Source organism: Protopterus annectens, chromosome 3.part0 (genome assembly GCF_019279795.1).
Source record: "Protopterus annectens isolate FY-2018-M chromosome 3.part0, PAN1.0, whole genome shotgun sequence".
Lineage (NCBI taxonomy): Eukaryota > Metazoa > Chordata > Ceratodontiformes > Protopteridae > Protopterus > Protopterus annectens.
The window spans coordinates 333148269-333292447 of NC_056731.1; positions in this window are offsets into that span (position 1 = coordinate 333148269).

A 144179-nucleotide genomic window follows, 5' to 3' on the forward strand; every position below is an offset into this window, starting at 1 on the left:
GTGTATGTGTTGGCTATGGATTTTTTGATGGCATTAGTGAGCAAAGGTTTGACCCTATACAGTGACCCTAGTTTAGTGTGTACCTTTTTGGTGGAAGTAGCTATGTGTTTATCAAATCTGAGATTGTTATTGATAGTAACACCAAGGAGTTTGGTGTGTCTACAAGTTCAGCTTTAGTGCTGGTGGAGTGGATGATAAAGGCAGGATGTAGAGAGTGCTATTTTTATTGGGGAAAAGCATGAGTTTACTTTCATTGGGGTTCAAGATAAGTTGGCACTCAGAGAGGAAATATTCAATGTCAAGGAAGGCTTTTGAGTAGTCTGAAGGAGTTCAGGGAAAGAGCGTGCAGAGCATATAAATGAGGAGTCATCTGCATATTGGACTATGTTTGTGTGATTAGAAGCTAAGTGGAGTTTATTTGTGAAAATAATGAGTAGCGGAGGACCAAGTATGGATCCTTGGGGAACACCAAGAGAGATGGGTAGAAGAGGGGGAGAGTTCATCTTGCCATTTTACTGCTTGTTGTCTGTCAGACAGGTAGTTTTTTAAACCAGTGAAGGGCTGTGAGTGGAAGGTTTAAGGAGGCTAGCTCATTAAGCAATTTCCGATGTGAGACAGTGTCTAAAGCTTTTGACATATCTAGAAAGATGGAGGATGCAAATTTCGGATTTGATTGATTGAATTGGTAAAGCTGCCAAGTATGGTAGTGGTGCTGTGTTTGGGTCTAAACTCATGTTGAGATGAGGTTAGGAGATTATTTTTTCTTAGGTAATCATGTAGTTGTGAGTGGATGAATTTTTCAAGGATTTTAGCTAAAGGGGAAAGTATGACTATTGGACAGTAGTTAATGAAATCTGTGGATGATCCACTCTTATGCAGAGGTATGATGTAAAAGACTTTCCACAGCTTGGGAAGATACTGTTCTTTTATAGATCAGTTTATAAGGATGGATATGGGGAATGCGACAGCTTCTGATGCTAATTTAAGGAATTCATTAGGGAGCTGGTCAGCTGCGAGAGATGATGGTTTTAGTTTGGCCAGGAGTTTCTTTATTGTATTAGTTTGGGTTGGTTTTAGTAAGAAGAAATTTGTGTCATCTATTGTATGTTTAGATATGGATAGTGAAGAAGTAGATTCTATTTTTATTATTGATAGGATGGAATTGATAAAATGAGAGTTGAATTGGGTAGCTATGTTTCTGGAAGTTTCTGTTGTGGATGGGGATGGAGTACAAATGTGGCCTGGTTTTAGTAAGTGGTTGATGGCTTTCCAAAATTTATGGGGGTCGTTGTGGTGTTTATTTTGCAGAGGAGTGTGTGGAAAGTTTTTTTGTCCTGTCTAATTTGTTTTTTAGCATGATTGCTCTTTTGGCAATATTGTAGGAGGAGTGTTGCATTTTTTGATTCTTGGTATTGGGTCCAGGATTTGTATTTTAATTTTAGGAGTTTTATGGTTTCATTGGAGAGCCAATGTGTTTGTTTGGGTTTAATATATATTTTTCTGATGGGGGCTATGTTGTTAAGGATATGGATGCATTTGTCACTGAAGTACTGTATGGCTGTGTCTAGGGGAAGGTGTTTTAGTGGGGCCAATTACAGTTTTGCAGGAGGGTTTTAAAGATATTTGGAAAGAAGTGTTTCTTACTGTGAATATATTTGTAGACAAAGTTGTTAGAGGAGGTGTTATTCGCCCTGTATACATGAGTAGGTGATCACTTAGGTTGTCAGGGAGACAACCATGTTGGCTGTAGAGGGAAGGTTTATTTGTGAGCACCCAGTCTACTATTGAATGTTTATTAATGTGTTTGTCCACCCTTGTGGGGGATTGAATTAGTTCTTAGAACCTATGGAAGTTTATAAAATTTGTGGGATTGTTGGAGGAGATGGTTGCCCAGTAAATATTGAAGTCACCTAATATTATGGTTTTCAGAGTGTAAGATGCAGATTATCAGTGAAGTAGGTCTTCAATGGTGGAAAGTTTATTGCCAGGAGGGATGTAAATGGCTATAATAATGATATGCATGTCGTGGTTAATTTGGAGGCTGGAGATTAGAATTTCACTATTGTTGGGGTTGTGTGGGTTGTTGGCCAACCTCTCGATTTTGAGGTTATCTTTATAGATTATGACAATACCACCACCTTTTTTATTGATTCTATCTTGTCGTAGGATACTGTACCAAGGGGTTACAATTTAGGTGTTGTGTATGTGTGGTTTTAGCCAGGTTTCCATGAGTATAACTATGTCTGGGGAGTACTGATGAAAAGTTGCATGGAATTCTGGTATTTTGTTTACGATGCTTCTCATGTTCATGTTTAGGATAAGTAGATCTGAGCTTTTCTGAGGGAGGTGCATTAAGTTTGCAGTATGTATGGGAAGACAGGAGTGAGTTGGTAGTGATGTGATTATGGAGCAAGGATTGGGGTGGATGTCCCCACTTTGTTTCATGGGTGCTGAGTTAACTAGGAATAGATGGGTAAGTGTAGAAGGTGGCTTAGTAGTTATGATTGATAGGGTTGATATTTTCTTTGTGTAGATGTATTTATAGTAATGTTTTCAATTAGGGTGCTATATCTTGTTACATGCAAATGTTACCTTGTTTCTTAACCAATGACCTGGGACCTTTCCTGAAGCAGCAAATGACCTGTAATGCTTTATATTGTTATGTACTTTTATTCACTTCTAGCAGTAACTCAAAGGCATAGTTTCCACCTTAAGTAGTAACTGGAGCTGTGGTTGTCTGGCTACTTGAAGGAGACGTGGCAATAATAATTTGTTTTAGCTTGTTGCAAACAATAACAAATTCTACGACTGCACACAGTAAAACAGCTGAATGTATGAAAGTTAAAATAGGTTCACATAGCAAGCTCTAGTGATGCTGTGGAGGAACTATTTGAAAATATGTAATACAGGAATAAATACAGCTGCAAAATTGTAATTTACTTCATATGTGTATTAACTGTGAAAGGGAATAATTCTGTTGACAAAAAGGGTCTGTATTCAGGGAAAATACATAGAAGTTTTTTTTTACTTCTGATGTAATGACAATTTAGTAAAGTATATGGCAAGCCATTGCTATATACTGCATATGAAGAAAAATGTGTGCTTTCATTGTGAACCAAATGGTGAATATCAGAGCTCACAAATACCTTATGAAACAACTTGTGGTGCATGGTGATAAACGACTATGTCACTGCAACCATATGAAGTGTTACATCCCATTTCTTAGAATAACACGTCATGAGCTCACCTATGAAATTCACTTAGCTGACGATTCCATATGTTTGCTCAACCAAATTACAGTCACTATGTATATGTTATCTGCTATGTGCAGTCACAGAATCCTTTACTCTTTTCTGTCTGAATTTAATACATATTCACTTAAACCTACCATTTATTTACAGCTTTTACAACTGTCTCAGCTTCTGCTAATGGGTTTAATGAAAGCTGCAAGCAATACTAGTGTTATGCAAGTATTTGCTTCCATTCTAAGTGAAAAGCATATCTTCCTACTTCCTAATGCGAAAATCAGGGACAAAGTAAAAAATAATGGGGCAGACAAAGATCTAAAATCAGAGGCAGGTTTTAAATATTAATGTTATATACATAGAACCTTGCTGGAAGAGCAGGTGGGGAAAACATGTACCGACATCATGACTGTTAAGTGCGCAATCACAAAAATGATTTTTTTTTTAATTACCTTAAACCACAAGGGCTGGTTTAATTATGCAGATTTAGCTATCAGAGCCCTGTCTTAATAACCGAAGCACAGAACATAACTGACAGCATCTGCATAACTAAATTAAATAGTACAGCAAATGGTGAGGTGAGCAACTCAAAACAATTATTACTTTTTTCATCCTTATAGACAGATTATAATTGTATGTGATTTGGATACATACCACACACTAATGGGCACATGCATATTACTTACACTCAGGCATGCATCTGTACTACTACTGCAGAAATCACATTTTAATCATCATTTCAGGGCTATTAAGGAACTGCCCTGCTCAGATAAGCATAACCATGCAGGCTACAAGTATACTCATATAGGAAGCTATGAGTTAAGCAAAATCCATTTCAGCCATCCAAGCTTTTGAAAAGAAATGCATTTAACCCAATCTGTAACTTAATAAAATAAAGCCATACTAACGTTACCAGGGCTTTATAATTAAATTTAAATTTAAACACAAAACAAATCATTTTTTGAATGCAGTACTCCACTGCATATATCACATATTCCTGCCTCTGCCCTTACCTACCACCCTTATTCATTGCATTGGCAAGTGAACTTTCAGGGCAGCCAAACTAGAAAACAAACATGTTCAGGACCCTGATTTCCAATTAGGTTAGTAACATACTTTTGCCTTATTCAGTATACTCTTACCTTATTCAGTGAAGGTAGGTCACCTTTTTCAGAAACCCATAGAATTATTTGCCTGAAGTCTGAGGCACAATCCAACAACTTAGTCTCAAATTCAGGTTATATGTTTAGGTCCTGTAAAAGAACAAAACAGTTGCTAAGCAGTAGCCAAACTCTGTAATGCCAAACACATTTTCATTTTCTTGATCATGGGACAAAACATCTTTTCAGCTAACATAGAAGAGACAATGGTTTATAATTCTCAGCATATCTGACAAGAAACTGCAGCCATGTAGCAAATATGGTCAGGCCATAATATACCATCTGAATAATGTCTGACAGTAACGTTATTCCCAACTAAGCTATGATGTAATGTGCAGGCTGCTTCACTTGATCTGCATTCTTACAGCCCAGGTAGTGGAAGAAGCATGTAATAAGTTTTATGTTATACACTTTCAAACCAACATTTGTGTTAAAACAAAATTGTAGGAGATATTCTCAAATAGGTAAAATTCAACAAAGGAGTTTAGTTGTGTTCCTTGTTGTAATGGCCACAGAATTTGCTCTAAAAGTGCAACCTTTAAAGATAATGGTGTGCATCAATACTTAAGTGACACCTTTCTTTATTCAACAATATCAATCAGTAATAAATAAAGGATTTTTGTGGCTAACTCTACTAACCATCAAACAAGTGTATCATTGCCTTACTACCAAAGAGGGGTACAGATCAGTGAAAGCTGTCAATTCAAATGCCATTTCAAATGAAGAAAAAATATGTATTTATTTATTGACATTTGTTTACAGGGACAGTCTGATTGGACAAGAGCTGAGCCTTTCAGTAGAGGCCCAGGGAGAAATGCTCCATCAGCCTTATACTAAGAATATACTAAGTTACAATAGAGGTAAAGCCATACGTAAAAACATGTAGTATGAATTGCATTTCATTTCTGTGTATGTGTCTACATAGCAAGCAAAAGTTAAGGATGTTTACAAACAAGAGTACAATATTTTTACATAGAGGTATTTACGTAACAGTTTCTAGGTTATTCCAATTCCAAGGAGATTTTTTTAGAGTAAGTAAGCAGGCTATCAATATTGCACATGCAGGGACCAATTTGTTGCTATTTTGACTAAATATTTATTTATTTATTTTATTTATTTTACATTTGTAAACTGGGAAAGTCCAACTGGATACATGTCCATTATTAGTGGAGGCCTGGGGAGCATAGCTCCAAAGAAACATATATGCAAGACATACAAACAAAATATTCTAACATTTCTAGCATATACAACCAGACCATATAGATGAGCACACATTATTAATTCATTGACAAAGACATATAGAATGATCAATACAAATACAAACAATATTAAAGTATGTTAAATATCAAGAGTCACATCATGCATCTGAATGTGGTATTGATAAGACTGAGCAGTCCTATCAGGGGACAATGTGTTTAAGGCAAGAGTTACTGCAGTAGTGGAGTAGGACTGAAGTTAGTCTGGTGTGGAGCAGGGACATAACCATTTGTTGTTGAGATGGCTTTTGACTGATTTTTTTTTAAATTTGGATAGAGAAGATTCCTGGGTAATGGATGAAGGCAGGGAGTTCCAAATTTTGGATATGTAAGATGAGTAGAGGGAGTCACCGGCATGGATGTGCTGTATTTATCCTGGTGACGTGCATGTACACAGCCAGAATTTGTCAAGGTATTGTTTCAGTTGTAATTTAAAGATTTTTAATTTGCCAATGTGCCTTAAGTGAGGTGGGAGGGACTTCCAAAGTTTTGAGTCCTAGCTAGAATATAGACTGTCTCCTAATGAATTGTTTGACTTGATAGTGATTACCAGAGATTTATCACTAGATCTTAAAATTCTGTTTTGGTGTATATAGTGGCATGATGTTCTTTAGGGATTGGCAAGAGTCCTGTATGTAGATGCAGATATGAGCTGTTAGCAGTTCAGTATAGGTTAAGTAGTGTAGTAGGTCTATCCAGGTCACCTGTTTAAGAGCTGTGCAGCGATGTTTGTTATATGGGAAGTTAGGAGCAAACTTGGCTATTTTATTATAGCATGCTTCTAGGTTAATTTTGTAAGTAGATTATAGGTTTGTGAGGAGTGGTGCTGCATAGAGGATGGTATAGAGCACATAGCAGGAGATGATACTTTCCTACCTAGGTCTGTTAGATAGGGCCTGGTACAAACTGTTAATTTTTATGTCTGTTTTCTTAGTAATTTTGTATGTGTTAGTTGAATTTAAGGTTTTTGTCTATTCTAACACCAAGCAGCTTAGTTTATTTTACTACTTCAATCCCGATTTTGTCTGTGGATAGGATGAAAAAGTTTTGTTTTTGTACTGAGATTTTTTTTTGCAAGAAGAGCATTAGTTTTGTTTGTGTTAGTGTGGAAAAGCATTTGAAAGATGTGCTTTGTGGAGAGCAACAACTGCTATACCTTCCATGCAGGAGACTGTTCATTTTGTACTCAGAATGTTCATCTCCTGTATTGTCCCACCTTGTGAAAGTGGGTTTTTTTTTGTTTTTTAAATGTACTGACCACCATCCACATCTGTGATATCAGTTAAGTGCACAGTCTGAGAAATGTGGCATTCACTCCACTCTCCAACTATTCCTAAATTTTTTCCACTCCAGGCTTAAAACCTTTTTAGTAAAAACATGCAGCACGTAGCAAGACTCCTTAATGGCTAACCAGGTATGAGCCCCTCATGTGTAATTTAGTTAGAGACTTTAGTTACTCTTATTTAAAAATGCATTGATCTTGCTTCCAGGTTTATTGCATGTCACAATGGAGGCCCATGAAATAAAATAGTTTGCACAGCACCACTGTTCTTCCTGGAGAATATTTACACATTTCTTAAGAAGGATATTTCTAAATACTTAAGGGACGAGCAGTGATATTTGAAGCCACATATGTAGAAGGCAGAATGGAGCACAGATTTAATGAATGTCCCCTGATTCATCAGCAGCAAAATACAATAAAGTTATCAATCAGGGTGAGGCTTTTCCTTTAATCTCATTAAGGACTTATTTGTATTGAATTCTGCTGCAGCATATTTCCTTTGTACAGACTGTTACTAGCATTATGAGCTGTGTAAATAAAGATTTTCGATAAAAATTGAAGAATTTTACTACAGCAGCATAGCAGGAGTATAATCTATTTGCATTATTTATACAACAAGGAATCCAGTACCATTCAGCAGTAGTTTTTATACTGAAGGCTTTGTTGCCGAGGTGCTAGAGTGAATACATACTTTTTGTGTTAAGACTTTTTATTTTCTGTGGATGTTGTTTGTAGTTTTTATATTGGGTTATCCAGCAATAAAACTTGAACTAGAACATTTGATGAGAAGCTTTATTTGGGACTTTGAAACTGGCACTCTGGTTTTAAGGGCTACAGTACTGGTTTTCAAACTCTGTTACACTGAGCTACCAATAAACTGCAAAAAAAAGATATCGATCCTCCCCTGGGTATCATAAAAGTACTTTGGGCATTCATGTACAAAAAGTCTATCCTATCAAACACACATGCATTTAAAATAAGTAAGACTTGGCTATGTATAATATTTGTTTAATACCATCTTGTAGCAAGATATGTATATTCATTCATTGCTATGTTCCTGCATTTAGCTTGATTCCATATAAAAGAAACACAGACTGCTTAATGTTTGAAATAAAAAACAGTGGATTAAAGAAATTTCTATTTCAGTATCTGTCTCCATGTGAAAAAAATATATATTCTCAACTGCAGTAACAGCAACCCAGGTTTAAATATCAGGCCTAGGAACTAAAGGAGCCAGCTATAAAAAGGATGTAACTAAAGCACAAGTTATTGGGCTGAGACCTCTAGTCTATGGCATCTATATTTCTGAAGTAAAAGCCAGTACAAAAGGGCTCTGGCTGACTAAGCTTAAAGATGACTGCAAGTTAGGAGCAGTCATTGTATCCCCAAATAACTTAGCCATCCTGCAGGAAGGTTTGTCTCAAATAAATAACTGGTGTGAAAATCATGGACTACAATCAAATGCCAAAAAAGTCCATTATTTTAGCATTTGGGAAGTCATTTACACCAAGGAGCTAGCACACTGACAATATTCCCATAAGAATTGATCCAGTTGTTTGAGATTTGGAAACTTATGTGAACAGTGACCTACTTTTTGTCCAGAATGTGTCTGTTGTTGTAAGAAAGTCTTTTTGCACAGTTTATAAACAGAGGGACTGTATCTAGGCCTAGGTTTGTCATTGTTCTCCTTTACTCAGCCCTCATTAGGCCACTCATTGAATATAATGCTCCCTTTGGTATGTACCTGTCCAGACACATGCAACAACTGGAGCGCTCTCAGAGATACCTTACTAAAAGGATACAAGGTCTAGACAACATGTCCTACGTGGACAGACTCAAAGCCCTGTCACTGAGCTGACCTGTGTCTGCATATAAGGTATCCTGTGACCCATTACTGATGGATTTACTGTACATCAGCAAGTCAAATGGCATCAGAAATACTTGGTCTAGAGATCTAAACTTCTTCTGCAACATCAGCAGAATGGTTTTGAAGGACAGGTATGTTCTGCAGAGGATGCCACTGCTATGGAATAGACTCTCCATCCACATAAAACAAAGTGTATCGGTGTACATTTTCAAGGGCAACTTAGATCTATGGATAGGAAACAAAAAAAATTACTCCTGAACTGCTCCTTGTACTACTAATGGGCAGCTCCTAAATGCTTTATTCTATACATGGGTCCCCTCAAATTATCTATGGCATGATCCCAGTTATTCTCATTCCATGTAATATATATAATTATCGGCCATGGGATGGATAGGGCCAATTTATAACCACAGCAAAAGTAAATTAAGGCACCAAAGTTACACACTGGAAATCAGTCACTGTACTTTATTGCAGAAGACAAACGGTAAGCACTTTCACAACTTAATGTTGCTTCATCAGACCACATCACTACAACTGATGCTTGGTTAAATACTAGGACAATTAGTATGACATCACAATTTAAAGAGATATTACTCCACTAACATAAGAATATATATCGATATCCATAAGAAAAATGCATAAAATATATAGAAAGGTGTGTATTTACACACAATAATATTTAAAAAAGGGGGGAATGTCATCCCTGATGGTTATTAAAAAAAAAAATATATATATATATATATATATATATATATATATATATATATATATATATATATATGTACATATACACACACATTTTGTGCACATATAACCGTAATAGTACAATACAAAATATATAAAAAACTCATATTTAGTGTTTAAGGCACCTTGCCTTAAGGTAAGGAACTAATGAGGTGCAGCCATTCAAACCAGGATATCTATCTGCTTGTAATTTAGTGATCCATTGTTGTTCTAATTCTTCAGTGTGGTTTTCTACATCACCACCTCTGTTTGTCCTTACTATTAAGGCATATATTTTAATAACCATCAGGGATGACATTCCCCCCTTTTTTATATGTGTGTGTGTGTGTGTGTGTGTGTGTGTGTGTGTGTGTGTGTGTGTGTGTGTGTGTGTGTGTGTGTGTGTGTCTATATATGTGTATATATATATATATATATATATATATATATATATATATATATATATATATAATATATATATTTCTACATGTATAATGTATTGCACAATCAGCATGAAACCTGTAAGACTACATACATGCATACTTTGGAGTATGCATTTTAACAATATAACAAATACTCGTAAGCACACATATATATCTAGAGGATTTGTGAATGTTCACAGATATTCAGTCATTCCAAAAGTCCCATTTTCAGGTATCCATGGACATTGAGGCATCACTATACAGTTACACAAACATCCACTACTTAAAGCATATGCACACAAGCCACAAACTACCTACTAACATTGCCAAACTCACAGTTTAAGTTACCATTGGTCAGCAATACATAGCAAATAATTCATTCCCATGCCAGAGAACTGCAAATGCATATGTGTTACTTAAGCAGATTTTCAAATAGTCTTGAACACTGAAGCAAGATGGCACAGCTACACCAAAATTCTACAGTGTAATGGTTATACAGGCAAACCACAAAATCAATAGAGCTAATACAAAAAAGTGCCATGAGTTATCAATGCTCAGCATAACATACATCAAAAGTTGCATAAAATAAAGTACTCGCCCAATTACTAGTATCATAGTTTTTGTCTTCAAAGAAGGTTGCTAAGATGCTTTCTGCCATGGAGCACCATCTAAATATGGTTTATACCAATAATTAATAATGACACTAATTAACATGGAATGTTATTGAATAACATTAGCCAGTAATAATGTATTGCACAATCAGCATGAAACCTGTAAGACTACATACATGTATACTTTGGAGTATGCATTTTAACAATATAACAAATACTAGTAATCAAAACAATCCTTCATAAACTCTCCCTATGACAGACATGTGGGAGAACCTGCAATGCGGTACAAGCCTCTGACATCTAAATGAGGCTCCACTATGATGACCTGCATTGATGGCCTCACAGTATAGTCCACCAGAGGCTACATTTAGCATAATTGCACAGATTCTAACACCTGTGTCTGCTGCATAGAAAGTAGGGCCTTAAAAATGTAATGCATTAGAGAATATTTCTGCCTTGTAAATCCATAACCAAATACTTTAGCTATTGCTACTATAAAGCATATTTCAGTTAAATTACTGCAATATGGACTGTATGCACTGAAGTGAGTATGAGTAAGACAGACTTTGATTTATGTTGTAAGAAAGTACTTTTGTGGTAAACCTACTATTACCTGGATGTCAAGTGGACAAGTTTCTTTTATTGTGAACATAGACAGTAGACAGTTGGCCATAATAGCGATCTCATGATACATGCTTTTAATTCCACAAATCTGCTATACTAAATGCATATGTATCCCATGCTGAAACATATTTTTGCCATTCCAGCACTTGATGCTTATGAGACATATGGTGCATGGTGGACTCATATTGTCCACATATAAGCATGTATTATGGGATAGATGTTGAGGATAACTCCTCTGTCCCAACTGTGACATCATTAGTATACATCTGTTGGCTCATGACACTGGAATTTTCTGATATCCACAGTAATACAGACGTAGAAGGGATGTGCACAGTGGGTAGGTGATGTTCATAACCCTACATTTATAATATTAATGTGGATCACTCCTGGAATTGTGGGTGTATATGTCATAAGTTATAGCCAGTAATGTACTTGGCGTGCTCCATTAGTGTAACTCTGTAATTTTATGATCATAATGTTATTATTTTAGCCTGATATTTGCATTACAATGCAGTCATATCATGATTTGTAGTGGTAATATCTGTTACTTTGTTGTATGCACAGTACTTCAAAGGCTCCCCATTGAAATGTTGGCACTTGAAATGCAGAGTGCGGACAAGCCAGAAAAAAGATCCAAAACAGAAGAGAATGAGCTTTGAAAATCACTCTTCTCCTTTAAGCTTCTTTTTGCAGGGGAGCAAGCCCCTCCTGCATCCCCCCATGTGGGAGGCAAACCTTCAACACCTGCCAACTTATATATACCAACTCTGAAATTGCCATACCTCAGAAAAAAGGAATATTCTAAGAAATGGCATCTGGGAGTTAGTATATGTAAGCCAGTTCATTCAGTGAGTCAGTCTCCATATTTTAGGGCTCACTCTAGCAGGTCCTGATATTTTAAGTGCAACCTACTTGGATATTTGAGGCTGAGGTTCAAGTAGTCATGTAAGGTTTGCATCTGTATAATTAGGGACATAACTGACACAGCCTGACTATACATTGGTCATTTTTATGACTGTTGCTATGTATATGTGTTAATGTCATATGACAAAAGTAATATTTTTATTAAAGGCCTACGTCTGTTAACGGTTGAGGCCCTATATGCAGGAGAGCACTACTCTGGTCCGACATGTTTTCACCTTTGCTGTTGCATGCCAGATGGGTGCCACTGAGATTTATACACAGTAGAGGTGGTTCTCTACAGCACTGCATAGAGCTTCACCATAGAGGTATACACCTGGCTAGCAATGCTACAGCTGTCACCTTATGCTATCTTGCTAATAAACACATCAAACATACTCCTTACTGTGTGTATGTGCAATATAGGGGGTTGCAAAGGTCAGTATGGATTGAACACATGCAGATTATAGTTGATATTACATGACTGGCATGCTACAGTTATGTCACTTAGGTCTGCTGTCATGTATGCATATGTATGCATGTATTTATGTGTATGGTAAGACATCTGCACACAGGTACGCAAAGATATGTCATCTACCTGTATCAATGCAATACATTCATGCAGAGAACAGTGAGAGAGTGTGGGCATGTTTGTGTGTGTGTGTGTGTGTGTGTGTGTGTGTGTGTGTGTGTGTGTGTGTGTGTGTGTGTGTGTGTGTGTGTGTGTGTGTGTTGCTTACCTGGAGACTGGAGTCAAATTGGACTTGTGAGACTTGTATTAGTATATGCACAAATGCATGGGTATTATTATATTTCAAGACTGTTGACCATTACTGCATCATTATTGCTGAATTGCAGCTTACATCTTTGTGTCTATGAGTCTCATGCTTACATTCTTATGCAAGGGGCTATATATACCTTATAATCCCTATGTGTATCACAGTTGGATGCATACATGCAATAAGGCATGCAGTTCATTAACAATAATACACTTACTGCACCACATGAGCATAGGTGAAGGCCAGTAATACAGTTTAAATACCGTTATGCTTTTACACACACACACATATATATATATATATATATATATATATATATATATATATATATATATACTACTGCATAATATTTTATTTATTTATTTAAATAATGTACAATCTTTTGAACAATATATAATAAATTGTTTAAAAGACTGTAGTTTACTAATAATTATTAATAATTATTCTGTAAAGCAGGACAATATTGTAATATTATGTTTCTCCACTGTGTTATCACAGGTGAAGAGGAAATGCAGCAAACTGAAGACTCATATTGAAATTCACGGAGGGACAGGTTCATCTCCCAAAGACTGCCCATACTCTTGAATAAGCTTCCCATTCATGTCAAGCAGAGCACCTCGCTGGCCCTCTTCAAGAGAAATCTTGACGAGTGGATGGGTAACAGAAACTTCACTCCAGGGATCATTCCAGTTGCCCTACTAGATATGGGCACTGTGAACTAACATCGGGTGGCACGGTGCCTGGGCAATTTTTTGGGGCTGGGCTTGTAAAGACTCCAGGCCATTCACCTAGTACACACCTATGAACCTATGTGATATCTATAACAGCAGCAGTGGAGAGGTACATATTGCTTTCAGTACTTTTGTAGTAATATATGACAAACTGATTCCTGACTGATCACATACCATTATAAGCATGGTGTCCATCTGTCCTTGCATGATCTATTGCCGTTACACTTACCTGACTACATATTTTCATATTCCCAACAGGCACTCCTGTTTACCATAATTTATATAATATGAGTGCTGATTTCCAGTATTAAGGTGTATGCTATGGTGTTCAATGCTTGTGATCATTACAAAAGGGATTGTTATATTCTTGAACCAGATGACACTGCCCTTCTTGTGTATCTACATTGAAAGACACACAGACAACCGTGCCACAACAATCCAAGTTAGACATGGTATAGGGTGAATGTTTCATTCATAGTTATTGACAGGCATACATAGTGGGCATTAGAGTTTCTGTGTACTGCAGCCCATATTTGTAAAGATGCATGATATCCTCCTTGATCACACCATGGTGTCTATGGTGACCATGTATAGGGCTATGCCTTGTAAAGATGCATAATGGCATATACATTTAGGTAAAATGTCTAACTTTAGCTGCAAAGGTTTGTAGTAGTAATGTACCATCATGACAGCCATATGAAGTACATGTATGTACTTGTGACTGTGGTCATGCTCTTCACACTTCATTATATATGTAATTTTTGAGCATATACCCTCAAAAAACAAATGTCTGTAATTATATACTCATTTTGCCTTGGTACTGCTCATATATATTTATTTATTTACATATACATTTATTAACCAGGTAAGTGTGTTGGTCCAAAGACACAAACAAGGCCAATTGGTCATAGAAAAGATAACACTGCACATTGAGGTTATGAATGACATAATTATAATAAAAGTAACAACAGGAATAGAATTACATAATACTTTGCAAAGTGATAATTACAATGGGACCAGCCTCAATGCAGTTAGAAAGAAGAATCTGCAAAGAAATATAATAGTCATAATAAAGGCATGTGATAGAGTACATTGGCCATTGATTAGGAAGATTTACAGTGAGGGTGAGGTTAGGAAAGGGGAGAGAGAAGGGTGAGATGAGTGGAAGAAAGTGTTAAGTATAAAAAAGTGATAAACAGAGAGTTGGTAAAGGTGTAATAAGCATAAATGTAGTAATAGTAACTAAGATAAAGGGTAGGGTGCATGGATGGTGGTGATAGTATAAAGCAATAGGGAAAAGCACAGTCTCTGGAAAAATGTAGTATCATGGATGGTGTGACATACAGTAGTACAGATGCATGGCTTCTGTGAGTGTTACGTGGGAGCTTGCTTATGCTGATAGTATTATACTGAAACATGATTTATGCAGGCCCCCATAGTGCACTGCTGTTTCCCTGTAGCTAATGTCATATACATTTTAATGTATTTGAAAGCAAACAGGAAATTTTAAAGTGTAGCACACATTACTGTAATGTTTAGCTTATCTTTGTTCATACTGTGTAATAATATGGAGTCGGTATAACCATAAAGTGACCTAGGAAACATTTATAGAAGAATAAATGGGCCCTTCTTTTGTATATGAATCATTTCTGTTGGTACTAATTTATGTTTGTGAGTGCGTGTTCATGTGTGTGTATGCACTGTTGTAAACTATGTTAGTGGTATGTTGTCAAAGATGTCATACACATGTTTATTTGATGTACTGACAGTGACATTGCTGTGATGTTCAGCTTTATAGATTGAATGTCTCACCTCTTTTTTGTTGGAGTTGGATGTCAGTGTCAGGTCAGTGGTAGGTGTGCCAACCTCTGTCATGCAACCCCATGTGCTATACTGATTTGACAATTATAGTGGTTTGGAGAAATGTGTGCTGTATGTAATATTGTGTACTGCTACTTTTCAATGGCTGATGTGTATGCTGGTATGGTAATCTGGATATATTAAGATTATGCTGGCATTATTAGCATGTAGACACATTCAGGTGTTATCAGAACTCAGGTTCACTCATTTGTATGCACATGTGGGCATATACTGATAATTCGTGGCTGCATACTGCTGCATTTTATTATATTGTATTGTTTCTCTAGTGATCAATACAATGGCATTTGCATACATGCCATAAATGCAGGTTGTTAGATACCTGGACTTTTTGTAACATCTTATGATCATATTTATCTATTAGCATTACAGTAAACACATGCAAAGTAATACATGCCTTTTCCTAGTATATCTGTATTTATACAACTTAGTTATGATGCTGATAAATAGAAAGTGTATGGGCAAGTCAGCTAGTATATCTGTATTTATACAACTTAGTTATGATGGCTTATAAATAGAAAGTGTATGGGCAAGTCAGTGTATTATGCTGGTAAAGCAGACAATTTAAAGACAGTTCTGTGTTGCTTTGTATCATATTGCTGCCAAAAAAACTGCTGCCATACAATACTGTACTTAACAATTTTAGTTGGAGGGTAATATAATTGGGCATGCCATTTAATATTGCTCCATTACTTTTTGTATCTTATCTGACATGCACATATACATGAATGTCATTGTTGTGCTGTTCTAATTCATGTAGGTATGTTTTCTTGTTTTTTAATTTCTACAAGTCTTTTTGGTTTCTAATAGCATAATGGGAATGCACCCCATTCCTAAGTCAAAGTATGATTAAATTTCATGAAATTAGGAGTGTTTCAGTCTTTGATATCAGCCAAAAGTGCTCTTAGCAGCACCCACAGTGTGCCCAGTAATTACTCCTTCTACAATTCGTACAGTTACATATATTGATGACGTATGTAAATATGATTGTAAACTCTTTTTTTTTATAAGACCCATTGCTCTTACTACTATTGGAGCTATCTGGGTACCTTTCTACCACATTGCTCTCATTTTTGCCTGGAAATCCTGATATTTTATGACTTTATGTCTCTCTGTATGCAGGACACTGTAGTCACTGAGTGTCACAATTTCAATGATTAGTGCTACTTTTGTCTTCTTTTCTTTGACCACAATGTCCAGTTTTCCTGCATCTGTCTTTTGAACTGTCAGTAATGGGTGATCCCATATGTTGTAGACTTCATCATTTTCTATGATGCTTTGTGGCTCATGTTTCCAGTGTTTTTCAGCCACTTCAATACCATAATGTTTGCAGAATCACCAGTGCAACAGTCTCGCCACTTCATTATGCCTTTCAGTATACAGTCCTTCTGCCATTAGTATGTCACAACCAGCAATGAGATGTGCAATTGTTTACAATTCAGTTTTTCAAAACCTGCATTTGTCTGTTTCTCCCACATGTTCAATGGACTTTGTAAACTAACGTGTATGTAGCCCACTGTCTTGTACCGCCACATACACCAATTGTCTGAACCTGCAGTTCTCTCATACTGAGCATGATTACTATAGTAACAACACATCATCAGTAGAGTAAAACTAACCTGTCTCCTGATGGTCTAATCCCAGCTCACATTCCCTATTAGTGGGCGAACAATCCAACGCTTGGTGAACTCTGCTTCACAATGATAGGAAGAGCCGACATTGAAGTATCAAAAAGCAACATCGCTATGAATATTTGGCCACCACAAGCCAGTTATCCCTGTGGTAACTTTTCTGACACCTCCTGCTTAAAACCCAAAAAAAATCGATTGTAAGGCCCTGCTTTCATTGTCTGTATTCATACTGAAAATCAAGATCTGTCCTCCCTGAGCTCGCCTTAGGACACCTGCGTTACTCTTTGACAGGTGTACTGGACCAGTCAAACTCACCACCTGACACTGTCGCTGGAGCGGGTCACACCCAGATGCCTGGGTGCTTGGAGCCAGAAGCGAGAGCCCCAGAGGGGCTCACCTCCCTGCCTCACTAGGTAAGTGAAAAAATGATGAGCATGTTTCCATATGTATGCTGCCATGCAGCTGCAGGTATGCACCCCAGTGAAGCATCGGGGCAGTGGGACACAACAGTATGCTTCCACTCATTATTGCTGGACAGTATATTACATGTATGTGACAGTGAAACCATGTGCATATTATGTTTAGCTTTGCTACCCTTGGCACATGTATTTTGTGTGCCCAGGGTATGTAATGCAGTGTATGTCATCATATCCGAGACACTGATTATGTGTGACATCTTTCAATGTTGTTATTGATACATGCACAAAACACACTTTTTCTGTGCAATGCTCCCCTGTTCACTCTTTGCAGTGGTATATGATATATCCTACTCTTAGACACATAATGCATGTCACCCTTATTACATATTCTCCTCTTAGGTGTGGACCTGCACAATACCTATACATCACATAAGGAGTTGTATGTAACTTAGTCAATCTGATTACCCTGTTATGATATGGAATGCATGATGCAGTAAATAGTCATGTAATGTAACCACCATAGCGTGCAACATGATTGTTGTTGTATATATGCTTTTTGGACTCTAATAAGATCCAAAATATATATGAGGAAAGACATAGGTGCATGCCACACATCTGTAACATGCACAGGACCACTGTAGTGTTTTGTACTATAATGAATGCTTACTGATATGAGTATATGCTATGTTTCCTCTTTTGCATTATATTGTACAGCTGAAACATATGAGGACAGTCCACCTGTAGAGCACCAAAATCAACTTGGAGCTCCAATGCGTATTTATAAAAATGTCAAGGAGGCAGAGCTAACTGCCCCTACACCATGACCACTACCATCACCTGTTCCCAGACCATGGTACTTGTGTGACCTGTTGATGTTCACTTTGTACTTAATGACCAGTTTAGGGATAAGATTCAGCAGGGTGCTTGCTGTGGATCAAATGCAGAAAATTATGTAAGAGTAATTTCAGGGAAAAGTTTTCTAGAACGCTCTTGCTGGCCTTATCAGGGATGGTGAATCCCGGGTCCCTCTAATATGTAAGTATTGTCTGTGTGGTTCTTATACTTCTATCCAGCATTTACATATATACTTGTGTATGTGTATGTATAAGGGCATAACTGCTGTCAATTGTTAACACAGGAGTAATTAGAAATGCAGGTTATGCATACCGGCTCTATATTAAAAGACCAAAAAATTAAAACTGCAAACGCCTAAAAAGCAAATGAAACGGAACCTCAGACTTGCTATTGTGGGGGGATGTGCCCCCCCCCCCCGCTAAATATATATTCCAACTCCGAGATCACACTACAGCGAGGACAGGGCAAATATTTCAATCTATACTGTGCCGCGATCTGACAAACAGCACTTCGAGGTTCTGCTTTTTTGCTGTGTAGGTGTTCGTGGTTCTGCTCTTTCTGTCTTGTAATATAGGCCCATGCATACCATACCCACATCCCTGTGTATAGGCCCATGCATACCATACCCACATCCCTGTGTATAGACCCATGCATACCATACCCACATCCCTGTGTATAGGCCCATGCATACCATACCCACATCCCTGTGTATAGGCCCATGCATACCATACCCACATCCCTGTGTATAGGCCCATGCATACCATACCCACATCCCTGTGTATAGGCCCATGCATACCATACCCACATCCCTGTGTATAGGCCCATGCATACCATACCCACATCCCTGTGTATAGGCCCATGCATACCATACCCACATCCCTGTGTATAGGCCCATGCATACCATACCCACATCCCTGTGTATAGGCCCATGCATACCATACCCACATCCCTGTGTATAGGCCCATGCATACCATACCCACATCCCTGTGTGTGCTGCCATCACTTGGCACATAACTTAGTTTTGTCTACCAGCTTGTGGTTCATTGTTTTTATTGTCCTTTCTCTGTTGGCAATGTGGTTAGTGTTCTGGTATTCATCTGCATGTCTGCCAAATCTGGTTGCAATGTAACACAAAGTATTTTTATAGTGCTTGTACAAAGATACTGCTACACAATCACAGATAGGGCTACAGAGATTACTTGTCACTGAGTTTCACTGACTTGTATGGATAACATACTGTAACCTGATTCTCTTGAGTGACATAGGAATGTTACATGCACGTCAGATATTCCCTTTGTGCTAAAAGCACTGATCACATTGTCTGTCTTACCTACTGACATATGCCTCATAGTGTGCAAGACATTTTCTATTCTTGCCTTGCTAAGGAAGGCAAAACACATGATGATAATTTTGTTCATATGACAGGAATATGCGTACTGCCATTGTGCTTTTTGGTGCAACTTATGGAATCCCATGTTCAGAGACACTTTATACTCCATGTAGGTCATGCAAACTTCAGTACACCCAGTGGAAGTAAAGACTGTAACTATAACTGTCTGTAGCTGTGTGTCACCAGTACCTGCAGGATTAGATGTAAGCCCCTGACACTATCTACAGCTGTCACACATACACAGTTGTGCCCAGTTGTAATAGTTTCTCCAATGGCATTGCACAGTGATGTCTCCATGTGTCCTCCCCCCTCTATTTGTGCATTCTCCATGTATACCTGTTCTTATGCACATGCCAGCTGTGGGGTTGATGGTATGCCGCATCTGCAATTCTATGTCCTCCTTTGTATATTTTGTCAGGATAATGACCATATCATTGGCTAACATACTTGTGTATGACTCTTATTCATGGCCAACATTCAACTACTCATGTAAAGTGTGCACATATAATATGAGCTCTGCCTAGTTTTCTCTGGTCTGTTAAATGCTGATGTGCATTGCCAGTGTTCTGTCACAGTTATGCCTTTGCATGTAAGCACTCTGTCTTCCTGGTTCATCACACAGCTATGGATAAAATAACCAGAGTTAACAGTGCTCTTGTCTCCACATCTGTATTTCTGTATTTCATGTAGATGACTGCAATACACCTTGCAGCCATGTCACACAGGTAGTACATCATTCATGTTGCACATGAGTTTGTACTTGATGCGCAAAAAAAAAACAAAAAAAAAAACAAAGCAGTTCTACGGCAAAATTTTCTTTACTAGTGCTTCTGGTACCTCGGCTTACACCTTCAAGGAATAACTCTTTTTACACATTATAGCTCAGTTTATACAAGTGGTTTTCATCAATTACCCAATCACTAACAAGTAATTGAACAAACAATTGTACAATTCCATGCATTTAAGGTTCCATACATTAAAGTGCACATTGTTCACCTACACACAAAAAAAAAAAAAAAAACATGCTCAAAATACATCTCAGACATCCACTTCAATAACTTATGCTTATTAAATTTAAAAGCAGCTTACGTTGCAATTTGCACATAAACCTTCATTATATATTCAAGTTGACTTCCACATTGATTCCCTGTGGTTGCATCATCCTGTAATTTAAAATAAACTTGCTTTCCAACTCCAAAAACATATGGATATAGGGGAGAGATTTATTTTGTGACTAAATATTCTCCATTTTCAAATGTTTTGAGGCAAATCATCAACAATCTGTGGCCAGTGATTAGTCAGGATGAGACAGTGGGTAAGCTATTCCCAAATCAGGTAACATTTTCACGTAGTAGATGTTTGAATCTTAAGGAACTTCTAAATTCTAAGGTGATGGTTTCAGAAGGAACATCAAGGGTTTCTTTCTCTTGTGGGCAATGCAAGATTTGTAAAAGGAACAGAACTATATCAGGTACTAAAATTAGTGGGAGAATATATAACTCTCTGGATAAATTGTACTGTCACTCATGTGGAGTGGTATATATACTTGGATGCAGGTGCATGCCAGTCAAATGGTATGTTGGTCAAACAAAAAGAATGGCCAAAGTTTGCATACATGAGCATTTCTCGGACATTAAGAATGGTCATTTGGATAGCCTTATAGCAAAACATTTTCACCAAGTCCATGGAGGCTTGGATGATAGTCTTTTTTATTGGTGTATTAGCTAAACTACATTGAAGTAGAGGGGGAGATAAGTTATTGAAGTGGATGTTTGAAATGTATTTATGAGCATGTGATTTTTTTTTTTGTGTAGGTGAACAATGTGCACTTTAATGTATGGAACCTTAAATGCATGGATTGTACAATTGTTCAATTACTTGTTAATGACTGGGTAATTGATGAAAAGCACTTGTATAAAGTGAGCTATAATGTGTGAAAAATGTTATTCCTTGAGGGTGTAAGTCGAGGTACCAAAAGCACTGGTAAAAAATTTGGCCATAGAACTGCTTGCTCCAGTGGCGTTATTTTTTTTTGTTTTTTGAGTTTTGATTATTGTACTTGATGCATCTATTGGCAACTGGGCAGCAATGTCGACCCATACATCATAGCTCATGTGAAGTGTGTTTATTTCAGTCATTTTTCAATGTGTTTGAATGACATTATAGAACATTACACTGATACACCATAGTCTTTGACTAATGTGCTGCTATTGTTGATTGTGTTGAGGTCTGTGTCACAGTAGTCCTTTGCTTGTCTGATATGCCACCAGTTATCATCAGAGGCAGCTAGTATGTCTTAATTTGGATGTCATTACCCTTCCCCCATGAATGTGATACAGTCCTTTGTAACATGTGCTTATGCGCCTGCGTAACATAGAGATGCCTTATGATGCCATATTCAATCCTGCCTGATATTTAGAAATGCACTCACTAGTTACATGCATTACACCATTTAAGTCATTCTCCACAGACAAACACTTGTGGTCAAGCATATAGCGTCAAATGAATGGGGAAGTATTTTGTTGCAAAGTGGGGAGGTATTTTGTTAAAAACAAGATAGCACCAAGAATGGCAGCCTCGGTTCAGTGCTCTTTAGTATTCTGTTTGTTTTTGTTTATTTGCCCTGTTGTTTGGTGTTCATCTGTAATTAAGTACACTTGTGAAGAATTGTTAGATACTCATCAATTCATTTCATGCAATTTGACACTGGATATTTCACAATTAAGAAATGTTGTGGAGATCCTAGTTGGAGGACCATCAACTGTCAGCAGCAGAGGTAGATACAGGCATCACCTAAAGGGGGACGCGAGCTGGTGCACTGGTTAGGCTGAGACAGAGAGGTTTTCAAACAGTACTTCCAAGTTTACATCTGGCAAACCACTGCTCCCTATGTGATAAGATGGATGAACTTTTACTTCTCAATGAAACTAACAAGGATTTTTCACTTTCTTCTGTACTGTGTTTCACAGAAACCTGGCTAAATGCATCCATTCTAGACTCTGCATTACTTCTGCCTGGCTTTCAACTTTACAGAGCAGACAGAGTATTGGGGACATCAGGGAAGATTAAAGGAGAGGTAATCTGCTTGTATATCAATGAAGCATGGTGTAATAATGTCACAGTGTTAAGTAAAATGTGCTGCCCTGACTTAGAAATGTTTTGTGTTAATTGTAGAGCTTTGTATTCACCTCAGGAGTTCTCTTCATTTATTCTGGTTAGTGTTTACATTCCACCTCAAGCCCATGTGAGGGTGACACTAAAACTGTCTGATCAGATAATGTGCTTGGAGCAGAATTATCCAAACTCCCTTCTGATTATTCTGGGGGATTTTAATAAGGCAAATCTCAGCCCTGAACTTCCTAAATTTACACAGCATATAAAGTGCCCTACCAGAGACAGGAACACACTGGATCATTGTTATACAGTGTTAAAACATGCTTATTGTGCTGTCCCCAGTGCAGCTTTGGGCTTTTCTGACCACTGTCTGATTCATCTGTTTCCTATATATAAGAGCAACTTAAAATCTGTTAAACATGTGATCAAGACATCGAGAAGGTGGACTAGTGTACAAAACTAGACTCAGTTTGCAGACTCAGTGTGCCACTCAACCACAGCCAATAAGGAAAAACGATGTACCCGACACACTAGTCATAGGTGACTCTATAGTCAGGTACACTGATGTCCCACTCACCAGGCTAAACAAGGAGAAAGTTACTGTCAGCTGCCTGTTGGGTGCCAGGATCCGCCACATAACCCACGCATTCAGGTCACTCCACAACAAATACAAATATGACTCTGTCATTGCCCATGTTAGTGTGAATGACCTGAGATGTACCTCCCTGGACTGCATGAAAAGAGACATGGAAAAGTTCTCTGATCTTGTAGTCCAGGCTGGTATGACCCTAGCCCTGAGTAGTATTCTGCCATCACCCAGAATGATGCTGCAGTACAAGGACAAAATAATTGACTTCAACAATTGGCTAAGCTTCTGGTGCCATTCTAAAGGAATCCAGTATCTGTCTGATTGGGATGACATGGTCGACAGACCACGATGCTTTCCCAGAGATGACGTGCACCTGTCACCCCTGGGATTCCGGATACTGGCTAAGGTTCTTGCCACCCCTATAGTGCCTTTTTAGGCAAGGTTCAAATGACAAATTCACCACCGTAACAGGAACGGGCAAGCAAAAACTGAGGGTGATAATACTCAATGATAGAAGTCTAAATCTCAAAATGCACTCACTCGAGGCACTCCTTAAAATGGAGAACATTGATATCTGTGCAGTGACTGAGACCTGGTTCAAGGCTCCAGACAGCACCCCTGCACTACCAGGCTATAACTCATACCACACTTTTCGGTCATGTAACCTGGACCGGAACACCAAAGATGGAGGTGTGTCCATATTCATTAAGGATATCCACACATCCAGGCTAGTTGCTCAGCATAATGCAGCTGAGGTTATCCAAGTGCATCTAACTCTGAGAAAAACTGCAATCCAAATTTTGGCTTGCTACAGATCACCCATCATGCCCCAGGATTCCCACTCCTCTTTTCTTGATGTACTGGAAAATATTAGAGTTCAACCAAACACCCTAATAATGGGCGATTTCAACTACCCCACCATTAACTGGGAAAACTACTCATGTACCAACTCCTTCACTCAACACTTTCTGGAATTCATAAACTCCAATGCCCTGGATCAACACACCCCTACCAGGGGCAACACTATCCTAGATCTAGTCATTACCAACACGAGTAACCGGTGTTCCGCACCTGAAGTCAATGCCTCATTGGTCTGATCCAACCATAAGCTAATTACCCTAGATATCCACATTCTGCCCCCACCTCCCATTAAGAAAACCATGGTAAAACATTTCTCCAAAGCCAACTTCATGCTTCTTAAGACAGAAGTGTTGAACTTCATGACACCCATGCAGATGGACAATACAGTTACGACTACTGAATCCTACATAATTGCACTTTATAAGCACTTACATGAGTGCATGGATCATGCTATCCCAAACAGAACCAAGACGCTATCCTCCAAAAAAAGGAAGCTAATCTGGTGGTCCCCTGCCATAAACAAATGTACAACAGAAGGAAGAAACTGTTGCAAAAGAGAGTAAAATCCCATGAGTGGAGGAGCTCCCTGGTCAGCCTCAGTAAGAAGCTGCAATCCCTGATAAAATCCTCCAAAGCTAGTTATGAAAACAAAATCACCACTAATTCTAAAGACAACCACAAAGCATTCTATAGCTATGTCAAGAATCTCAATGGCAACACTCAGATCTGCTCTGAGTTACAGCACAATGGCACTAAATATACAGACCCAACTGATATTGCCAACATCCTGGCAGATAGGTTCAGTGCTAACTTTACCCCCCTCTCACCCCCTAAAGAGCCCATTTCTATACCAGAAGAATGCAAAGTTCCTGTTATCACGGCTGCACAGATAAAAACCACACTCTCCAAAGCCAAGAACACAACATCAGTGAGACCAGACAACATCACAGGCTGGGTTCTACACGAACTACAGAACGGACTGGCACCCCACCTAAGTACCATGTTCAATAATAGCCTCACCTCAGGCTTTGTGCTTGCTGAATGGTGCACAGCGACGGTTATCCCACTCCACAAGGGGGGAGCCACCATGGACCCCAGGAACTACCGCCCCATTAGCCTGATGAGCCTGGTCTGCAAGGCTATGGAACGTATCATCATGGAACTTATAAACAAAGATATTGGTAATCTCCAAACTCTGGATGCCACCCAGTTCAGGTTTGTAAAAGGCAGATCATGTCTCCTAAACCTGATAGACTTCTTTGAAGCAGTCACCAAAGCCGTAGACAAGGGTAAGGTAGTTCACACAGCCTATCTAGATCTTGCCAAGGCTTTTGACACCATCCCCCACTCTGGAATTAGAGATAAACTTGCTAAACTAGGTATAAATCCCTATGTCACAAGATGGGTTGCCAACTGGCTCACTGACAGAACCCACACCGTGAAAGTAGCAGACTCCAAATCTGACTTTAGACCAGTGATAAGTGGAGCACCACAGGATTCAGTCCTGGGTCCTCTCCTGGTTGGCATCTACTTTTCTGAAGTACAGGCTAACACAGAAGGTCTTTGGCTAATAAAGTTTGCAGATGACTGCAAACTAGGAGCCATAATCAAAACTCCTAATGATGTGGACATCCTACAAAAGGGCCTCACTGAGACAGATGCCATATTTCAAAGCCATGGCCTCAAGCTCAATGCAAAAAAGTGCATTGTTATCCCCTTTGGTAAAAACTCTGTACCCATGAACTACCACATAGGTGGTAGTATACTTAACACTGAAAGTGTGATAAAAGACCTTGGGACACAGGTGGACAGTAGTCTCTCCTTTGATAATCACATTGCCACAGTAGTCAGAAAATCCTTCTACATGGCACACCTCATCACAAAAGGTTTCTCATCCAGAAAAAAAGAGGTCATTGTTCCCCTCTACTCATCACTCATTAGACCCATTATAGAGTACAATGCCCCTTTTGGTATGTACCTCACAAGATATCTACAACAACTGGAAAGGCCACAGAAATACCTCACAAAGAGGATTACCAGCTTCAAACAGATGCCCTACGCAGACCGTGTCAAAAAACTCCAGCTTTACTCTGTCGCATATCGCCTACTCAGAGGTGATCTCTGCCTAACATACAAAGCTATGTCAAACCCAGAGCTGTTAGACATGCTCCACTTAAAGAAATCCCAATCCCTCTGAGCTACACGCTGTAGGGACCTAAACCTTGTGACCACAATAAACAGAACATGCCGGAGGGATAGATTCCTGTCCCAGAGACTTCCCATACTCTGGAATAAACTACCTATCTATATAAAACAAAGCTCCTCATTAGCACTCTTCAAGAAAAATCTTGATGATTGGATGGGAAATAAGAAATTCACCCCGGGGATCACCTCTGTGGCTCTGCTCGACAGTGGCACAGGAAAATAATTTTCTTGGGTGGCAAAAGCCAGGGTACCTTTTTGGCTGGGCTTGTATAGGCCCCAGGGTCGATAGCCTAGTACCTACCTATGAATCTATGAACCTATGACTATTGAGGCAAAGCTGAAGCTGTAAGCCTGCTTTGATTGCATAGATTGGAGTGTCTTTCTGCTGCTAACTTGTATGAACTGGCAGACACAGTAACTTCATATGTCAGTTTCTGTGAAGATAGGTGTGCCTCCACTAAGACCTGGCTAAAATTTAATAACAGCAAACCCTGGTTTACTGCTAAACTTAAGCAGCTTCATCAAGCCAAGGATGATGCCTATAGAAGTGGAGATATAACACTTTTTAAAGAGGTGAGGAACACACTAAAAAAAGAAATCAAAGTGGCTAAAAAGAACTATTCTGAAAAGCTGAAAAAACAGTTTTAGCCAATGATCGTTTGTAATGTTTTGTACACCTTTCCATATTGATGCAGGATCATTGGCTAAAAACTGTTTTTTCAGCTTTTCAGAGTAGTTCTTTTTAGCCACTTTGATTTCTTTTTTAGTGTGCTCCTCACTTGTTTAAAAAGTGTTATATCTCCAATTCTATAGGCATCATCCTTGGCTTGATGAAGCTGCTTAAGTTTAGCAGTAAACCAGGGTTTGCTGTTATTAAATTTTAACCAGGTCTTAGTAGAGACACACCTATCTTCACAGAAACTGACATAAGAAGTTAACTGTGTCTGCCAATTCATGCAAGTTAGCAGCAGAAAGACACTCCAAGCTATGTGGAAAGGTGTACAAAACATTACAAACTACAGGAATCCATCTCCCTACACTGCAGCTAATTACCAGCTAGCTGATGACTTGAATGCTTTTTACTGCAGGTTTAATAAGCCTGAGGCTACAAATGAGACTGTTACCAACTCTTTCAGTGTTCAGACTTATATGTCTTTCTCTTCTACACATTCAGATTCAGCCTGCATTAATTATCTCTGAGGTGGATGTGTATCATTTTTTAAAAGTTAGCAAGTTAAGAAAGCAGCTGGTCTAGACAGGGTTTCACCCTCCTGTTTAAAAACATGTGCGATCAACTGGCTCCTGTTTTTACTCAGATTTTTAATAAATCATTAGAGTTGTGTGAATCTCTCTAATGTTTTGAACAATCCACAATCATTCCAGTGCCTAAAAAAATCCACTATAACAGGACTGAATGACTACAGGCCTGTTGCTTTGACATCAGGGGTCATGAAGACTTTTGAGAAGCTGGTGCTAGTTCACTTGAAGGATATTATAGCTCATAGTCCCTCAATGGACCCTCTTCAGTTTGCTTATCGAGAGAACTGGTCAGTGGATGATAAAGTTAATATGGGCTTGCACTATATCTTGCAACATCTTGACAACCCAGGAACATATGCAAGGATTCTGTTTGTGAACTTCAGCTCTGCATTTAGTACAATAATTCTAGAACTTCTTCACTTGACACACACTCAGCTTTCCGTTCCTACTTCCACCTGTCAATGGATCACCAATTTTCTAACAAATAGGAAATATCAGGTGAAACGGGGGAAATTGACATCTAGCTATTGCATAATTAATACAGGTGCCCCCCCCCAAGAATGTGTGCTCTCCTCACTGCTGTTCTCCCCCTACACTAATGACTGCACCTCTAAGGACACCTCTGTCAAACTTATTAGATACACAGATGACACAACTATCATCTGGCTCATCAGGAATGGTGATGAGTCTGCATACAGATGGGAGGTTGAGCAGCTGGCTGTTTGTTGTATTCAGAATAATCTGAACACTCTTAAAACTGTGGAGATGACAGTGGACTTTAGGAGTAGTACTATATTTATCCTCCCCCTTTATATTTAATACTGCTGTGTCAGTTGTGGAATCCTTCAGGTTTTTGGGATCTATAGTCTCCCGGGAGCTGAAGTGGGAGACCAGTGTAGGGTCCATCATAAAAAAGGCACAGCAGCGAATGTACTTTCTGTGACAGCTGAGGAAGATCAACCTCCCACAGGAACTGTTGATTCAGTTTTATACAGCAGTCATTGAGTCTCTTCTCAATTCATCCATAACAGTGTGGTTTGGGTCTCTGTCTAATCGTGACAAAAATAGGTTACATTGAATAGTCAGGTCTGCCGAAAATATCATTGGTGCTAGTTTGTCCTCCTTACAGGCCCTGTACTATTCCAGAGTCATGAAAAGGGCAGAGAAAATCATCAACGACCCTTCACATCCAGGCCACCATCTTTTTGAACTATTACCATCAGCCAGGTGTTATAGATTAATATGCACCAAAACAAGCAGATATAAGAAATTTTTTTTCCACAGGCCCTCAAGTTCATAAACGGTTAACTCACCTTATTAGGTTGGGGTATTCTTTTTCCCAAACCTCCGAGGATTCTGCAGTATTGTTTACATATTGTAAATACTTGTTTCTTTCAGAGTTTATTTCAGTATTTCTTGCACTGAGTTGCACTTTGGACCTTGTATGTATATGTATATTTACTTTTTTGTCTTGTTCTTAATAGTTGCATGTATGTCATTTGTCTTGTTCTTAATAGTTGTATGCATATCATTTATGTAATTCATACTTGGACAGTCACTGAAACTGGAGTCAAATTCCTTATATGCGTGCATACTTGCCAATAAATGTGAGTCTGATTCTGATGTGTGATGTGTCACTCCTGCATACTTTGCTGAGAACACATGCTTAGTTTGCAAACATATAAACAGTGTATACTGTTTTGTCCCTTGTTGTATTGTGCTGCTTTTTGCAGCTATTGTGTTCTATATTTCATTCTTATGCTGAGCCACCATCATGGTTTCCTTAGCCTCTGACCAATGACAACCATTTTGATGCATGCACGTATACCACCATGGCTATGTACTTAACTGAGCACATCACTGTGAATTCCTTCATGTGTTGCTACCATACAAAAGGTGCATCACTGCATGCATTCCCTGGGGAATTGTGTGTGTGCCCTATGCCACACTGCCACAGCCCATTCCTATCTCCTTATACTTCAATGCAGATATTTAATTGCCTAGAGTGTCCTTGTGCTGATATCTGCCAATTGTTTACTGGGTGTACTCCTGTGCACAGCACTGAACACCTATAACTGCTCATGCTCCATTAATGTACCTTGCTGTTTGGTACTACATTAGCTCCATCTCCACTACAATACAATTAGTGGAGCCCACAGAATACATTAATATTGTCACGCTATACAAGTTTAAGTCCTCCAGTACAGATACATGCCATGGTGTGTACACTGGCCACAGTTGAAATACAGCATGTATGCCTATTGTTGGCTAAGGCACATTGAATTTTACTACCTTTACAGGCCATTTTCAGAAGAGTGGCCAACAATGAGTATGGGAGGTTTTACAATACTAGCATTGTGTCAGTTCAAATGCGCAATAGTGCACAATGTACTTCCACTACCAGTACTGTTTATGGTGCCAACTGGGTCAGTAGTCATAGGTTCATAGGTGCATAGAAGGTTACTAGGCTATTGGCCCTAGAGCCCTTACAAGCCTTGCCATATTTATCCCAAGTTATCCCAGTTGTTAGTGGTTAGGTGAATGAAGTTCACAGAGGTAATGGTCTATGGTAATTAATAATGACTTCCTCTGTTCAGGAAGGACTTGGGTGCCACCTCAGGAGTGAATTTGCAGACACACATCCATTGACCTAGGTCGCCTTTGAAGAGAGTCAGGGAGGAGCTGTTTCACATGAACTGGAACATGACAGTTGTCATATGTCACTCATTCATTTTGTGGTACATACCAATGTCTGCCATAGTCACATACAAAGCAGTGCAGCACACAGGTGTTATGAATGTCGTTCAACATGTGTGCTGCTGTACATGGATGGTCTTCCTCATAACCACAGCCTTTACATATCATGGTAGCATTCATCTACAACCCAGCATTGGTGTGCCAGCTTTTACCCTTTACAACACCTGCTGTTGCCATGGAGAATTCAGAGGCAGGTGTTGACATTCTGGCACTTACATGGGGCCTCTACCCACGTGGTGAGTTGTTTGTTTATCTGCCTCCCTGATGACGTTCTGTCTCTGAAGTGTGAACATCTGTCTGACCCTATCGTGTTATGTTGCCCCTCCCTGTCTTTATCCTGTAATATGACTCCTGTTTTATGTTCTGCTTTTCTTCTCATAACATTTTCCATTAACCAATAACTAATCTATCCCTCTTTTCCCAAAAAGAGATTCCTGAAATAAATAACTACGTATACATTCCTGACTGTCCTACTGATGACCCTCTCCCTTCCTCTCTGTGTTTGATCAATCATTCATTCCATTTTTTGCACTCTTATCTCCCCATTCCTAGGTTTGTATGCATTGCATGTGTTCCCCACTATCACACTTCCCTACTGTTTTTAGGTTACTGCTGTATTCTATCTTGTGAGATGGCTTGGCATGCCACATCATCATATACATTTATTTTAAATTCTCTCCATGTCAGGTAATCAGCGCAATCTACAAAGTAAGCAGTTTTTACATTTGTATTTACATGTAAGTCCATATACTACTGATATACTCATCACTTTGTTTATTTTCAGGTACTCTCAATATGTTTTTTGTTCAAATACATTGCACGTGTCACTGTCATGTTTCTACTAGCCATGTCTGCCATAATAATCCTATCCATCCATCCTAAAAAACCTTCAGGCTACAGTTAAGATTAAGCTGGTGGCATGCTATAACAAGGTTGCAATATTTGCCACCAGCAAGCAATATTGCAGCCAGCACAGCACTGTATTGCCTTTAAGGCTTTGGATTAGTTCAAACTGCCTCACCACTTAGATTACATACAGTTTATTTCCACACACAACATGATTTACAAAGCCAGTGATTGCCCTGCTTTTTCTTCTATTCTCCATTCCTCTCTCTCACTATAGAGTGCTTTGATCTAATGAACATCTTCTCAGCATATATAAATCCCACAAATCCTTTGGTCACAGTCTCTACTCATACTCTGTCATTCTTCTTCTTTCGGCTTTTCCCGGTTAGGGTCACCACAGTGGATCACCTGTTCGCTCATGACTGGCAGTGGAGTTTTACAGTGTTGAGTTGCCAGCCCGGTGCCCAACCTTCTACAGAAGGCACACACATGCACGCACTCATGCCTAGGGCCGATTTGGAATGTCCAATCCACCTACAGCATGTCTTTGGGATGTGGGAGGAAACCGGAGCACCTGGAGGAAACCTATGCGACCACATGGAGGACATGCAGACTCTGCACAGAAGGCACCCCAGCTGAGGAATGAACCAGAGAACTTCTTGCTGTGAGGTGGCAATGCTAACCATTGCACCACCGCAGCTGCCTTCTACTCATACTCTGTCATTAAAAAAATGAAATTCTATCTCTCTGCAAATGCAATCTACCTCTAATCTCTCCAACGTCAAACTACTGCTAAAAGACTACATGAATAAAATCTTGTTCTGCTCCTGCACTACCCTAGGCTGATCGAGTCCCTCTCTCTTTCCACCACCAGCATACTTTGACAATGTTCAGAGAGAAGGCTTTAGTAAAATCTGTTTCATAGACACAGAGCAACTATGTTTTTCTGGGGCTATATTATCTAGTCATCTCTGTTCCAAGAGTGTACTTGGTGTGTTTAATGCCATCCCTATGAACTGCAACTTTTGAATATTTTATCTATTAACAATGTTCTTCATCTTGTTATAGCTGTCCAGATATTTGCACTACGTATGTATAGGCTCACACTGTATGAACTGAAGTTGAATTTATTTAGTTAGTATGTCATTTTTTTCTGTACTAGGCTTTGTAATAACCTTGTTTAACTTTAACCATAGCAGGTCAGTGAGGAGGTTTTCACCCCGGGCCTCTGCTAAAAATGGGATATTATCCCAGTTGGATTTTCCTGGTAAACAAATCTCAAATAAAATAAATAAGTAAAAATCAAATAAAATATAGGCCTTGCTTGTATTTTGCATGCTGTGATTATGTGTAGAGCATTTCTTTCTGTTTCCTCAACTGCATTGAGGTTTATTGCATTATCAGGATAACTCCTCCATAATATGCATTCCTCACAGGACTCTGTTCACTGACATGCCAATCATAGGATTTGGATATTTTCAGCATTATGTACTGTTTTGAAGTCTTCCTGCTAGTTTCAGTGCTGTCTGCAATGTCACACCATTATTTGGGAACCTGACCCTCTATCAATTTATTAATTATTCTCATTTTTTGTCTACTCAGCAAAACTACTGTAACAACATCCCCCTCATTGGGGGGTGTGGGTGGCGAAGCCCCCCACTTTGTTATAATTAAAGTAATGTGCAGTAGGGCTAGCAATTTCTTTCCCAGGGAAAGAATTTGCTCATTTGGGTTTTTGCTATTATGAGACTTCAACTTTTATAGGTGCATAGATTAGTACTAAGCTAACTGCCCTTGTGAGCCATTTTAAGCCTAGCCAATTATCCCATGTGAGACTCAAACCCTGCACTTTGTGTTTGTAAAGCAAACACCTTAACCATTAGGACACTGACCCTATGGGGTGATGAAAAGCCGTTCGATATTACAGCTTTTCGATAACATAATATACACCCTACAGATGTCTCTATAAGTCATGTACAAATAAAATATGCTTGCTTGTGCTTACTGATTCTGATGGAACCCATAAAATTTCTGGTAAAAAAAAAAAACGGTTGAAGGGCAATCGCAGCAACATCAACACAGCTAACAGTAGGAAAATAGGTGTGGGACTTGTGTTGGCAATACAGGTAATGCACACACACACACACACACACTCACACACACACACACATACACATACACAAACACACACACACACACACACACACACACACACACACACACACACACACACACACATGCATGGAAAGTGGAAGATTAAAAAGAAGATGTGGGGTATGGATAAAGAAGGATATACACGTTTGAATAGTAAAATCTGAGGGGAAAGTCAGAGGGGCATGGGGATTTTTTTTTTTTTTGTGGGAATAGACCCCATTTTTTTTAAACAGAAGGAAAGGTAAATATAGGGAAAGAGTAGGAGAGGGCCACCACAGAACAATTATCACAGCACATGGCAGACAAAGGTTGGAAATAAAACAGGACAGATAAGTTACACAAATGGCACATTGCACAATACGGGCAATTTAAATTTGTCAAACAGGGTTGGGCTGCATACCAGCCATGGCGTAATACAAAAAAATTCTCTACCTATGCACTTTACAACATGTTGCAAACTGTGTGTCAGTCATACCTGGATGTGTATGACCAATGGTAGATGTGTGTTGTAGGATAATAAACAGAGATTACAGTACGCATTGGGAAAACAAACAGATACCTAAGTAGTCTGTCAGCAGTACAAGTGTAAGCCAAGTAACAGCACAGATGAGCAAATGCAGATCCAGCAATGCTAGATAACTCCAGGTGAGGACAGAACCAAACCTCCAACCAAGCATGTGAAAGGCAACCAATCAATAACCGTACCAAAAAAGCAATACTGTAGAAAAGCAGGAAACAAGTAGGTATACACAACCAAACAAATGTTTAATGGAATCCATATATGTGACACACATATGCCATGTCAAAGGCAACACTAGCCTAAATGGAATGTATATGAAAGTAAGGTCAATACACATATACACACCAATGGCATGTAAGCATATTTACAAAAATATAACACTACAGCTTAAAAAATATGTCAGGTTGTGTACATGGATTTCAACAATGTGCACTGGTTAACTCACAAGTATAATAAGGACAAGGATGTATTGCAAGCAGTAGCCAGTGACTTGTGTGCAGATGTCCTGCTTCTGTAAAATCCCCATACATTTGGCACATGTTCACATTTTCAGCACCGTAATACATGGCAATGGTCAATAATTGCAACAAAGGCAACATATCTGCAAAATATATTATGGAAAAATGAAGGTCAAAGGGAGGTTGACAACATGTGCTCACATTAGGAAAAAGCAGACAAGATACATTGACACACTGCAAATCCACATTTACAGCATACAGGGTGCTGTGGAAGTTATCCCAAAAATACATTTAAGTAAATGGCAAATGTATGTCACATGGGCAGAATGACTGCTGATGCCCACAGTAATGATCACGGATAAATCACACATGCACAGTAATACGCAATCATGTAATATGAACATGCATAAGAAAGCAAGCCCAAAGGGTCAGTTTAGTCAGTGCAGTGGTTAACATTATTGCCTCATACCAAGAGTTCCGCTGTGGCGACCCCTAACTGGGATAAGCTGAAAGACACAACAACAACAACCAAGAGGTTCTCACTTTGATGCTTGGCTGGGGTGCCTTCTGTATGTTGTCTGAATGTCCTCCTTCTGTTTGTGCAGGTTTTCACTGGGTTTTCTGATTTCCTGCCACGTTACAAAGACATGCGTCTGGAACATTTCTCCCATGGCCTCAGCTGATAATTGGTTTGTTCCAAGCCAAACTTTCCTAGTTAATAAATGTTAAATAAATAGTCAAGGTCTTTTGCAGACATGCCTTATATGTAATACATGTAATCAGTTTACCCAGTTTCAGGTCATCTGCATACAGACTGTAGAGCACTTCAGATGAATGGCACAGTGGTGCAGTGGTTGTGTTGTCACCTCACAGCAAGAGGTTTCCTGGATTGATTCTTGGCTGGGGGTCTCCCTGTGGGAAGTCTGCATGTCCCACCTGCATTTGTGTGCGTTTTCTCCCACATTACAAAGACATGTTTTTGGAGTGTTTTTCCCCATGCCTCCACTGTAAATTGGCTTCATTCCAACTCAGACTTTCCCAGTAAATAAATGTTAAACAAATAAATAAAAAGATAGGCCTGAAAGATACAGTCTAAATAAGTGCAGGCCTAGGACAGAGCCCCATGGGATACCGTCACTGTAATGAACAACTTCACCTGTCCAGTTGCTTTATGTTACTTGCCAAGTCCTATTTGTAAGCCATGCAGCTATCCATCTTATCAAGAGTACATCAAAATCTGGTTGTTCTAATTTATCTATCAGTATTTTGTGTATGACCCTGCCAAACACTGAAGTTAAATCTATATAAATTACATCACAGTAAAATTTTTCATTCATAGCTGTTGTTATTATATTTTATAGAACATCATGTTACAGGTGGCAATAGTTCTATTTTCAACATATGCATGCTGATATATGGTTTCAAGACCCAACCTTTCTAATTCTGTCAACAACTTATCCAATATTATCTTCTCCATTATTTTTCCACAACATGAAAGTAGACTTAAGTGTCTATATGACTGGGTTTATCCTACTCCCCTTTTCCTTAAAGACAGGTTTAATAAGTGCATGTCTCCATTCTTAAGGAATCTCCTCATATTTATACAAATTAATAAATAATAGCTATAAGAATAATAATAATATTAGTACTGTAAGTTCTTGCTGAAGTGTTCCTAGTTCGTTATTATTAATTCTGTCTCTTCTCTATGCTTGGTTTGTGTTCAGTTTGCATAGTTCTTTTTGAATATAATCTAATTTGATTTCAGTATCTGAGATTACCTGGATGTCACTAGGACAACTTATCACTGCCTTTGTGGAGCCAAACTGTTTTGCAGATGATTTTGTAAATGTAGCTATAATCTGTTATGTCTGAGAATAAATTTTAGAATCTACACACAGTTTACCAATTTCTATGTATTCACTCCGTCCACATCTTATGTATCTGTAAAATGGTTCCTATTATTCTCAACATCTTTATATAAATTTTCTTCAAATTTTCTTGCGCTTGTCTCACATTATGCTTAATTTGTTTGTCCAGCTTGTTTATTTCATTTTTCAAAGTTGTAGTTCAACCTCTTTTCCATTTCTTATATTTTTTTGTCTCTTACCTTAATCAGATATCTTGTTCTTACTGAAATATATCCCCCTGACAATGTATGTCTAGATCTTGACGTTAAAACATTTTGTTTGATTGTTTTGCGCAATTTATCTTTCAAAACTTTCCACATTCCTTCTGCAGTTTTCCCACTGAATGTATCACGCCAGGTAGTTTTACATAGTGACTGCTTTACTTCCATATAATCTGTAATTAATCTTCTGTGCATTGTTTTAGATTTCAATTTGGCAGAATTATCTAGCAACAAACTAACCTTTATAATCTCATTGATCACTGCAGATCAACGGTAGTAAAACTTGACTTGAAGTAACAGTCATTTCTTTAGGAATGCAAACAATGTTTAGTATGTCCCATTTCCTGGTAGTTTTTTTTTTACAGTCTGAAGCAATTGTTGTTCCTAATGTTGTTAAATCAGTATTATTCCAGTCTGTTTCTGGTAAATTTAAGTCCCCAGCTAATATTATTTTTTACTTCTCTGTTTCATGCAAGAAATGTATGAATTCCTGTAGGTCATCAGCACTTGACTTTGGTTGTTCATACACTCCAACAATTGTTATATGTTCCAGGGTTATCTTTTTTTGTCACAGTTACACAATCTACAGTATTAGTGTTATCACTGAACATGTCATAATCACAGGTCTCATAGCTAACTTTAACCCCTATCATAACACCTCCACCTGATTTTTTGTTAGAATGTCTGTTACAGTAAGAACATTTATACTCTTAACTGAACTGTTTTTTGGAAAATATTATAAAATATCTGTTGTAAAAATTCTCTTCCCTGATCTTGACAAATGCAAGCCATCCTGTCTGAACACGTGTGTGCCCAAAATTAGGTCTGGATGCTCTGCACATTTCCATTCTTCAAAACAGGACATTTTTTTCATGTAGGTATTTACCCCAAAAATCTTTTCATTCACGGTGTCCTGACTATCCTTTCTATATGTGATTTGTGAAAAATACATCCTAACACCAGTAGAAGCTTTACTATCTCAGAGGGCTGTCAGTTCCCTACTAACAGTCAAAGAATCCTTATGGATAAAAACAGTTATGTACTTCCTTACATTAAGGGATTTTAAGGCTTGTCTTACATCCTCTGTTTTTGCTCCTTGCAGGAATAACAGTATTCAATATTCATTATTTTTTCTGCAACTTTTAAGTATCAGTTTCTCTAGTAACTGAATCTCCAATTATAAGAATATTTTTCTGACCTGATCTGAAAAATCTTCAACTTCTAATTCAGTAATATCTGCTCTATCAATTGATACAAAGGAATGATCTTCATCACCATTAGTCTTATTAATCACACTGTTTTCATTGTGTATTACTTTTGCAAGCATACAGTTCTCATCCAGCTGGCTTTGTAGATCTAGAACTTGAACCATGTTGTCAACATCTGTCTTTCTCATTTTTTTTTCTTACAGTAGTGTCCTTCAATCCTTCCATATTCAATTTGATTTCTTCCTTTTCATCTGCCCCTTGCCTCTTTTTCTACCCTATCTTTTGGAAAAAAATATGAATTTTGCTATTTACTGGAGGTTTTCTGATACACATGTTATCATTCCCTGTACTTTGTGTGTTTCATAAGAAAGCAGTGTCAGTTTTAGTATGTTTTTCTTTATTTTACAGACATTTATAACTTTCTTTTTCTCCACTGTTATTTGTTGTGAACTTCTTCCTTTCTTTCTTATTTTATTTCTTTCTAAACACTCTGAATCCTCAGATTGCTGGATACTTTTATCCAGAATTCCAAAGTTGTCAGGGCATCATCTTGTTTCACAGGGGTTGAGTGATCTTTGCAGACAATTGACACATCCTTTCCTAAACGTGTTCTATTTGTTGTTTGCCTAACATTATTTATCTCACCAGTCATTAATATATGTAACAACAGTTTTCCAAGCCATTCCAATTGGACAATTGCAATTGCCATCAGTAAGTCTAAATTTACGGGTCTATATCACTTTGTCAAATCACTATTTAACGAATGCCTCTTCATCAAACACCTATTGAGTGAACAAACTAATAATCAAACTAAGTTTTCAGTGAAAACTTTCCTTGGGCAAAACAATGGTTGGCCATCATCTGGAATTTGTCCTTTTCCCCACTGTAGTACAATCTCGGATTTGGTATATTTAGTTAGGGGGTTGTGGAACATAGCACCTCACCTGAGTAGGTGTTAAGGTTTTTGCTTTTTTGTAATGGTTGCTAACACAGACTACCGTCAGTTTGCCCTAAGAAATTTTTCACTGAAAATTTAGTTTGGTGATTAGTTTGTTCACTCAATAAGTGTTCAATGAAGAGGCATTTGCTAAATAGTGATTTGATGAAGTGATAGAGACCCAGATTTGCTACTAATAATAGTAAGCGAATCATCCAACTATTGACATGAAGAATGCAGATTACCAGTGTTATCAGGTGTTACCATTGAATATATAACATTTATTACATTGTACAAGATAGCTGTGTTTTAGCAAATCGTTAATGGCGTACTCATTCAAGGAATCCATATTCAGCTGAAAATGACTACAAATTCTAAATGAAAAGAATAATCAAACTCAGTTACTGCAGAATTCAAAGAGAATATAAATCAGCTTCTAAGGAAAAAAATCACACAGTCTACAAGTATATACTAAATTAAGTACAGTAAAGTTATTACTCTGACTGTACAAGTTCTGAAAGTCAGACAAAAGCTGTAATTCCTTTGCATCCCACATGAACGCTAGCAGTCACATTTCGTTTTACCAGTAAAGATCAAGAAATCACAAACCAAGACAGGATTATTTAGGTAATATAGCAAGTAAGGAATGGAAGTGGAAATGTAACATACAGCAAATATGGCAAAATGTACTGTTACAGAATATATTATGTGTACGACTGTGTATACATTAATGCTACATTTGTGTTTGATGCAGTCAGAAAAGGATGACTGCCCATAGCTTTGACATACTTGTATATGACCCCGCATTGCATCAGCATTGTCAACACATGGCACACACTCTCCCAGTAATCATCTCTGTTCTGGTCCTGGTGTCATCTCCTCTGGGGTGCAGCAGCCATGATAGTACTGCATTGATAGACCCCAATAACATTCCAGGATCTTTACTAAATAGCATGAAACATGACCTCTCTGATCCACTTGAATCACTTTTCAACACAGGTTTTTTACCCAAGGAATGGAAGATGGCTACAGTCGGTCCCCTGCACAAAGGAGGTACAACCACCAATCAGGGTAATTGCAGGCCCATAAGTCTGACCAGCCTCATATGTAAGCCATGGAAAGAATCATCAAGCATTGATAAATTTATTTAACGTGTGTTTACCAGGATAGTCCGTCTTGGAACGAAGCCAACTTTCAGTGTTGGCTGGGGAGAAATGCTCCAGATGCATGTCTTTGAAACATGAGAGAAAACCTACATAAATGCAAGGACATGCAGACTCACAGAAGGCACTCCAGCCAAGAATTGAACCAGAGAACTACTTGATGTGAGGTGACAACAGTACCACTGCACCACAGCACTGTCCAATGCAGTATATGCAAAAGCTGTCCCCATCACAGTTTGGCTTTGTTAAAAGGATGTCATGCCTATTAAATTTGGTGAACTTCAATGTGAGTGTCTACAAAGCAGTGGATGTGGGTAAGAATGTGCACACAGCTTCCCTTGACCTGGCCAAAGCTTTTGATATGATACTCTCACTCAGGAATTATAGAAAAGCTAACTAATTTAGGTATAAACCCTTTTATCACCTAGAGGATAGCAAGCTGGCTCACTGATAGGACCCAGGAGATCAAAATATGTGAGGCCACCTCCACCAAGAGGCCAGTCACTAACAGAGTTTCCCAGGACTCCTTACTGTCCCCATTCTTTTTGGCATCTATTTCTTTGAAATTGAAGTAAATGCTGAAGGTTTACAGCTGACTAAATTTGCAAGCTGGGGGTTATCATCGACTTCCCTGCAGACACTAGCATTCGTTAAGAAGGTCTATCTCTGACTAATAAATGTTGACAAAGCCATAGTCTTAAAATCAATGCTAAGAAATGCATAATTGTACCCTTGGAAAGTCATCCATCCTGTCTAATTACCATGTTGATAATACTCCCCCAACAGTTAACCCAGTGGTCAGAGATCTGTGCACACATGTAAACAGTAGCCTTACCTTCAAACACCCTGTGGCCACAGTGATGAGGAAATCCTTATGTGTTGTGCAACTTATAAGTAAGGGCATGGCAGCTAGTTCCAAAGAGGTCATTATCCCACTGTAGTCTGCCCTTATCACAACAATCCTAGAGTACAATGATCCAATCTGTATGTACCTGACCAGGCATATACAGCAACTACACCTACCTCAGAGTTTCAATACTAAAAGAATATAAGGCATAACAAACCTGCCTTACACAGCCTGCCTTAAATACCCTTCCCTCTACTTAGACTATTATAGATTGGTGAGGGTTGATCTATGTGCATCCACAAACCCATACTTATGAATCTCCTGCATATTCATAAGTCAAGCTGTACCAGAAATACTTGGTCTAAGGCCCATAATTTTGTCTATGACTTAAACAGAACATGGTGGAGAGACAGGTAGAAGTCCCATAGATTGTACCGCCTATGAACAAGCTTCCAGTCCATGTGAAGCTGATTTTGTCTATTACACAATTTAAGCACAATGTAGACTGCTGGATGGGGAACTGGAAATTTACATCTGGCCTGTCATCTTTATCCATTATAGACAGAGGTACCTTATAAATGCCTGACCTTCAATGTCCTATTTGAATACAGGACATCAGTATTCTTTTGTAAAAACTTGGCTAGATTTAGAAAGCCCCCTCTCAGGTTCTTAGCCTAGTAAAATCTATGAATCTAGAAATCAATAAGTTGTAGTCTCTACTTGAAGTGATTCATATGAACAGTCACCAAGTGACATTGTTGAGGCAAGCCATATGACAAATGTCTGAGCCAGGCAGCATGATAATTGGCTAAATACACATTAATATAATGAATATAAAAGTTATAAATAGTTATTACATTCAGTCACCACAGCATATAACAATCTAATGTATGTTGTACTAACAGTATTGTATGTGCACAATTGTATGCATTACCTACCTTCAATTAGTACCAGTCAGTAACTTGTAAAATACAAACATCCTAATGATGCTTGCTGATTATGAAATGTTACAAAGAAATGCCTAGCTACACAAGTATCTGCAAGCACAGGATAAAAGCGTGTTGTAACAAAAATACACAAGGTATTGTAGACAGATACAAAACTAATGTTGAATTAAAGAGCCTACCACACAGTTTACAAATGACAGTGTGAACACTAGCATAGCAGACATCCATAGGCTATATAAAATAGATCTGTTACTAGAAAATACACTCATACTTGGCAGCACATACATTACAAACAATAATCAAAGCTATAAGCCTTGTATACAAAGCATCTATGACAAATTTGTGTGACAGATACACAAACCCAACTATCATTTAAGTTGTGGGTTACATTTCAAAAACTATCTGCAGAAAAAAAATAGTTTAATGCTAAATGATATTTCAATATATCTGGTTTGAATCAGACTGTATAGTATGATTATTTCACTTACCTTACTGATGCATGATGGGTATTCATGCATTCTAAGCAATATACATGATAATATGAAAAATACAGGCCTGTAACAAGGATCAGATGTATTTCATTTAACAAAACAGAAAAATAAATGAACATCCGTTTCTACCTCTGCTGCTCCTCAAGCCTGTGCATCAACTTGATGCACAGGGTATGATTTCTGGTTTGGTCTTCCTCACCTGAAAAAAGAGAAGAATAGCTATGAAAGATGTAATCCTCAAAAAACAGGGATATACATTTCTCAAATTTGATTCTACAAAAATTAGTTCTGAAGAACATCAGATAAGCACCATACATATTTTGCAAGGTTACACATTGGTCTTCACATCTTTGAGTATAATTGAACACAGGTTGGAGGGCATCATATTCAAACCTGGAACCGTAATATACATCCAAACTCCATTCTTGACACCTGCCTGTCTATTTATCCTGTCTTGAATGAAAGTGTGTGTTGTGAATGCAGTGAAAAGACTTTATGTTATAACATTACCTGAATGATGGATTCTTTACTAATATGGATCCTGGCTTAGGATTCAAAAAATGAACATATGCTGGGCATGTAGATAAATACTTAACAAGAATGAATTCACATCAGCTGGTAAATTTTTGATGGAAACCCTGAGTTGAAAGAAATTGTTGGGGATGTTCCAGTTTTCATGTAAAAAAAGGGGGAAAAGCTTCAAAATTATTTTCAAACTAAGTTAAGGAAGCCCAGAGACATTGTTAAGAGTAATAAGATAGGTATGTTCAAATGTTTTAATTGTAGATTATGTGATTTCTTGTATGTTGAATCGAATATTATTAATATTAATGGCATAGAAATCAAAATTAAAGGGCATTTCACTTGCAAATCCAAATTTGTGGTCTATTTAGTTAAGTGCATGTCATGTCCTGCGTTCAGTGGCGTCTGGAGACTTCAGATTAAAGGGGGGCTGCAGGAGACAGCTGAATGGGTGGGGCCAATGGGAAGTGGTGTGGCAAACTAGAAAGGGGTGGAGCTATGCTCAAAACCACAACGACTGGAACTTTAATTAAATACGCTGCCCTGGGTGCTAAGCCATCATTACGAGAGTCCAATCAAGACAAAATGAAGTGTAGAAGAAAAAATATTTCACTGCATTGGCTACATGACAGCTTACTTAATATCTAAATGGAAATGCAAAGGTTGTGAGGCATGAAAAAATAAATTACTTTTTAAATACATTACTGGAATGACAGTCAAAATCAAGTATATAAAAAAACAAGCAGCACTCAACTCAAACCACTTCTCATTGCACTACAGTTCTAATTATAATTTATATTCAGCTTTATAAAATTACTAAGTAACATGCTGAAAGTGATACCTCTACTTGTAAAAATGTTTCTTATCCAAAAAAAGACCTGCTGCCTGACAACAACTATTTACTTGTTTCATGGGGAAGACATGATCAAAGTAAAAAATAAACAGCAAACAAGAAACAAGTTCAAGATAAATTCCTTAAAGGATTACTGCACAAGTTATGGACCATACATGATAGATTGGCAGTTTAGTTTATGGGTAAAGCCTGCAAAGATGACTGCAAGTCTCCAACAAATGTAATGAGCTTCTGAAAATACTGTAATCCTGTCCTTTATTACAAATACTGTCATATGCATTTCAATACCTAAGGCTTATACATTATCTAGTCATGTAAATATTCTCTGCATGGCAACAACAAAAAGGCTTTTAATGTTGGTAATTATTTAACAGCATGCTTATTAAAGCTCACTTGCATCTTACAATCTCCGACAAGCTTACCTGATGGTCATTAAAGCATTGCTACTTAAACAGAGAGCAGCAGGGCACTGCGACAGCATGCATTTTATGAATAATAAGAAGCATAAATCAACAGTATAAAAATATGACAGAAAACGAGAACATTCTGCAAAATCAAGGACAGATGAAAAGCCAGTGTTGTACTTGTGTCTACCTTGGAAGGGGGAATGCTCTGCACACTTACACTGCATAACTGCTCTTTGCCTTGCTTGAACACATCCAGAGTCACTACATGGGGGAGTGGGGTGCAACAAGTATGTCACAATTTGAAATGTCTCTGGCTGATGGTGATGGCTCTGATACTCATACCTCTCAACCTCAGAGCAAGAAATCTGGACAAAGCCATACACAGAAGTAGGACACAGGCCAAACAATAAGGACATCTTTTAAATATTGCTCTTATAAACTTAGAAAGATAATAGAATAGTAGTAGGTCTTGCATTAATATGAATTTTTTGAAGGGTATAAAATCTGAAACTCAAATGTCTGCCATTATTTTCTAACTTCAATCTTTAATGATTTGCCACTAATTTGCCAGAAAACCACAATTTTATGAAAAACGGACCAAAAATGTAATGCAAAAATATAAAATTGACACACAATACAGCTGGAAACCTGTCAAAGAAGGGACACATTTTTAATATTAGTACTGTTAACTTGAGCAGCTGACAAAATAAGATAATCTACATGCATTTCTGAAATAAAAGTAATCTATAACAAATCATTACAGTTATTTATAACTGTAAATCCTCCACGTTTTCTTCCAAAATCGCCATTTTGCGGAGAGATTATTAGGGAGAGAGCAACATTTTGAGCCAAAATTGGGGACAGTTGAGAGGTTTGGCTATTCCTAATTCTATAAAGTGATTAATTTGCACATACCTTTCAACCTCTTAATGCAGAAAATCTGGACAAGGCCAAATATATTGGGGGAATATACAAACAGTACTAAAAATTGCACTTGTATAAACGTAAGACAGTTGATAGAATAACAGGTTTTGCTTTAGCATGCATTTTCTGAAGGTTATGATGTCTGTAACTCAATATCTGTCATTATTTAGTGACTTCATTCGTAACTGATTTGCCAGAAAACCAGAAATTTTATGAGGAACAAACCAAAAATAAAAAGCAAAAATCTATTCATTCTGCAAAAATCTGGACAGTTGAGAGGTATAGTTCAGCCAGGGCTGTCTTTAAGTTTGCTGCCCTTCCCCCCTCAAAAAATCATGGTCGAATGGAGCCTCCTGCCTGCAGCCATTCTAATGTCCCATTCCTTGGTTATTTTACCTCATTTACCATAAACACTGTAATGTGCATACTGCTTTACCTATGCAATGATTTGGATTTCATTTGAAAGTTTTATTTTGCATTTTACAGCACAAACACTAATAGATATCTGCTAAACAAAGCAATGCAGTCTCACAATGAAAATAGACTTAGCATTAAAACTTCTCTGCCTTGAAACTCACATTCATTGAAACAGCATTGAAACCCACATTCGAAGAAAATACATTTTGCCAGTGGCAGATAAAGATTCATTTTGGGCTGTTTTCAAATCAAAGGCGCCTTGCACATGAAACATATACATGCTCTTTGATACACCTTCCTGATTGTATTAAATTATATTCCTTATACAATATAGTACAGTACAGTTCTTAGAGGGCATTTTAAATTTATTGTTTTGAACATTTTCCAGTAAACAATGAAACAAAATGCATGCACCAATAATGACAAAACTGCCCAATTTAGAACATTTCCATCATAAAAGTCTACTCAGACTTCTACAGTCCATCAGTATCAGTAAATATGCACAATCTCTGAAGAAGTAAAAGTCATCTAAATAATTCCACATTAAAGAAATCTGTAACTAATGAAGAGGTTGCTGCTAGCAAACACCTTTATATTTCATTGTTTCATCTGCAAATAAATTGCCGGTTACCCATGAGGAATAAATTGATAGTAATATTGCAATAGGGAATGGATGGCAAACTGATAACAGGTTCATAGTTACTAGGTATCTTCACCAAAAAGGGATGTAGCATCCACCCCCTTTACAACACAGTACAGTATCAGCAATGCGTCTACTTACTGTGGGAGTAGAACCCGCAACCTTCTGCATCAAAGCAAGTATGGTACCTGTTGTGCTATTAACAATGCAAGCAACATAAGCAGCTCTAAACTTTTGTTCCCCTGCAGCTCTCAGCTCTTTGTAAAATCCACTCGACACTCAGCTGTATATCTGAACTTTGCAGCATTGACAAGTCTTGAACCCAGGACCCTGTGCAAAGCAGTCAGAGCAACATACCACTATGCCAAATCAGCTGTTTTGTGAAAGAGAGGAAGACTAAAATTTAAATGGCTATCATTTAGTGAATTCAGTTCTCACCATAGCTGTCAACCTCTTAGCACAAAACACATGAACAAAGCCAATAATGGGGGAATACAGCCCCCAAACATATTCAGTGAGTTCAGTTCTCACCATAGCTCTCAACTTCTTAGCAAAAAACACATGGACAAAGCCAGTAATGGGGGAATATAGCCCCCAAGCATATTCAGTGAATTTAGTTCTCACCATAGCTCTCAACTTTAGCACAACAAAGCTGCATGAAGCCAGGGAATACTGTCCCAAAAATAGGGACACATTTCAAATATCCATCTTATAAACTTAGAAAATTGCTAGAATAAAAGGTTTTGTGTTGTCATGTACTTTCTGAAGAATATGAAGTCTGAAATTCAAATGCCTCTCATTTTTATTTATTTAACATTTGTTAACCAGGAAAGTCTGACTTGGAACAAAAGCCAATTTTCAGCAGAGGCCCAGGGAGAAACACTCTAGACAAATGCCTTTGTAAAATGGGAAGACACCAGAGCACACCCACAGGGAGGACATGCAGACTCTACACAGAAGGCACCCCAGCCAAGAATCAAACCAGAGAACCTATAGTTATCAGGCAACAATACTACCACTGCACTACTGACTGTGTAAGGTAAAAGAAAATACAGAAACCACAGATTTTATTTTTATTTATTTAACATTTGTTAACAGGGAAATCTAACTTGAAACAAAAGCCAATTTTCAGCAGACGCCCAGGGAGAAACACTCCAGACACATGTCTTTGTAAGATGGGAGGACATCAAAGCATGCCCACACAAACAGAGGGAGGACATGTAGACTCCACACAGAAGGCACCCTAGCCAAGAATCAAACCAGACAACCTGTTAGGCAACAATGCTACCACTGCACTACTAACTGTGTAAGGAAAAAAAAATGCAGAAACCGCAGATTTTATGAGGAACAGAACAGAACAAATATGAGGCAAAAATCTGCAAATGTTTTACAAATGGTGGTGGGTAAGGAATTCAGGCTCTTGCCACCTGCATTCAACGTACAGGGTTCAACTCCATCACCATGTATCTATCTAGCCACCAGTATATAGCAACTGGGGCATTACACACAAAGTTCCAGTTCCATGCATTCATTATCATCAGTCCCATTTAGTGTTTTCCAAGGCTGGTTCACCTACACTGTCCTCCCAGAAACCTGGCTGGTTTCCCCACAAGAGTAGGCACCAGCTTGCAGATGATGCAGTCCAGAGTTCTTCTCTTCTATGCAGTCATCGTCGCATAAAATTCTGGGCATCTGCAGGGCAAAGATGCCTTCTCCCCTATCTGGACTGCTGACACAGCAATCTAGAGTTCTGTGAGCTCCAGGAACTCCAAGCACACATGCATGGAGTTCCAGGACTGGCAATTTTTTTGTTGTTGTTTTTCTGCTTTCTACAGCTGGAGGGGGGGGGCTGCAGTCCTGCATTCCTATAGCAAGAGCTGCCCCTGCCTGAATTTCATGTAGGTAAAACAAGCAGAGAGCTATACAAATGCATATATGAACACAGACGTGCTGTGACAGTCAAAGATGAAAGGAACTCTTTAGCGAAACATTTCAAACAAGGGAAGTGTAAGATTAGTTTTAAGTTTTTAGTATTGGATCAGATTGCAGATTATGAAATATTTTTAATGCAGAGGAAGAGCTAAGTTGGTGTGAATATATGTGGCAGGTCAAATTAAATGCATGCCATGCACCAGGTTTAAACAACCATGAAGACTTTGTAGCCCATTTGAAAAGGAAGAAGCTTAAACACTAATCAGTTTTTGCCAGGTTGCCATGTTATTATTGTGTGTCATATGATTATCTTTGTGCATTTAAATAACTGGAACTACAGAATGTATATCAGTTTGAAAAAGTCCTGGGTAAAGAAAGTGCTTACTGTTCTTTTGCATTAAACAAACTTGTTTTTTGTTAATTGGTCTGCCTTTTTGTCTCGTGGATGAATTCATATCAGCACTGTAGTTACAAACATTAACAGCAATAAAAAACATACATTCCTCAGACAGTGGGATAGTGTATCATTCAGCTTCTGTTAACAGAACCATAACATTTGCTGTACATGAGGGGTACAGTAAGGTACGTGAGAGGACTAAGATATTTCTTTGCAAAGTGCGCAAATACCCATATCTTCTCTGTTCTGCATTTTAACTGTATGTCTGCCCATCTCACTCACTCAAAAGATAAGGATAATGTGGTTCTTGAAGTGAATTCAATAATTAATGGTAAAGCAGTACTTGATAGCACTTTCGAAAATAATACCATATTGCACAAAACTTTGTCAGACATACAACAGTCTGTAACAAGCTTTACTAAACCTACACTTAAAGAATTGCTAAGAGAACATTATAGGTTATGAGCATATTCATAGGAATTTGACAAGTAACCAAGTTATCTGTAATCATACACAAAATAAACATTAATATCAATAAGCTGAATATTCTTTTCTACATAAGAGCCGTGTGTGAGGTAAACCAAGATAACAATTTAATGTCATGTATCCCCTATGTGGATTTAAACCCAAAGCACACTAGTTTCCTCACTGTCCAAGCTAACAGGCACATGTTTTTTCTTAACAAACAGGTACTACTTGTGTTTATTTGAATTTCTATGGATAACAGATGAGTACAGAAACTTCCAACACTTATGGCCATTATACTCAAAAGAAACAAAAACTATCATCACATAACTGAAAACGTGTGTAATCAGTAGGACAGGCATTCCTTGGCTTACAAAAATGGGACTGTAGTAAGAATGTTCACTTTATTAAGAGGAATGAAGTAAAGAAGTTATTTATGAGTTATTATTCAGGCATATACTGCTAGACTAGGAGATACTGTTGTACTCTAATGGGTAACTACGAAATATACAGTCATTGGTGGCCTAGGCATCAGTAATGCACGAGTACAGTCGATGTGTGAAATTACGTTGTTATATATTGGAAAACAGATGTACTTCTATAAAGTTTAGAATTATGTATATTATAAACATTATTAAATAAATTAACACCATGGGAATTGAAATCATATGTATATGGACAGAAATTACCACACCTACATAACTATCCCAATCATCTAATTGTAAGAACAGCTACTTAATGGTTATAAAAGCCATCTGTCTGATATATGTGTCACAGCTATATCTCTAAATTCTGTAGGAATGTTCAGCTGTTTACAGGATTGTGACACTGTAGAGATCTACTGCCTGTCTCTGCATCTCGGTGACTATCTGACGAAGCTCCTCCACATCTGATGCAGGTTATCATAGCAGAAGCAAACCTGCACTCCAGTCTGGTAGATCCCCATACATTGTCAATGCTGCCTCTCAGTCTAGTTCTGTATTTCTATTAACACAAAGTTCCTTGGTCTGGCTCTCATCTGATACTCCACTCCAGCTTAGACAGTCAGCATCTGAATAGCCTCCTCATCAGTCCATATGGGTACACAGACACATTGCAGCCTCCTGGAAGTAACCATCTCAATACTCCAATGGAAGATGCAGCATAAATGCAAAAATGGAATAATTCTGACTGAGGTCCCACTCAGTTCACAGGTAACAATGGTCTGATCTGTAAATATAGCAAAATCAATATCTAAAAGTGACGCTTATGTCATGATATCAGTTCATTGGAAGATAACTGGCACATGCCACACTGGTACTTTTTATTTATACATGCTGGGTACTTGTGCAGTGCACCTGGGTGCTAAGCCAGATTTGGACAATTTACACTGATGTACACAAACAGAATTTCAAAACTTTGAATTTTAATGAACCACATTAATTATGCATGCTGCAAATTGTACTAAAAGATGGATGCAAATTAGTTGCTCTTACTTTCAGTGATATCTGACTTAGCGGTAGCTGATAAGATAAATTGCCACCTCCTAGTATTTCTGTTATGGGGAATATTACATATGTTAACTGTACACATTCTCAAAAGGTACCTGTTTAGATTTATTTTTATTGAATAGGTGTGCTTTAAGAGAAATGGCTGGAACTTATTGGAGCGATCTTTGACTGGCCTTTATGCATGCAAGTGTTGTCATTTCCATTAAGGACATGCAGAAATTTCCCATCCGGAGTTGCATCGACAAATTTACATAACAAAAATGAGCAGTACTGAAAGAGATGCACGGATCATCTGTATGTCTTATGGGTAATTCAGTACACTCTGTAGTGTAAGTATGAAAACTCCATAGATGCTGACATTATCCGTATGTACTATGTTCTTTTTTTGTTACTGATATTTCTTCATTGATGCTTCTTAACAAAAGTCTTAATACTTCGTTCTTTTTGCTGTTATGGATGGTTCTTCATTGATGGTTCTTTTAACTACTGTCTCAATATACAAAGGTTCTGTACTCTCTGTGGTCTGCTTACTGATCCTGAGGTTTTCTGATAATTTCTGTAAGGTGTTCACTTGTTAGTTTGTGTAGTATTTAATGTGACCTGCCTTGAGACTGTGGCATGATGCTGTTGTCCTTTGACCTTAATTCAACAGAAATGTAGTGTAAGGAGTTCTAATCCCACAGACAGCCTCTAAAGATATCGCAAGTTATGTTAATTTTACAACTGTTATGTATGCAGGCATTGGTTTTACTTTTTATGTGTCACATTAGTATTTTTCACAGACAGTGTTTTACAGACTTTTTCATTGCACAGGAATGGATATTGTTTATGGTGACATATGCTGTCCACATAATCATCTGCATAACTGGGCTCCCTCAGAAATATAATCATATGCATATCATTGTTTTTCAGATGGCAAATTGTCCTAGGGGGACAATTTCTCCCCACAGGAAAATTACATTATACTAGATGCTCTGCAACAACATGAACAGAGACTCATTGGACGTGCAGAGAATACAGTTTGGAGAGATGAAGTGTGGACTGACATCACCAGCATTATTAATGTGGTTGGAGGTCACAAATGATCCTTTGGTGCCTGTTGATGATGCTGCTCAGACTTGAGCCTCTGTGCAGCCAACAGATTATGATGATATGAGAGATTGAAGGATGCCACCAGTGGTAGACAACCATTGACCTCCCTGATGACATCACAATATTTCTAGCCTCCCTGCATACATTGAGAGGGGAGTGATGCATACCTGGGGAGGGAATAGAAGCAGAAGTACCAGGCTGAACATATATATCTGACTTTCCATGACACGGCTGACTGCAGAGTGAATCATTGCATATTGCTATTGCATGCATATTAATGCATTGTCATTTTGGATTTACAGGAACAAATTGAATCCTGCACAGAGATCCACAGAGGGTGATGACAATGAATAAAAGAGTAATGACGTACTCATACAACTGCAGCATAGACAGAATAGTGCAACTAACATATGTCAGGATGTCTGCATTAATATTCACAGGTCCCTCTACTTATGAGAACACCAGGGAATGGCAGGTGAGTGTCTCTATACTGCGTAAATGTGACCACTACCTGTTATTGCCTCAGCCTCATGTCATGACACTGCTGTTTATTTGTCATTTTTGGCATTTCCCTAACACTGCACACTCCAGGTACATCCAGTGGGGGTCCAAGCCATGAAGGTGCAAGTACAGACAGACCAAGTATGTTACTATAACAGGTTCATGGGTTGCAGCAAATGTGTGGCACATGATTTTAATGTCACTGTTTTTTCAACACAGAGACATTCGGACTACATGTGAAATGTCCATCATGTGAGTATCTGCAGCCCCTGTTACTGTGCTGTTCACTTGTCTGCATACATGACTGTTGTATTTCTCATTACTTTCCCACAGTAGGATCTACAGTACAATACACAAACACCATAGTGGGAGTCTACCAGAGGTATGCTATTCCCTATCTTTCATGCATGTTATCACTGTTACTCCTGTTGAGGTCCTCAATTAATACTGTGTCCTTCTTCTCATTCATAAGATAGACTGCATCATTATCCAGTGCACAAACAAGTGATATGTCTATGTAACACCTACTGTATGTTTTAACACTGCTCAAATGATTCATTCTGGCAGTGATGCTGACATTTTTCCCTACAATAGCTGAAGTTCATCCTTCTTGTGCCACACCATCTTCCCAAGTGGACTTTTCAGGTGTGAATTTTATTTGTATTCATCACATATGTCAGCATGTTGGCCAAGAAACCTAATTGTGTACTCCCTGTTTTGTAGATTCCGTGACACATTCACAGAGAAGACCTCATGGTAAGTCATTATCATCTGCAACATTACAGTGTGATACAGTATATATGTTGTATGTCTTTAATGATATCCAGCATGTGATGTAAGCATGTTGTCCTGATCTGTGGCATCTGTCTCTTCTATCATCTATTTGTATCCTTCATTAGCTCATCCAGTGATCACAATGTGAGATGTGATGTATCTCAATAGGGTAGCATGGCCTCTGCCACACAGGACAGTGACATAGTGATATAATTTGTACAAGATGGAGACAGGCATGTGGATGCAGTTGTAGCCTCAGATGTGGAGGGAAATTTGTCTGACCATTCTGACAATGAAAGGACATTGAATGGTGAACAGGATGAGGTCTGTGAACAATAGACCTATGTTGAAACTGCTGCTGATGTTGAGAGATCCCCACAATAGACTGGCACTTGCCATCACAGTAGACATAGGCATGCAGATGGTGTGCATGGCCAGGTGTCAGGGGGTGTTCACCTACTGCTACAGACAAATGAATGTTCCCAGCAATGTCATGGATCTGACATCCATGCACTTGCCTTTGCCACAAATCCTGTTGTGCACTAGCTGTGTGCTGTATGAAGGACAGGAGTACACACACGGTGAGGTCATGGCATCACTGAATGCTCAAAATGAAAGTATGCAATCTGTGGCATGGTTAGTAGAAACTCTAGCCTCTACAGTACTACAGAAGTGCTGTAGTACAATCAGTGTTCTGCATGCTCTGACTGTGCCTAGCCGATTGCCACATGGAAGAGGCAGGCCACAACTCAGCAGAACCAACCATGCCCATTAAACATCAATGTCTATGCTCCAATGTACACCCACTTCTACTGCTGGCCTATCTGCTGTGGACCCACCAGTCATAACCACACAGTTAAGTCACAGTCATGCTCCTTCCCCTCAACATGGTGGTGTCACCCCTCAATCTCCTCTGTGGAGCAACCTGGGGTAAGTATTTCTGTACATGTTAGAGGACAGCAGACTGCAGTGTGAGCCAGCAGTGTGGTTACCTTAAACTGTGTTAGAGTGAGTCGAACAGTTTTACTAAACATAGCTGACTCCCCTTATTACATGACTTCACCCATATTTTACATTGATGTATTTGGCTTGTGATATTAAAAGTTCTGAATTATGTCCTGTGTTGTTTTCATTTTCATCTTACTCTAGTATACAGATAGGAATGTGTTGCACTGACATGTGCCCCTTATTGTTTGCCATACACTAATACAACAGCCTGAATCCATATGCATACTTGTATCAGTTGTGCCTGAGTTGATGATCCCTATTGTGACAGATGTGTTCAAAATGTTATACATTATATTTATGGTGTTATGTTTGAGGCTCATTGTGTACATCTAATGGGTAACTGCCAAAATATACTCCATGCTGCTGGGGGGGGGGGGCAACACCTGAACATCAATGTTTAATCTGTGTGTCTTGTCATGACTCAAAGCTGTAGGACAGATGCTGCCATGTTGCCTGGGTTTGCACTTGTGGTCTTACCCTACATTGCTTATGCCTGTGTCTTCTGCCACCTATATTCTACTGCTCCTTCTCTGATACCTGAGGTATGTCATCTTCAGACATAAAGGGTCATAAGGGTATTTCAGCCACATCTGGAGCTTGAAGACCACTATGTGCTCTAGTTAGCATGTTGTGCAGCTTGACACGCAACATTATCATCTGTGCTACCTTCCCAGGTGTGTATTGCTGTGCATCCCTAGATGAGTGCAGACATCTGAACCTAGCTTTCAGTACACTAAAACGTATGCTCTGTGTTGTTTCTGGTCATTGCTTGTGTTGTATTGTAGGCCTCCTTTGCAAGGTTGGATGGTTCATGGTATGGTGTCATTAGTCATACCTCAAGTGGATAACCATAGTCACCTTTCTAGGGAATGAAAACACATTTGGTCAGCACGGATATTGTGGGAGGGGTATCCTTAGCACACATCTTAGCTGTGTTCCTATACTTACCCAGTAGCAGTCCCTCATGTATTTCACCTTGCTGGAATGCAGCCATCAGTCTACTTTCCCTCCATATGGCAGCATCATGGACACTTCTAGGGTGTGTTACCGTGATGTTTGTTATCCTACAATCTGCTGTACTCACAACCTAGCAGCTCAGTGATGGTCAGACCTTTCTGTTTATGTATTGGTCTGCTTTAGGATATACTGGTGTCTTGATAGGTAATTCTCTGCAATCTATTGCTCTAAGTAAAGTACATGGGGGAAATTTGCAATGCTTTAAAATGTGTGCATTATAGTTCTCTGCTCAATGGTGATGAATGAAAAGTGCATATAGTCATCCACATTGCTGTACATTGCTGCCAGGACATTTACCAGGATACAGTTGGTAACTGTCTTTGACACTCCCACAGCATCTGCCTTGTGTCTCTGGAATATCCTAGAAGCAAGTACATGCAGGCTGAGACATAACTGGTTTCAAGGAGGATGGGGTTTCCACACAGGATACACACAGACATATGTGTGGCACAGATATTGCAGACATCCTGCACCAGTTGTCCATCCAGCTAGTACCTGTCAGATATTTTCTGGGCTGACAATTGGTTTAGTCACAGCCTTGCTCTGACTCTAGCTGTCTGCATTCCAGGGTGCACAGTCACATCCTCATTTATGACTTGAATCACTGCAGCCACTTGCAGTTCATTAACTGTGGATTGCAGTTTTATGCTCTTTTCTTTTGGTATTGTTACAAAATTCATCAGAAAACATAGTAGTAGCTACTGTCGTTGAGGACCATATAGCATACATCAAGGATTCCAGAAAAAGAGTCAGTGCTTTGAAATCAGAAAGTCATGCGTGGAATCTGTTACTATCCAGCACTGAGTAGCTACATAGTCAGAAAGTTTTCAGTGTGTTTCTGAAACTGCATCTGCAGCTGGTGTGCTGAAGTCTTCCTTCAGGGTGCTGTACTGTCTTTAAATAGCTTCCACAATCTTTATGGATCCAGCCCCTTGAATACCCAGTTAAAGCTAGGAAATTTAAATGATTTGCATATGCATATTCTAATATGGCAAAGGTAGTACATGCAGCAAAGTGTATGAGGTGCACTGTCTTTTAGGTGGATAAAACAATTAGAAAATTAGAAGACTAGCTATATGAACTGATGTGGAGAAACTGCACTGTTTAAGCATTCAGTAGTAAGCATGAAATTTAAGGGATATGTATTTAGTGTATTATATGTGAATTTAAAAAGGAAATCCTAGTGCTCATTCTGTGTTGAGATTGATATACTTGCAGGTATCACTTCAGTCTTTTTATATACTCAGTTTAAATGAATATATTTTTGTTAAGTCTTTCCTGACATGGAGACTTTTGTAATACTGACTGTGATTTGTTATATATCTATTATATAAGGATTCAATGATGACTTTAAAACTGACTAGTAAGTGATTATTGAGTATAAATCACATTACATAATAGGCAAATAATGAAGGAGCTAGGTTTTGAAATCTGAGATTATTTTATAAGGTCCTCTGCAAATCATAGTCTGACAGTTAATTTAAGAAGACCGACCCCGGGATTCATGAACCTTGCGCCAGGCGCCAGCATAGCGTCGGCGTTATAACGCCAAATATGGCTGCTTAGCGATTCAGGTATGAATGAATTCCACGTGCACTACCGGCGTGCGCCGGACCGTCCGCCGGCGTAGGTATGCAAAACACACTGTGTGCGGTATTGCACCATGCAAATGAGGGCAAATAGCGATCCACGGTGGCGAGGCGTAGCGTAAGAACGCGGCAATGTAAACCAAAAACGGTTTACATTTACCCAAACATACCGGAGGAGTAACGGAAGGCTGTCAAAGTCAGGTATCATATAGGTGCAATATGCCAATGTGGAAAGGCACCGAGAATGTCCAAAGAAAATATGCACAAAATGTAAAAATGACATAAATGGCACGCGTAGAAAGAACAGCAGACCCCGGATATGTGCACAGAAGTTGTAAAGCAATGAAATAATATGACAATGTCCGAAAAGAGCAGTAGAACACAAATCAGCTGCACAGCCACCACACACCATAGTATGTATGTAAAGCTGCAACCCCAGCGCAATGGTTGTCAAGGAGTGGTGGCGGTGTCCGCGCCGTAACCAGGTATTAGTAGTCAATTCCATGCAAATGAGGCAGATAATAGTGAATCGCAAAACGGCCAGCGTAAGGATGGAGCAACGGCGAGCGGTACTACACCGAGGAGTGGCCTACGAGATACATGTCAACCACAGAGGGTGTGCCACTGTAGGAGGAAGGATATTGGAGGACAGCAAATCTGGGCTGTACAATGCACATCACAGCATCAGGACTGGCGTGTTAGGAAATAGATGCGCTGAGAGTACAGAATGCGCGTACAAATGCATGTGCACGAGGATGACTACGTTCCGTAAACCAGTCATGTGACGGCCTCACCGGCAACAACCAGGGATATAGGAAGGTAATGCGGAGAATACGAGGAAATGCGGAAGCAGTGTAAATGGATCCGTAACGAGCAATTAACACCAATCAATGCAGGAAGGGCAACGCCGGCAGCTGATAAGTCTGCATGCAGACTCCTGCAGAACGGGAAAGGGAGGCATATGAGTGCAAAGATAGTAGGGGATGTAGTAGAAATGCAAAGAGCAAAGAACCGAAATAGCACAGCCAAGTACAGAGGTAGCATAACTGCGGCTGCAGATAAAATGCATCATATGCCATGTGCCTGCAGGATGCAGTAATGTAAGATGCCAGGCGAAGGCAATGCAGGCAACTGTAATGTAACACTACAGGCAGTACCGTTGCAGCTGCAAGCGTAAAACCACGGAAATAATCCATGGATACGGCCGCACAGACACACCCAATGACTTCACCGGGTATACAGCACAACAGTAATAAATGTGAATCGCACAACACACAGCGATTTCCCAAATGCCGCACCGTAGGGTGTAAACAGACGGGAACTTTTAACATGTATATGCTGGGTGCCGCCGTGGCGTGATGCATAGGTATGTGGCAGAGACAGACGGAGTTGCGGAGGGTGGTGCCGACAACTACCGTGAGGCCTCACAGGAGAAGGAGAGTGTTCAGACCAAGGGTGACCTACCAGGGCTGCGAGACCTGGAGATAGTAGAGCGCTACAGGGTGGACAGGGACACGTTACAGCAAATAGTGGAGCTGTGCCGGCCGCCTGAGAACAAGAGACAACAGAGGGAGCCCATCCCAGTGGACACAAAGGTATGTGTGAGCTTGCGAATACTGGCTACAGGTACCTTTCAAAGGCCCACCGGGGACATAATGGGCATCTCACAGGCATCAGCATCCAGGGTACTACACCAGTTCCTGGATGCCATGTTACCACATGCCCATGAGCACATAAAGTTCCCCACATCTCAGGAGGAGTTGGCTAGCAATATGCGCCGCTTCCACCGTGTGGCACAATACCGGAGGTCCTGGGTGCGATAGACTGTACGCACATAGAAATCAAGTCACCACCTGGGGAGCAGGGTAGACGCTACATAAACCGCAAGGGATACCCCTCCATCAATTGCCAGGTCGTGTGCAATGCGCAGGGCATTATCATGGATGTGTGTGCTGGCAGCCCTGGAAGCTACCACGACTCCCATATCTGGCATGCCTCACAGCTGTATCAGGTATTCGCCAGTGGGGACATCACACAAGGTCAACTTGTGGGGGATGCTGGCTACGCACTGGAGCCGTGGTTGATGACACCCATCAGAAATGCACACACACACATGCAAGAACACCATAATGAGGCACACGCACAAACGAGAATAATCATAGAGCGTGTGTTCGGGATGTTGAAATCACGGTTCCGGTGCTTGGATACATCCGGTGGAGCCTTGCAGTACTCTCCAGGCACAAGTGCCCACATATTCATAGTATGTTGTATGCTACACAATATGATTCTGCGGAAACAGCTGCTGCAGGGACATAATGCCGGAGGGCCACCAAGCCCGCCACAACTGCCAGGGCAAGCACAGGCACAGGGCGTGCGGCGCCACGGACACACTGAGCCAGCCCCAGTAGGTAGACAGAGGCGTACCCAATATGCCTACGCCCTGGCAAAGAGGGAACGCATAGCACATACTTTGACAGTGTAGGCCCCATGGACTGACACCTCCTGACCTGCACACACAGTAAAATGGACGCCACACAAACATGTCCGCCCGTAATGTGTACCGTATGTGCGGACGTATGTGTGACTCCAACAAAGGCAGGGCCAAACACTGGACAGCCAATAGGCAGCAGAGCATGGAACCCCAACCCCCCACCCCACGCCGGTTCGACGGCGCACGGCCGAGCCATATGCTGCCACTATCGCCGCAAGGCGACCAGACATGCATGTGTGCATACACAGATACAGAAATACATATCAGTACACATGTAGAAATATATGTACGCATACACAGATAGAAAGTACAACAGGGTAATATGGAACCCAGGGATGCAAGTTCACAGATAAGTAAGGCGAAATCACCACATATTAAACATAGTGACCGACAACCCGATCATCCTGGAGGGTGGGCAGGGCAGGTAACGCCAGCCATGGAAATGTTAACCTGCATCAATACATATCCGCGTGTCGGGATGGTCACCAGTCCACGGTACAGTAACGGGATATGTGTAGGGTCACCACCTGTCCCACGTTGTGAGGGACAGTCCACCTTTGGGCAGTTGTGTCCTGCAAAAACATTGACAAAATGGCAAATGTCCTGAGATTGTAGGACAAAACCATTTCCCATAATTACTTTATTAGTTGCAGAAAACAGTTATTTTGTAGAAGAAACATCTAAATATGATAATAAACAGAATAAGCAACTGTAATGCTACAGCTTTGTATTCCGTCAAAAAAGTGAATCGCTGTCCTTTGTACTGGCCGTGGGTATGTGTTGGCATGCAAAATCTGACGTTTCTACTACAAATGTCCCACTTTGGCCATTTGAAAAGGTGGCAACCCTACATATGTGCGTGTCATATCCATAGGATATGAGTGCGGAGATACACGCCACCACCGGCGATGCGGCCAACGTAGGTATTGTGTTCAACCGTCGGTGCGAAAGCGGAAAGCATACCAGTGAAGTGTACGACATTATGAGGAACGTACCTCATTTGGGGTGTAAAACAGTTCATGTTCCTCGCAGTTCCTCCAAGTTCCACATTGAAAATGTCTCTCAAACATCCATTGTTAGGAATGTATATAAATGACATCCTGGTAAATAGAATGTACTCATAGTAAGTCAGTAAAGGTTCTTCACTGTAAGTAAATCAGCATATTATAATCAACCTATGACCTACTTAGCTGAAGTTGTCACTATGCCATTACTATGTGTTCCACATTATGCCCATTTGTTTCACATTACTACTGTGTGTGTTCCCCACTCTGGAAATAGAAGGTTGACAGCCATGGCGGCAATATGTGTATGTGTGAGGTGAGGTTGTCGTGTGTTCCGCTGTGTGTGTGTAATGTGTGTGCCAGTGTAAACTGTGTATGTAGATGACATGTCACAGGCGGAGTGTAATAACAGGCGTAGGCATACAGTACAGGAACCATAGGCGTATGTACAGCAGTACCCACAAAGTAGTACTGACATCTCCTCAGTGGCTATGCACGTGGCGACGTAAAATGATGCAAAGCGGAAATGTCCCAAAGTGTACCACAGGGCCATAGCAAACAGGAGATGCAAAGGACGCATGTACAAACCATGACCGTTGGTATGGCGGCCATAACGTAGACTCCACACGGTCCGTCGGCAACGTTACACAGCATCAGGCATGTACGGCGAAAATACGAATGTGCTATCCCGGCACCGATCGTGAACACTTACGGTCCCGTAAATACCACGGTGTGTTCCACGACCATGACGTAAGCAAGCGGCACGAATAGGAGGCTACCGGTAGCATACAGTCCGCCCCAAGTATAGGACCACAATCACCGTAACTATCAGCGACAAAATGCCAATGGATAGTAGGCACGGACGAACATCCGCAGATATATAACCGATGTGAAGGAGGAATACGTGCAGGAAGCACACATGCAGGCGATACCGACAGCAGACGACATCAACAAAACAAACATTCCCGGAACAACAGACAGGTAACCCGCAGCTCCCCAAGCAGGGATGGAGCACACACACAAGCATATCTGGTATGTATAAATGCAAGACTCACACCCCGTACCCTTCACCCACATCCGCAGATATACCCCATTGCACATATCAAAGGGATAACAGCTAAAACCGTAGCAAACACATACAGGCAGTGAATGACAGCGGCATACCCACAACAAGCTCCTGGGAAACACTAGCAGCGGCTGATGCATCCATGCATTCACTATGTACAGGAAAATAACAGCCATGTAACACATCTGAATGCACAACGCCATCGACAGACGCCGCCAGGACACGGGGACCCACATGTCGAACACAATACCATACCCAACACACACAATCCACGGCTAACACCACAGCGAAATGTACCCGACACCACACATAGCGGATGCAGTCACACAAACATGATACAATACATAACATCCTCACGAAGGTATTGCAAATAACCAACGGCCACACGAGGAAAGAACCATGGCCTAGTGCCGACGCGTAACGAAAGGAAGGGGATCACCGCTGATATGCGCATAAGTACACACCGAGGAACAGCTATTGGCCTGATTAACCCACATGCCTCAGGCGACGACGAATATAAGGAAGACTCCCTGGATATTCAAACCGTATGTTCATACCGAACTAATACAAATAGAGAAAGAGAAACAAGAGAAACAAGGGAATAGAGACGAACTCAGAACAAAAGGCCGGAAAGGTATGTCGAACCCACGACATGTACTGGTGTGTATGACGAACCTGTACAGTATGTGAACGGTGTGTGTAGGTAAAGATACCTGTCCATCAGGCAGAGAGAGAAGGTTGGATATGTAATGCTAAAACGCGCAGCATACCAACAACTGTGGACAACGTGTGCACAGCAGTGGGACAACATGTAAACACCCGGGATAACCCCAGGTCCGGCTTGCCACCCTTTCAAAAGGCCAAAGTGGGAAATCGTCGGGACACACTTCAGATGTTACAGGTGGACACATACCCATGGTCAGTACAAAGGTTAGAACTCTACTCTTTTGCATAAAGAAAAGTGTAGTCTTGTAGCAGTTCAGTTGCTTATTGTGTGTCTTGTAACAGTTAGGAATGTACATACATAAATAAGTATGTTATGCAACTCTTACATAAGAATGGGATATAGTGATGTCCCACAATCTCAGGACATTTGCCATTTGTGATACATTTTGTCAGGACACAACTGCCCAAGGAGGGACTGTCCCTTGCAAAGTGGCACAGGTGGTAACCCTACCCCAGGTCTGCCATAGGGGTTGCAAACACAGAACAATGCCACCACCCACGCCGATGCTGGCAGTGGATATCCAACACTGAAGTGCCACAGCAGGGGATAGGACATTTATGTATAGTGTCACAGCACACATGTGCATGGGCATATACCGTCGATGTCATACGGAATGCACGACGTGCACCTATCCCACGCAGTAGGGGCGACTATGTCAATTATGTGTAATGCAAAGCTGGCATGATGGATATGTTCACAAATCATAGACAGTATCACAGGCATAGCATGCATGATGGAGCGATGGCCTAATGTTATATACATACACAAGATATGTATGGCCTGCACATATGGGACAATGTAGTAGCAGAATAGGTACCCGAAATGGAGGTAACAGCAAGTGACCATGTCCAAACGTTCCATAGCAGGTGCAATGTGTGCCACAATGATGTCCAGCAGGGCCGTGTGTAAACACATGTGCAATGTACACAGTACTGACACCCCCCCCCATGGTAGTGTCCACTGAACGGCAGAACTGGATGTCAACTGTCATGTCTATACAGCACGTCCGCTGTGGTGGTACCATGGGTCTGTGTCACCCTACCAGCAAGGCAGCTATCACATGACTAGTGACACAGTGTGCCCCTGTGGGATGTGCACAGGACCTATGTCCCACAGCATGGTGTGTGTCCAGTCTGTGGATGTCACACAGACACCCGGGCTGAGCAATGTGGCATGTGTGCACACATGCAGGACTGCTCCTCCGGGCCTGCCCACTGCAAACGCCATGTAGGAGTACTACATGCATCAGTACTGTGGAGAACATGGCCCATGGCAGAGTACATTACACCCCTGTGTTAGTGGCATGCAGGTGAGCACAGATGTGTTACATGACTGTCATTTGCATATGTAAACTGTCTGAGCTGGGTAGAGAGCACAGCATGACTATACTGAGACATGTAACGTTGTATCCATTGTGTAAGGTACACCACACATGTGTTATTGTAACACGGCCTGCGTGTACATGTGTGTATGGCACAGGTACAAGGGCACCCAAGGTATCAGCTAGACATACGGTACCCACGCTATGGTGTAATATGGCAACCACAGCACCATGTGGGCCATGTGTGTGTACATCAACCATGTACAACGTGATATGCCTGTATAGGGACAGTATCCATGTGATACACACCGCATGACTGTCAGTATGCAAAGGTGATGTGTATGCACTATGTGTGATGTAACTGATGCAATGATATCTACATGATATATCTGCCACACTGACACCTGTATGGGTGTCAGCAACATGAGTAGGATGAGCTAGAATGCTGCCAGGTATGCAGAAGTGGTATATGTAGGCATGTACAGTACTGTGTGACAGCAGGTAGTGTACGTATGCAAATACTGAGCATGAGGGGCCACATGTCTGAGGAACGTGCAATGCCACACGTCCCTGAAATGTTGTAGTTAGCATGATATGCCTGCACCACTGTGTGAACTGTACAGAAGGCACATGGCGTAACATGCCGATACATAGGGTACGATGTGATGCTGGATGTGTACACTGTCAATAGCATAAAGTGGAATGGTGCTGAAGGGCAAAGAGCGGATCATGTCTGATGTGATACCCTCTGTACCACCCCAACCACCCATGCAATAATATGACAGGTGGCCAGCATGGGATGTGGTGTGCTGTGGCGCACAGAAGCCCAACAAGGGTGCCAGGAAAGGCATGCAGGTAGTCAATGAGTGTGTGAAGCATGTATGTCAAGATGTGGCCCAGTGCCATACTGAATGGCCCAGTCATGGGTGTAGAGATGCAGCCCCATACGTGCAATGCAGTACCATCCATGTGTAGTGTGATAGATGTGGTAGTGTGGTGGTCAGGGTGCACAACGTACATGAATGGGCTAGCAGTCACTGACGTGTGCTGCTGCAGAGACATGTAACAGCCAGGTTGGCGGGATACAACAACTACGGCGGTTGGAGGTGACATTGGGACTGTGTTCCCAGACATAACATGTGCATGCCAGTACTATGTATGTGTCCACAGGGTTAATACAATGTCCAGCCAAGGATTGGAACCCTGTAGTGAGTGAGAGTGTGTATTGTTGGTAGGTACCCCATTGGCAGGCAGGATGTCAGCAACATCTGTGTCGTCAATGCCTGCATGACCGTGGTATGCTGCATTGAATGTGGATGTAGTCAAACAGCAGAGACATACCACCACACTGCGTGAGGGCCCACACTGCAATGTCTGGCAGTCATGTGTAGGTAGCTAGCTGTGGAGTATGTCATGCACCAGCAGGACACACCATGACTGTCAAGTGACACACAACACACAGGTGAACAAAACTACCGTGCAACAGCCTGCACATGTGCCCATACAGCACGTGTGCATGGAACAGGAATACCACTGTGGCGTCTGTGAAAATGCCAGCACCACCATGTCTCAGTGTGGAATAGCATGGTCCCTACCAGTGTGTAAATGTAGCAGAAGTGCACTGTGATCACTGTTGGCATAGGCACATAGACTGTCCATCGGACCTGGTGCCATGCCCTCAACTACCTCTGTCAGTGGATGTCAGTAATACCGGCTGTAGTGTGTATGTACCATGCATGCTGCTATGGTTGTGTGCTTAGGGTGTGGCTAGCAGGGATGGTAAGCATGGATGTTCAGCAAACAGAGGGGGGAGGTGTGTAGGCCTAGCATACAGACACATGGAGGTTTGGTGCATGCTGAGGGTAGTGTAGGTATGGTATGTGTCGTGTAATGTGTCACCCAGCTATGCGTACTGCATGGCCAAGCATGTGTGGGTACGTGGGAGTCCATACTAGGGAAGGGCGTGTTGCTGGCAATACATAGCAGTAGCAACTGTCCTAGGTGCAATGTACAGCATGCCAACCCGACTGGCATGTAACCTGTGGTGTACAGTGTCTTCACTGTCGCGTGTCACAATGTGCATAGTGGCCACAAACATGGGTATCTGAACATGGACTACCTATGATGCAATGTGTCATGGGAAAATACAGTATGTGTGTAAATCACGGTGTGGTGTGGGAACCACCCACCCGTGTGTGTTGCAGTCCAGGTATGTGCCTGGGAGGTATGATCTGTGTACAATCTGGACTGGCAGGTGTGCCGTGTAGGGCATGGAGGCAGGTCCCAGGCACTGTAGATAAATGACATGTGTGCTGTACTGTGTGTGCAGTGCTAGTGTACAGCACAGTGGAGGGTGTAAGCATTGTCACACATCACTGCATGCTGTGCCTACCTGTGACAGCCCTGCCAGAGACAGACATGTGACACCACTGCACAGGCAGCATAGCATGTGAAGATGTACATGTGGGCTGCACACCTTAGCCAGATGTCCACACGTCATGTGTGCCACGGTAGTGTGGTTCAACACGACTATCAGACTGGACAAACAGCACATGCCTGCATAACAACAGTATGACCATAGTCAACAGTCCCAGTGACAGAGTAGGCCAATGCATGCAGACCACTGGCTACTGGACACCTGGCTAGACACACACCTGGACGGTTAATTCACCATTGAGCCATCACATGTCCACGTCCATGTGGGCCGTACAATGTCATCACAGGGTGGTCACAATAGCAGGTGGCAAGGCAGACACGGTGTACCAGGTGATGTGTCATGTGTGCATATGTTGACTAGCACAGCCGTTCACATGTCTGCAACATACTGGTGCACGATGTATACTGTTACATGATGAATGGAACTGCACTGTCACCCACTACAGGGCCAGCTGGCACAGGTGTGGTGTGACTGGTGTAACCCATGTTTGCACAGGATACACACTGCTGTTGTAGGCAGCCATGCTGGTGGCCACCAGTGATATATGCAGTGGTCATACAAACATACCGTACACAGTGTTCAGGCAGGAATGTCAATTGTCGTGGACGATGTGCTGCTATGTGAATGTGGGTGTTTGTTGTGAATGTCACACATCCAGAAGACACCATCTGGTGCAGTCATGGTTGTCAACACCGGTACACACATCCACAGCAGTCAGAACCCAGTCCTGACAATGTGTGTCAGTCACCCTTGTACCGTGTGACATATGTGCACATGGCGGAACACCTCCCACTGTCATCTAAGCTGGCTACATGATGGCTGGAATGTGCTGTAGAAATGTACAATGCTGGTAGCCCAATGAAGTACCTGGAATCAGACACAGTACACTATGTCAGCCATGTAAACCATGCACAACAATGACTGCCCAACAGACACAAACAATGCATTGACACATGGAACATGTGCTCATGACAACCCCACTGAGGTATGTTGCACATATAGATGTACAATTGTCATCTATGGCCATAGCATGGATGCAGACACACATACTCCACAGGTAGTACCATGTGATGTAGGTAGGGGGCATTGCTTGTGTATATGTCACAGTAGATGTACACAGACATGTCCTGCATAGCCGTCATGTAGGGGTAGCTGTGGTATGTCACTACTGGACATGCCCATACAGATTACCATGTCCCGCAGGAGATGTGTTAGGTGTGTACCACATGTGACATGCTGACAACAATCTGCGATGTGTATGGCTGCCGGTGTACCTGTGTGACAATGTCTGTGATGGGTGCAAAGGCACATAGTATCATATTGTATGCACACGAGCCCCACATAGCTGCATAGCCTGAACATACAGTACAAGGAGTGTGTGGGATGATAGCAACCCACAGGTGGAGATGGGTATGGACGGCCCACAACCACATGTGTGTGTACGGTGTTCACGTCCACGACACATGAGCATCTGAGAGGCTAGCGTCACAGCTGTACAGGGTCGCATGTACATATGTTCAGCAACATCCCTGTATGTCCCACCACTGGCCTGTGGACCGATGGACAACAACCAAATGTGCAGATATGAGATGTGCACAGCACATCACAGATGCCTACCATAGAACAGGCCTACCATGTAGACATGTGCACAGTAGGTCTGCGCCACCTGCAGTCAAACACGTTAGGTGCCAAACCACACCAATAGTCCGGGCAATGACACAGATGGGCGTGCATGCCTCTGTGTATGTATGTCTGTGAATGGCTCCGGCATAGCAATATAGCCGTGTCACCATTGTGAACAACAATATGAATGGGTTGTATGTGTGAGGGGTGCATCATATGTGTATGGTCAGATCGACGATACCATCAGTGGGCCTGCTATGTGAACATCCATGTCCCCATACATGGATACCTCTGCTGAGGCCAACACCACATTCACACAGGGAGGGATGGCGGTGTGTAGTGCAGCAGCAGACATGTGGGTGGCAGCGGGCAATGTATGTACACATATGTGTTACCCACATCAGTTCAGGCAGCTATCCATGTGCATGGGATAGCGGTGTGTGTACACATACAGCACTGTGTCGATCAACATCCCAGCACATAGCACCTGCCAGGGCTACAGTGTATGCATGGATGTGTGATACCTGCATGCACCACACACACCCTCAACAAGCAGCGTACAGCATACCGCTGGAGGACAGTGTCCACACCATGGTGATAAACATGTTGAATGTCCATATTCACACAGCTATGACAAAAGCAATGGACAGCCACCCTGCCAATACCGTCAGCCCTGGGTGGGTCACACCCATTGCCATGTATGTGGCATACCCTGCCATATCATGCAGAGATGACCAGCAAGGCTGCATGAGCTATCACAGTCCCACATGGTGCAATGGACAAAAGGCACTCTCACTATCAACCATACACAGTAGTAATGTGGTGGCGACGCACCCTGTCATGTTACAGGTGCTGTGTGATGCTCTGCACAATGTGTGTGTGTACATGCTATGCATGGCCTTTCCTGCTAATGTGTCATGGTTACACATTGCTCCATGTCTATCACATACGTAACACAGGTGAGCTGGGGCAGTTGTCCAGCACCGGTAGAATGCTGTGTGGAAGTATATCGCATAACTCATGCATGTCCAGGTGTGCATGGGTAGGTGTACAGTGCCGCTGCTGGCGTTCACAATGGACACAGGCGTGATGTGTACTGGCATATACACAGCGTACAGGTGAACAGTAGCACAGGCGTCACATGGGGACATATGCCAACTGATATGGACATAGGTGCAGCCAGGTACACATGTCCATGGCAGGCTAACATCTACATGGTGCGTGCACAGTGTGATGGGGTGGCACACAGATATGATGTGACACCCAGTGCTCAATGGTGTGAAGCCACAACATCGGCTGTGTCACCGCCACGATGCCCTTCACAGATCACTGTGCAGATGTCGTACATGTCATAGCAATGTATTTCCAACAGTATGCCAGCACAGCAGTGTGAATGTGACCTGCCACCATCATTATGTCTTCCAGATAATGCCACGTTCCCGGCTTCCACCATTTAGCCAACAGGAGGAGGAGGTCATCATGCCATACCTCCAGAGTAACTACAACGCCCTGTTTAGCCATGTGCCACAGCAGGCACAAGAACGGCAGGAGATGTGGGAGGAGTTGTGCAGGAGGGTGAACAGCGTGGGAACCAACCGCAGCTACCAACAAATCCGCAGGCACTGCACAGACCTGATCCGGCATGCAAGACAGCGTGCTGCTGCAATCGCCAGGCAACAACGTGGGACAGGTGGTGGGCCACCAACACAGCCCCCACTCACAGCTACGGAGGAGCTCCTGGCCAGTCTGGGGACACCCACGGAACAACAGGCAGAACCACTTGCGTCCATCGTGGAGGTGGGTGTCTCCCGAGCTATGAGCCTGGAGCCGCATGGTAAGTCAGTGTTGCATGTTTGTATGATAGGCGTGGGTGTGGGTGTCATAGTACAACACATGATATAGCAATACATGCCAGGTATATGGCCACACAAGATGCAAACCATTGTATGCTATGTTGTGTTAGCAGACATGTGCATAGCACATGCAACCACACATGCATGAACTGTCATGCACCGTGGTGACCGTGGAGATAGTAATGGCCTATGCGTATACCTTTGTGTAATGCCTTTACAGGTGCGTCTGGCGGTCGCAAGGACAAGGGTCTGTTGCAGGTAAGTCTGTTGCTAGTCAAACGCATGTTCTGCTGTATTGATATTCCCCATGTGTCTAGGCATGACATGCTCACCTGTGTGTGCCACCATCACGGTATACAGCTCGCACCACCCGACATACACACCACCCATGTACAGTAGATACACCCGTTACCGTAGAGTGGTATGACACCACACAACCAATTGGTGTGTTACGTGCATTCAGCTATGCATACAATGGTGTAGGTGTTACACAATGGCTGCATGTGTAGTATGCATTGGTATGCCAGTGCAGTATGGACACAGTACCACAGAGTGAGCTGTGATCTGGCCAGAGCACAGGTGTTACCAATGTGACCCATGCCCCTGCATCGGGTGCACCCGTTGTGACATGGCGCATGCCATGTCCCATGCACGTGGATGTCTGGCTGCAGCATTGTCACACCATGATATGACCTATGCACAACATAGCAGACATACACACTGTCAGCATATCCGTGAATGTGACACGTCACACTAGTATGGGTGTATGTCACATGGGCCACCACAGGGCCGTGTGCACGATGTCTACCACACACAATTGTCAATGAGTCAGACAGACAAGGCCATGGTTGATACCTACAGGCATGTTGCCACACAGCACATCCACAGTGGGTACTCACCATTGCACCCTGTACACACATAGTGGGTTCATCAATGTAGTGGACCCTGGACATCTGATGTAGTACACCAGTGACATGAAATTCCTCTCCACAGCTACTACAGGTGCCTCCAATGTCCACCATATATGTGCTGCTGAGCAGCTGAACTGACTTACAGACATGGCAATGTAATGCGTCCAGGTCACGCATCGCACAGACACATAGCTGTGTCCTGCTACTGTGCAGTGGCACAGAGCCCGCACCACACCGTACAGCTATGCACACAGCTCACAGCAAGCGTGCCTGCACAGACATCACTGTTACACATACATTGTATCTTTACACTGTACACATAACACTGCACCATGACAGCCATTGTGATGTGGTGCATGCGGTGGGACACCATCTTCACATGTCCACATGATACCGCACATGTTTGCGGTGTACATTACATAGTGTTGGCAGCCATGTGTACTCTCAACTTGCCCGCGGCCACGGTGTATCACGCTGATGCATGCAAACTACCATGAATGTGTGTACTGCATGCCTACTAAATGACACCTGCCTGTTGTACTGTCCCCACCAGGGCAGTGTACATACTGCCACTATGAATGTCTGGTCTGCATTCACTGGTCTGTGTTGTGTGAATGCTGCATGCCACCTGCATTATCACATGCATGCTGTGTGTGTGTGTGTGTGTGTGTGTGTGTGTGTGTGTGTGTGTGTGTGTGTGTGTGTGTGTGTGTGTGTGTGTGTGTGTGTGTGTGTGTGTGTCTGTATTGTAACCGATGGTATGTCTTTGTATTGACAGGTGCTGTAGGTGCGTTCCCCTCCTGCGGTCAATCTGATGCTAGTGTCCCCACAGATACTAGTGGTGATGAGCATGTGCATGAGGCACAGGCAGGGTCGTCACAGGCAGAGTCTGTGCCACTGGAGAACATCACACATACGTCCCTTTCATCCCCGCACGGTTCAGATGCCGACACATACCCCAACACCGTTGCCCATAGATGACGGTCAGTCAGCGTCTGTTGTCCCGAGCAGGAATGTGTGGTGGCTGCAGAAGGTGTGGGTACACACGATGTTGCCAGTGTAAGGACTGGTGCAGTGCCACGCAGGCATGTGGCAGGTGCTGCCCGTAGGGGAAGCACCGCTAGACATACACCTGCCGTACAGGGTGCAGCAGCTGGTATAACCAGACGCATGTTCCAGACTGTAATGGCGGCGCAGGCACGTGCCGAACGGCAGAACCAGGAAGGGCAGAGGCTGCAGAGGTCCGCAATCCGTACCCTAAATGACAGCATCCAGGCATTGGCGAATGCACAACAGCATCTTGCCGATGTTCTGGATAGGAGATTGGGCGACATGGCTGGTCTCCTCGACCGAGGCTTGGCCATCCTTGAGCGTGCGCAGTCCGTGCAGGAACACCAGGTAGGGTGAGGCATAGGGCACGTGGGCGTGTGCCAGCAACACCACCTGCTGCAGGTCAGCGTGTGCGTGCCACCTCCCATGCCCACACAGACAGTGATGGTAGCAGTAGCACTGCAGCTGCTACTACACCATCCACACCAGGACAGAGCAGGCCACGTGGGCGTGGCCCTGGACGCCCGTCGTGGGCACGTTTCCAGCGGACATGTGACATCGGAGAGTGGACAGTCTGTACCTCCACCCGGTCGTGCCGTGCGACCCCAGGCAGGCGCTGGTCACGCCGCCGGCAGACACAGTGAGCCGTAACACCTGCACTGTACAGTCAGGGCTGCCAAGCATACCCGTGTAGGCATCACAGATGACTGAACTGTGTACACACACACCCACACACAGCAGACACAACTGTAGGGCTCCACCACACCCACATGCAATCTACATAGTCATGCCCACTCAATGCACTGGCCCTTACACACACACATGATGTCATCCATTGGTACAGCCCATGCCTGTGGCACACATATCACCCTGTGCATATGATTAAGTCTCTGCCGCATAACTGTGAGCCACACCATCAATGCACGGTTAAGCTAACATATTATGATGCACAGGGTGGACACGATAGTGAGAGGTGTATGTGATACCTGTGTCCGCATAGTACGTGCTGTGTATGTTGTGGTGTGTGTGTATGGCTGGTGACAGGTGTGTATGTGATGTGGGTTGTGCACGGACATCATGCAGCAGACATACCATGCAGGACAGGTGCAGCATTCATTGATATGTGTACACAGTATGTGTGGTGGTTACATGTGTAGCACCATGTCGGTGCAGTTAACCCGTATGATACTGATGGTGTACTTGCACGTGCCTACTGGGAGCACTGTAATTAGTTCCCCACGTGTAGTGGGGTACCCACAGGCATGTCTGGCAAAATCAGCATAGCACAGTTACCCACATCCGGCATGGACCCCTACATAGGTACATAGGCACACATGAACGTAACAGGATATGTGCCCTACGACATGTGTGGACCTAGCATGACTGTGTGTGGCATCTAACACCCCTCAGGATGGGGATGCCATATCCATCAGTCCCCAGTCCCTGGTCTAGCAGTGATGCACAGAGGTTGACTGGTGCATAACTATCGTCACACATCCACACGTCATTAGCAGTCCTGGACAAAGGCAGTCAGGGCCTTTCCTTCACATGGCCTGGCACTCCTCCCCATGTTGTAGGGGGTGTCTGGCCGTTACCCTGTTCCCCCAGCACGTCCCACTCATCTTTGAGTTGTGGTGTCTGACAGTCGCTTCTGTGCTCGTGTTTGCATGGGGCCTGGGAGGTGGAATGTGCCCATGTCACCCAGGTCAGACATGGCCGTGTATGTCAGGCACAGATCACCACGGAGCAGCTGTGCTGTGAAGATCCACAGCCGGTGTCCCCTTGGCCGTGCAGCTTGTGACACATGTCCTAGCACCGTCATCCCCGTCTTGTGGAACGTTTGCGGTCCTTCCGAGTGCTGCAGGCGTCAGGTTAGCTACAGGCCACATGTGCCATTATACGCAGTCATTGCACTGGTGTGTGATGTGTACAGGGCTACAATGAACACCCCTGATGTGGTTGCCATTCCATCCAGACCAGGAGGCCACAATGGAATGTCTTCACACCCACATTGCCATTGTGTGTGTTGACAGAGGTTGCCGACAGGTGTGGTAGCCATTTCCCTGAACATGTCCACCATCTTTAATGGCGTACCACCTACATGTGACATTGGGACGAACATGTCCTTCACACTGGGTAGGGCTGCACCTTCTCTGGCATTTAGTAGCAGGCCATGGCTCTGGCACCAGTCATCCATGTCTATGACGCCCTAGGTGGATGTTCGTGTAACATGGGGTGTTGGGTATGTTGGCCGGTGCGTAGTCATCTGCATACCTTGTCTGCTACAATCCCTATGATTGCATGCACATTGGAAGGTCGGATGCCATATGGCAGGGGGCACAGGAGTGAGCCCTGTGGGCCTCCACTGGGTCCAGATATGAGTGTGACAAGGCACCTTGAGCACCAACCCTGTGTGGTGTGACCTCCAACCTGTCTGAGAAGCATCGGGTGACATATGTCCCCACATGTATGCTGGCGAGCCTTTCCATGGGTCCCATGTGTAGTGTGCTCTGAACGCTCCCACCAGGTCATGGTACTGTGTGCAAACCCACGTATCCCCATCAATGGCCTTGGTGACCACTCCAGACTGGACGAGCAGGTTCGGGAGGCAGGATCCGCCCTTGACTATGTAGTTGTGGGTATGTTCCGGTATTGGCTGTACACCGCTATCTGTAACCATGACCACCTGTATGGACCTCCACACAGCTTTGCAGACAACACTTGTCAAGCGTATAGGGTGTGGCTGTTGACAGTCCATAGGAGCACTACCCTGGCATAGTGGGACCACAGATGCCATATGGCATCCATTGGGGACATAGCCCATAGTAAGGCTAACATGACACAGTGGGCGCATGTGTGGGCCGAGGGCCTCAAAGAGGATGGGTAGCACACAGCCAGGGACACCATCGGTGCCCATTGCTGACGTGTCAAACGCCATAGAGATATGGGATCACTCCAGGCCATATGACATGTTTGGGAGGATACACTCTGGTGGGATGGATATGTTCCCTGTTGGGGGGGGGATGTATGCATGGAACATGTCCTGTGGTATGCAGACAATGTCTGTGGGTGCAGTGACTGTTGTACCATTCTGGACCATTTCCAGGCAAGTCTGTGTGCCCCCAACCATGTCCTTACCACAGTTAGGGAAGGCCCTGTGGTTGTCTCATGTGCCCTCTGCAGTACCACTCCCACGAGCGGACCTGGATGATGGTATGTGGGGCCGTATGGTGACGCCGGTATGAATGGGTGATGGTTTCCTGGTACTGTCATTGCCCTGCCATGTAGTAGCTCCAACTGTTGATGTACAGGTAGTCAGTGGCTGCGGTCCACCACACCATGTGCCTACCTGTGGTGGACAAGGTCCTGATGTCATCATGTTTGCCTGTTGCAGACATGCATGTGGGTGGTCAGGGAAGGCATTCGTTAGGCGTTTGCCGGTCTGGCCTCTGTTCAACATTGGCATGGAGGACTTGTAGGGTACCACACCGGTCGTATGATGTGTGTGGTTTTCTGTGGAGAGGTCATCACTGAGGTCCCCCATGCTGGTGTTGGTTACAGTGAGTGGATGACCAGTGGATCCACTATACGGTCTTGCATCACCATTGAGGGCTGTACATCCTGTGTGGGGCATATCCTCACCATGCGTGATGGGCAGAACTGTCAGACATCCCCTAGTATGTATGGTGCATGGCTGTTTAACAGTGGCCAGGTGTGTGAACACCTGGGACTGCTGGCGTACTGTGTTGTGCCATGGGTAATGTTCCCAGGCTATGTATGGGTGGTTCATGTCACCCAATACGGTGCTGTTGTGAGAGCATGCCCACTCACCAGTGTCCTCAGGACATCTGTGAAGGTATCCTGTGTTTGGGAGGGTTGTCTGTAGCATGCAACAAACTGTAGGCCAGTCCTACACATGGTTAATTGCACCTAGATATTCCCCGCAGCAACAACAACGTCTGTGGCATGACCGGGTTGCTGTTGTGTGGCCGGACACACAGGATGGTCCGCATTCCGCCACCCATGCCGTCGCACCATGTGTATGCATGTCTGATCTGTGCCGACTCTAAGTGTCTGAGCATGCCCAGTAGGCAGCTGTGTAGATAGACACACAGCACAGTGCACACCGCGGCCGTCTGCAGTTATACCCCGGGTGCATGCCTGTATCCCCTACGCAACGGCCACGTCTGTGGCATGGCCAGGTTTCTGTTGTGTGGCTGGACACACACGACGGTCCACATTACACCACCCATGCCGTCGCAACATGTGTATGCATGTCTGCCCTGTGCCGAGTCTAAGTGTCTGAGCATGCCCAGTATGCAGTGATGTACTGATCAGTAGTTACTTGTTATTCTCGACTGCAGCACTAACGTGTTAGTGTACGGCGACCTTGGGATGGTAACAGACTGCGTGACTGCGCACTCTGTCCGAACACCCGATCGGGCGCATTGCCTCTGCAAATGATACCACTCACGTGAGGGTATGCCTCCTGACAGCGCTCTGCTCAGTAAACTCGGTGGCGTTCTGTAAATGCTTCATACTGTAGTGTGTTCATGTAGATAGGCGTAGGTTTGTCCCCGTCCCTTCCGTGTGTGTGTGTGTGTGTGTGTGTGTCTGTGTGTGTGTGTGTTTCCAGCTGCCTCTGCGACTGATTATGCTTTTAGACGCTCCGCAACACATGCCTTGGCTATTGCCAACTATTGTCTTACGGGTGACGTCAGCAGCCTACAAGTATGCCTGTGACAGCACTCTGTTTAGCAAACTCGGTAGCGCGTTCTGTAAATGCTTCATACAGTAGTGTGTTCATGTAGATAGTCGTAGGTTCGTCCCCGTCCCTTCCGTGTGTGTGTGTCTCTGTGTGTGTGTGTGTTTCCAGCTGCCTCTGCGACTGATTATGCTTTTAGACGCTCCGCACATGCCTTGGCTATTGCCAACTATTGTCTTGTGGGTGACGTCAGCAGCCTACAAGTATGCCTGTGACAGCGCTCTGTTTAGCAAACTCGGTAGCGCGTTCTGTAAATGCTTCATACAGTAGTGTGTTCATGCAGATAGTCGTAGGTTCGTCCCCCGTCCCTTCCGTGTGTGTGTGTCTGTGTGTGTGTGTTTCCAGCTGCCTCTGCGACTGATTATGCTTTTAGACGCTCCGCAACACATGCCTTGGCTATTGCCAACTATTGTCTTGCGGGTGACGTCAGCAGCCTACAAGTATGCCTGTGACAGCGCTCTGTTTAGCAAACTCGATAGCGTTCTGTAAATGCTTCATACAGTAGTGTGTATCATGTAGATAGTCGTAGGTTCGTCCCCCGTCCCTTCCGTGTGTGTGTGTCTCTTTGTGTGTGTGTGTTTCCAGCTGCCTCTGCGACTGATTATGCTTTTAGACGCTCCGCAACACATGCCTTGGCTATTGCCAACTATTGTCTTGCGGCTGACGTCAGCAGCCTACAAGTATGCCTGTGACAGCGCTCTGTTTAGCAAACTCGGTAGCGCGTTCTGTAAATGCTTCATACAGTAGTGTGTATCATGTAGATAGTCGTAGGTTCGTCCCCCGTCCCTTCCATGTGTGTGTGTCTCTGTGTGTGTGTTTCCAGCTGCCTCTGCGACTGATTATGCTTTTAGACGCTCCGCAACACATGCCTTGGCTATTGCCAACTATTGTCTTGCGGGTGACGTCAGCAGCCTACAAGTATGCCTGTGACAGCGCTCTGTTTAGCAAACTCGGTAGCGCGTTCTGTAAATGCTTCATACAGTCGTGTGTTCATGTAGATAGTCGTAGGTTCGTTCCCCGTCCCTTCCGTGTGTGTGTGTCTCTGTGTGTGTGTGTTTCCAGCTGCCTCTGCGACTGATTATGCTTTTAGACGCTCCGCAACACATGCCTTGGCTATTTCCAAATATTGTCTTGCGGGTGGCGTCAGCAGCCTACATGTATGCCTCTGACAGCGCACGCCAGTTAACTCGGTAGCGCGTTGTGTAAATGATTCATACTGTACTGAGTTCATGTAAATAGGCGTAGGTTCATCTCCCGTCCCTTCCGTGTGTGTGTGTGTTTCCGTTGCTTTCGACAATACAACTGAATAAGCAAATTGTTAAAGTGTTCACAATCAACAGTGTGATATTTAAAATCATGTTAAGACTCACATTGTTGATTGTGAACATTCTTAGACATAGCATATTTCCTGCACGTTGTGGAAACAACGAAACGTTGCATGTTTTAATGAACTGTTCAAATGTTACGAAGACTTGTGTTGTGTCGAACTACGGGGAATATTCTTGCTGCAGGTTGCCGGTTTGTTTGTGTTTCATAGTACAATATCATGTAATACGTGTGTTCATAGTATGCTTTCTGTGATGTTGACATGTGTGTGTTTCGTTAGCAGTACGTCTCTGCTTTCTATGCTGTGGCTACATCTCCATTGCTCGCATAGAAAGTGACAAATGGAAGTGTAAGGGTGGACATTTAAAGCCTGGATACTTCCATGTTATGTGTAAGTCTCACGGGGCCAACGGGTGATAGCGCATACATGTCTATGAAGTACCTTTGGATACCATATGACCTGTCGTGGACGAAATGTTTATGTTGACTGTTCCATCTACCTATGTGTGACATGGTTTGTGGCCATAGGGTGCCAGCAAGTCTTCCCTGTTCATTGGGTGTTTGCCATGGTGTATTGACATCAATCCTATTAATTCACCGAAGGATGTCTTTCTTTGGTGTCAACGCCATAGTTTGACCATCCTATGTCATTCCCAGCAGGCGTGGAGATTGTGCCATTGGTATCTTTACACAGGTGACCCATCTGTTCCACTGTATGGAAGCGTGTGATCCCCATAGATGTGCTGGCACATGGAGTGTTGTGTACGCGGTATCTGCCCAGCGGTCTTTCTTTGAATGGGGAGTGTGTACTGTACACCGTATCTGTATTCCCTGGGTTATGCCTTGCAACAGCTGTGGGATTCCCCCAGGTTTGCAGCTATGGGTGCCATCTTGGCCGTACGTTTGTCCATCCATGGGAACTGCCTACTGGACACTAGTATCGGGCTGTCAACATTTCACAGCTGCATTCTCCATTTCCGGTGGATGATCGGTATTAGTATTGCGGAGTAACCATATGCCATGGCGTCCGCTGCAGGCGGGGCGATGAATCATCTGCCAATCCACACCGACACCCATATTTGCATACCCACGATCCCCTGTCTGCCAACCTCGGCAGTACCCCCTGCACACCCCTCCTGTGTGCGGAAATGGGATAATGACGTCCGTGTATGGATGCAGCAGCCTGGGGAGTCCTATTCATATGTCCTGCATTTCATGGACGGCTGTCATCACCCTTGAAGACACTTGTGGTGCATATATCTACCTGTGCCATAGTCACGGCTGTCACCTCTTCCGGTTCACACTATGTTGCTCACACTCACTTAAGGAGTAATTTTTGGGTCCTGCAATGGACACCGATGTGCATATGTAAAGTTTAGGACATGTTGGACTGTGTCCATTCGGCCAGTGGGTTTGACTGGCGCCGTATGTTCCCCATTCCCGGATGTCTGTCCGCCTACCCATATTATGTAGTGCTACGTAACCCGTGTCCTTCCACAATTTACCCATAGGGTGTTACTGTAGTCCTGCAGGTTGGCAACTGCTTTAGATAATCCTCACAGGTACCATTGTGAACTATCCGCCACTGTATTGTCAGTATAACACAGCCGGTACATGTAGAACCTATTTATTCATGACAGTATGTCGGTTATGTGTGAACGCCATATTTTAGCGATAGTATGACCTTCCTAGTTGACGTTGTTGGTGTGCCATTAATATGTGTTCCACAGGTCGCAGGTATGTTCCGCAGAGTGGAAGGGGGTGATCCCCACATACTTGATAGCACCTTCGCTGCTGTGTACGCTGGGATTCGCATGGCAGGATGGATGTCTACAGGGTGTATCTACTGCTGTTTCCATCTTTATGTCCTGTGTCATGCCCTACTACGGCTGTGTGATTCCACCAGGTTTGCTATTATGGGTGCCATCTTGTCCGTACGTTTGTCCATCCTTGGGAAATGCCTACTGGACACTGATGTAGGGCTGAACACATTTCACACATGCCTTTAGCATTACCCTATGGATGCTTTGCATCCTTACTGGGGACTAAGGAGCGTCCTGTACCCGCAGCCCTCCCACGGGGCGGGACAACGGATTATCTGCCAAACAACACCGAGCCCCATTTTGCATACCCAGGATACCATGGCTGCAACCCCCCACGGTGCGCATGACACATCCTTCATGTGTGCGGAACTGGGATATGGACGCACATGTATGGACACGGCAGTCTGGGGACCTCTGTTCATATGTCCTGCATGTCATGGGCAGGTATCATCAACCTTAAACACGCTGGTGGTGCATATGTCTAGCTGTGCCGTAGTCACCGTTAGTACTTTGATTGGCTGATCCCAGTGGATAACGGAGCAGACATCGTAATTTTTGGAGTCCTACAATGGACACCGATGTGCATTTGTAAAGTGTAGAACGTGTTTGACTGTCCCCATCTGGCCAGTGGTATTGACTGCCGCTGTATGTTCCCCAGTCGTGGATGTCTGCTTGACTACCCATTGTTTGTATGACATGGCCTATCTATATCCACGTGCCAGTATGCGGAAATACAGCAAACCTTGCGTCCTGCCCATCTTCATAAACGACATTATGGAACATATATCGGCAGAAACAGACACTGTCAAATACGATAGACTCCACAGTGAAAGGATACTGAGCTCTCTCAACTACTAACATGGGGCACCGTCGGAGTACGGATTTCATGACATAGCCGTCCCTAATACACTTCCTTCAGAGTCGGTTTAAAGCGAAATAATCAATAAACCTGCTCATAGTTAGGTGGACAGTGCTCCAAGTCTTGATTATAACGTGACATATACATATCAGTGTTGCATGCCTTACTTCATGGAAACAATAATACGGCAACAATGTGTTAATATATATACAATATTGGTAAATACAATCAGTATCCGGACACATAGTTGATAATTGCTGAGAGTGCACCTTAGAATGTAGTGTGTTGATCAGGTTATTGTATATCGATGTGTATAATAGTAGCATTACGATAACAAAGCATGGAATCAATAAGTACTATTTAAGCATATATTTGACAATTATGAATGTAAACGTGTGGAGGAGACATCCGTAACCTTCCCTGGTTCCACTGGATCACACACGCACACGTACACTCGCATGTCCGGATTGTGGGTTACGCGCACGCGCACATGCATATCCGTAGTCCGTTTATATATGTTTACAGTGTCTGTGTGGTTACGTGTTTTGCATTACTTGTGACTATTCCGGTAACATATGTCTGATCCGGTTGACGGACGTGTGCAGAAAGCACTTACAGCTTTAAATATGTAACAGTCTTTGCAGCATGGACGCTTTACGTACACGTGCACACCTATATGTTCTATAGTCATAATTCCAACGTGACTGCAGTCACGTTTGACGCTTACTGTGACCAGTGCACGTTAGCTGTTCGTTGTCATTAATATGCATACCCTTGGTACCTATGTACATTTACATATCACCCCCGCGCACGCATGCGTCACAGGCATCCATTCTCCTGCTGGGAAAGGTGCGGTACTGCATGTTGAACATTCCTAATTCCGCCTCGCTCATGGCCCAGGATGCATATGTCGTCACCACAGGGCTGTTCAGATGACAGCTGCTTATATCCCATATGCATACAGGCCTTCGATTGTCAGGGTGTTGCTGTGGTGCTTTGGGTTTGGTCTTGGCCGCCCATATGCGGGACTGCCCTGACCCTGTACGAATGTTAGATGAGTCACATGGGCACGTTTGTCCGTGTCCATGGTACCATGTCACGGCCCCAATTAGTTAGTCGTGTGCGCCGATTGGCCGGTGTATCCGTTGTAGATCTCGTTATACTAATTGCACATGGTCTGATCGAACTAACCAATTTCCATTACTAACCCTCCGTATGTATGGCCTGTGTCGCAATATTACAAGGGTTTAACATTGCGTCGCGACTTTCACTGAGCCACAGACATGTCCGTTGCTTTGTTTGGCCCGGTTCCGCTGTGCTACACACATTTAACATGGCGTAACAGGTTGAACAGCTCAGACACGAGGACATCGGGTTGTCCGTCATTGTCTATTATTGAATGTCTCTGTGGAGTTTGTTTCACAAAGCGACACATTGTCGGCATTGTTAACGGACATCTCGCGCGATGCGTCCGCACGCCCGCTGGTGACGTATGTCTGCCTTTGGCGGCGAACAGGCATTATGCTGTGCCATTATGTCTGGGGATATATGGTTTCCTTCCTTACATAGATGATGTGCCATACTAGCAATGACCCTAGCGATGACCTGCGTCTGGGTGTGGGTACTGCTGTATTACCCACGGGAAGAGTGGCCTTAGGGTAAGTGGTGACCTAGGCAGAAGTTGCCACCGATACATCACCCGCTACCCCCCTCCTGGTCTACCTACACCAAATAGAGTCTGGAAAGGTGCCCGAGTAGAGCAACACCCTAGACGGCTACCTACTTGGCCTATGCCTAAGGCCGGCTATGTGTGTGGTCCCTTGGGCATCGCACTCGGGAACGTGCCACGTCTGCCGTGGGTATGTCCAGCATTACCCACATCCAGCCCCAAGGCAGTCAACACAGCATCCATGGGTCCACATGGTGTCCCAGCTGTGTACTCCAGGAACTCTATGGGGAATTTAACCCACACTTAGGACAGCTGTTTAATCCTAGCCTCACCTCAGGATACGTACCTGAGTAGTAGCACAGGGTGACTGTAGTCACACTCCACATAGATGGTGCCTCCACTGACCCTGGTTATTACCATACCATTAGTTTGACAAGCCTTATCTGCAAAGCCATGGAGATGGATCATAATGGGACACATAGATAAAGACATAGGGGACCCGCATACTTTGGATACAACCCAGTTTAGCTTGGTCATAGTCAGATCATGCCCTTTACACGTGTTTCACTTTGTAGAATCAGTCACCAAGGCCATTGCTGAGGGTAAAGCAGTCCATACAGCCTACCTCAACCCGACAGAGGCCTTCGACACAATTCCGCCGTCGGGTATACGTGATCAACAGGTCATCTTGAATGTAAATCCATACATCGCCATATGGGTTGCAAGCGGGCTAAGTCACAGAACACACATGGCCATAGTTGCTGGCGCCATGTCATACTCACAGCCAGTCACAGGTGGTGTCCCATGGGGCTCAGTCCTGGGTCCACTATTTCCAGCATCTACGTTTCCAATGTACACGCATACACAGGGGGGTTATGGGTGACAATGTTTGCAGACGACTGCAAACCGGATGCCAAAGTCAGACACACATCTGACACAGATATCCTTCAGGAGTGCCTCACAGATGTGGATAAGTGGTACCAGAGACATGTCCTACAGCTAAATGCCAGGAAATGCATAGGCATACCCTTCGGGAAGAACAAGGTTACCCCGAGCTACCATATAGGTGGCAATCCACTGAGCACGGAGGGGGTTACCAGTGATCTGGGGACACGTGTTGTTGTTAACCGTTCATTAGACACACATGTTGCTAACATAGTTAGGTAGACCTTCCACATTGCCCACATCATCATGAAGGGATTCACATCTAGATCAGGGGAGGTCATTGTCCCCTTGTACTCATCACTCAATAGACCTATGATTGGGTACAATGTCCCGTTCAGAATGTATCTGACCCAACACCTGCAGCAGCTGGAAAGGCACCAACAGTTCTTCGACAAACGGATGCAGGGTCTCAGGTATATGTGTTATACTGACCGACTGAAAGAATTCCAGCTGTATACAGTTGCATACCACTTGCCCAGAGGTGACCCGTGCCTGGCATGCACGGCTAAGTCGAACCCAGATCTGATGACTATGCTTCACGTAAATAAGTTAGATCCCTCAGAACCACAAGGGCAGCTGACGTACACCTTGACACTGTCATTAATCGAACGTGTTGTTGGGACGGATTCATCACCCAGACACTCACTATGCTGTGGAACGACATCCCAGTACATATGAGGGCAAGCACCTCGCTGGCCTTGTGTTAGTATTTACACATGGATGTCTGAATTGATTTATTTAAGTAACCTTCTAAATGAATGTTACATTAGCACATTGTGAATCTTTACATTTCGTTGGTCTATTTTACAGTAGTCATAATCATACGGTTTATGTGTATATATTATGGTTCATTTATATTACTAGGTGTCTGCAGTTCTGTTAATATATTGGCACAATCCGTAGCACATATATATGTATCTTACACAGTCAGACATTTGGAAAACATTTTATGTTGGTTCATGTTTCATATATGTACATATATTTCTATTTTCCGATGAAGACTGTACCTTTCGAAGCAATGTGTGATGTCCTCACTGTGTGGGATGTGTAACCCAAGTAAGGTTTGTTCGCTTGTCTGCCTTTAAGGCATGTAATTAGTACCTAGCACATCTAATGTACCGACCAATTAATGCTTGTAAATGTAGTAGGTTGGACTGCATTGTATGTAGTCTGAATAAGTCTGCTTATGAAGCAGACGAAGTGGGCTCCAATAGACTATGGTGACTGCCTTTAATTCTTGGTGTGCTCTGGTTGGTCACTGACGGTCCCTACAGTACCTCGTCTTTGCTTTGGACTTCATCGGCTGGTTGTCTGTGTTTGTTGTATGGGGAATGTCAACTGTAGTCCCTATGTGTATGACTTGTGTAATGCCTTACTACGGCAGTGTAATTCCACCGGGTTTGCAGTTATGTGTGCCATCTTAGTCATACGCTTGTCCATCCATGTGAATTGCCTACTATACACTGGTATAGGGCTGTACACATTTCACACCTGCATTTTGCATTCCCGGAGTATGGTGTGCGTTATTAGCGGAGAGTGGCATGTGCTACGCACATGACCCTCCCATGGGCGGGACAAAGGATTGCCTGCGAAACAACACCGAGGCCAGATTCTACATACCCAGACTCCCTTGACTGCAACAGTGGACAGTACCCATTACACATCCTTCATGTGTGCTGCAGTGTGATGTGGACGCAGCTGAATGGACCCGATACCCTGGGTATTTCTGTGCATGTGTGCTGCAGTTCATGGACAGCTATCATCAACATTGAACACGCTTGCGTGCCTATGTGTACCTGTGACGTGGTGACGACAATTAGGTCACATGAGTAATGCAGGAAGCTAGCAGGCATTCTCTGAACAGAATTTTTGGGTCCTACAATGGACACCGATGTGCATATGTCAAGTTAGATGTTGCTGGACTGTGTCCACCTGCCCAGTGCTTTTCACTGCTGGTGTATGTTCCCCAATCGCGGATGTCTGTTTGACTACCCATTCCACATGGTGCTACATAACCAGCTGATTTAGTACTGTGAACAAATGACATACATCCAAAGATGCTGGTTACCAACTGCTTCATATAAACCTCAGACATCCCAATGGGACATATCCGTCACTATATTTCCAATATAACACCACCGGAACATGTTGCTTACCTATGCATTCATTTAACCATGTTGTGTTCATAGGTGGGAATGCCATAGTTTACATATCCTACTTGTGTGTGTGCCATTAGTATGTGTTCCACAGGTCGCACATCTGTTCCGCTGTACGGTAGCGGGTGCTCCTCAGTCTGTTGCTGGCAGACTGAGTGCTGTGTACGCCGGTGTTGGCACGACAGTCCGGCTTTGTATGTGGAATGTCAGCTGTAGTCCCTATGTGTATTTCCTGTGTTATGCCTTACGCGGCTATGTCATTTACCGGGTTTGCAGTTGTGGGTGCCATCCTGGCCATACGGGTGTCCATCCATGACAATTGCCTACTGGACACTAGTATAGGGCTGTACACATTCCACACCTACATTTAGCATTCTCCGGAGTATGGTTTGCATTATTAGCGGAGAGTAAGGCAGGTGCTACGCACACATCCCTCCCACAGGGCGGGAGGAAGGATTGCCTGCGAAACAACACCGAGCACAGAGTCTACATACCCAGAATCCCTTGACCGCAACAATTGACAGTACCCATTACACATCCGTCATGTGTGCGGAACTGTGATGTGGATGCAGTTCTATGGACCCGGTACCCTGGGTATTTCTGTGCATCTGTGCTGCATTACATGGACAGCTATCAGCAACATTAAACACGCTTGCGGTGCATATGTGTACCTGTGACGACAATGAGTTCAGGTACGCGTTGAAATAAGAAATTATTCGATTCTTTCCACAATTTTTGGGTCCTACAATGGACACCACTGTGCATATGTAAAGTGTAGAGCTTGTCGGACTGTGTCCTTGTGAGCAGTGGGTTTCACTGATACTGTGTGTTCAGGAATCGCGGATGTCTGTTGGACTACCCATTCCACATGGTGCTACATAACCAGGTGATTTAGTACTGTGGACAAATGACATACATCCAAAGATGCTGGTTAGCAAATGCTCCATATAAACCGCAGACGTCCCAATGGGACATATCCGTCACTGTATTTCCAATATAACACCACCGGAACATGTTGATTACCTATGTATTCATTCAACCATGTTGTCTTCGTAGGTGGGAATGCCATAGTTTACACATCCTACGTGACGTTGTGTGTGTGCCATTAGTATGTATTCCACAGGTCGCACATCTGTTCCGCTGTACGGTAGTGGGTGCTCCTCAGTCTGTTGCTGGCAGACTGAGTGCTGTGTACGCCGGTGTTGGCACGAGGGTCCGGCTTTGTATGTGGAATGTCAACTGTAGTCCCTATGTGTATTTCCTGTGTTATGCCTTACCACGGCTATGTCATTTACCCGGGTTTGCAGTTGTGGGTGCCATCCTGGCCATATGGGTGTCCATCCATGACAATTGCCTACTGGACACTAGTATAGGGCTGTACACATGCAACACCTCCATTTAGCATTCTCCGGAGTATGGTTTGCATTATTAGCGGAGAGTAAGGCAGGTGCTACGCACATCCCTCCCACGGGGCGGGAGAAGGGATTGCCTGCGAAACAACACCGAGCACAGAGTCTACATACCCAGAATCCCTTGACTGCAACAACTGACAGTACCCATTACACATCCGTCATGTGCGGGACTGTGATGTGGACGCAGTTCTATGGACCCGGTACCCTGGGTATTTCTGTGCATCTGTGCTGCATTACATGGACAGCTATCAGCAACATTAAACACGCTTGCGGTGCATATGTGTACCTGTGACGACAATGAGTTCACTTAAGTGTTGAAAGAAGGCGGCATTCCTGTCTTTAGACAAATTTTGGGTCCTACAATGGACAACACTGTCAATATGTAAAGTGTGGAGCTTGTCGGACTGTGTCCTTGTGAGCAGTGGGTTTCACTGATACTGTGTGTTCAGCAATCGCGGATGTCTGTTGGACTACCCATTCCACATGGTGCTACATAACCAGGTGATCTACTACTGTGGACAAATGACATACATCCAAATATGCTGGTTAGCAACTGCTTCATATTAACCGCAGACATCCCAATGGGACATATCCGTCACTGTATTTCCAATATAACACCACCGGAACATGTTGCTTACCTATGCATTCATTTAACCATGTTGTCTTCATAGGTGGGAATGCCATAGCTTACATATCCTACTTGACGTTGTGTGTGTGCCATTACTATGTGTTCCACAGGTCGCACATCTGTTCCGCTGTACGGTAGCGGGTGCTCCTCAGTCTGTTGCTGGCAGACTGAGTGCTGTGTATGCCGGTGTTGGCACGAGGGTCCGGCTTTGTATGTGGAATGTCAACTGTAGTCCCTATGTGTATTTCCTGTGTTATGCCTTACCACGGCTATGTCATTTACCCGGGTTTGCAGTTGTGGGTGCCATCCTGGCCATACGGGTGTCCATCCATGACAATTGCCTACTGGACACTAGTATAGGGCTGTACACATTCAACACCTCCATTTAGCATTCTCCGGAGTATGGTTTGCATTATTAGCGGAGAGTAAGGCAGGTGCTACGCACACATCCCTCCCACGGGGCGGGAGAAGGGATTGCCTGCGAAACAACACCGAGCACAGCGTCTACATACCCAGAATCCCTTGACTGCAACAATTTACAGTACCCATTACACATCCGTCATGTGTGCGTAACTGTGATGTGGACGCAGTTCTATGGACCCAGTACCCTGGGTATTTCTGTGCATCTGTGCTGCATTACATGGACAGCTATCAGCAACATTAAACACGCTTGCGGTGCATATGTGTACCTGTGACGACAATGATTTCAGGTACGCATTGAAATAAGACATAATTCGATTCTTTCCACAATTCTTGGGTCCTACAATGGACACCACTGTGCATATGTAAAGTGTAGAGCTTGTCGGACTGTGTCCTTGTGAGCAGTGGGTTTCACTGATGCTGTGTGTTCAGCAATCGTGTATGTGTGCTTGACTACCCATACTGTGTTGTGCTACAGGAACCATGTCTTCCGACACCAGAAACCAATGCTATACATCCAATGTTGCAAGTTAACAACCACTTTCATACCATACCCAGAGGTCACGATTGGGAGGTATTGCCACTTTATTGTCGGAACAACACCCCCAGACTGTGTACATCATGGGAACTTTAGGCCAGTCTTACCGGCCATTTCCAAATGTAATTGGCAGACACATGTCAATACATGTATGATAACACATATTGTCATGCAGAAGTTGATCTATGTTATTTGGACATTGGCTTCTGCTTTTGGCATCCGTTGCTGTGAGTGTTGCCAGTTACCATACACATTGCTTGCTCAGAGGCAGACTACACAATACTGCGCAGTACTGTGGTCTCCTTTAATGACCCTGAGCCAGTGGTCGATGGTACGGCAGCCACTGCATCAATCACATTTGCCATCTACCAGTACCTACAGGACTGCATGAGCCAGTCATTCACTTACCCAACTGTGGTTCACTGTACCAATGCCATGCATCCAGTGTGGTGTACCCCAGCCATACACAAAATGTACAACACGAGGAGGTGGCTACTACAAGGTGGAGCAGACACATTGTGAGGTGTGACACCCTTGGTCATCATATGTGTAGACCTACACACTGTCATGAAATAGTCCAGGGCACATTCCACAGATATACCTACATGGACCTGGCTAACAATCATACCACCTTCAGTTGCTATGCTGGACACCTGGGAGCTCAGTCCCACATATGCTCTGACTGGGTTCACATAGAGGTGGGGTTTACTCAACATACACACATTGCCAACATACAGGCTGACAAGTCCAGTGAGGACATCTCCACACCCTCCCCACACATGAGGAGATGTGTGTACCACTGGTTTGTGGTCACCAAATGTTCTGTGACACACAGGTGGGACATGCTCTCTCCAAGGTAGTGGACATAGCATCGATGAGACCAGCTGGTGACCCCGCTGTGTACTCCACTATCTCGGTTATGAATTGGACCCACAGTTAGGACAGCTATTTCTTTGTAGCCTCACCTCAGGTAGGGTACCCAGGTTGTGTCACATGGCAACTGTAGTCCCACGTCAGGAGGCCAATACCTCCACTGAGGCTGGTTATTACTGTCCCATTACCCTGAGGAGACCTATCTGCAAAGACATGGGAAGGGATCATACTGTGGCTCGTACATGACTGCATAGGGGACATACTTACTTTGCCTCACACACGGTTTGTCTTGTTCAGGTGCGGTTCATGCCTTTAAAGCATGGTTGACATTTTCAGGACAGTCGCCGCGGCCACTGATGGGGGTGTTGCGGTCCATACAGCCTACCTCGACCTGGCAAAGCCCTTCATCACATTACCCCCCTCAGGTATCATTGATAAACCCATTGGCTGGGATGTGAACACGCACATCACAGAATGTGTTGTAAACTGTCTATGTGACACAACCCACACGGTCATAGTTGCTGGCAGCATATCAGACCTACTGCCTGTCAGAAGTGGTGTCCCATGGGGCCCTTCCATGTGTGCACTCCTGTCATACACCTACATCTTCACGGTACAGGCACACACAGGGGTGCTATGGGCAACAGTGTTTGTAGATAACTGCAAAACAGGTGCCATAGTGGGACAGACATCTGACACAGATATCCTTGAAGGGGCCTCCCAGGTATGCATATCTGCTGTCAGGGACATGTCCCACAGCTAAATGCAACGTCATGCAACATCATACCTGTGGAGAAGTACTAGGTCACCCCTGTCCAGCATATAGGTGGCTGTCCACTCAGCACAGGGGTGATTACCAGGAATCAGGGGACAGTGTTGGACGGTCACCATTCATTCCACACACACGCTGCTATCGTGGTTGTGTGGGTCTTCTACATTGCCCACCTGTTGGTGCAGGGATTCACATCTACATCAGGCTAGGTCATTGTTCCCTTGTACCCATTATGTGTTACACCTATGATCTACTACATTGCCCCATTCAGACTGTATCTGACCATACACCTACAGCAGCTGGGAAGCCCACATAGGTTGATCGTTGTACAGATGCCGGATGACACCATTTTGTGTAATGCTGCCCCACATGTAGGACCCCTGCCACATCACGTCACATATCTGCTGTTTGGTGTTGACCTGTGCCTGACATACAAGGCCATGTCAACCCATATGTCATGTGTATGCTTCACCTACTGTAGTTGCAGTTACCTCTTGGTTTTTTTCTTCATTTTCTTTGTGTGGTAACTGCTCTACGCAATGGATTCCACTAATGTAGAATTAGACTACAGACCAGAGTCGAGGGAAGTTTCAGCTATACCAGAAGGATTGCTGCACCACGTTGCTAACCCTTTATTGGCTTTGGAACTAGGTGGGTCAGTTAACATTCCTGCTTCTACCTTATCGGATGAAAATCTTGCTGACTTTAATTTGATTGTGAAAGAATTTGAAGACAAGCTTTATCTACTACAAAGGTATGCCTGGCAAAGGCAACATCTTGAAGCCTCCATACATCATAGAATTGTGCCTCGAGGAATGCGTGTATTCTGCATGCCATCCTATGGAACTAATCATCCAGTACTTTTGAAAAAGTGGCAGGACCTAAATATTGAACAAGGATTCAGGTACATGTCACTTTTAAATGAATATTTTTTACCTCTTGAGACTAAATTACGTACTGAAATAGATATAACTCACAAAAATCTAACTGACAAGTTTAAATCTGATTATGCTAAAAATAGACTGCAAACCATTTTCTCACAAGTGAATTCTTTTAGTGAGAAACTGAAACAAATTAAACTGAAAAAGTTGCAGAGGGACTTTAATGATTTCCAAACTGGTCAGATTTTTGTCTGGCCCAGACATAATAATGCACAAACTCAATCACAAAGGCCAGTCTCCTTACCAAATACTAATGACAATGTTTTAATTAATGATGCTGCTTCTACATCTGTTGGTGTTTCAGCTCCGTCTACTTTACCTATAACTGATAATAACTTTGCTCTACCTAGTGAAACGGATTTTCCTAGATTGACTGCTTATTCTGCAACACCACCTCCTAACCAACTAGCTTTTGCTAATATGCACAATGATGTTCGTTTAGGTGCAAAACCTAAACAGACTCAAGAAACAAGCCGTTTTTTACCCTATCCCATAAAAACACAGTACCAAGGGAGAGGGCGCTCCCAGAGCAGAGGGCCCAGGAAAAGGAAAAATTCAGAAGAAAGATATGGAACGAATCGAAGGCAAAGGATGTGACTGACATATTTGTTAATTTATCTAATTATGATTTGTGTATATCAGATATTAGCTTGATTAATAAGGGCTTAAATTTTATACCAGCACAATGTAGCAACTTGGCTGATGTTTTATGTGAGTTACGAGTTTTTTGCAGAAATGTAGCCCTTAAAATGTTTTTTAAAAACACTTCCACAACACACAATACTGAAATTTCACAAACAGAATGTGTGTCATTAAGACAAAAGAGTAATTTTTCACCTCCTCTACCCTTCAGTATTGACTGTTTTCTTAAGGCCTGTGAGAGAGATTTTTATAAACTTTTTTCTACCAAGAAAAACAAAGTAGTTTATGTTAATTTATCTTCTGGAGAAATGGCATCTTTGAAAAAGTTCAAACAATTTCCTGACATCACATTTAGACCTGCAGACAAAGGTGGTGGGATTATAGTCATGAACACTGTAGACTATGTTACACTGATGTTAAATATGTTATCAGATCAAGATACTTACTCCATTATTTCTCAGGAAAAAGTCCACTCTATTATAACTAATGTACATGCCACTCTGTATGACCTCTTAATGTGCCGACAAATTACACCAGAAGAATATAGGTACCTATACATTGAATTTCCTACTACTCCCACAATAAAAGGTTTGCCCAAGATTCACAAACAGGTGCATCCCATACCGCTTAGGCCTATAGTATCAGGCTCCAACTGGGTAACTGCTACTATTTCGACAGCTCTTGAAAAATATCTTAGGCCTGTAGTGGATTTGGTTCCAACTCTGTTAAAAGACACTTATGATTTACTAAGCAGCCTTGAGGATGTAATATTGAGTACTGGGAAAGATGAGTATATGCTGATAACTTTAGATGTAAAGAATCTTTTTACGTCCATCCCCAATGATTTGGGTTTGGAAGCAATTAGAGAACTGCTTGTAAGAGATACTAGTTTTTCTTCTGATAAAATTATATTAATTTGTCAGCTTTTGGATTTAGTGCTTAATAACAACATCTTCATGTTCAACAGCATGACTTATTTGCAGACATGGGGTGTAGCCATGGGCACCCCATGCGCAAATACGTATGCGAATTTAGTGGTCCTAAATTGGGAAAAAGAGCATTTGTTTACCAATCCTGACTTTAACAAAATCAAGTTCTACAAACGTTTTGTAGACGATGTCCTCCTGATTTGGCAAGGTACCTTAGAGGAATTTACATGTTTCCTACACCATCTAGAAACCACCACCAGTTATCTGAAATTCACACTGGAAGCATCCACGAAACAAATTGAATTCCTGGATGTCACTTTGATGCTCACTGAGCAAGGAAAAATTATGTCCTCTATATATAGGAAACCCACTTGGACTAACACACTACTCCACTACAGCAGCATGCACCCTAGGCACATGTTCCCAGGAATAGTTAAAAGTCAGTTTACTAGGCTGACTAGACTTTGCCAGGAAAACACTGTTTTAGAAAAAGAATCTGACCTATTAGAGCAATTATTTTTAGACAGAGGATACAATTTTAAGCTTGTCAACTCCATTAAAAACAATACTATACATACTACAGAATTTACACCACTTACTGTTAAGAAATACACTTCTTTTAAATACAAAAATAGCAATGGTAATATAAAAATACCATACATTTTAAAATACACCAGTGATGTAAAATGTTTGGAGACTGTTATACGGAATAACTGGAATATCTTACAGACAGACTCATCAGTATCCAGTCTAGTGGGAAATTTTCCCTCCTTTTTATATAAGAATTGTCCCAATTTGAAACAAATTTTATGCAAAGATATTGTACCAAACATCTTGAAATCCACACAAGCAATGGGAACAGCTTCTTGTGGTTCCTGTACCAGATGTAAAATGATTTGTTTAGACTCTACCTTTACTCATTCCACTCTAGGTTTTACTTACTATATTAATGTTACTGCTACTTGTCAAACTAAAAACCTGGTTTATTTAGCAACCTGCACAAAATGTACAGCATTTTACATTGGGTTAACAAAAAGGAGGTTAACTGATCGTATATACGATCATTTATATGAAATAAAGAAAAAAATAGACACTAATGCACTAGCACAACATATAATAGAACATAATGAACATCATTTTCTGTTTAGGGTACTTGAAAAGATAGAAATAAATCCCAGAGGCGGAGATAATTTAAATAATTTAGCCCTAGCAGAATTAAAATGGATTCTGAAATTTAATGCTCATAGTTATCCAGGTTTGAATACTTCAGTCTCCATTAAACCTGTTTTAAATAGTAGGAAACGTTAACACCATTGTTTAATTATTACTTATGTATACTCAGTTATATGTTTCTTCTTATCAATTTTAATTCTAAAGTTATGATATCAGCCAAATAATTTAATATATATTTTCATAATATTTTATTTGGATTCCCTAGGTAAATAATATATTTAATTAACTTCATATTAAATTATCTATCTGTTTTAATATATAGTTCTATACTGGAGCTATGTTATACTAATTTAAATTATATTATTTCCCTTAAATAGATTTTGTTTATTAGCTTTAAAGCAATGAAAACATTATGATATAAAATTCATTCATTTATTTATTTATTCATTTATTTATTCATCTATTCACTTACTTATTCACCCATTTATTCACTTATGTATTTTAAATTGTATTGTCTTATTTCTTAGTATTACATTTTTAGCATTGCTATACGTTCTTCAACCCTACAGTTATTTGTACACCACTAGGTACGTTCATACTTCAAGCTGTTAGCACATTTCAATAGATTCTGCTTTTGACTCTATTTAAACTGAGATATGTTTTAAAAAAGCTATATATTACTTGATCTGAGTTCGGAGTTGCACTCTTTGATGTCTTAATAATTACCTTTATAACAAGACTTACTCAAGTATATATAAAAAGCCTTATAACAAAAAATTTCCTGACTTGATTTGCGTTTTAAAAAGACATCGATAGAACTCATATTCATTATGTAAACACAAAAGTTTTTTAATTATCAATATATATATTTATACATATTTTTTAAAAAATGGTTCATGATAATTTAATGAACATCTTCATACAGTTTTAAATATGAATAATTTATATCAAATGAATATATGCTTTGGTTACGATGGTAACCATTTAAAAGCTTACATAGTGTTACATTCATCAGCATTTTAACGTCTAAAGTTTTCATTATATGTATTCTTTATTGTTTTATTGTTCTTTCTATTGTGCTTTCTTCTTTTTATTCTAAGCATGAATCATTTGTTGAACTATGTTAAGTTCCTTTAACGTTTACTTGTTTGCTTAGTCATATTGCTAACCGCAAATGAGCCCTATCATGGCTATATTTGTTAGCTGTCAATTTTTAGTTACACAGTATTTTATTATTTCCAATTATTAACAAGTTTCATGACAGTTTGCTTTAACCATTATATATACAATCTAGTATATATATTTTTTAAACAATTTGCGCTAAATAAATGTAAGCTCGAGTCACGTTGGTAACTGTATAAATGTTTATTTAATACCACCTTTATTAACATTTTGATACGCACAGCTTTCTCTGTCTTTCGCTTAAATATGGACCAATTGTTGAACTATACTAAGTTCTATAAAGACCTAAATGCTCACATATTTATTTAGATGCGCTGAGAATTGCATATAAGTTTCTTTAGAAGTAGTGCAGCGTTTGTATTGTCTTTATTTATTTAAACGTAGAGTTGCAACAGCACTACATTAAGATTGTTTTTTAGCTTAATTTATTATATATACATATATAGATTTGTATTCTAATTTGAAAACTGTAACATGAGTTATGTGCAAAAAATTTTTTGGTTTAGTACCTGCATTTAACATCATAACACCGCTTTTAACAGTTTGTTACTTGATTTTTGAAGCTATGCATTGCCACTTTAAATGGTTAATGAGACATCCATTTACATAGGGTTTGGTTTCAACCTAAGCAATTTATGTTGTATATAAGCACTGTATTATAGAACTTTCATTTGTCTGATGAAGCGTGGCTGTGACCACGCGAAAGCGCTCACCTTTTAGCTATATCTACTACAATAAAGAAGAGTTTTTACTTTTGATACGGCTGCCGAGAACTTTTTTGAATTGTGGACTTGAAAAGCTTGTTTAACTGCAACTATTCAGCATTTTAACTACATTGCGTTGAGATCAGGTTTCTGCTTTTTGCATCTACTACATTGCCCCATTCAGACTGTATCTGACCATACACCTACAGCAGCTGGGAAGCCCACATAGGTTGATCGTTGTACAGATGCCGGATGACACCATTTTGTGTAATGCTGCCCCACATGTAGGACCCCTGCCACATCACGTCACATATCTGCTGTTTGGTGTTGACCTGTGCCTGACATACAAGGCCATGTCAACCCATATGTCATGTGTATGCTTCACCTACTGTATCCGCATCCCTCAGAATCACTAGGGCAGGTGACATTTACCCTGTCACGGTCATTCATGGGATGTGTTTGGGTGACACATATATCACCCAGACAATCATTATGCTGTGGATCTACATCACAGTACATGTGAGACAGACATCCTTCCTAGCCTTGTTCGCAGCTATGTTGTCCATTGGATGGAGAATTGCAGGTATAGGCCAGGGATTACATCATTATCACTGCTTGACGGAGATACAGCAATATCATGGGTATTTCATCTGAAGCACAGAAGGTTGGCAAAGTCATCCTAACTATGGTGTAGTATTATGGCTGGGCCTGGGACGATGGCCTACCCTGTACCTATGGACGTGTGAACCTATATTCATAGTTTGTCACATGTACAATTGTCTATCCACTATAGTCTTTCGCCACTGTATATTTCTGTGGCACATGATTGTCCTCTGTATTACATGCAGGTATGCTGTGTATGTTGCACATACGTCACAGTTGATGACAGTGTATCTGTGTCCCTAACACTGTGATACTGAGGACTACCACACAACCTTCACAGCATTACATGCATATGTCCATTCTATTCTTCTTTGGCCTATGGGGGGGTGTTAAGGCAAACATTACTCATGTCCCTGTTTGTGCATGCTTCATGTTGGTGTTTGACCAGGCTCCGTTGCAGTCATGTGTTGGACGGTAGTGTGTCTGTGTGTTTGCCATGTGTTTTTATTGCCAGTACATCTGTGGGAGGTGTAGTTGGCACATGTTCCTCTTTGCAGGGACACCCATCCTGGTGTTTGTGTCATGCATCTGCACTTGGCATGTGCCATATGTCCTGTACTATTCCCACAGTCGTGTATGCCTTCATGCACTACTACTGCGTGTTACTGGCTGTGTGTATGTGGTACACATGGACATTGTGATGTTTGTCTTGACCTATTCCAATGCTAGAACGTAAACATCTGTCAATTAAGTATTTTAAATCAAACTGTAACACTCATTCGTATTTTCAACATGACACTTATTGACACAGGAAGCTGGGATTAATAACATTTTATTACTGTGCAGCAGGAGGCAAAGGAGTATGCAGTCAAAGTTTAGACATCTGTTCAACTCTATACATGTTACATCTGTATGAGCATTCTGTATACTATCATCTTTTACACACATTAATGATGTTGTCAGTCACAAGGCATTTACATTGCTAGAGTACAGAACATTGTATTCCTACAACAGTGCTCAGGTAATACTTATTACATGTTTTCCCACGGGGATAGCCCAACCTTGCGAGCCACATATTCAGTTAGACTGTACTTTGGTAAGTTCTGCTCTGACACGGTTCCAACACTGTTCATATTCAGTCCTCACTCCGTGTCCTACTAGGTTCCTGTGTCTCTCTGCTGAGCAGCTGTACTCTGTGTTACAGCTCAAAAGCCTATCCTCCTCAGTAGAAGGATGACAGATATACCTGTACATACATGTATTATTCTGTAACCGAGCAGATGACTAATGCTGACTGAAATACACCTGCTGCACTGGTTACTGCTAGGGTTAGGGTTCAATCACACTGCAGCTACACTACAAGCAATTACATGCATGAGAAGCTGTACTGCTATATTGTCAGGTAGAATAATATGCATTATACACTATTAGCTTCTAAAGTTGCACGTCATATTATGTTTAAATATGTATTTTGCTAACATTCTCCCTCCTTTGATTGCTTCTACTCTATCCAGAGACATATACAACATTATTTCATTCCCTGGCGTCTTCCTCTGTGGAACGTTTAACTAGGCAAGTAATTTGATGTACATTGCAAGTAGGATTGCATTTTCTATTGACAAATACCACTACAGGTCTTGATACATAGTGTCGGGTACAGGTATGTTGCCAGAGTCCCTGACTAATACTTACATGCACAGTATCCGCACTAGACACATGCTCCCAATATGAGCAGAACAACACAAATGGCAATCATGATATTCAGTATGACTGACCCCATCCACCCAATGGTTTGTGGAAATGGTTCGGCAGTGGGTTTGGGCCTGGTTCCGCCATGGATGACACCTGCTATATTACCTGTAGGTGGGCGTTGCTTTTGGTCTCTTCATGTGGTAGTTGGACACAGCGATCTTCTTCAGTAAGCGCCAGACGTACCAATTCTCAGCGCCACGGTGCAGTCGTGCACTATTACATTTTGTGACACAACAGTTCTCATTGCATCCAGTTCATCAGTCACATGTTCAGGAGCGGGTACTCACATTCATCCTTCCTCCAACAGTTTTTGATAACTTCCTCTGTTCCCTGATTGATTTCACTACTCCAGAAGCTGGGGGTGTTCCAGCCCAGGTTGTGACACTGTCACTGAAGTCCATATGAATCGGTATTCCTTTATCTCTTGCAGAGGACTGACATGTCAGAACAGCTTCCATTTCACCCACTGGATTAGTAGGTTTCTCGACTGTGTTCCCAGTTCTTCGAGCTATATGTGTTATAGTTCGTTTCGCACCCACAGGCAATTGTACAGTATGTCATGTGACTGGAGCCAGATAACCCAAATAACAACTGCCGGACCAATTCCCAGGTAACCATTGCTATGCTTATTTCCCACAAACAACATAACTATATTCTACTTTATTACTGATGCGGGTTACCTCTGCATGTAACAAATTTCTGTCTCTAACAGAGGAATGTTTATACAATTCAGGATGTTTCTGCACATCCTTCAACATTGTTCTCATGATGTTTCAATACGAATTAGGAATGGTGCTACAAGTTGTACTGTGATCTTTGGCTGTTATATGACATTCGTAAGACACAGTTATGTTACAAATACTCCCACCAACTGAAACTGTACCATGTTTATGATAACATACAATTCCTTTTTGTGTAACAGGTAAGTACATTGCCACATTGTCCTGTGATCTCACAGAACCTGTATCAAAGTGTAGATATTCACAAGTCTCAATCTATCCCCAAGGGGACAACATGCATCGGAAGTCCTCCATATGATGTAGGTATGGCAGTACAAACACAGCAATTTAAAGTGTTCCTAGTCTCTATATGCACACGCATCATGCCTAGGTATCTGTTGAAGTGTGGAAGACACTCTGTGACCAGTTGATCACGTATCAGTATTTGTATCCGTGTAGTTATATGCAGGTAAGGTCCCAGAAATTGTGACGTAAACACAAACATGGTTAATAGGTGTATAATCATTAGGACAGCAAACATAAATGTCTTTGGGGTTGCTTTGTATTGTTATATAGTCTTCGCCGTGTGATTCGGGCTCTTTGGTATATCAGCTACAAGATGTCAATCAGACTTGATATCCTTTACCAGTTTGAGAAATGTGAGGTGGACCCAGGACGACCTCTCTGCAAACTTTACTGCGGTAGGCGTTGCCAACAGTACCCGGTACAGACATTCGCACTGTCCACTTGGCAATACTGTTCTTTGGATAACAGTGACATACACACAGGATACTGGTGTCAGCTATGCTTCCGTCTTCGCTTTGCTCTTATCTGTAACAGACTTTAACTGAAGAACAGTGTTACTAGTTAACAATCCTCTCATGTCACCTACTACTGAGTCATCGACCTCCGGCTCTGCAGGCATGACAGCTTTCCACTCTGGCACATGATATGCCATTCCACATACTACTTCGAAGTGGGTGCAGCACTTTACATTTGGAACTGTTGTCATGCTCAGCAATGCTAGAGGTAGACAGCTGATGTAACTTGTCTGGATGTCACCCACCAAACTCCTCTACTTATTTCTCGGGATCCCATTCTACGGCGGCAGCAGTCGTGCTGAGTGTGGGTTGTACATGCAATTGACATTCATGGTAATACGAAGTAATCCCCCAGGTAGCGTGATTGTCTGGTTAACTACATGTGTTCTACTGTCACTGTAGCTTCTTTACAGCATGCCAGATCTAGGGATACTTAATTTTACTGGCACCTTTGCCACTGCTGCTGCATCCGGATTACTGGTTGGGAATGCTTCTACCCATTTTGATTATATATATGTGTAATCACTGAACAGTATTTGTTCCCTTCACATTTATGCAAATGTATGAATTCCATACAAATAGTACAGAACGGTTAGGGTGGTGTAGGTAAACTCACTCCCTTCGGTTTAAATACTCCCTGTGCATGATATCTACGGCAAACGTGACACGCTGCTCATGAGGTTTGTATGTGGTTCGTCATTCCGTATGTTAGGGGTATTCTGTTAACCAAATGTACCATCCCCCCTGTTGAGACATGTCTCTACCCGTGGCTCCACAAAGCCGCATATCTGAATATCTTAGACGTTAATATTGGCTTTATCACTGTGGATATGTGCAGTCCGTGTTCAAGGATTGCTCCTCGTCATAACCACGTCGGCTTTTCTGCTTTCGTAGTTGCTGTTTGCATTGTTTGTACAGTTTCTACATCTAAACAGTCTGAGGTTTGTCATTCCTCATTCACACAGACACTTTCCAACTGTGACGCTGCTTGTTTTGCAGGTGCATGAGCTCATGCCTCACCTTTCCTACTGTTATCCTGTTGCTTTCTATGCCCTGCACATTTACAATTACCTACTTCAGTGGGTAACTGCATGTAGTCCAATGCATTCAGGTTCGTATGCGCATGATTAATCGGTTTACCGGTGGATGTTATCATTCCCCTATTCTTCCACTGCTGCTCATAAACATGCACTGCACAGACAACAGACTGACTATTGGGACATATGTCCACACATCATTTTTCCGCTACAGTACAGGCACGTGTTAAAGCTATCTATTCTGCTGCTTGAGCAGACACGTTATGCTGCAGGGTTTGGCCGTCTACAGTGTCATTATCAATAACTACTGCATAAACTACTTCATTCATTCCTGTAGGGCTCTGTCTACATGATCCGTACACATTAACTGTCACCTCTGCATCATCTAAGGGTATATCAGTGTTATCATGTCTGTGTGTAGTTATTTAATCCATTTCGTATAGGCAACTGTGTGGTGTGCCATACACAGGTGTCAGACGTGACGTTGATAGGTTTCATGTTGTACAACGTTCAATCACCATGTGAGGTTGACTCAGTGGTATGGTCAGACATGACAAATGTGTAGCACGAGTCAGGAATTCTATCTTCTCTTGCAGCAGATTGATCGCAACTGCATGACACATTCTCACAGTGAGAGGGTGGTCTAGTAACATTACGGCCGGGCCTGTACTGCCATGGGTGCTACAACAACTGCCTGTACACAATGTGGCACTGACCATGCCACAGTGTCCAACTGCAATGAGTAGTCAGCTATTTAGCGTTGCTTACTTCCCTGCTGTTGCATCAAGACTGACGTCATATATCTCCGCTTACAATCTACGGTCTGACAACATGTGTTATGATTATTCACGAGACCTACTACAGCTGTTGAGGCTATCAATCGTTCTAGTCTGCATAACGCTGTTTCTGCTACTGTAATCCGTGTACTATGTGTTGTGCTGCCATAGGTGTATTAAAGGTTAAGGCAAACAATACAGCGGATTGCACAGCATTGTTTGGTATCCAGATTTAACATGTGTTAGTCGGCCCAGACACGACATCATTCCCTTCTTGTTAGTTGGCTTGGGTGGTTATTATATTGCTACCTTCCTATCGTCATGTGATGTTCTACCCTACTTGGATACCAGATATGCCAGGTAATTGACCTGTATTCTCTGTAGTTGCAATTTATGCTTGCTTACTTTATGTCCCTGTTCTGCTGATTATCTCAATAATGCTATTGTATCTTCCTAAAATTGCTGCTGGGTAGGGGCCGCAAGCAGAATATCATCCAATTAAAGTGGAGCTTGACTGGCCCCGGCTGCAGTTCACACCGAATGTAGCTAGCCATCCCTGTGAGAATATCGTTGTACTTTCACAGTAGCCCCGCGATAGCCGGGTATGGCTGTATCTGTCACCCTGACTGTACAAGCAAAGCAATACGGACTATGTGGATGTATAGGTATTGCAAAGTAAGCATAGCTTATATGTACCACGGTAAGATACTTCTGTGGCATGTTCATTGCATTGAATATAGTGTGTGGGTCTGGCACCAACGCTACCCTAAGTATTCTTACATGATTTACAGCTTATACATACTGTACCATCCGCCATTCCCCTTTAGTTTCCGGTCAGGAGATACAGGGTATTGCATGGTGATTAGCGATTACTTTGTGGATGGGGAATTCAGTCTATGACTTTGCAGATATCTTCTGGTGTCCACGGTCTATACGCTACGGGGGTTGGGTCCTGGCCTTCCTGTCCTGCCTGATGGTTCGGTACTTCAATTAATTGACAGATATCCTCACTCTGTTGTAGTACTGTGTTCTTACTCGGGTGTCCCTAGGTATGTTACGTGTTTGGGATGTGGTTTCAATAGCTTCTATTACATTTGTTCGTTATGCTACCTCTGTTGCCACAGGATAACGTGTGGGGACTAGCCTGCCCTCCCGCTTAATATCCTGCATGTGGTATCTGCGGTGGTACGGTGTTGTGGGGGGGGGGGCGATCGGTACTACTGTATTATGATCTTCTCTGTGTACGTATGATGCTTAGCCATTTGTAGTGTTCTATTCCCTTCGGTACACTACCTCAGTCCACCGATGTGCATGACGGATACCCAATTGTCGCTGTTTTGTCGCCTGCACATCTTAGGGCTGCCACCTTTTCCAATGCACAATGTGGGACATTAGTGTTCGGAACGTGTAATTTGCCTGGAAAATGCATGCCCACGGCCAGTACATAGGACAGGTATTCACGTTTTGCCAGGTGAGCGACCAATTGTTGTAGCATTTCAGTTGCTTATTCTGTTTATTATTATATGTTGCTGTTCCACATACAAATTTACTCTTTTATGCTACCATTTTGATATATATCTGGGAAATGTTTGTCCTGAGATATCAGGACATTTGACATGTGTTCGGTTTATTTACAGGACACGGCTGGCCAGAGAGGGCATATCCCTCTCAGGGTGGAACAGGTGTTTACCTTGGAACATATGCATCAAATTTTCAGCGATTACAATGTTTCAGTAACGGTATGTTGCCTAATATACCATCAATGTCATATTTATTACCCCATTTTGCTGCGTAACTCACATTATGTGCTCTCTGCGATTGCATATTCTTCACATCACCCGTCAAATGCGGATCACATGATCTGTTGCTTCAATAATCTCCCATATCCTCTACACGACTGCTACTGCACCCTTCTGTCATAACACGTGTGTCTCCTTCCCTGTATCCACTGTAGTGTCTACATTCACTATTTACTCTGCTGTGTGTTCCCCTGACCTATGTTCAGATTTAACAGTATGTGGGCAGGTCTTGACCCGATATCAGTACTGTTAACAGAAACACAATGTAGTCTGGTCCCTGATCTACAATAGACAAAAAGGCAGACACTCCTTACCTGGGCCGCCTGTTTAAGGCTGCACGTTTTCTTCTTGGGATCCAGTTTTCCGCTTTTCAGCCACAGATCAGACAGTAAACAGCCTCTTTACACACAACAATTCAGTCGGAGGTCTTTTCATTCAAGAAGAACCATTTATGCATATTCTCCAGCGTACATGTCTAACCAGCCATGCACTCTGACCTGTAGCTTACCAAGGGAATTCGGATTACAAGGATCACGATGTGAAATAAGTTGTTACAACCAGACTGTAGTTATCAGTAGGCTTTTCTAAGTGACAGCCGATAACACAGGAGGCTCGGGTTCGGACAGTTTTAGTAGTGTACACAGGCAGGCTAAATAATGTACAGTCCAAGTATGAGAGTTTTGTCTGACTCTATACAGTAAGCAGTTTCTTTATATAGTGTTTACAATCAGCTTTTGCCCACCTTACTGACGTGGTCGGTCACAGGGCATTTCCATCACTATGGTCCGCAATAGTCTATACATACGTGGGTGCTGGGCTCGTGCTTTTAAATTGTTTTCTCATGGGAATAACACAGCCTTGCAAGGCACCTTGTACATTACAGTATCCTTTTGTGATTGTAGCTGTTTCAAGGACCCTAGACTGTTACGATACAGTGGACAGTTAATTTCTTAATACGTTGCTTTGTCTGTCTGGTAGGAGTTGTACTGCTATCTTCCATTGAGCTCACAAGGCCATCCTCCTCTGGGGAAGGAGTGCTGTTATGCATGTACATACATTTATTGTTCTGTAACCCAGCAAATAATTAATGATGACAGACATGAGCCTGCTGTCCTGCTTACTGCCAGGTTCAGAATTCCATCACAGTACAGCTTAGCTTCACCAATTACATGCAGGCTTAGTTCTGCTGCCATATTGTACGGTACAATTCAATACATTATATAGTATTTCGAGTGTAAACTGGAACTTCATATGTGTTTCTATATATTTTACGAACAACATCCATCCAGCCATATGCATGTTGTTCCATCCTTTACCTTGACCGTGTGTATTTGTCCGTCCAGCCACGCTAATCTCCACATGTGATGTCCCAGTTTCCCTTCTTTGCCTGTAGCACCCTGTTAGGATGTCCTGTGTCTTAGGTACCTGTTCCGCTATATGTGATCGACTTCACTGCAAAGATAATCGTCGATGCGGTGGTCCAACGACCGACTTGTCCACATGTGTACACTTATGTGCACCGTGTCGTATGCAAACCTAGATGGTTTGGACGGGTACATACTACATGCCGGATGTACACATTCTGCTGACACATTCACATGCAGCCATTTACATATCTGTACCTGCGGTGGGTTGCTGACATGTGGGTAATGATTTGCCCGCGTGGCATTGCCTAACACAAACATCTTACCACAGTTCAGGTATGCACATTGTGTGTGGTTGTATAGCTGCACACGGATGCTAGCAGGTTTGGGTGCAGGGGTATACATGGGTGTGACTGACATGTACAATGAGGCTATTGTGTAGTACATCCGAATGCATGGGTTCTGCTTCTGGATATTACACTTCATCATACACCATCCAGTGTATGCAACAGAGATGTTGCTGGGTCTGGGATATGTTGCTATGCACATGTTTGCCTGTGTTTGGGGTATCTTGCTTCCTTACTGTTGTTATGTCGGCACAGCTACCCGGCTATGTACTGTCACTACTGCTTGTGACCATTATGGTTGGCACCTTTTCCAATGCCCATAGTGGGGCATGTTATGTGGACACTTCGAAATTTGCAGGACTACACATACCCAGGGCTAGTGCAGTAGACAGAACTTCACTTGTTTGCCATACTATGAGCCTATTCTGTAAGCGTTTGGGTTCCTTATTTATTTTCTTATGCCATGTCTGTGTTCCATACCGTAATGTATATGTTTTATGCTACTATTTACATGTATATTGCGTGAATTTGCGTGGCAGGGGATCGCAGGTCATTTTCCATTTTTACGATTGTTGCAGGGACACGACTGTCCAATCAGGGACTGTCCATGGCACTTTGGGACAGCAGGTAACCCTGGTGACCATGCCCATGTCGCTGCTGGGGTTTCCACCTTTTCCATTTTCCGATCTGGGATATTTCCGGGACTCACATCTGCCTTTACAGGCCGACACATACAAACGGTCACTATATAGCATAGAAATTCACTTGTTTGCCTAAATAATTTGCTTATTATTGTGGCAATTTCCTTGCTTATTCTGTTTATTGTGTCATTTCGGTATTTCTGTTACAGAAATAACCAATTCATGCTACCATTACATTACATACGGGATATCATTGTGTCCTACAATCGTAGCACATCAGCCATTTCTAATATGTTTTTTCGGGACACAACTGTCCATGGAGAGACTGCCCCAACCAAAGTGGGACAGGTGGTGACCTTAGTCGCTGCTCCTATGTCGGTGCGGCGCGCTGACATGCGGCTGTACACCTTCTCTGAGTGTGAACACTGACAGTGCATTGCGGGACGGCGGTCTTATGCGTATCCTTTGCTCCTTGGACGGGTACACTTATGCCTTCGTGGCTTCTATTTGCTTCTCCGTTAATTTGGAACGGGGACTATGTTGCGTACTGTACGTGCGTTTCATTCTGCACGGGACCTGGCTGCTGCCATTACTATTGTGGGCGGACCGTGGCTGTCAGCACATTAGGTTGCTCACCTCATGCCGGCTTAGACACGCCTCCAGACGCATCCTACCTGGGCTCGCTCACGTACACTACGCACGTGTCTGTGATTCCGGTGCACTCTCATTAATATGTATATGGCGCTACTGCGCCGGATATTCCATGCACCGCCGGCGCAGGCCTTACGCCGGCCTTGCGCCGAGCTTCATGAATCCCGGGGCAGATCTAGATCTTTGATAATCAGAAGTGACTTAATATTTTCAAGGATTCGTTGATTATCTTCAGCTCTGATGACAGTCCTCTGCAGAATCTCCAGATTCAAAAGTAGCTTGCTGTCTTCCTTGAGACATTTATCATGTTCACCTTATATATTATGAAGAAAGAGAAACATGTCTGCGCTATGCCAACACATGATTAAGTATAAACAGTCTGCAAACAATGTATGTTAAGTGAGGTGTCCTGCTCCCTACATTCAAGTGGGTCATTTCATTTTTTGCTGTTGCCTCAATTCACATACAACAAAGACTACAAACCTTACAGACCAAAATATGTCAATTTTTAACATAAGCAGATAGGAGCTGATACTACTCACTCACAATAAATGGAGTGTGGTGGTCAGCCATTACATCATGGGGATTAACTCTCCACATCAATGCTTTATAAATTGCTGGAATTATTGCAGGTATCAGTGAAACACTACTCAAGGGTACCAAAATCTGCAAATATTTTGTCTGTCTCTCTTATAAATTCACACCTCTACTCTTTGAAGTAAACAATTTTAATGATAACCCCCAAAACCACAAGCCCTAGTCCCTAGATATATGTTTTGACCAACAAGTAAAACTTTTTCTTACAAATTTCAGCTATCTGAAAGACATTTTTCACAGGGAACAATGACCAAAAAATGTCTGATTTGAGGTAACATTTTTAGTGACAACCACTAAATATTCCAAATTTGTCCTTCAGAAAATATTTCTGACAGAAAAGAACATTTCTTCACAAAACAATTTACGAAATGGAAGGTATTCCCCAGCGGGGTACTTATCTGCCAAGCCTTGGTGAAGGACTAGCCAATCATTGATTACTTGAAGTATGCAGAGAAGAGTACAGCTCAGCAAGAAAGTTCTGAAGTCTTGGCACCCTGCTCATTGATTTTATACTGCACTCCCCCCCCCCCCACACACACACACACACACACTGCAGTTATGGTCTGGGCTCACAGAAGTGGACTGCCTTCTCTCTCAACTGTCCCTGAATATCCTGCCTCATATTTTTGCTCTGTTCATTGACATTTACATAAGTCAGTATGTAAATAATTTATATAAATTACAGCAATAAATACAATCTGTCCCTGACATGTTCATCTAATTCTAATTACTTGGTGTCTATAAGACAGCACTTTCTAAGCCAGTAAAACACTTTGCACATTTGTTTTTCTTTTGTAACAAGAAGTACAAGGTGAATTTCTTGGCATCCATGTTTCAAACACATAATAACATGGTTATGATTGGATACCTGGTCATAACTCTCTATATTATTTCTGCATTATAACAGTACTATACTAAACAACAGATAAGAGAGATCTGAGAGTAAGAGACTGATTAAACAGGGAAGTTAACTTTTGGTATTTAAGTGCAGGGGCTTATTACTAGTACCATACAATATCTAGTCATAAGGTCAGACATTTTCTATTGCAAACTTATTCTAGCCCTTATTCTAATACACATAATGCTAACTATAAAGTATTTCATATTCTCCTAACAGATATAGAAATTTCATCACAGTACTTGGACAGCTTTATTAGTATTTAGGAATTTCTTATCATCTGATCAATGTTTCACCAACATGTCACCAGGACAGATCATCTGACACTTTAATCCTATCATAAGATCAAACTTGGTGTCTCTTTAAGGTCTCTGTATCTTCAATACAGCTGGAATTAGTTCTTGTAGATGTAATATATGTAGTCTTAACTCCCCTAAGTAAATATGTATTTTCTTAGTTGATGAAGAGGTAGTAAATTAAGAACTCAGGCATTGTCCTACTAAGAGGAGGCTCTATTATATTGATGTGTATTCCCTGTATGTTTTGTCATGATCCAGCAAGTGAAAGGCTTTTAGGAATATGGGCATGTCCTGAAAATCCTTAACTAAATCATTCCTACTACATATTCTAGAAGGTCATCCTTGTCAAATTATGTTATCCTGACCTGGGCTCATGATCCACATTGTTTTCCCATTTTCCATTTCAGGTTAAACTCCAAATGTTGTGTTAGATTTTATACCATATGAATTGATGAGGACTTATCTGTCACTATGTGATAAGCAGCATCTAGGGATAACTTCAGTTTGGACATAAGGTCCTGAAACAAGGCATCCTCAAAGGCACAGTCCATAAAAATGGGATGTATGTATGGAGGGTTTAACATTTCAGAAATTAATGGACACTGTTGTCTGATACAGCTGAGGTTTTGCACCACTTCACTAGATATTGGGGAGGGGAGTAATTATAAAATATCTAAACATTCTGTGCTATCTGGGGTCAACAATATCTCCAGGGGAAGATTAATAAATAGATAAAACATAAAATCATAAAATAGTACAGATAAGCATCACACCTATCTTGGATGGAAGGAATGTGACAGGAATGAAAATAGTCATAAGAGTCAGTAACTCTGAAAAAGAAATATGAATATACAAAAAAGTATCCAGGACTGTCAGATTTTGTCTATGAAAGTGATAAACATTATGTGATCTCCCAGCAAAATGAGGACTTTTAACAAGTGTTATTGTGAAGAAATTCATACAGTAGAAAAAACTTTTCTTTATTAGGGTTTTTGAAAGAAAGGGAGACAATAGTATAAAACTGAGCAGACTGATATCTTAGGTCATTTACCAAGCTATGATTGCACCATTTCCATGTAAAAATAATGGTAGAACTGAGCAGGAAGACCAAAAATATGCTGACTGGGGACTTGGAGAATTGGAGACCCTCCAAATTTTCAGAAGGTATACATTTTGAGTGTAAATACATGTGCATGTTCTGCAACTGGTTAGCACCTCATGCACAATTTGTTTCCATGCTTTGGTCCCATTAAGGGCCGGGCCTAAATCATGACATCAAACAATAATAAAAAGAGCGAACTCTCTTTTATCGAATACTAAAACCCGAAAGCAGTAAATGTTGAACACACGGAACAGTGATTTTTTTTCCCTAGGAAAAAAAAAATCACTGCTCCGCAAAAAAAAAAAAAAAAACACCCCCCTATTTAAATATACCAACTCCAAGATCGCACCACAGTGGAGAAAATGGCAACTCCCAAAAATGGCCTAGCAATTTTTTCCCTGGAAAAAAATCGCTATTCCGTGCATTCAGCATTCAGTGCTTTCGACTTTTAGTGTTCGATAAAAGAGCACTTGCTCTTTTTATCATTCAGCACTGTAATATAGACCCTTAAGGGCCAGAATTATCTTTGACTTGCCCATGTCCCTTAGATTAAATGTATAATATGACAATGAACAAATGGATAAAGTATATGTATAGTGTCAACAGATCTATTATAGTGCTGGCTCTGGTTATTTGCAGGGGCAGCCCATGCTATTGGACTGCAAGACTGCAACCCCCCCCCCCAGCTGTAAAAGAAAGAAGAAAGAAACTAAAATGAAGGACAAAAATCACAGACCTTTGCACATGCACACTCACAGCATTTCCGACATCCAGACTGCTGCTGAACCAGTCAGGCGCATATGTAGAGCTCTAGACTGATTCAGCAGCAGTCCAGGTTAGAAACACAGCAGTCAAGAGCATCCCAGAAGTCTATGCAGTTAGTTACAACTGCATAGACTGGAAAGGGATTGGATTGCAACATCCACAGGCTGGCCTGGTCTCACAGGAAAGAAGGACAGATGTCGCCAAAGGATCAGACATTTCACAGGAGGTGTGTGTGTGTGTGTAATGTCCCAGTTACTGTATACTGGTGGCTAGAGAACACTTCAGGCTTGAACCTAGTACCTTGGCTATAGGTGGTAACAGCCTGAATTCCCTACCTACCACCATTTTCAAAGAATTTGCAGATTTTTGCCTCATATTTGTTGTGTTCTGTTCCTCATAAAATCTGTGGTTTCTGTATTTTTGTTACCTTGCATAGTCAATAGTGCAGTGGTGCACTGGTAGCATTATTGCCTAACTGCTACAGGTTTTCTGGTTTGATTCTTGGTTGTGGTGCCTTCTGTGTGGAGTCTGCATGTTCTCCATCTTACAAAAACAAATGTCTGGAGTGTTTCTCCCTGGGCATCTGCTGAAAATTGGATTTTGTCCCAAGTCAGACTTTCCTGGTTAACAAATGTTAAATAAATACAAATAACAGGCATTTGAATTTCAGACTTCATATTCCCCAGAAATTACATGTTTATAACATGGGCATTTGAAATTTGTCCCTATTTTTGGGACTGTATTCCCTCATTATTGGCTTTGTCTAGGTTTTATGTACTAAGGCTGAGAGCTATGGTGAGAACTGAATTCACTGAATATGTTTCAGGGCTGTATTATCCAATTATTTGCTTTGTTCAGGTGTTTTCTGCTAAGTGGTTGATAGCTATGGTGAGAACTGAATTAACTAAATGGTAGCCACTTAAGTTTCAGTCTTCCTCTCGATCACAAAGCAGATGATTTGGCATAGTGGTATGTTGTGCTGGCTGTTTTGCACAGGGTCCGGGGTTCAATACTTGGCAGTGAAATGCATGGTGTTTTAGACACAGAGTCCCAAATTTGTAGGGACTCTTGGTATGTATTGGAACAACTGAACATCATTGCTTTTAACCAGGATTACAAGTTCCTAACCGCTGATGTTAGGGACTTGTATACAGTTATTCCCCAAGCACAAGGAATGGAATGGGTTAGGGACTTTCTACTTTATAAGGGTATCCCTGGTATCGAGGTTGATTTGGTAATAACTCTGTTGGATGTAGTACTTAGTAACAACTATTTTATGTTCAACAAAGACCTTTATTTACAAAAATCCGGTGTTGCCATGGGTTCACCCTGTGGGGGTAGTTTCGCCAATTGCGTCATGGCGTTTTGGGAACATACATTTTTGTTTATTCATGACTTATTTAAGCAGATTGTTGTTTGGTATACTCGGTACCAAGATGATATCTTTATGATTGTCAAAGGTAATGAAGTTGAGGCTCGTAATTTGATAGAGGTTATGTGTTCCTTTGTTACTTTTTTGGATTTTACTTATAATTATGAGGAACACGCCATTAATTTTTTGGATATTCTTATTGAAAAAGATTATTCCAATGCAAGGTATAAAACTAAAATTTATAGGAAACCCCTATATAGCAATGCCTTTTTGGATTTTTCTAGTCACCACCCCTTCTTTCAAAAGAAAGGGGTGGTGAAAGGTCAACTGGTACGTGCATCACGAATGGGCTCAGAAGAGCAAACCTTTGATGAAGAATGCAGTTATTTGGCTACTATGTTTTCCAACAAGGGTTATCCATATAAACTCATTCATTCTCTTATTAATGAAATTAAACATAAGAGGGATATAGGTGTGCTGGGACCGATTCTTCATAATGGTTATGTTGCACCTTCTTTTCATCAGGAGGAGGGAACATTGACAACACGGTCAGTACAAAAATGAATTATGTTACAAGTTTTATTACAGAATTTAATGATTTAGCACCACAACTTAAGGTGATTTTGAACACTAATTGGGATATTATTTCCCAAGAAAATTTTTTTCTGATATACTAGGGTTATACCCTTTAGTTGTATACAAAAAAGCACCTTCCCTTAAAACATTATTTGAACTTCCAGTTAAGCCCTATAGGCCTAATAAAGGGATGTATAAGTGTGGGAATTGCAATTACTGTAAATTTGTGCAAACTGGTTCCTCTTTTTTCATTAGGGGTATTAAATATTATATTAATGATAAGTGTAACTGCGAAACCCAAGGCGTTGTTTATTTGGCTACATGTAAATCTTGCCCTGTATTCTATCTCGGTAAAACGGAACGCCAATTAAAACAGAGTATATATGAACACTTATACGTAATTTCTAAAGGTACTACCTCCAATGCCCTTGCAAGGCATGTCAGTGAATTCCATACACATAGTTTTGGATTTACTGTGGTACAAAAAGTTTTAAAAAATCCTAGGGGAGGTCCATGGCACCTTAAGTTAGAAAAACAAGAGCTATTGTGGCAGCTTAAAACAAATGCATATGTTTATCCAGGGATCAATGAAACATGTTCAATCAAATGTTTACTTAAATTAAAAGCTCTTGAGCGATGAATATTGTTTTGGGTAGGTCAAAGCTGATCACAATTTAGTAAATATTATACATAAATATTAATACATTTTATATTAAAAATTAGGGGACTCATTTAGTTAATACTAATGTAAGTATTTGTTTATTTAATGGTAGGTTCCCTATTTTGTATTTATTTGATGTATAAAAACAGTTATCTATTGAATGCACCTACATGGGTAAATACTTTTTACTTGGTTTAGGGCACCATTACGGTTTAGTGGGTATTCTCACTGGACCATTTATATGCTGTTGGCATTTTTGTTTAAAGTTAGAATATCTATTCGGGCATGAATGTATATTCAAATATATAAAATCAAGATTTATTTATTTGAATTTATGGATTATGGATTAATATTGAATTTTTTTATATTGCTGCTGTTTTTTTAAGAAAAGAGTTAAACAGTTTTAATTTAGTAATTGTTTAATTAATGCAGGGCGTGTTTCTTTGTGTGTATTTAACTGCACCTTTTTGTGTTGTATGGTTTGTCTGAAGAAGTGCATTTAATGTTAGTTGCACGAAAGCCCTAACAAATCAGTAAAATTTGGATTTTAATACTTTGACTTTTGTGATAATTGATACCACTGTATTTGTGTTTCCTGGTGATAACACAGCATTTTATTCTAGCAACTTTCCAAGATTATACAAGCAATGTTTAAAATGTGTCCCTGGTTTTTCAGCCCCCCCCCCAATAAATGTTGGCTTTTTCCAGATTTCTTGTGCTGCAAAGTTCAGAGATACAGCTGAGTGTGAAGTAGAGTTTACAAGAAGCTGAGAGCTGCAGGGGAACAAATGTTTAGTGCTGCTTATGCTAAGTCAGCTTGCATTGTTAATAGCACAACAAAGGCTGTGGGTTCTACTCCCACAGTAGGTAGATGCATCGCTGATACTGTACTGTGTTGTAAATGGGGTGGATACTGCAGTCCTTTTTGGTGAAGATACCTAGTAACTATGAACCTGTTATCAGTTTGCCATCCATTTCCTATTGCAATATTACTAGCTTATTTTTTTAATGCAACATAGTCAATTTATTCTTCAAGAGCAACAGGCACTTTATTTGTAGATGAAACAATGAAATATAAAGTTGTTTGCTAGCAGCAACCTCTTCATTAGTTACAGATTTCTTTAATGTGGAATTATTTAGATGACTTTTACTTCTTCAGAGATTGTGCATACTTACTAATACTGGTGGACTGTAGAAGTTTGAGTAGACTTTTATGATGGAAATGTTCTAAATTGGGCAGTTTTGCATTATTGGTGCATGCATTTTGTTGCATTGTTTACTAGAAAAATGTTCAAAACAAATTTAAAATGCCCTCTAACAACTGTACTGTATTGTACAAGAAAGATAATTTAATACAATCAGGAAGGAGTATCAAAGAGCACATGCATGTTTTGTGTGCAAGGGGCCTTTGATTTGAAAACAGCCCAAAGTTAATCTTTATCTGCCACTGGCAAAATGTATTTTCTTTGAATGTGGGTTTCAATTCTGTTTCAATGATTGTGAGTTTCATGGGCAGAGAAGTTTTAATGCTAAGTCTGTTTTCATTGTAAGACTGCATTGCTTTGTTTAGCAGATGTCTTAGTGTTTGTGCTGCAAAATGCAAAATAAAACTTTCAAATGAAGTCCAAATCATAGGTTCATAGGTTCATAGGTGGGTACTAGGCTATCTGCCCGAAGGCATTTATAAGCCTAGCCAGAATGTGTTGGCTTTCGCCACCCCCTTAGATTAGTTCCCTGTGCCTCTGTCCAGCAGAGCCACTGAAGTGATCCCCAAGGTAAATTTTCTGTTTCCCATCCACTCGTCAAGGTTTCTTTTGAAGAGTGTTAGCGAGGAGCTCTGCCTAATGTCGATTGGGATCTTGTTCCAAAGCATGGGAAGTCTCTGGGACAGGAATCTATCCCTCCAGCATGTCCTATTTATTGTTGTGGTGAGGTTTATATCCCTAGAGCATGTGGCTTGAGGGGATAAGGTTTTCTTTAGGTGGAGCATGTCCATCAATTCTGGGTTGGACATGTCCTTGTATGCAACTGAGTACAACTGGAGTTTCTTCAGTTGATCTGCAAAGGGCATCTGTTTGAGGCCATTGATCCTCTTGGTGAGGTACTTCTGTGGTCTTTCCAGCTGTTGCAGGTGTCTTGTAAGGTACATCCCAAATGGGGTGTTGTACTCTAAGACGGGTCTGATGAGTGATGAGTAGAGTTGCACAATGACCTCTTTTGATCTGGATATGAACCCTTTTGTGATTAGGTGGGCCATGTAGAAGGATTTTCTAACCACTTTGGCAATGTGATTATCAAAGGTGAGATTACTATCTACTTGGGTCCCAGATCCCTTATTACGTCTTCCATATTTAGGGGACTACCACCTATGTGGTAGTTTGTGGATGACTATGCACTTTTTGGCATTTAGCTTGAAGCCATGATTTTGACACCAGGTATCTGTCTCAGTGAGACCCTTTTGAAGGATGTCTGTGTCATCCAGAGAGTCAATTATAGCCCCTAGTTTGCAGTCATCTGCAAACTTGGTCAGCCACAGTCCTCCTGTACTTGCCTGTACCTCTGAGAAGTATATGCCAAACAGGAGGGGTCCTAGAACTGAGCCCCAGGGAACACCACTTGTAACCGGTTTAGAGACGGACCTAGCTCCCGCAACTCTCACCATGTGGGTTCTGTCCATGAGTCAGTTGGCAACCCATCTTGTGACATAGGGGTTTATGTTCAGGATGGTGAGCTTGTCTATAATACCAGAATGGGGAAAGGTGTTGATGGCCTTAGTGAGGTCTAGGTAGACTGCGTGTACCACCTTTCCCTCATCTATAGCCTTGGTAACTGTCTCAAAGAAGTCCACTAGGTTTAGGAGGCATGATCTGCCCTTAACAAAGCCAAACTGGGTAGGGTCCAGTGTTTGGAGGTTCCCAATGTCTCTGTTAATGAGTTCCATGATGATGCACTCCATAGCCTTGCAGACCAAGCTAGTCATGCTTATAGGCCGATAGTTTCTGGGGTCTGTTGTGGCTCCACCTTTTTGGAGTGGAATAACTGTTGCTTGTGCCACTTTATGGGTATGTACCCTGTGTAGAGGCTGAGTTTTTACAGTGTGTTTAGGTGAGGGATTAGTTCATCTTTGAGCTCATGTAGGACGCAGCCTGGGACACTGTCTGGTCCCATTGATGCTGTGTTTTTGGCTTTGGAGAGGACTGTTTTAACCTGAGTGTCTGTGATTTCAGGGACTCTACATTCTTCTGGTATGGTTATGGGCCCTTTTGGGGGTGAGATGGGGGTGAAGTTTGCGCTGAGCCTCTCTGCCAGGATGTTGGCGATATTGGTTGGTTCAGTGTATTTTGTGCCATTCTGCATTAACTCTGAGCAGATCTGAGCATTGCCACTTAGATTCTTGACATAGCTAAAAAATACCTTGTGGTTATCTTTGGAGTCCTTGGCAATTTTTCTTTCAAAGCTCGCCTTGGATGATTTTATAAGGGATCATAGTTTCTTGCTGATACTGATCAGGGATGTCTTCCCTTCTTGGAATTTTACTCTTTTCTGTACTAGTTTTCTCCTTCTATTGTATAGCTTGTTTATGGAAGGAATCCACCAGACTTGTTTCCTTTTCTTGTAGGAGTGAGTCTTGGTTTTGCTTCGGATGGCATGATCCAAGCATTCTTGTAGCTGCCCATAGACTGCATTAGTAAAGGATTTTGCAGCTTGGACAGTGTTATCCTTCAGTATGGGGGCTTTGAAACTTTCCATCTCGGTCTTAAGTAGCGTGAAGTTTGCTTTTGAAAAGTTTTTCATGGTGGCTTTCTTGTCCGGGGGTGGGGGTGGAAGATGGCTATCCAAAGTGATTTGTTTATGGTCAGATCTAACCAGCAAGGGGTTGACCTCTAGTGTGGAACATCAGTCGCCCATGTTGGTGATGACCAGGTCCAATATGTTGTCACCTCTGGTGGGAGTGTTGACCAGTTGAACCAGGGCATTTGAGTTTATAAAGTCTAGCAAAAGTTGGGCAAGGGAGTTAGTACTTGAATAGTTCTCTCAGTTAATGTTTGGGTAAATGAAATCACCCAATATTAGGGTGTTTGGTAGGACCTTTATGTTTCCCAGTGTTTCCAGAAATGCGGAATGGGGGTCCTGGGACATGGTGAGTGATCTGTAGCATTCTACAATTTGAATTGCAGTTTTGCCCATTGTTAGTTGCACGTGGATGATCTCTGAAGCATCGTGCTGTGCCACTAATCTGGGAGGTGTGGGTATCCTTGATGAATATAGATATGCCCCTGACTTTTGTATTTTGGTTTGGGTTCTGTGGCCGAAATGTATGGTATGAGTTGTAGCCTGGTAGTGCTGGGGTGCTCTCTGGAGCCTTAAACCAGGTTTCTGTTACTGCACATATATAGATTTTCTCCATACTGAGGAATGCCTCGAGTGCATGCATTTTGAGGTTTAGACTTCTGGCATTGAGTAGCATTACCCTCAGTTTTTTGTTACTTGTGCTGTTTACGGTGGTGGGTTTGTCTTTTGAGCCTTGCCTAAAAATGCACTATGGGGGTGGCAAGAGCCTTGGCAAGTATTTGAAAGCCTAAGGGTGACAGGTGCAAACCATCTCTAGTGAAGCAGCGTGGCTTGTCAAGCATGTCATCCCAGGAGGACAGATACTGGATCCCTTTGAATGACACCAGAAACATAGCCAATTGTTGAAATTGAGAATTTTTTCTTTATACCATGGTATCGTTCTTGGTGAGGGCAGGATGCTACTCAGGGTCAGGGTCATACCGGCCTGTGCTATGTGATCAGAGAGCTCTTCCATGTCTCTTTTCATGTAGTCCAGGGAGGTACGGCACAGGTCATTCACGCCAACATGGACAATGACAGAGTCATATTTGTACTTGTTCTGGAGTGACCTGAGTGCTTGTGTTATGTGGTGGATCCTGGCACCTGACAGACAGCTAACAGTAACCTTCTCCTTATTCAGCCTAGTGAGTGGGATGTTAGTGTGCCTGACTATAGAGTCACCTATTACTAGTATGTTGGGTATGTTATTTTGCCTTAAGGGCTGTGATTGCATGGCACACTGGTTTTGTGAAGTATGTGTTTCATGGTTTGTGTTGGGGGGGTGGAGGTTGCTTGGATGTTTGCTTTGGAGGTCTCTGTTGGTTTTGCAGATTTTTATTTAAAGCCTCCAAGTATCTTTCCATGTATTTATGTGTGTTTTTGCCTGTGCTGGTTTAATGGGTCTATGTAAGACTGGTGGTGTGATGCAAGTATTTCTCTTCTCCTCTTGACTGTCTGATCCAGTCTTGGAGTGAGAGATCTTAGTCTCTAGTTTGGCTGTATAACTGCATCTCTCGCATGTATTTGTCTTTGGTGGTAGGAGGAGGGGGTTGTCTGTGTACATGAGGCAGTTGTAACATTGCCTCAAAATGCCCAGATTCACCAGTTGGACTGGAGAGTACACCTGAAACTGCCATTTGGACATGCCTGGATAGGTACAGTGAACTGTTTTACTGGATGGCTGGGGAGGTCAAATAGAGAGCCTTGTCCTTCTGTACAGTACAGGAGGGTCTAGTGCTAGGGTTTATAAGTGCTTGCTATAAGTTTTGAGCAAGTGCCGGGCTGAGAAATGAATGTCTTGAGTGCTTAAGTTGAAAGTTTGTCTAGTTCCAAGAGAAAAATTTAAGAGGAGACTTTGTGAAGCTGGGAATAGCTTTACCCTAGCTAACTGGCACTGCCCGGCGCACAAAACCTGGCAAATATGGTATTTATAGCAGGGAAATGAAAGATATAGAAATTAGCCCAAAATGGCTAATAAACTACTAATTTCTGGGCTGAAACCACTCCTCCAGGGACAGATAGGCTGCTCAAAGCTCCCCTCTCTCACAGGTGAACAGAGAAACATTGTAGAAGTAAAGCAGTATGCACATTAGTGTTTATGGTAAATGGGGTGAAATAGCCAAGTAATGGTTCATTGGAATGGCTGCCTGGGGGAGGCTCCATTTGACCATGATTTTATGAGGGGAAAGGGCAGCAAACTCAAAGACAGTGCCAGCTGAACTCTACCTCTCAACTGTCCAGATTTTCACATAATTAATAAGATTTTTGCTTCTTATTTTTGGTTTGTTCCTCATATAATTTGTGGTTTTCTGGCAAATCATTTAGGAATTAAGTCACTAAATTATGACAGACACTGAGTTTCAGACTTCATAACCTTCAGAAAAATGCAGCTAAAGCAAAACTTGTTGTATTCTATCAACTATCTGAGTTTACACAAGAACAATTTTTAGTACTGCTTATATGTTCCACCAATATATTTGGCCTTGTCCAGATTTCCTGCATTAACAGGTTGAGAGGTATGTGCAAATAAATAGCTTTATAGAATTAGACATATCCAAACCTCTCAACTGTCCCCGATTTTGGCTCAAAATGTTGCTCTTCTCCTAATAATCCCTCTGCAAAATGGCAATTTTGGAAAAAAATATGGAGGGTTTACAATTAATAAATAACTGTAATAATCAGAGTTATAGATTACTTTTATTTCAGAAATGCATGTAGATTTTTTTTTATTTTGTCACCTGCTCAAGTTAGCAGTACTAATATTAAAAATGTGTCCCTTCTTTGACAGGTTCCCAGCTGTACTGTGTGGCTATTTTATATTTTTGCATCACATTTTTGGTCCATTTTTTCATAAAATTGTGTTTATTTGGCAAATTAGTGGCAAATCATTAAAGACTGAAGTTAGAAAATAATGACAGACATTTGAGTTTCAGATTTCATACCCTTCAGAAAATTCATACTAATGCAAGTCCTACTATTCAATTATCTTTCTAAGTTTATAAGAGCAATATTTAAAAATTGTCTTTATTTTTGGGCCTTTGTCCCACTTCTATGTATGGCTTTGTCCAGATGTCTTGCTCTGAGGTTGAGAGACATGACAAATGTGTCAGGGCCATCACAGTCAGCCAGAGATATTTCAAATTGTGACATACTTGTTGCACCCCACTTCCCCATGCAGTGACTCTGGATATGTCCAAGCAAGGCAAGGAACAGTTATGCAGTGTAAATGTGCAGTGTATCTTCCCATCCAAGGTAGACACAAGTACTACAGTGGCTTTTCATCTGTCCTTGATTTTGTAAAATGTTCTGGTTTCTGTCATATTTTTATACTGTTGATTTATGCTTATTATTATTCAGAAAGTGCCTGTTGCTCTGTGTTCAAGTAGCAATGCGTTAATGACCATCAGGTAAGCTTATCTGAGATTGTAAGATGCAAGTTAGATTTAATAAGCATATTGTTAAAGAATTGCCAACATTGAAAGCCTTTCTGTTGTTGCCATGCAGAGAATACTTACATAACTAGATAACGTATAAGCCTTGGGTATTGAAATGCATATGACAGTATTTGTAATAAAGGACAGGATTACATTATTTTAAGAAGCTCATTACATTTGTTGGAGACTTGCAGTCATCTTTGCAGCTTTTACCTGTAAACAGAATGCCAATCTATCATGTGTGGTCCATAACCTGTGCAGTAATCCTTTAAGCAATGTATCTTGAGCTTGTTTCTTGTTTGCTTTTCATTTTTTACTTTGATCATGTTTCCCCATGAAACAAGTAGCTAGATATGTCAGGCAGGAGGTATTTTTTGGATAAGAAACATTTTTACAAGTGGGGTATCACAGAGATTGCTACTTTCAGCATGTTACTTGGCACTTTAATAAAGCTGAATATAAATTATAATTAGAACTGCAGTGCAAGGAGAAGTGGTTTGAGTTGAGTGCTGCTTGTTTTTCTTATACTTGATTTTAATGGGCATTACAGTAATGTATTTAAAAAGTTATTTATGTTTTCATGCCTCACAAACTTTGTGTTTCCATCTAGACATTAAGTAAGCTGTCATGCAGCCAATGCATTGAAATATTTTTTTTTCTTCTACACTTCATTTTGTCTTAATTGGACTCTCATAATGGCGGTTTGGCAACCAGGGCAGCATATTTAATTAAAGTTACAGTTTTTGTGATTTTGAGCATAGCTCCTCCCCTTTATAGTTGTCCTCACCCCTTCCCATTGACCCAACCCATTCAGCTGTCTCCTGCAGCCCCCCCCCTTTGATTTGAAGTCACCAGCCGCCACTGGTTATTTGTAGAAATGGACGGTATTGTAAATCATATGGAATTAATAGAATTACATTGTTAAGTAAGAAAATAGCAAAACTTAAATGATGCAGATGCAAATTTTTTTCTAGTTTTATTAATGTTGTTAAAAAGTCAAACAAACAGGGCATACCAGAAGTCTTTATTATAAAGATGATCCTTAGTGAAATATAGAATGAAGATACCTGCTGTTTGAGTACCGACATAACATATTAGAATGAGTTTGTTCAACGAACATCAACACATTTCATATAACGGTACTTTTCCATTAATGGGGCAACAGCTTTTTTGGCCTCGTTTTAATGTTGTCCTCTTTCTGCAACAGATCAAGCTAGTTGTATTTGCATATGTTTCTTACTACTTTGTTTTGAATAATATTAAATGTGACTAGCCTCTTTCTAAGGAGACAAATGAAAAGAAGCTGCAGTGAATATTTATGAAACCAAGAAAGTGCCTGGTCTGTTTTAAATTCGATTTTCGGCCTCACACCTAAAGCAATACAAAATGGAATTAGTTATTTTAAGTACTTCTACTTGAAGTCATCGGCCAATGTCTGCTTGGCTGGTTATAAATTCCTACAGAGGGAAAATCAATGCAGACTCCTGATCATCATATGGCACTTATAAAAATTTTCAAATGCAAATGCTGACATTTGGCCACTTCACTCCAGTCATAGTCATCACTTTCAGTGAACTGTATAGCTTGCCTTGCATGTTCAGTAGACACTGCTGTCACTATTTAGCCTTGCGTGCTTTATCCTGTCTCCCTGTCATCTTAAAAAAATTAAAACACTTTATAGAGTTTGATATAACCTTTATTATTTAGTAAATCCCTTTTCTATTATGTATAATTTTATATTCAGAGTATACCTGTTTCTTATTACTATGGTATATTTTAAAATGAGAAATGTGAAGAACTTAGGCAGCACGGGGAGAACCACCGGCATATGCCCATAGTCTTTAGGGAGTGCAGAAAGGAAATGTCACACAAATGCCTCCTTGTGGCCTGGCCATTTTGGAATGAGTGCTGATCACACTGATCTAAAATCAAACTGATGTAAAAAAATACAGTCAAACACAACTCACAGCTTTTAAGTAGCGATTCAATTTCTTGATGGTGGAGTCATCTTCTTACAACAGTCTCATTCACACTTATTAAACAAAAACACAGGCACTCTGAATTTCAGCACACTGATTCATAATTCCCTTTCAGAAAAGGGAAATTTTGCTTATGTCGAATTATTTGACACTCGATATTTATGGAAATATTGACAATGAACAACAAGTTTCCTTATGACAAAAACAAGTACTTTTCTGTTAACAAGGCCAAAAAAGCTGTTGCCCCATTAATGGAAAAGTACCAATATAACTGGCAAAAGAAGCAGGGGTCTGCAACAGTTTTCACTGTTCTTCAGCAGGGAGGAGAATGCTAAGATGTGCTAAACTCCTTAGTGTGCTTATCCTGGAAATATCTTTGTAGTAAAACTGTGCCTAAATAAATCACTGTTCAGATAGTTTGCTAAAATCATTATTGACATTTTTCTGCAGTCATTTTTTAAATGCCAAATTTAGATTTTATTATATTGGCAATTGATATGGACTTTCAAGAAATAATGATTCTCAAGGTGCCCTGTTTTCTATGAATATTTATATGAGATGGTGAATGTAATTTCAGAAAGTCTTACATTTAGCTATTCTGAGTGTTTGGTGTAATTAAAAGGGCAGAGTAATGTTTTTGGAATATTTAAAGTGGAAATACAGCAGAGTTTGTGTGCAAAATGCATATGAATTATAAACTGACTATGCAAATTTATGGTTAATGTACTAATACAATGTGTGTTAACTTTGCTTATTTATCATTATACAGGGACAGACATACATATTTATATATATGCATGTGTGCGTGTGTATATATATATATATATATTATACAGAGACAGAGAGAATTATATATATGTTTTATATATATATATATATATATATATATAGAGAGAGAGAGAGAGAATTGCAATGCATATGTAGCATACCTCCCAACCTCTTAGTGCAAGAAATCTGGACAAACCCTGACAAAATGGGGGGACAAAGGGCTAAAAATAGGGACAGAGTTTAAATATTGCTCTTATAAACTTAAAAAGTTGCTAGAATAACAGGGATTGTGCTAACATACATTTTCTGAATGATTTGAAGCCTAAAACTCAAATGTATGACATTATTTGGTGATTTCAGTCCTCAGATCATCCTAGTGATTTGCCAGAAAACTACACATTTTATGAGGAACAAACCAAAAATATGAGGCAATAATCTGGGCATTCTGTGAAAATCTGAACAGTTGAGAGATATGATATATAGAGGGTTAAGAAAGAAAACCTATCCTAAATGAACTTACACTGACTTTTTATATAGCTGCTGAGATGCGTTACCAGTTATGGATGAGGTGGGTATACAGCATACTGCCATGGGCAGCAAAAAGCTATTTATGCCAAAAATGCAGCATACCTATGGACAACATACATATGTGGAAAAAACATGCATCAGTTTCCATAAAAGTTGCCTATAATAAGCATTACAGTGGACATATTACCAGCTACATAGAATGATTTTTCAAAGGGAGCATTGTAAATGTAAGGAATATTATAATATACAGGAAGCATATTCCATGCAAGTCTTCACCTTCTTCAAAGACATGGCAGGAGTACCACCATCATGTACATATTGAACACAGACCTAAAAATTGATACATCGCAACTAATGTGACATTTAAAATAAGTAGGCATACCTTGGTATTAGGCAGCTACACTATTTCTGTGTTTAGAGGTAATCTCATATATGTGAGCATCTCAGAATGCTGCAGATTTACATGGCATATTGGCTACCATATTTTGCTCTTCAGCACCAAATATGATTAAGATATTTTATTAACATGCAGTGTTTTACAATTTCAGAGAATGAACATACAATGCCAATATCTGCCAACCCTTGTTAAGAATAAAAGTGTGTCAACATCCAAAAGTCTTGCTGAGGAACTGAGATCTTTTGGTGCAGAGAAATGTCTTTACCATGACCCAGCCAGGCTGGTTTCAATTAGTGTTCCAAAGAGTTGATGGCAGTAGGGAGGAACAATGAGGTTATGCCTGCTCATCCCTCTTCTTGGGAGGCATGGAGATGACATACTAGTGTGGGGCAGGCTATTCTTGATTCCTTAGTGATGCCTATAACTATGAGCAGTGGCCAGAGTAGGTGAATATGCAGTCACAACTTTAGGAGGAATGTGGACTCAGTTAAAGAGATGCTCACACCTAACAGCTCACAATGGTTTTCTGAATGGTGCCAGCAGAGAGGTGATGGGGCCTCCCAGTAATGTGTCAAGCCATCCTCTGTTAGCAGCTGTGCTGTCTCCCAATCTCACTCCTCTCCTGCACCCGCCAGTCCATACCTAGCCTTGGAGGAATTTAAATACTTTGGTGATGCTGTATATCTGTAGTGTCACAGACAGGAGGACTCAGGAGAGACACATGTCCTTAGAAGTCATCACATCCCACAGATCAAACATAAATTACAAAAACAAAATCCTGCAGATAAACATGTCTATAATGCAAGACATACTTCAAGAGGGAGAGATGAACATTGGTACAAAAATGACTGAGCTATTCAGTCATGTTCTTAATAGTGCAGCCAGTTAGAGTATAGTGCAGTGTAGTCATACCTGGATATATCTACAGCTGATAACTGCTAATATATGGCAGTCTGAGCAGTATGACTATATGTGAGTACATTATTAACAGTGTATTGCAATGTGTAATGCAGAGTTGACAGTGGTTCATGCATATTAGTAATGCAATTACTGTACACACAAGTTAACTATAACAATATAATAGCATACTACTCCTAAGCAGTTCTAGAATCTAGCTAGTATGTTATACTGTAATAAATGGCACTGTCATATTGGTGAAACATAAGAACTGAACATTTAGGATTAGCATATTACCCAGTTACCCATAAGAACTTTGTGCATACTTTTAGGGAAGTTTATAGATTGACCTGACAGGAGACATGATACATGGTACTAAGTGCATACCAGTAGTGGCATATATGTAGGTAATATAAAATATATAAAATGTGCATCATGTTTCTAACAGAATGTTTAGCAATCACATACATAGTGAATGTTCTGGATATGCAAAATACTAGGTTGCAAACTCTTTTGTCTATAGAGTCATGGATTTGATGTACTCATGTGCTATTGTTGGATTGCATGACTCCTGCAGTATTAACTGATATAATCAACCAGGTAAATACACAGAGGATGCTGGAGTCTAACAGTAAGACTCTAAAATAATTGTTTTTTTACTGATACACAACATAGACATTTTACCACCATTAATTTGCATATTACCCAGTAGAATTTGCCACACATATGTAATAATAATAATGTATTCTTTATAATTGAACAGAATATATTCTATATAATATGATATAATATTCTTGTAGTATCATATCCGAATTAGCACTATGCGTTTACAGCTTAATGATATAGAACACCATATGGATAATGCACATCAAAATACCAATATTACTATTGTACAAACTAGCAATCTGTTTTCGGGGTTGCTATTATAATAGCCAAGTCTTTTACACATTTTTGTAAGAATGATGTCACTGTGACTATACATAAAGCACATGACTGCATAGATCCTCATAAGCCAAACAGCACATATAAAAAGCCTTAAAGTAGCAATAAGTGATATTTTTTGTTCTTGATCTTATAGCTTACTTTTTCTTTATTGGTATATACACTGTATATTCTGTTATTTCTTGTAAGCAATATTAATGCATGTGGAAATTTTCTCCCCAGGTCTCGAAAACGGGCTCATGTAGACTTCATAAACTTTGCTGATTAACAAATGCAATCAATCAATAAATAGTTGTATTTTGCTATATGCAGTATCCATTTCAAATGTTGAAGCAACATTTCATACTTACAGTGTGTGCATAGTATAACTATACTCCAATGCGGTAGTATCAGAATATACTCTGAATAGCATTATGACGCAGTTATGTTAATAACTGTTAAATAATGTATAACATATGTATGTAACAAGGGCTCATGGGTAATATGCAAAATATAGCATATCACATCTCTAATGCAGCTTAGTATCCAAATGTAGGCAGTCCAAACTGATGTGCAAATTGCTTTATCTTTACTTCAAACTGCCTGCCAAAACAAAAAGACAAAAAGAGACCAAAGTAACACAACAAATGAGGACCCTGTGATGACTGGGGAGAGATGGGCGAAGGCTGCCATCCTAGTCAAATAGAATTTGATACATAATTCTATCAAATGTATAAATAAATGTAAAATACAGGCTTGTATTTTTAAATGTAAGAAAACACTGTAAAATGTGAACTTCAATATAGTTGCAACATTGCCATCTGCTGTAAGGAAAACCAAGCCAAGTATTTCCAATGTGTCTTTTTAAGTTGAAAAGATCTTATGAATCTCTTTAATGTTTTACAATTCGGCTCCAGTGGGGCTGGATGAAGGGTCATGCCCATTGTTTCAAGGCTAAAGTTTATGACCAGAATTTAGATGTGGAAGGTGCTTTATTGCTCTAGTTTCTGTTAGAATATACATGTGAAATGCCTTCTATTGTTGTAAGTTTCTGTGCAGGTGTTAGTTTGCTAAATAATGCAGTTTGTTTGCCTGGGAAAACCTAAGTGTCAAAAATGATGTAATTCGGGGAGGGACCCAGCAAACATGTTTGTTAGTACTGTTTAAAAACTATGTCTCAGAGAGAGACTAGGAGCATTTTGACTTTGGACATCTAACTTATCAGCACTCTGCCTTATGCTCACATGTAAGTTTTAGCACTGTGATTTCATGTAGGAATAGTTAAAGCTAGTAAAGATTAATTAGGTATTTTTATTTGAAATCAGACCTGTCCTACTGTATTATTTTAAGTTTATGTGTGATATCTCTGAACTCTTAGATTTCTCTGTGGTGTAGTAGTTTTGTCTTGTGTTTTAATTATTTATTATTAAATATTTTTAAAACCTTCTACCTGTGGCTGATTTGTGTAGAGATAATATCTAGAGTACATTGCATATTTATAAAGGTTATTGTAATAGGCCACTCTTACGTAAGCCTAGACTGTTAGTCATACTACCATTGGGTATTAATATCTCACAGTAATAATTGGACACCCTTTTAAGGGCCTTTTAGTAGCTGATATTATTAACTGGGTGGTGGCAGTAATTACTACTGTATAGTCTGGGTAAAGGGACCCAGTTGGAGAATCTGTGTCAACCTTTCCCAGGAGTCTCTGTGAAGTTGTATAAATACTTATTTCAAAGTGTGTGTGTTGTGTCAGCTACTTGGCAGGGACACGAAGCACTGGTTGGACAGAAAGGGTACTGGAGGTTTTAGCTTGCCCATTTAGGCTGAGACCTGGGCCCTATAGCTGTGCCAGTGGGGAGTCTTATTGGGGACCTGGTGAGCAAGGGAGCAACCAGCCCCAGACTGACTGTGATCTCTGTGTGCAGTTAAGGGAAATTGTACTTTACTGTGTGTATTAGTTATCCTTTCCTCTTCTCAGTGACAATCTCCCTGGTGTTAGTGGTGAGGATTGAGGCTCCTTGATTGATGGGCTAGGGCACGGTCATCACAGACCCTAATTTTCTTACAATAATTGGTATATCATTGATACTACAGTAATACACTAGTAGATTTCTTTAACCCCAAGCTCTGACAAATGTGCACCTCTATTAACTGTACAACCATTTTGTCTATTGCAATAGAAAGAAGCAACATGGTACTACCTGGTAAACATAATGAATTTTAAACTTTTATTTTTTATGTTACCTGTGTATACTTTTTCTGTAAGTACACCATGTATCACATTTGTTGTTATGTAATCATGTACATTTTTTCTGTAAGTTTGCAACAAGTACTCATTGGTAATTGAATAATATGTTAGCAACAAATGAGAATGCTATTTTCTAAATTACATACTCATATGACCATATTTTCCCAGCATGACAAAGATTATTATTACAGTATGTGACAAGTGGTAATACAGCTTCTGATATTGTTCAAGAATGGTATGTGGACTAGTGTGTATGTATGACATGACAAAGATTATTATTACAGTATGTGACAAGTGGCAATACAGCTTCTGATATTATTCAAGAATGGTATGTGGACTAGTGTGTATGTATGAACCACTGCTGACGTGCTGTTGCACATTGCCTTAAACACTACACCGTTTGCTACTGTGCATTCATGCACAGATATTGGCATGCTAACAGATAGCCTTATGTGTATCCAGGTGTGACCATACTCCACTGTATTCTGTCTGTGATATTCTAAACATATCTGAAAAGTCCATATATCTGTATTCACTCTCACTCATGATAAATTCATATGCACATTTATGTGCAAGACTGTTTAGTTTTTATTTATTTTTTGGCAAATATATGGAGGTTGCATGAGTTAGGCTGATTTTGTAGGAGTGGGACTCCTCAAAGTTTACTTCTCCCTGATAGCAAGTTGTTGATTGTAACTCAGAGTAGCACAGGTGATTAAACCCTCTTTGTTGGGGTCACCAGGTGGGTACAGGAGAAGAGTGAGCTTGTAAATTTATTACTGACACTCACATAAGATGGCTTTAAACGGTGCTAGAAGGTCCTGCCCCCATGTGCATCCTCTCTTTTAATGAGTCTATGCCCACTCTGAAAATTACAATACCACCTATAAACTGCCCATTCACCTAAACCGACTGCCAATTATGGTTCAAGTCTTAGCCAAGGTGAGTGGCCACAAAGGCCACTTACCTTGCCACAGCATGTTATTATTATGCCCCAACACCACCAAACAGAGCTGAAAACGTATAGCCTGACTCATAATTCCTTTTCCCTGCCAGGTCCTATAAGTGCCAGGATGGCATAAATGAAAACAAGTAATCCAAAGCAAAAAGAGCAACCAGTGAAAAGGCAAAAATTGTATCAAAAAAGAAGAAAACTGGTAGGCAGAGAGACGTAAATCAAAATCCGTTTAATAAAACACAAATAATAAACACGGAATAAAACTTTAAAAAACAAGGGTGAGCACTTTCATACCTTCTAGGTACTTCATCAGATGCAACTGAAACACATATAACAAGCAGCATTTATAATTCAGTGCCTTCGGTCACATGACCTCAATACTGGCTTAATAGGAATAACATCATTTAACCCTTTCCCATCAGTTGCTCGGAGTAAATGCATCCATTTGATTTTAACACATTCAGTTTGTGTCCTTACATTCCCCCCTCTAGGTCCTGGCACATAAATCTTTAGAACCATGAATTTAAACCAGTAATTGCATACTGCAGCTCTTACATGTTTTGACAATGCATTCCTCTCATCACTTCTATTTATACTATAGAGATGCTCTCTAATCCTGTCTCTTAAGGACCGGTTGGTTTTGCCAACATAGAAACATTTTCAAACTTCACAAGAGGCACAATAGACCACATTTTGGCTACCACAATCAGCATAAAGTTCATAGGTTCATAGGTTCATAGGTTCATACTAGGCTATCTGCCCTAGGGCATTTATAAGCCTAGCCAGAGTGTGTGTGGCTTTCACCACCCCTTAGGATGAGAATACTATACCCATTAGTTTGCTGTGCCTCTGTCCAGCAGTGATACAGAGATGATTCCCGGGGTAAACCTACGATCTCTCATCCACTCGTCAAGATTTCTCTTGAACAGAGTCAGTGAGGGGCTCTGCCTCACATGGACTGGGATTCTGTTCCATAGTGTAGGGAGTCTCTGGGTGATGAATCTGTCCCTCCAGCACGTCCTATTTATATCCGTGGTGAGGTTTAAGTCTCTTGCTCTTGTGGCTCTGGTGGATTTGGATTTTTTGAGGTGGAGCATGTCCATTAATTCCGGGTTGGACATGGCCTTGTATGTCAGGCACAGATCACCTCTGAGCAGACGGTATGCGACTGAATAGAGCTGGAGTTTCTTCAGTCGGGCATCGTATGACATATGTTTGAGCCTTTATCCTTTTGGTGAGGAACTTTTGGGGTCTTTCCAACTGCTGCAGGTGTCGGGTAAGGTACATTCCGAATGGGGCATTGTACTCAATCATTGATCTGATAAGTGAAGAGTACAGGGGTACAATGACCTCTCCTGATCTGGATGTGAATCCCTTCATGATCAGGTGGGCAATGTAGAAGGTCTTCCTAACCACTTTGGCAATGTGAGTGTCAAAAGAGAGGTTACTGTCAACTTGGGTCCCCAGGTCCCTGATAACTTCTTCCGTGTTTAATGGATTACCACTTATGTGGTAATTAGGGGTTACCTTGTTTTTCCCAAAGGGTATGACTATACATTTTTTGGCATTTAGCTTAAGGCCATGGCACTGGCACCAGTTATCCATTTCTATGAGACCTTTCTGGAGGATGTCTGTGTCTGATGGAGTGTCAATTATGGTGCCCAGTTTGCAGTCATCTGCAAATTTTGTCAGCCACAATCCGCCTATGTTTGCCTGCACTTCAGAAAAATAAATGCCGAACAAGAGGGGGCCCAGGACTGAGCCCTGTGGGACACCACTCGTGACTGGCTTAGAGTCTGACATGTCACCAGCAACTCTAACCCTGTGTGTTCTGTCCTTGAGCCAGTTTGCAACCCATCTTGTGACATATGGGTTTACATCTAAGCTGGTGAGCTTTTCTATGATGCCCGAGTGGGGTATTGTGTCGAACGCTTTTGCTAGGTCAAGGTAGGCTGTGTGAACTGCCTTACCCTCATCAATGGCCTTAGTGACTGTTTCAAAAAAGTCGACCAAGTTCAAGAGGCAGGATCTGCCCTTGACAAAGCCAAATTGGGTAGGATCCAGTGTCTGTAGGTCCCCAATGTCTTTATTTATGAGTTCCATTATGATCCTCTCCATAGCTTTGCAGACAAGGCTCGTCAAGCTTATGGGGCGGTAATTTCCAGGGTCCGTAGAAGCACCACCTTTGTGGAGTGGGACCACAGTTGCCGTACGCCATTCTTTGGGTACGTATCCTGTAGTAAGGCTAAGATTAAACAGCAGCCTTATGTGAGGGTTTAGTTCCTCATTGCGTTTGATATTAAACACTTGTCCTGTGTCTGGATGTATAAACTGATCATCAGTATTAATGTATTTACATACATTGCAGTAAAGACATATTCTCTTGCTTACAACTTTCCTATTCTGCTTGGTCAAGGATTTATAACACAGCATCATCTTAATAGATAGGCGATTCTTAAAGCAAAAAGAAGGGGAGACACCTAGCAACCCCCTACATTTTTCATCTGAGGTTAGAACCTTCCATTGCCTTCTAACTATCTCACAGATAGAACCTGAGTCCTTCGAATAAGTAAGACTCATATGTGTGGGTTAAATATGTGACAAACTGGGAGAAATGGGCTGTTCTACCCCCTCCTCAAAATAAGGTCTGGTCTGAGTATCTCTCAACACAATAGTATCATTCAACAGAGACTTCTGAGCTATCATACCCCCTATTCAACAGGCTATTTGTTAAAGTCTCAAAAGAATTTATGAAGAGATGTAGAAACAGGCAACCTTATATCCAGATAGTCAATACTAACCACAGGAAACAAAATCCAAGTTTCTTCTTTAACGTAAAAGTTTTTTATTTTTCAAAAAGACAACGTTTTCGCCATGACCCCTGTCACAGCTTCCTCAGAAGAAGACAAGTAAAACAGCTAAACTGATCTGTTCAAATACTCTCTTAACAGGAAGTGACAAATAACTGCATATCCTGTACAAATTTATCTTAATTAAAAGTTTTTTTATACTAAAATTTATTATGTAGAAATAAAAAGCACGATTAAGTTACCGATAAATATTATATAAAAAGGAAAAACATATAAAAATACTCTTGACCAGTGGATTTGTACTATTACATTGTAAATATTGTAGAAGTTATAAAGAATATAGAGTATACTCACAAGTGTGTATAAAAGAACTACCTAAAATAGCTCTTTAACTTAAGAATACATGAAATATTACAATTCTCGTTGAGACCTTCTGGCTTAAATGCATCTAAATTCAGCTGCCATGTTAGTTCGACACATTCAAGGATTGTCTGAAAAGGGCCTCCCCTGTTAGTTAAAGGTACTTGATCTATACCCATAAAACTAAAGGAGTGGTCCGGATTACTGTGAACATGTTTTGCCAAGGCATTCTCTAAAAGAGGTTTTTTTATAGCATATAGATGTTGGTATACTCTCTCTTTTAGTTTGCGATTGGTTTTTCCTATATAAAAGGAAGGACAGGAATTGCACAAGGCGATGTATACTACTGACTTTGATTCACAGGAAATTCTCTGTTTAATATTGTACTTTTTGTTCCTAACTATAAAGGAATTACCTGTCCTCATCACTTTACACATGTTACAGCATCCACATTTAAATGAACCGCTAGGTCTCATGTAACTATAATCATTAGAAGTGTGTTGTAGTAGTTCTTTCAAGTTACTACTTCTCCTATAAGGCCATCTAAAAGAGAAACAGGGTATCCACGGTTTAAAAACATCCCTTTCAGAAATTGGCACTCAGCTTTAAAATCACTATAAGTACTGCACATCCTACCTGCACGTACCAGCTGGCCTTTAACTATGGATTTTTTCTGCCTAGGTGGATGTAAGCTTGTATAGTGCAGGAAGGAGTTGCAATACGTTTGTTTTCTAAAAATGCTAGAAAGGTAAATCCCTTCATCTAATGCCTTAGTTAGTCTCACATCGAGATAATCTGTTTCAACTGTTGAAAACCTGTAAGTAAATTTTAACCATTGTGTAGTACTATTCAAAAAGTCTACAAAAAGTTTTGCTTCAACAACGTTGGCCTTAAAAAGGATGAATATATCATCCAAAAACCTAGTGTAGTATTTTATCTTTTGCATTATAGGTTCCTTAGATAATATGAAAAGTTTTTCCAAAAGGCTACAAACAAGTTAGCCACGCTGGCTCATAAGGAGAGCCCATGGCTATTCATTTTGTAGATAGAATTTGTGTTCAAATACAAAAAAGTTTGATGATAACACTATACTTAACAATTCTGTTACAACATCCATTTCCACTTGTGGTGCACCTAAATCTTTAAGAAGCAGTTGAATCCATTCAACTGCCTCATTGTGAGGGATGGATGTGTATAAGTCAATGACATCAACAGTCAAAAAGTTACACTCCGAGTTAAACTTGATACTGTTGATGTCACGTAAAAAAGACCATGAGTCTTTACAAATAGTTGGTATTTTCTTCACGTATTTTAATAAAATGCTATCTATTACTTTTGAGCAAGGGTAGGTCATGGAAGACCTACCATCTATTAATGCTCTCATGGGGGGGTTTTTTTGGTCCTTGTGTATCTTGGGTATTCCGAACATTACAGGCAACTTTGGCTGAATGATGTCAATATAATTATATGTCTCCAAGTCGATTTTGCCTGCTAAAAAAAGGTCACGGAAATACCCACGAATACGACCTTGAACTACATTGATCTCATTAAGTGAAGAAGCAATATAGGCGTCAGAGACTAATACTTGCATCATTTTTTCTTTATATTGGACGTCGTCAAAGACCACCAAACCACCTCCTTTGTCAGGTTTCAAAAACCTGACACTTAAGGAACCAAGGTTTTTTAACCATTCACGTTGTGCAAGTGAAATGTTCATCTCATTCAAACTACTGCTTGTTTTTTGTGTAGAAAAAAGATGTCTAATGTCTATTTCACACATTTGTTCAAAAAGAAGTAGGTTTTGCTGAGTAGGAGGATTAAAGACACTAGTCAGTTTCAATTTGTTATTAACACTTGTTATTTCGTTGTTAAAATACAATTTTAAATTTAACTTGCGTATGTAACATTTCAAGTCAATCAGAACTTTAGCTAAACTCCCATATGTACTTGGTATAAAAGTGTATCCCAAAGCTAACAGTTCCACTAGTTCAGAATCTAGTTCTAATGATGAAAAATTGTAAATAGTAAAATCTTTCCTACTATTAGTGTATGTAACAGGTCCTTGTAAAAGGTCTCCAAGTCCTGTGGAAGAAATATTATCTATTGTCGTTTCCTCCAATACACATTCCCCCCTTGCTTCTTCTGCTGGTTCCCTAAAAAAACTTTATCATTAGGGATCCCTGAAGGAACCTGCTTGTTTTGATCAGTTCTCCCTGGTCCTCTTTGGTTCTTGTAATTATAATTAACAGTAGTGGACCCTTTTAGCCTGTTACTTCTTCTAACATCCTGTCTAGGTGTAGTAGTAAGGTGTTCACCATTTTCACCTTCCACAGGCATTAATTCAGCATTAACAGAAGTAGAAGTACCATTTAAGTCAAAGGTGTTAGAACCTGGGCTTCGGATGTTTAAATGAGGATAGACTTGGTTAGAAAAGTAAGCTGTTCTATCCCTTACTAACTTCTTATTTTTATTAATTTTTAACTTGAGTAGCAATGCATCAATGCTAGAAAAAATACGATCATAGTCGTATTTAAATTGCTGGAAAGAAATGTTAGTTTTAATTTCCTCATCTAAAACATTCACTTCAGAAATAAGTGACAAAATGTGAATATCATAATGTTTAACTATGACATTTAACAATTGTAAACCTTGTTCCTGAAATAAGCACTTCAAATCTGAAAAGTACGCTTGGTCTGTTAGTAATCCTGAAGGAGTGAAGTTGTTCCTAAGGCCTTTTGGAATCAACTTTTCATTTAAACATTGTCTAAAATAAGCAGCTTCCAGCTGCAGTTTTTTTAGTTTAAGCAACTTAGTGTCACTAACACTGGGACAACTGACTATTCTTCTTCTGCTCAAGTAAAAGACAACAACACGATTAGCGACCGTTTAAAGGTACTTGACACTAAGTTGCTTAAACTAAAAAAACTGCAGCTGGAAGCTGCTTATTTTAGACAATGTTTAAATGAAAAGTTGATTCCAAAAGGCCTTAGGAACAACTTCACTCCTTCAGGATTACTAACAGACCAAGCGTACTTTTCAGATTTGAAGTGCTTATTTCAGGAACAAGGTTTACAATTGTTAAATGTCATAGTTAAACATTATGATATTCACATTTTGTCACTTATTTCTGAAGTGAATGTTTTAGATGAGGAAATTAAAACTAACATTTCTTTCCAGCAATTTAAATACGACTACGATCGTATTTTTTCTAGCATTGATGCATTGCTACTCAAGTTAAAAATTAATAAAAATAAGAAGTTAGTAAGGGATAGAACAGCTTACTTTTCTAACCAAGTCTATCCTCATTTAAACATCCGAAGCCCAGGTTCTAACACCTTTGACTTAAATGGTACTTCTACTTCTGTTAATGCTGAATTAATGCCTGTGGAAGGTGAAAATGGTGAACACCTTACTACTACACCTAGACAGGATGTTAGAAGAAGTAACAGGCTAAAAGGGTCCACTACTGTTAATTATAATTACAAGAACCAAAGAGGACCAGGGAGAACTGATCAAAACAAGCAGGTTCCTTCAGGGATCCCTAATGATAAAGTTTTTTTAGGGAACCAGCAGAAGAAGCAAGGGGGGAATGTGTATTGGAGGAAACGACAATAGATAATATTTCTTCCACAGGACTTGGAGACCTTTTACAAGGACCTGTTACATACACTAATAGTAGGAAAGATTTTACTATTTACAATTTTTCATCATTAGAACTAGATTCTGAACTAGTGGAACTGTTAGCTTTGGGATACACTTTTATACCAAGTACATATGGGAGTTTAGCTAAAGTTCTGATTGACTGAAATGTTACATACGCAAGTTAAATTTAAAATTGTATTTTAACAACGAAATAACAAGTGTTAATAACAAATTGAAACTGACTAGTGTCTTTAATCCTCCTACTCAGCAAAACCTACTTCTTTTTGAACAAATGTGTGAAATAGACATTAGACATCTTTTTTCTACACAAAAAACAAGCAGTAGTTTGAATGAGATGAACATTTCACTTGCACAACGTGAATGGTTAAAAAACCTTGGTTCCTTAAGTGTCAGGTTTTGAAACCTGACAAAGGAGGTGGTTTGGTCTTTGACGACGTCCAATATAAAGAAAAAATGATGCAAGTATTAGTCTCTGACGCCTATATTGCTTCTTCACTTAATGAGATCAATGTAGTTCAAGGTCGTATTCGTGGGTATTTCCGTGACCTTTTTTTAGCAGGCAAAATCGACTTGGAGACATATAATTATATTGACATCATTCAGCCAAAGTTGCCTGTAATGTTCGGAATACCCAAGATACACAAGGACCAAAAAAACCCCCCCATGAGAGCATTAATAGATGGTAGGTCTTCCATGACCTACCCTTGCTCAAAAGTAATAGATAGCATTTTATTAAAATACGTGAAGAAAATACCAACTATTTGTAAAGACTCATGGTCTTTTTTACGTGACATCAACAGTATCAAGTTTAACTCGGAGTGTAACTTTTTGACTGTTGATGTCATTGACTTATACACATCCATCCCTCACAATGAGGCAGTTGAATGGATTCAACTGCTTCTTAAAGATTTAGGTGCACCACAAGTGGAAATGGATGTTGTAACAGAATTGTTAAGTATAGTGTTATCATCAAACTTTTTTGTATTTGAACACAAATTCTATCTACAAAAATGTGGAATAGCCATGGGCTCTCCTTGCGGAGCCAGCGTGGCTAACTTGTTTGTAGCCTTTTGGGAAAAACTTTTCATATTATCTAAGGAACCTATAATGCAAAAGATAAAATACTACACTAGGTTTTTGGATGATATATTCATCCTTTTTAAGGGGAACGAAGTTGAAGCAAAACTTTTTGTAGACTTTTTGAATAGTACTACACAATGGTTAAAATTTACTTACAGGTTTTCAACAGTTGAAACAGATTATCTCGATGTGAGACTAACTAAGGCATTAGATGAAGGGATTTACCTTTCTAGCATTTTTAGAAAACAAACGTATTGCAACTCCTTCCTGCACTATACAAGCTTACATCCACCTAGGCAGAAAAAATCCATAGTTAAAGGCCAGCTGGTACGTGCAGGTAGGATGTGCAGTACTTATAGTGATTTTAAAGCTGAGTGCCAATTTCTGAAAGGGATGTTTTTAAACCGTGGATACCCTGTTTCTCTTTTAGATGGCCTTATAGGAGAAGTAGTAACTTGAAAGAACTACTACAACACACTTCTAATGATTATAGTTACATGAGACCTAGCGGTTCATTTAAATGTGGATGCTGTAACATGTGTAAAGTGATGAGGACAGGTAATTCCTTTATAGTTAGGAACAAAAAGTACAATATTAAACAGAGAATTTCCTGTGAATCAAAGTCAGTAGTATACATCGCCTTGTGCAATTCCTGTCCTTCCTTTTATATAGGAAAAAACCAATCGCAAACTAAAAGAGAGAGTATACCAACATCTATATGCTATAAAAAAACCTCTTTTAGAGAATGCCTTGGCAAAACATGTTCACAGTAATCCGGACCACTCCTTTAGTTTTATGGGTATAGATCAAGTACCTTTAACTAACAGGGGAGGCCCTTTTCAGACAATCCTTGAATGTGTCGAACTAACATGGCAGCTGAATTTAGATGCATTTAAGCCAGAAGGTCTCAACGAGAATTGTAATATTTCATGTATTCTTAAGTTAAAGAGCTATTTTAGGTAGTTCTTTTATACACACTTGTGAGTATACTCTATATTCTTTATAACTTCTACAATATTTACAATGTAATAGTACAAATCCACTGGTCAAGAGTATTTTTATATGTTTTTCCTCTTTACATAATATTTATCGGTAACTTAATGGTGTTTTTGTTTCTACATAATAAATTTTAGTAATTAAAAAAACTTTTAATTAAGATAAATCTGTACAGGATATGCAGTTATTTGTCACTTCCTGTTAAGAGAGTATTTGAACAGATCAGTTTAGCTGTTTTACTTGTCTTCTTCTGAGGAAGCTGTGACAGGGGTCATGGCGAAAACGTTGTCTTTTTGAAAAATAAAAAACTTTTACGTTAAAGAAGAAACTTGGATTTTGTTTCCTGTGGTTAGTATTGACTATCTGGATATAAGGTTGCCTGTTTCTACATCTCTTCATAAGTTTGTTTGCTCGTTTTGACTGTTTGAAAGTCTCAAAAGAATTATACATGTCACGGTCCTTAGTATTCAGCCTAGCTGTTCTAAAAAACTGTCCTCTAAGAACATTTTGCTTCACATGTTTGGGATGCATACTCTGAGAATGCACAACATTATTGGTTTTTCAAGGTTTTACGTACTGCCTTGTGTACAAACCTCCCAAAGTTTTAAAAAGCATAACATCCAGAACCGAGATGCACTCATTTGACCAGTCATAGGTGAATCGAAAAAAGCTAGTGGTACTGTTCAAATACTGTACAAACTGACTGAAAGTCTCTAAGGTATCTCCCCAAACAAGGAACTGGTCATCCACATATTGGCCATAATATAAGATGGATCTCTTAAAATTATTCAGTTCAGAGAATACATACTGTAGCTCCCACTCAGCCAGAACCATATCGACGTAACTGTTGGCACAAACAGTGCCCATGGCCACCCCTGTGTTTTGTATATAGAATTTATCCTCAAATACAAAAGCATTGTACCCCAGTATGAGCTCTAGTAATGTGCAAACCAAATACACTTTGTTGCTGTCATAGGCTGGGCATCGACCTAGGAACTGTCTGATGTTGTCAATGCCAGCATCATTGGGAATACAATTAAAAAGGAAAGATATATCCATGGTCACCCATAGAACATCTTCTCTATACTCCACAGCAGACCAGTCATACAACTTACTAAGAAAATCCTTAGTGTCTTTCAAAATACTTCCTACCCCATTGACCACAAGGCAGAGCTGATTTTTACATATATTGACATGGGCTCTGTGGCCCACCCTAACCAGAAACTATCGGTCACATGGGTGGGTTCACTTGATCTTTATGTACTTTGGGTAGCCCATAGATTTTGGGTATCACTGCATTCTCAACAAAAAAATATTCATACAGATTTTTGTCTATCACACCTTCCATTAACAAACCTTCAATGCTCTCTTGTATTCTATCAACCAGTTTCAATACCTCAGTTCTAGTCACATATGTTTGTTCATCAGTCAACATCATAATCATAGCATTCAGGTAGCATAGCACATCCATAACTACTATACCGCCCCCTTTATCAGTGGGGCAGAAACAGATATCATCTTGTTTCATTAAGTTCAGTAAGGAAGAACATTCATCTTTACTTAAGTTGTTATGACCTTTGCCTGAAGAGTGAGAAAAAATGTTATAAATCATCTACATACAACTTATAGAAGGCTTCCACTAAAGGGATGTTAATAGGTGTAAAAACACCAGGTTTTCTATGGACAGGAACATTGGAACTCTCTCTGTTACCATACAACAACTTCAATGAAATATTTCTAACAAAGAGTTTAAGGTCTTCTGAGCCTAATTACCTGCATACCCCCTCCTGGAAAGTTTTTGGAAACTAGTCTGGACTCTGAAATTATCCACCTGCTCCCTGAGGGCCAGCCTTTATCAAAACTAGAGAAACCTGGTGAACCTGGAACTTCTGAGCCTAATTACCTGCAAACCCCCTCCTGGAAAGTTTTTGGAAACTAGTCTGGACTCTGAAATTATCCACCTGCTCCCTGAGGGCCAGCCTTTGTCAAAACTGGAGAAACCTGGTGAACCTGGAACTTCTGAGCCTAATTACCTGCAAACCCCCTCCTGGAAAGTTTTTGGAAACTAGTCTGGACTCTGACATTATCCACCTGCTCCCTGAGGGCCAGCCTTTGTCAAAACTAGAGAAACCTGGTGAACCTGGAACTTCTGAGCCTAATTACCTGCAAACTTCTTCCTGGAAAGTTTTTGGAAACTAGTCTGGACTCTGAAATTATCCACCTGCTCCCTGAGGGCCAGCCTTTGTCAAAACTAGAGAAAGTATGTACTGTTTTCAATACCAGACATTTTTAGCAATACTTCTCATATAAGAGCTTGCTACCCTAGGCAAGTTTCCCACTCAAGATAGCCAGCAGCCTATAACCCACCCCCCCAACTATATATATATATATATATATATATATTTTTTTTTTTTCTTCTCTGTGCTTTAACCGTACACTCCTAGACAGTCTTTTTTCACCTGTGTGTATTAGGTCTCCCAACTTCCCCTAGCCAGTAGCCTGCCCCCCCCTTTCTTATGAGGGATTTTGTGGCAATCAACTTACTGGCCACTAGGTGGCACCTTATCCCCTCCGTTCTGTATCTCAACCATAAATATCTCTCAACTTGACCTACTATCCCTTTTTCTCCCTCTGTTGTTTTTCTTCAACTTTATCCCTTCTTTAATGTTTTTTGCTTCTCCCCACCTCATAATAGAGGGAAATAACTAAACTCTACTTCCCTTACATCTATATGCACCTTACACTACCCTGTCAACTTACTCTTGCTTAGAAGCACCCTTAACGAACGTGGTAACTTACTTCTGCTTACTCCTATTTTTCACTTACCTGCAGTTGACTCCCATATTTCTGATTGTCTTCCTTGCTTGTCCACTCTCTTGTCTCTGCTATCTATTTCTCCTCACACCCCTTTTAGTTCTTTTATCCCTGGTACCTTCTGTACTCCCACAGTGCATAATCCCCTCTACTGCACTCCTCATCCTTGCTATCTTAACTAGCCGTTCTTTTACTTCCCATCCCTCTCCTATAACCACAATCCTGCCCCCCCACTCCCTTACCTCTCTCCCCTCTCTTATAATTATAACTCTCCTTATCTCGCCGTTTCTGCCATACACCTTTATATATGAGTCTCTCCCCTCCTCCTTTGTTCTCTTGCCCTGGCTTACCTTATAAATATACCCCTTAATTTGAGACGCCATCTTTATTCCCCTGCTAACTACCTGGCTGCTGTGCATTCTGTTTGGGTGCTTGTTCCTAGTAAGTTTATTTTTGTGCTTTATCTTACACTGTATAACGTATACCTGTGTATTAGAAATCAGATAACTGCTGCTGCTGTAATATGTATTTGATGGAAATGTTTTCTGATTGATGAAAAGCTATCACTGCTATCATTTGCCTCTCACAAAGAGTTTGCTCATTTGATAGTTAAATGCATTTAATAGAAATGTTTTTTGTTTGACAAAAAGCTATCGCTGCCATCTTCTGCCTCTCTTAAAGCGTTTGCTTATGCGATAGTAGCAAACACTCGGCACATGGTTATTTTTGTTACTATGTGGCCTTTCACATGGTCCTCAACTGTTTTGGGTTTGTTTACTGTGTTTAGCGACTCTGATTAGCTAACGCACATACATTGTAGTGCCTGTACATATGTAGCGCCGACTATGATTGATTGCACATAAAATAGCTGGCTACTATTTAATAACTTTTTTCCTGCTTCCCGCCCTACATCTGTAGACATTTTTTTAGATTTACTTACATAGCTCATTGCTTATACCGATCCCATCACAAACATTGTACTGAATCAGTGTGACTGCCATCAAAGCAATGGTCACTTTGCCGCTCTTTACTAGTAATTATTTTTTTTACTCACTCTGGTACTTTGTCAGTGAAAATCCAATAAACTCCTAGGTAATAACTAGGATTTCCCTACTGACATGAAACTTTGTTAGTTAATATCTATTAAACTCCTCTAGGTAATAGCTAAGAATTCCCTACTGACGTGATACTTTGTTAGTAAAAATCTAAGAAACTCCTGTAGGTAATAGCTAGGATTTCCCTACTGACCGTATACAGTACGCGTTGTGCATGAGGAATGCTCTAGCTCCCTGACCCAACGTTTTGCACACTTTATAAGGGAGCGACTAACAGAATCACTCATATAGCTTTGTCTGCATACATATATTCCGGATAACATCTTCGCTTACGATACTCGTTGAAAAGATCATTTCGTAGGAACCTTATTTATTTATTTACAAGTTCTATAAACCTACTAGGCATTGCTATGATTTTCGCGCTTACTAAACAAAGTTAGCGCTGTACACGTGGAACACTATAAGTGTTCCAGTACCCCTGGCTTTGCTAAACACTACCTCACACAGCTAAATCTCATTTTCAGATTTAGACCACATTAGACAACGTCCTTATTTACATCGCTGTGCTGAGATAAGCCACCTGATAAGTGTAGCTCGAACAACACTTTACATACTGACTAACTGTATGTTTTTATTAGAATTTTTATTGTACCATTACAGTATTTGTGTTTTTATGTATTTTCTGTAAACATTAATCAAATGAAGTCTTCTCTAACTATATTTCCTAGAGCATTATAATGTATTTGAATGTTTTTCCATCATTTCTATATACTGTGACTGTTTACCTTTCTATATACTGTGACTGTTTACCTGTCTAAATGTTTTTGAACATTTTACTGTACTTGAAGGTTTTAGAATCACATCTATATTATTGTGACTGTTTACCTGTATTTCTTTTGACTACAACTCCCAGTATTATCTACCTCACCACTTTCTCCTTTCCTACTTCTTACCAGCCTGGTGAACCTGGAACTTCTGAGCCTAATTACCTGCAAACCCCCTCCTGGAAAGTTTTTGGAAACTAGTCTGGACTCTGAAATTATCCACCTGCTCCCTGAAGGCCAGCCTTTGTCAAAACTAGAGAAAGTATGTACTGTTCTCAATACCAGACATTTTTAGCAATACATCTCATATAAGAGCTTGCTACCCTAGGCAAGTTTCCCACTCAAGAAAGCCAGCAGCCTATAATACCCCCCCAACTATATATATATGTTTTTCTTCTCTGTGCTTTAACCGTACACTCCTAGACAGTCTTTATTCACCTGTGTGTATTAGGTCTCCAAACTTCCCCTACCCTGTAGCCTGCCCCCCCTTTCTTATGAGGGATTTTGTGGCAATCAACTTACTGGCCACTAGGTGGCACCTTATCCCCTCCGTTCTGTATCTCAACCATAAATATCTCTCAACTTGACCTACTATCCCTTTTTCTCTCTCTGTTGTTTTTCTTCAACTTTATCCTTTCTTTAATGTTTTTTGCTTCTCCCCACCTCATAATAGAGGGAAATAACTAAACTCTACTTCTCTTACATCTATATGCACCTTACACTACCCTGTCAACTTACTCTTGCTTAGAAGCACCCTTAACGAACGTGGTAACTTACTTCTGTTTACTCTTATTTTTCACTTACCTGCAGTTCACCCCCATATTTCTGATTGTCTTCCTTGCTTGTCCACTCTCTTGTCTCTACCCGCTCCGTTCACTTTGCAGGCTCACTCCGCTTCCCTACCCTGCCCCCTATTCCCACACGCCCCCAGTACTCTTACACTTATAGCTCTCATGACCACACCCCTATCTCAATTAACCAATCAGTTAGTTTCCTATCTTACTATCACTCAAACTATTCTACTGAACATCACATCCAACAATTAACTAACTTATCTCCCACCTTTTACTTAACCTAAACAACCTCTCCTTTGTTGGAGCTACAACCTACCTTTCTCTTCCCTGCATATCTCCCCACCTTTAAAATTGGTACAACAACTATCCCCTCAAAACTAAAACCTCTTATTTACCTATCATTCCTTTCCTGTCTCATTACTACTTACCTCTTAACTTTCTATGAATACCCACTTTACTCTACCCTTCCTCTTACATCTAAACATACCTTCTCACCTATACCAACTCTCTCTTCTACCTTCTGAAATCTCACAACTCAACCCAATTACCTACTAGCCAAGTACCACAGATCAGCACATTTCAAGCTAAGTAAACCAAAATCTAGGAAACTTATAGACACCCCACAAAAACTTCTCCACTCAAAATATTTTATATTCCTCCACTTACTGTTGGATGGAGACATTAATCCTAACCCTGGGCCACATCTTACCATTTCTAATACTTTCAGGAAACATGACAAAGCCATCTCTCTGGCACTCACCAAACCTACCAACTCTCTCTCTATTGCCCATCTCAACATACGAAGCATTTATAACAAAACTCCTCAAGTTCATGCCCTTCTAGACACCCACCAATTTGATATTTTATGCTTGACTGAAACATGGCTAAAACCCACCATCAAAGACAATGAAATCCCCCCTCCCGGGTATAACATCATTAGACTAGATCGTACAACAAAAAAGGGTGGAGGGTAGCTATTCTCCATAAAACACATATGCATATTAGTATTATAGACCAGACTTTCAGCCTTGACAACAATGCTGCAATTATCAGCTCTAAACTTCAAATCAACAGTACTAAAGCCTTAAATATCATATGTATTTACCTTCCCCCTGGGAAGAACATTAACGTACTTGAATGCATCCTTAGTTCACTCTCCATCTACCTCCCTCAAGAAACACTAGTCCTAGGTGACTTCAACATAGACTGGTTTTCCTGTAATAGTACACATCCTACCTCCCACATAAACCTCTTTGGCTTTACACAACTTATAAACAGTGCTACCAGAACTAATAATACCAACAATAAGGAAACCATCTTAGACTGGATTCTTACAAACACTCCTCAACAAACCTACCAGTCAGGTAATCTCCCTGATGATCTCAGTGACCACTCACTTACTTATGTCATTAGGCATAAAACCAACCTAGTTTTACCTACCACATACAGGACACTACGTTCAAAAAAACATTTTAACCCTGAAGAATTTCTAGCTGTATTAATACAATGTAATTGGTCCCCACTAAAACATCTCCCTCTTAATGAAGCAGTAGAATATTTTAATTCCACATTCTTATCAGTCCTAGATCTTCATGCCCCAAGTCGCATTATTAGAACCAAAACTAAAGTAGCACCATGGCTGACCAATAATACTAGGCAAAGAATATCCCTCAGAAACAAATCTTGGGCTAAATGGCATACAACTAAGACTCTAACTGACCACCAAAACTTCAAAGAGCTTAGAAACAGTACAAAAAAAGCCATCCTACTAGACAAAAAGAACTATTATCTTCCATTACAACACACCTCCAAAAAAGAACCCAAAAAATTCTGGACCAGTATTAATAATCTCTTATCCCCAGGCCAATCTATCATACCCAACCCCCAGGGCTGTGACCCAAAGAATCTCACACAAATAGCTAACGACTTTAATTCATTCTTCACTAATACTATCCAATCTCTTACCAGTCACCTATCTCCTGACACCTCTAAGCTCCTCTTACCTACTCTAAGCCTACCTCCTTCCTTTCACTTGCAACCTGTATCTACCTCCTATATCTTATCACTTCTCCAAAAACTAAAACCTACCACTCCTTCTGCAGACAAACTTACTGCAGAATTCTTACAAATAGGTGCCAAAGCTATTGCCTCTCCCATTTCTATTCTGATTAATAGATCCTTAAAGGAAGGTATTTTCCCCTCTATATGGAAGATATCACACATCATCCCACTTCACAAAGGAGGTAAATCAAATGACTTCTCTAACTTTCGTCCTATAGCACTCCTATCACCTATAGCTAAAATCACAGAAAAATGTATCCATAAGCAAATTCTAAGCCACCTTCTGCATAACAACCTACTTGCAAACTGTCAACATGGATTTAGACCTTCCCACAGTACTACCACAGCCCTACTCTCCTTTACCAACTCTATCAACTATAACCGTAACAATAACAACCTATCATCCTCTATCTTTGTTGACTTATCTAAAACGTTCGACATGGTAAACC